This window comes from Varanus komodoensis, unplaced genomic scaffold (genome assembly GCF_004798865.1).
Source record: "Varanus komodoensis strain SLA01 unplaced genomic scaffold, ASM479886v1 scaffold41, whole genome shotgun sequence".
NCBI classification, from domain to species: domain Eukaryota; kingdom Metazoa; phylum Chordata; class Lepidosauria; order Squamata; family Varanidae; genus Varanus; species Varanus komodoensis.
Window position 1 is genome coordinate 76,623 of NW_025335954.1, and position 144,179 is coordinate 220,801.

Genomic DNA, 144,179 nt, shown 5'->3' on the forward strand with positions numbered 1-144,179 from the left:
GGCTGGATTGGGGCCCCCATTGGACCAGATTAGGCTCCTGAGGTTCTATGCCCCCTACCTCCGTTCTGTAGCACAGAGATATAAATTCGGGTAAGACTTCACCTGCTGATATTCAGACAACTGTGTTACAGTTACTGGTGAGGAGGGAGAACTGCCTCGAATGATCCACTTGCCTGCATCAAGAATGAAACCAGACTGGTATGTGCTGTACAGTAATGTGGTGTGCAAAGTGTAATTTAGATTCATGGCTGTGATCCAGAGGAGCAAAAAGGAGGAGCAAAGCACATTCCGAGTAATATGTGCACTGTTGCCAGTCCCGAAACACCAGAAAGGTGTGACTTTAGGATCCATTCCAAGGTCTGCAATGCCCTATACCCTGTTGGCATAGAGGGGTCCCTGCAGATTTTACTCCACTTAGCTAATAGGGGGCTGTCTCCATGTCTGAGGCCATGACCCAGTGCTGTCTGAAGATGATTGCATGGTTGTGTGCCCAGCACGACGTCACAGAGTGGTGTTACCTCCCCACCAAGGTGGCACCTCACATCACACTATTTATCCACTCACATCACATGCTTCTGAACTGCTAGGCTGGCCAGGAGCGAGGGGCAAACAGTGGGAGATCCTTCAGTCTGGTGGAGGCAGGGCTCAGGCTGCCGCAGTGCCGAGCATTTCTGGCTGACAGCTCCACCATCATTAAGCCTCTGTGCCACCACTTCCCCACCCTGATGGAACAGCTAATACAAATAGAATGAGCATTCGTTTTAACGTGCATCTGGATTACACCCCCCACAACTGGAATGAAGATTTAAGCCTATCTCCTCCTCTGCAGTATTTTGAATCCTTCTCCAGACAAACCTGCAACTGACCTTCTGCAGACCTAAACTAACAGAGGAGCTCCTGGTCCCACATTTCACTTCTTAAAGGGTAACTGAACATATCTGGGTCTTGAGATGGAACCCACAAAAGAAGGCAAGGCAACTGCCTTGGCATATAGTAAGAAAACCAACATCGGAGTATCTCTGTATCTGGCGGAAGGCACAGAGGCAGAGCAGAACAAAGGAGGGCAATAAGAAATGGTTTCTTTAAGCTTCCCTTCGACTAAAACGGGTTACATAAATGGATCACTGACATATAAGTACTCTAGGGCTTTGAGACACATAGAAGTTTAGCACTATCCCAGTTCTTACAACTCTAAACAATTTGCAAAAGAATTTCCAATAGTTAATATCATCCTCCCTTTTTGTATCATACTGTACAGTTCCTAATGTGGCTGAGCAGAAACTTATTATAATATTTTATAGCACAATATTATATGCACACACTGCTTTTTGATAAAAACAACTGTCTGCCTGCTTTCTCTTGCTCTGTCGTAGTCCATCCATTTCCAGTGCAATCCTGGCCATGTTTACTTGGGAATAAGTACCACTGCGGTGCAGTCTTAGTGCTGCAAGCCCATATAGTAGCATGGGACTTACCTGGGAGCAAGTCCCGTTGACCAGTGGAACTGACTTCTGAAGAGACACACACAAGAGCACAAGACGAGTCATGCTGGACAAACCAAGCTTCCCTCTGCTCACATGGTGGCCCACCAGCTGCCCACAAGCAGGAGGTGAGTGCAGCAGCATGCTCCCACCCATGTTCCCCAGCAACTGGTGTACCCAGGTATACTGCTTCTGATACAGGAGGTAGCACAGAACGAGTAACTTCCAACAGCCTTTAAAGCTGCCCAAATTGGCAGTCATCACTACATCTTGGGGTAGGAAATTCCGTTCTAACTACGTGCTTTTAGATCCTGGGTTCAAACAGCATAACCAGTCATGGTGGTACAGAGGAACTGTAGAACAAACCAATGTTTCTTATCATGGTTTCTAAGGACCAAACTTACCATGGTGAAATATCAAGACTTGGTTCAGACAACACAACAGACCGACCATGGCTTCTCATGACGTCTGAACCCAGCCAGTGTGTGTTTATGTACATAGCACTAAGAATGCCTTTTCAGTGTGACGCTCCTGAGGCAAAAGAAAGTTTCCAGATCAAATGTACTTCTTTGATCATCTTGTTCTGTTCATTCAATGTACAGGTGCAAGAAACTCCAGGACAGTTTTAAGCATCAGCTGCTAGAACACCTGCGGTGCCCCTTCCTAGGCTAGCTCGCACTCTTTTCAGATGGGGATGAATTGTTTGGTTGCTGTATGATCCTGATGGAGGTAACTGAGATAGCGTTGCCAGTAGCCTTTGCAGTGGAAGTGCACCTCTTGCGTAACTGCATAGAGCAAAACCCTGAAGGGCCTCTGCTATTCTGGCAGAGCCGCTTGAAGGGGATGAGATGTTTTGAAGTGCAAAATCTCTTGGAAGGGAAAGGGTAGACATCCTCCTCTTGCACAGCTTCTGCAGCCCTTCCAAAGTATTCCCTTCCAAAGTTCCTCTGCCCTCCCCGATGTGGCTGCTATGGTTTCTTTGCACGTGATTTGTAATTCTGCCCATAAAGTGCAGAAGGGTTCCTTGCTTTTCCCGCTCTGGCACTGGGAGCAGAGTTGGCTGCACAAGACACAGCTCCCGGAAGAACAGGCCTGGTGTTGCATGGCGGGATCCGGAACTGGGGTCGTGCGTGCTGTCACTGGCAGGCGGGGGATCTGGAATGATTGCTTGTTGCTTTCATTCTGTGAATTTCACCAGCTTGTGCCGCCTGGGGAGGGCTCCTGCCCTGACCAAGAAGCATTCGGAAGAGATAAACCACGATGCAGCCCATGAGCAGATGTGGGCCCTGGGCACAGCGTGGGCTGCAGGCGTGTGTTGTGCACCGGAAGCATGGATGGGCTCCTCAGAACAGCCTGCTCGCACACTGAGGCTCATTCCACCGCAAGAGGATGGGACATTCCGGAGCCGAGTGCAGGCGTGGCTTGGAAGAGCTGCTCTTGGATGTGGGTGGCCTCTGCCTGCGTGGTGCGTCAGGCGTGCGACAAGCCGGGACCTGCCTTTGCCCGCATCCCTTCTGAAACCCGGCCTCCAGCATCGCCTGTCCAGCACGGCCCGTGTGGATGCCAAGCTAATCATCCTCTGCAATTAGCGCTCCACAGCTGGAGCACGCTGCCGCCTGCCTCCCGGCCAATCGGAGGCCGGGCGCTCGCGTCGTGCCGCCAGTTGCGTTCTCCTTGCGCTGCCAAGCGCGGGCTGGGGGGCAGCTGTGGCACCCTCGGTGCCAGCTGCCTGTCTCCAGCAGTGCCAGCGTGTTCTGCCGTTTCCTGCTGGGAGCGGGAGCCACCAGATTAGCTGCGCTTCTGCCAGGAACGTGGCAGCGCTGCTTGCCCGAGGCCTGCTCCTCTCAGTCTGTTTCTGTTCTGCGGCCGCTCTCTTTGCTAATTTCTGTTTCCGGCAGTGCTATTGCTTCCAAGGCTCGGAGAACTGCAGCGCCAGCCAATGGCAGAATGTCCTCTGGAATCCTGCCTTCTGTTTGGGGCGCCGTAGTTCTAGTGGGAAAGGCTTCCAACTCTGGGAAGAGCCCTGGAGAAACATGTCCGGCAGCTCCACCCATGCCAAATGGTATGTGAGAACGAGGACCATCAAGCTCTAAAGAAGGCCCTTTGCCTGAATTGTCTGTCCTAAGGGCTGGTTACTGACAGTAAGTGCTTTAAGCTATGGTAGTTTGGTATTTTGTCTTCAGCTTCCTTCTGCTCAGTGGAATGAAGCTTTCATGAGCTTCCCTGAAATTAAATTGGCCCACTGGCCTAAATGGGGCTCCCCACCTCTGTTTTACTGTGTTGGGCTGCAGCTACAGGGCCAAGAAGAAGCTGCAAGTGTGATGCCCTGCCTGGTCTGCTGCCCTCACTAAGCCTCTCAAGAAGCCAACTTCTGGGCCTTTACATGTCACTTAACACACACTTAATTGTGGCATCCTGAAATACAAACATTACATAATTTGGCACAGTTTGAAACATGGTAATTTTCAAACTGTGCTGCAATCTCTGTGCTCCCTCCCAGGGTATACCCAGGACTGGTGCCCCATTTGCCCCATCTTCCATAGCCCCCCAAGGGGACACGCCCCTAGAGGTGGATGTTGAGTCTCCCTTTACTGGGACAGGAGCTTTCAAAGGGGTCTTTGCTAGAGTCCTGCCAATGTAGATACAAGCATCTCCCTTCCCTCCCGTAGCCAAAAGGAAATAGCTCGGAGCAGACACTGAAATGGTGTGCTGAGAGAGTGAGTGGGAGAGCACAGCAAAGCCTTGTGAATATGCAGATAGCTCTAATGGTACATTTGTAACCCCTCCGGCTGCTGCTATGTGCCATTAAAAATGATTGCTGAAATGACTGCTTTTAGAGAGGCATTATAGCTCATCTCCCTGCCTTGCAAAATGCCCTATTGGATGCCTGATCCCATCAATCCTCTCTGTGCTCAGAGAGGCCTTCAGTCTGATTGTGTCTTTCCACTTGCAGGCCTGGGCTTCTTGCAGGACTTGTTTCTTGGGAACTTCTGCTGCCCCTCCACCTCAGGCTCTTGCAGATGAGTTTTTCCAGTGGCTGCTTTCAATGCAACTTTGTAATGATCCAATTTTTGAAGACTGTCTGGATGTATAGCCTGCTAAAGCTTTGTGGGAGGGGGAGGAGAGTGAATTCTGTGTGCTCTCACCAGTGTCAAGCACAGTGATTTCCATGAGGGCAACAAGGAGTGTGGTCCTAGGCATGTTGTAACCCAGAAGTAAGCCCCACTCCTTAGGGTGCTTCCACAGGAGGGGTTCAAGTGCATCAATTAAAAGATTCTGCCTTTTCTTAGTGGAAATTTTTGTGTGAACAAGGAAGGTGGAAGAAGCAGGAAAACACTGGAGGGGTAGAAATATGGTGTGTTTTGTGAATGAAGTGGGGCAAGAAAAACGTTCACTTCCACTCTCTGGCAAGTGTGTTTGGGACTGCTCACTCAGGCAAGGTCGGTGGGTATGTTGAACTCAGAATGGCATAGCAGCTTGAACTCGGTGTGACTTTAGAAAGTACATGACTTTGGCAGGTATGTGGCCCAAATGCATTTCAAACATACAGTAGACAACGTTCAGTCATGTAAATCCTTTGTATTTACTTCTATCTGGTCCTGGCAAGGTTCCCTGGTATACTTGAATGTGTGCATTTAAAAGTGGATGAGCCCATAGGATGGAAACCTGAGGTCTTGGAGGAAAGGCGCACAAGCATTTCAATTCAAACATAATCACATTACAAAACAAAACAAAACATCTCTGAGCTTAAGGCGAGTCCTTCTTGCTAGGGAGGACTTGTGTCTGCTGCTACAGAGACTGTTCTGCTCTTTGAAGGCCCTGCCCTGAAACTGTCCTCTCTTGAAGCCATTCTCTATGGAAGAGCTGTTCTGCCCAGTTCTAGTTTACAGATGATCATTAATGCAATTACATCCGGCCATTTTTCCTCTTGTGAGGAACCAAAGGTGACACAGATATAGTCCTCCTCCTCCTCTCAACAGAGCAATGAACCATTGGAATTGATGCCTTCCCTGAGTTAGCACCTGGATAGCAAACTGAAGAGGAAGGCACCGGAGTCAGCCAGTCACTTCCTCTCATACTATGGTCAGATGTAGTGCATTTGTATCAAAATGATAACAATTATTTCTAGAGTTGCATCCATATCTGTAAATTAGCATGTTTTACACAAAGCCCTGTCCTCTTTTATGGAGATGCATTTCCTCTTTTTTTGGCCACAGAACCAACAAAGCCAAGATCCACCTGTAGGACAGAACTGATAATTAGCAAGTTCTGATCACCCTCTTCTATTCAGACCACCTCATTAAAGTGGATGAGAAATGCAGAACTAATTTGCCCTGGGGCTTTTCAAACAGAAACTGGGTCTATTGAGTACCACTAGTCAACAGGCTGGGAAGGTGTGAATAACCCCAAAACAGACTTCCATTGGAACTGTGGCAAAAGTGAGCTTTTAAAGAGGACATTCTGGTTGAAATGGCTGCTCTGCCAGGCTGTAATAAGGACGCAGCGGGAAAACAAGATGTATAAATACTTCTACCCATATCAGCCCATTCTGCCATCGAGAGAAGCATATTTTCTCAGCAGGGGCCTGTCTCTTACAGGAGTGCATCTCTCCAGAAGTGGCCCCTGCAGATGCATGTGGAGAGGTCAACAGGCAGCTAGTGTGTATGTGAAGGCTTTTATTTTTCTTCCAGTCTTGAGTTCAGGTTTGAAAGAATGGGAAGAAAAGGCAGCAGACAAGGGTCTGGACAGTGAATATACTTGCTTACATTAAGTTAAATATGGGATAAGAAGCAGAATATCTTATCAGACTAAGGGCGCAATCCAGTTCGGATGCCTGGAGCCCTTCAGACTTGGAGAATTACTGGCATCCTACTGAGCAGGGAAGGAGCTGGGAGGGCTCTGCGCTTCGCCTGCCCTGCTCAACACCCTGAAATCAGCCATCTAAGTGTTTCATACCCGCTCATGAGGAGAACAGGCTGAGGCCCCACCAGCGTACATTGCATCCCGGCAGAGCTTCACTCCTCCCCTTTCGTCCCCAAGGCTGGCTCGGGGGCCAGACTTCCATCCCTTGAACCACAGCATGGGTGGAAGAAGGTCCCTGCAAGGGCACGGTTCCCGCTCCAGCCAACCTTAGAATGTGTTTCCGAGGTCAGAGGTGGAACTCTGACTTTTCCTATGGCTGTCCAGGCAGTCTCCAGTGGTCACTGGACTGCAATTCAGTACCTGTTTATTTGGAAGTAAGCATTATTGACCTCTGCAGGAGTTTCTACTGAGCAAACATGCATTCAATCACAGTGCAAATGTCTCACAAATTGCACTGCAAAACACTTCTGTCTGCCCATCCACTCTTGAATGAGGGCTCTGATCAAAGGGGGTAGTCTGATCCCTTAAAGCCCTATTCAGAACTGCATGTCGCCTGATGTTCAGATTGCTTTCTCTGCATTGGAGGAGACTTGTGATTCCAGTTGGCATTTGGGAACTGTGAAGAAAGACAGACAGCTATTTTCCTCATTTGTGTTCAGTTTGGTTTCAGGTAATGATGGGTTGTATCCGTGTGGATGCTTACTCTCACTCTCACTCTTATTCTTACTCTTACTCACCATTTAATATAGTAGGATATCTATACAGTTTACACTAAAATGTCCATGTAATACAATATAGAAATAATTTAAAGCATTATAGCAAAACAGAGCAGTTAGGCTCGCAAAGGTCAACGGCCATGCAAAAATGAGTGCATGGGGGAAACGGCTTGGACTGAACTTTGGATGTGCCGGTTCACACACTGCCAGGGGCATGCAGTTGAGTTCCCACTGGCTTGCCTTCATAACTAGTGGAAGGCAGCCAAGAGTCCTGCCAGGAGTCCACAACACGCAAAGAGTGCTGGAGAAGTTCGGGGAACACTTGTGTGTCTGCCACATGCTTGGCCTGTGCTGAAAAGGAAGAATCGTCGTGTCACGCATCCCGCTGCCCTCCAGCAACAGCACCTTGCTTATTCAAGGACACACCGCTCTCCCCTCAAAGGCCACCTTAGGCTCTTCCTAGTCCTCTGGTCATAGAAAGCATAGTCGATGGGACCCGCGGCAATCTAATGTGGAAACACTTGCCAGCACGACTCAGCTGATACAGAACCATAGAACCATTCAGCCGGAAGGGGCCCAGCAGGCCACTGGGTCCAACCGCCTGCTCAGTGCAGGATTCAAGTCACCCATCCAGGTTTTCACCAGGTCTCATCCTTCCTAGCTTCCAAGGTTAGGCAGGATCAGGCACTTTGGGCTATATGATATGAAGAGAGGTGACAGGGATTCATCCCCTTTCACATATATGGCAAGAAGAGAAGGCTGACCTGGCACCTCTGAAATTATGACCTCTTTTGCTGGCCCCTCTTGTTCTGATTCTCTGCTATCTGATGGTTATTGTCCTGCTGGTGACAACAATTTCATCTCCACTTTGATGGAGAACAGCCTCCAAACCATTGTCATTTGTCTTTGGGACTCTCTCGCTCCTCTTTCTTTCTTTCTTTCTTTCTTTCTTTCTTTCTTTCTTTCTTTCTTTCTTTCATCATTTCCAGAAATATGGATGTGGGTTCTCTGTCCTGGTCATTTACTATGATCTGCATTTGTCAGGCAGTGCCCCCTGATGCTTTTCCAAACGTCTGTGAGCGCTGCAGAAGGACACCTCCAGCGTGTATGACTGGGGCCTATTCCAAGTTTCTTTTCAGCACTTTAACATGTAGGTTTAAAGGTGCAGGGAGAGGGTTGCTTGCTTTTAAACTGAAGGTAATGATAATTTTGTTTTTTCTTTTCCTTCTTGGGTCTTCACATGAAGGGTGCGATCCTATGTGTATTTAGAGAAAACCCTCTCGTCAATTCCCAGCTTTCCATAGCCAGAATAGTCATTGTAGGATTTCCCCCTCATCACAGTCTATACATGCTTAGGATCCTGCCTTAAATGATCAAGCTGGCCAGGGCACAAGCTGGCCAGAAAGTTCATGATGTTTCTAATTTTCAATGTCTGCCATCTGTTATGTTTCTGGAAGTGCTGCAGCTCCGTGGGAGAGCACCACCTACACCCAGAGCCTGCATCCAGTTAATCAGGCAAATGCTGAACCCATCACACTTCAATTTTTAAAAACTGTTGCCATGTCACGGTACAGATCAGTGCTGAGCCATGCAGTGCTGCTGCGGCCACCTGCCCCCTTACCAAATACCTCTGGCTCAAGCACAGTGGCTTCAGTGCTCCTACCTGAGCCGGCATCACCTCTCCCCTCCCCCACCTGCATTTCAGGGATGGTGATGGGTCTGCAGCAGCCGCCTTGTCGCAACTTGGAGCGGGGATACGTTGCCTGCTTGGGAAGAGCTGGGTGAGAGGCGGTGGCAGGGCTGGCTCAGCTGCCAGGAAATGCCCGGGCGAGGTATTTGCAGGCTCCCCCTGCCCAGGGCCTGTTCCATGCCGATCCTTTCCTGTCTTTGAAGAGGAATTTCGGGCTAGAGGATGCGTGGCTGGAGGTTTAGGATCCCGGAAGGATAGAGGGAGTTGACTCCGGGACGCAGAGCTCAGTTTCAGGACCATGGAGAGCGATCCGGCGGCTTTCGAGGACGAGTTTCCCCTGCAAGGACAGAGCACAAATAGAGAAAACTTCCAAGCAAGCAGTTTTCTTCAATATCACGCCCTCCAAATGTTTTGGACTGAAACTTCCATGAGCCCCAGCCGGGGCAGGCTAGCATGCACGGTGCTTTTCTTTAAGCCTGCAAGGGACCTCTTTATGACCCAATTCTGCTTCTTTTGTCATCAGCACAACCAGACTAAGGATTTCTACAGATATATAAGAAGATTTAACGTCATCTGTGTATTTCATAGTGTGTGTTTCAACGTCATAGTTTATCTGTAGGCTGTGTCGAGTACAACAGGATAGTGCTTCAATTTAACACCAAGCAAAAGTGTTTTAAAGCTCTGTAGCTAATGAGAATGGGGGGAAAGACTGTTAGATTTAGGCAGCATCTGTTAGCGTGGGACTATCTTCAGGATATCAAAAAGTGACATACACCATCTCACATGCTAGAATCAATCCAGACAGGGATGCTGGGGGGGGGGGTGGAATACTATGCAGAATCACAGAGGGAGTGCTCCGTGAGGGCAACAGGATAGTTTGGCTGCCCAGCTCCAAGAGGGTGGACAGAGCTTCAGCCCTGGAGTTGAGAATCAGCTTCAGAAATGGGTTAAAGGGGATGTTTTGGGGGCAGGCAGGGGAGGAGACTGTGGCAGCCACCATACAGATATCCTGAAGCTGACCAACCTATTTTCCTCTCCTACCCCACTGGACCTCCTTCATGCCACGAAGATGGTTGAAAATGGCCAACTATGAAAATGCAGAGTGGGAAGAGCGGGGAAGCGAAAATTGCCACTGGCTCTCCTCCTGCTCTGAGTTTGATCGCCCTGAGCTTCTGAGTTCGGAAGCAAATTTCATAAGGTGGAAAGTGGCTGATGGAAAATGGTCATGGAGGGGACAACTCAACCCTTTCTTCCCCTGCTGTGCTGCTGGGAAAAAGACTCTCCTCTGAAGCTTGCATGGGAGGAAATCCCCCACTAATGCCAATGGGTGACCATCCCGCACAAGCAAATACCAGCGGCAGGGCAGAAGGGTTAAATTTCCCTCTCCATGCCTCTTCTGATCCTCTTAATTATCAGTTGGCCACCTCCACCCAGCCATGGCTCAGTGGCAGAGCACATGCTTTGCATGCTGGAAGTTCCAGGTTTCATCCCTGGCATCTCCAGGTACGGACAGAAAAATTCCTGCCTGAAGCCCTGGAGAATGATTGCTGTCAGCCAGTGTTGACGATACTGGGTCAGTGGCCTGACTTAGTGTAAGGCAGCTTCCTATGTGCTTTGCATTTTTAAATCCTGCATGTCAGATGTAAAGGTGCATTTCATATCACCTTTGGCTGAGTCCTCAGCCAGGAGGACTCCATTGCCTTCGTGTCCCGCATCCAGGCTTTCCCAGAGCCATTTGGCCAGCCATGGGAGGGCTAGATCCAATCCACAAGGTCTGATCCAGCAGAACCTAGTGTTACAGCGGGAAGCAGTGTGTCCTGCCTGCCCAGCTGGATTTTTAGATGAAGGGCACCTGTACGGAGTGGCCTTCAACTTTCCATACTTCGTGAAAGCCTGGAAAGGTTGGTTCTTTCTCACTTGGCACCACAGAGTCCACAAGTCCTACGACATCATCCATGGCCACTGTGTGGCCTTAAGAAAATGCCTCAGATGTGCACTTTGGCTGGGCTCGTCCCGCCCTCCACCCTACTTCCCCTCTGCTTGTCTTGGGGCACCTATTTCAAGGCCTGAGATCAAGCTGCTTGCCTTGTTTAGATGAATCACCTTCTGGAACATTGATCTGGAGTGCTGGTTTTAGAATGCTTTAAATAGAACCTATCAATCAACAGCCTTGCTTGAGACAGAACATTGTTTTGTCTGCAAATTTCCTATAGGGGTGTATTTCTGTGCATCTCCCCAAAGCATCAATGATGACCTCTGGTGTATTTGTTGGTGAAGCCCTTTTGGTTTCCCTTGGCTCATCTTTTCAGAGGCTGGCCCTCCAGAAATTGAGCTACTGTAGAGGAGAAGGCAATCTGCAGCCCACGAAGCCTCATGGGGTCCTTGACCTAATTTCAAAAGCCCACTGCCAAGTGATCAGCTCAGACGTGTCTCTCCTTGCCAGGAGAAAAAGCAAGACTGACTGGGACAGAAGGGTGATAGCAGGAGAGAGAGAAATGGGGTAGGCACACCCAATTCCGGCTCCATTCCTTCCTACTGTTAGCTTAGGCCTTGTCCATCCAACTTGCCCTGAGAGGATTTGGCCCTCAGTACGAAAAAGTTCCCCCAGCCATGTTGCATTTCTGAGTGACTCTAGCCTTATAGCCCAGTGGGCTGGTCTGCAAAGACAGAGATTCCTCTGAAGGAGAGATTTCCTGCTGAGGCTACCTGGGCTCAGTCCTCAATCCTGCTTTGATAGTGGGTAGCCACACAGAAGTAATGGGGGTTGCTTTTTGGGCTGTGGGTGGGTGTGAGTGTCTGCCTGCCTTACCAAGGAGGGGAGGAGTCTTTTTTCCTCCTGCAAGCACTTTTCTTAAGAGCAGGGCCAGCCCAAGAGACTGTTCTGCCTTGGAATAGGATGGCACCCTTCCATTCCACACAAAAGAGCCAGCTGGATCGGCAGCTGAATGTTAGTGTGTCATGACACAGTGACTGCATTCAGAAGGCTGGATAATCCACACTCAAGAGTATGGGTAGAGTTTGGGATCTTGCTGAAATGTGGCTCATTGTGTTGTCTGAACCCAGTTGTGCTAACAAGCCATGGCTTGTTAATCCAGAGAGGGAAGCTGCCACCACTCGTATGTTCAGCCCAACGTGAGCCAGGGCTCTCAGATCTTACAGGACACCCCCGGGGATTAAGAAATGAGGGTCCAGGTTGGCATCCTCTATTTGAAAGGTAAGTCCTAAAACCAAAAACAGTACCAGGGCTTAACCGGAATAAAGTACAAACATATGGTCATAGTAGGTAGTGAATTTATTTACAAAGAGGGAAAAGGGATCACATTTGACCAAGTGAAACAGTCTTTTGGAACAGTGCTTCAAGGGAAAAAATAAAGCAAAACTTACCTAAACCTGTATCTATCAGCAATATCATTTTTCATTTTTTACTCTAGAGCAGTAGCCAGACCTAGATTGGGTCTCCTGTGGGAATGCAGAATGGCTTTTAAGACCGGGGTTAAACTCCCCTGCACCTATTCTACAGTTCACCTATTCTAAAATTGGGAAGGCAGGGGAGATGTGGCTGCCCGACACAGATTATTATTATTATTATTATTATTATTATTATTATTATTATTATTATTATTTCTATGCCGCCCCTTGCTGAAGCCTCGGGGCAGCTTACAACACAAAGTTTTAACCCATAGTTAGTTCCCAAAGTGGGGTGGAGGTGGGAATGTGCCAATGGGAAGGATGAGATGAGCATGTGAGCCCCGGGGTGCTGTTGATTTCCTAAGCATAGCGAGGAGTTTGGACAGTTGACTGAGGATAGTGCAGCGGAGAGCTCTGAATGCCATGGTAGGGAGAATCAGTGAATTCAGAGAGGGGCTGTGGAGAGAAGCCTGAGGAATCTCAGACGTAGCAGCTCATTACAAGGGTTTCCAGAGAACGTCAAGAGGGCAGCAGGCAGCAAGTTTTAGGATACTGGAGGTCTCCAAACATGTGGCTCTAGAGAAGCCTGGGATATGCTACCAGGCAGAGATGAAGATCAGAAAGAAGCCCTTTCCCTTGCCTCAGTGCTGGGGAGGGTAAAGAGGCTGCCTCGAGGGAAGATGTTTTCCCTATCTCAGTGTTAGGGCAGGGCGAGAAAGTGGAGAGTCCCAGGAGACCACAGTGAAGCCGCAGGGTCTTAATTCTACAGGGCTTTGCTCTCTTCTAGGTCAGATTCTTCTGTCCTGGCCAGAACCCAGCCCAGATTCTGAAAGAGATGCAACTCTGGCCCATCCATAATAGCAGCCGGTCAATCCAATTCCAGGCATGTTCCCATCCAGGCATGCTTCTCAGTCTCACCAATCACCTTCTACCTCCTTTCTTCCAGGGATTTTAGCCTACGCTGTCCCCGAAGGCTCAGGTTGGGTAATAACATTTAGGATGAGTAATCAGAACATTTTAATTTAGTAAAATTAAGTATGATTACAGTTTGCGTAGGGCAGGAAATGCAATGAGTGCTGCCATTAACAAACCTGTCCATAAAAAGCAAAAAAAGAGGAAGCCTGTGACCACCTCTGCATCCGTAACTAGTGTGTGGAGAGGCACCTTTGGCCTGGGAGTGTGTAGCAGCTGTCTGTGAGTTGAGAGGCCTGTGGTTCAACTGCAGATACTCCCTGTTTTCAAATTAAAACTCCAACAGCAACAACAGGATACAAGATTCCCCTTCTCATTTTGTATGGTGTTTAGCCTGGCTTGTCACTTGAGGATCAAGGTATGGCGCTTTTTAAGCTGTATTTGATCAGCACCCTGAACTGGAAAGATCTGCCAGTGAGACTGCTCCCTGCTTGTCTCCAGCCAGAAGAAGGTTGCACAGGAGCAGCTCCTTGGCATCTTGAAGCCCTGGGTTCAGTTCCCATCATCTCCCGGGAGGGCTGGGAATGAACCCTACTGAAAACTAAAAACAGCCATTGCTGCTGTTCATGGGCCTTGATATGAGGCCCAGTCAAGAGTGCAGAACTAGAACCAGTCAAGAGTGCAGAACCACACTGAGAGCCAGTGTGGGGTAGTGGTGAAGAGCATGGGACTGGGACTCAGACGATCTGGGTTCTAGTCCCCGCTCGGCCATGGAGTCAACTGGGTGACTTTGGGCCAGTCGCAGACTCTCAGCCCAACCTACCTCACGGGATTGTTGTTGTGGGGATAAGATGGAGGAGGAGAATGATGTAAGCTGCCTTGAGCCCTTTGTAGGAAAAAGGCAGGATATAAATCGAATAAATAAATAAATAAAATAAATAGTTTGGGAGGGAGGGCTGGAGTTGCCACCCCAGTGCTTCATGGACCCCATGACCCTGGAGGAAGTTGCCTTCCACTGAGTCAGATGTTTGACTGCAGAGAAGGCAACTCCCCATGTTCTGCAGCTTGTCCAAAGAAACAGGCCTTATGTTCCTGCTGGAAAATAGCTCTGGAGGATTCCCACACGGGGCTCCCAGCAAGAGCTCCCAGCAGGATGTGCGAGAGGAAGCACCAAGGGGATCGTCCTGTTTGCATGGAGTAGGGTGACTGTCATGGCTTGGCCATGACCTGGCTGAGGGTGGCCGTGTGTCCTCCTTTATGCTCTTGAAGGGCTATCTAGTCCAAGATAACGCTTAAAGATAATAACCTGTAAGGACAGTTGCCCATCAGCCTCTGAACTGGAGGCTCTCCAGCCTCTGGAGAGAAGTTTTGCATTTCTATTTCAGGCACAGCCTTTTCAGTATTTACACACACGCACGGGTATTTAGCATATGCAAATCTGCATCCTTGTTTTGCTCATTTTTGGCACTTCATAAGTGCCCAGCCCATCTGTCCTGTGTGCTTAGAACTAGCAGTGCCTGGCATGGGAATAGGTGCTCTGAGGTATAAAATTCCCCCTGCAGTGGGAAATTGGCCCTGGCCACTAAGAGAGGAGGAAGCCTTCCAGGCTGCAGGAGGAGCAGTTTCTTGAGGCCTGTTATTCAGGGGTAACCAGAACTGTTCTGCAAGGGGAACTGCTTGGCATTCACACCTTCTTCTTGTCTGCCTCAGCTATGCAAGACTCCTGGAGAGGAGATGCCGACTGCACTTTTGGAGAAAGGGTGGCTTTTGGGGATCTGCAAATGGAACGTCCACAGAGCAGCAAGGTTCTTGGGCAGCTCCTTCAGATGCGTCCACTCAGCCTTTGTGGGGCATCGGTGTTTCCCTCCAGAGCCAAGCTCAAGGAAAGCAAATCCTGCATGTTTGCAGCTGAAGCTGGCTATGTACAAGGTTTGCTGGCTATGGCGGCATGGATTTCTTCCCCTGGTGCAGATTTTTTCCAAGATATAAAAATGTGCATCTTCTCTATGAAAATAAGGCTGCCAATCAGCTTTTAATTGCGTAAACATACGGGTAGTACTTTAGAAAAGAAAAAAGGCAGACAACCTGTATGAGAGGGGAAGGAATTATGGTTTAAACCATCATTTTAATCTCTGGTAAATATTCCGGTCAATCGCAAGATTACCAGAAAGGGGGCAAAACCAAGGGGATTTGTGCTTTCATTATATTTTTGTCCACTGGTTTTTTTTCACAGCTTGGTTAATGGGTGATTGTTTCACCAGGGAGAAAGTAGGTGAAAGGCATTAAAAAAAGAAACCATATTTTTTCATATGCTTGCCAATAACACTTAGGCTGCAGTCCTCTACTGATTTGCCTGGGAGATGGCCTTACTGAAGTCAACGAGGGCTACTCCAGAATAGACCTGTGCAGGATTGACAAGTCTTGTATCGACACGTATAGGATTGCTCAGCAAACAGTAATGCCTATGGGAGAAGGAGGCAGCAAATCCTTAATTTGCTTAGACTAAGAAAAAACCCTTAGTCCGTCCAAGCTACAGATCCAATTCTTCCTCTTCAAAACCTTACAAATGCCTTCCCCGTCCTCTAGTTCAGTTGTGGTGGGAAAATGGTAAGTCTTCAGCTCTCAGAACTGCCAGTCGCTTAGAAGCTGCTGCAAGTCAAGTCATTTCTTCCTCTTGCTCAGTGCAGCTCTTGTTTGGCCTGGCAGCTCAGGCCTGTGAATGATTCACTGACCCAACAAACCAAACTCTGGAGTCAGGCCGAATGAATCTCAAACGGAACAGACCTGTGTGCATGCGTGCGTATGCACACGTATTCTTTCAGCTTTCTCTGAATTATACATTTTATTATATGTAATGCATGATAAATCTTTCCTATCCAATCCAGATCTGACACCTGCTCAGTACTCTTTCCATTTGCCAGCAATTTCAGTTATACCAGTAATGATAAGATTTGCTAGATGCTCACGATTTCCTCTTTTAACCAGCCCTCTAATATACCCAAGGAACAACAATCTCCCCGGCTTTAATAGCAGATCGTAATCTGAAAATGTGGCTGAACTATCTTTATGTCAGACTGGATGTAATGGCAGCAGGTCCTTCCATTTGAATATGGGCTCCTTCAGTCATTGGAAGCTGGGTAGGTTTGATTTTAAGATTAAAACACATGCATATGAATGCTGCAGACCCCTCTCCTTCGTGGTGGTTTGCTCACCCACTGCCTCTTCTTGTCTGAGCCTAATGAAAGAAGTGAAACTTGGAGGAAAGTTCCCAGGGACAGAAGGGGGCAGACAGGCAAGCACCAAATAAATAAATAAGTAAGTAATAAGTAAGTAAGAGGGCTCGGCATCTCAGGCTTCTCTTCTGCTTTATTCCCTCTAACCAGTCTCCCTAGGCCTATGCCCTCTAGGCTTTGGGAATGTTGGAGAAATCCCCAGTGGGTTTCAATTAGCTCAGATTGTTATGAATAGGACCTGCAGATTCTGCAGCAGGCGGGCTTGGCTTGAATCACAGATGTGTGGAGCATTTCCTAAGCTACTTTTGGTGGGGTCTGGGCTAATGAACATTCATGGAAGCAGAACAAAGTTTTTCTCTATCACTGAAAAAAAATCTGATTCCTCAAATGAGCCGATGGTGGAATGGAAGGTGCCAGGCAGTCGACGAAACAGAGGTGAAATGATTTAACACAGCCTGTACATCCCTGCCTCCCGCGATTCTGTGTCATTGGCCATAAAGGATGAGGCTGAAGACCGAAACATGTGGAGGACACATCCTTGTGGGAGGCTGCTCGGTAGACACCTGAGCGGGGTCACGTTTCAGGAGACAGGTCGACTAGCAACATGGTAGTCTGACTATAAGCAAGAGCTTTCCGGCAAGCAGAGCCCCCGCCTCCATGAGGTCCCCATTGCCGCATCACCCAGAGCCACCCCTCTGGTAGCAGCAGTTAATGTGCAGCTGTTTTGACAAGGAGGAGAGAAGTCTGTTTAAAAATAAGCCTGTTTGCATTGCAGGTGATGCTCGGGAAAGTGAATTCTATAAATAACATTGCCCCTTTGCTCCACATTGCCTGCTTAGTTGGCTTAGTTGACTAATCACTGACGCCTGGGTTTGTAGCCCCCTTGCCAATGGCGCAGTGGCGGCAAATCCGGCATCCTCTTATGTCAAGAGATCACGATTTTGGCAAGTGGGAATTTGCAGGCAAGCAGATGGGGGATTTGATGCACTGTTCTAGAGCACCTTATCTATCCCAGGGGTGGGGATTGCAGGTACCATCATCCTTGGCCTTTGGTCATGCTGGCTGGGGCTGATGGAAGATAAAGTCCCCCAACATGAGGATCCCACTCTGGGTCTAGCCGCACCCTCCCAGGGCAGAGATGGGGATTGACTGGCAGGATGTCAGGAGATGCTGCGGCTGAAGCAATGGGCTGTAGGGGCAGCTCTCAGTAAAAGACAGAAACATAACTGAGTCTTGTACCGGTGCTTAGGAGTTGCTGTCCAACATATATGGAAGACAGCAGCTTGCAGAAAGCTGATGCAGATGCTACAATCCATATGACAAACGGTCTGTCTACCAAACATCTGTCTAGCAATTCGGAGAACTCAACTGCAGCCAGTGAAGCAGATAACCAGCATGCTATGAAAGAGATACCTGGCAGGATAGCTCTGAAGGATTTCTCTCTTAGTTGAACAGAGCCCGACTCTGCTCTTGTACCTCCATCTGACCTCCTCTTTACCTGTTTTCACTCTCTGTTTCAATGTTCAGTTGACAGCTGCCTGACAAGATCAGGCCCATACTGCTGCCAAGTTAGCTTTGCAAAAGGGGGATTGATGGCTTCCCTGAGAAGCAGGCTGCCCAGACGAAGAAAAGGCTAGAGCAGAAGGGCAACTGGTTGGCCATCTGGTGTCATGTGACTGCTTGGCCAGAAGGAGTCTGACCTGCGGCACAAGTGTCTCAGCTGGAATTGCCTGTGGTCCTTTCATCCAGCCTCAGGAGGAAAGAGCAAGTGCCCATCTGCAGAGTTCCCAGCTTGATCCCGAGTTGTTGGATAAAACATCTGGTTGGCTCATACCAGGTTAGACGGGCATTTTGCTGGACCTGAGATTTTACTCCAGAATGAGTGGCTTATGACTCCCATCAGATCTAGCCTGCCCAGTCAATAGAAAGGTGTGAGAGTTGGGTTCCTCCCGGTCTTCACCCTACAAGTTGATCAGTTTATTCATAAATACCAATATGTCCACTTTTTTCCTGTTAATCTTAAGAACTGGCCAATGTCAACATTTTCTGAATTTCTGAACTCTTCCATAATAATACATTTATGTAAGCCTGATCCAGTTCTTCTAGACAAAGGGGAAAGATGGTGTATTTCCGATGTCTCACGTCAGAGTTTCTCTTGTAGCTTTTAATGAAGCAGGCAAGAGTGCTGCATAAATGACATGCTTGCTAGATTATTATTTGCAAGGACCGTTTCTTGCCTTCAATTTCTCTGGTCAGCTGACGTGAAACAAGACCATCACTGGAACAAAAGCAATCAAATGAAAGTATCTAGTTTGTGTAGGACTCTCGGAATGTTCTTTCTTTTTCATAACTCTTCTCTCATCTGTTTTAAGGAACATGCTTGAGAGGATAGTAATCTTTACAAAATAAGGTTTTGTTAATAGATTCTCAAACGTGTACATTAGCCTTACATAAAACACAGGATAAGCATAAAAAGAAGTGGAGCAGCACTGAAAGAAAGAATAGATCATGTGGCACATCGCACCCAGTACTTTGTTTCCTAGAAATGTGGGGAAATGAAATGTGGGGAAATGCTGTGAAATGTTAGGAAATTTAATAGCTGTCCTAGAATAGGGTGATTCTATATCTTTATATAATTACAAACATTATACTCCACACTTTTTCTAAAACAAACCAAAAGAGGATAGCAGCTAACAACAACACCACCAGAGTGAATTTGTGCCCAAAAGATGTAGTAAAAGCCACTGACTTAGGGGGCTAAATGCATTCATGGATTAAGTTAGTTTTATCTGTCATTGCTGGGTCAGACCAAGACATTTTGTTGTCTGAGATATGGGACAAAGCATCTTCTTTCCAGGATATGCATCACTCCAGTTACAGGAGTCAATGCAAGTGCAAATGAACCTTACTTTAGAGTGTTGGAGCTGTCCTGATAAAAGTTATAGCTTTATTTTTTGGAATACAGAAATCTTTGCCTCCCTTCCTTCACCCACCCCCAAATCCGGGGTTTTTCCATTCAAGTGCCTTCTGCGGGAAAAGGAGAAAGGCTTTGAATAGGTACTGCTGCAAATGTGATCTTACCAGAGACTCAGCAATCTCCCCAGATGCTTCTCAAAGTGCTATTCAGATACTGGGCCAGCTCCCTCATTGTCTTTCTGGAATTTCCTATATCAGACTGTAAAAAGCAAACATTGAAACCTATTATAACTTCTGCTTGTTTTATTTTTTATCTGTCACTCAAGCTCTTGATGCATCACCACATTTTCCTGATGTTTTCTGATGATTTCTTGATGTTTCTGTATTTTCCTTGTGTGTTTCTATATTGTTCTTGAGTATCATCCATTCAAAGTCCCCTTGCCCTCCTTGAAAAGCGTAATGTGATTCTGACTTCATAAAGCACTCCCCCCACCAGCCCAGCAATGAGGGTGTAAGAAAAGCCTAGAAACATAGAAACAGAGCAAGTCAGAAGGGGTCTCCCGGGCCATCTAGTCTGACCCCCAGCTCCAGCCAGCTCCACTCACGACATGCCCACCATGTGGACGTCCAGCCTATCCTTGAACACCCACACCGATGGGGCCTCAACGACCTCCCATGGAAGTCCATTCCACACCCTAGGGGTCCTGACTGTCAGGAAGTGCTTCCTGGCATCCAAAGGGAACCTTGGCTCCCTGAGCTTTGCTCCGCTGGAGCGCGTCCTGCCTTTCTCTGCAGGGGAGAACAGGTCTCTACCCATCTCCATGTGACACCCCCTCACATACCTGTATGTCGCCAACTTGTTAGCTTCTGCTAACACCAATGAAAGCTTTTTTTAAAGCAACACGATTGCTACACAGGGGTGATTTTGGGGTGTGGGGTGTAACTGTGGAGAGAAGAGAAATCTCCATTCACCATGCACAGTCCTCCTCCAAACACCCCACCCCCCATTGAGAAACTGCTGGGAGTCCCCCCCTCACCCCGGCCCAGCAGCTGTGCCCTTCCTGTGCTGATCTGAGGAAGGGCGCAGCTGTGGCGGTGGGGGGGGGGGGAGAAAAAGAAGATGGAACTGGTGGATGTGTGTGCATGTAAGAGTCAGTGGAAATGGGGGGGGGGAGGCTTCCCCACTACTGACAGATGGCCCCCAACAGCCCTTTGCAAGAAGGAGTATGGCCTCCATGGGGGTCGAAATCCCACCCATGTGGCATGGGGGGGAACCCCTTTATTGTTTGCACGAAGCTTGGCTACGCCGGAGCATTCTAAGTCTTGGAACAAAAGCCTTCCTCAGGGCCAAAGCCATGACTGGGCACCGGTTGGTCCCCAGCACTGCAAAAGCCCCTAGCCTTGCTTCTCTTCACTGATACAACCTATTGGCTCTCCTGCCTCTTGCTGCAGCCAGAAAACAGCCGTGGGGAGAAGGAAGAGCAGCAGATGCTCCGGCCTGCTAAGGTTCTCTGGCTCTCGGCCTGTTACACAAACCAGCAAGCACCAGCAGCAATGCCAAAAGCTGTTATTTGGAAGGGCAGTGAGAATCAGATGCACGGAAGGAGCTCCTTGCTCAAGGGCTCTCCAAAACCCAGAGCGACCGTCCCTTGAAAGCAGGATGGCTTGCTTCCACAAGGAGCGTGCCTGCCACTTTCCATCATCCAAAAGCAGTCACTGGAATGACTGGGGGCACTGAGCCTCTGCCTGACATCCACGAGGTCACCAGTTCAAGCCCTCCCAAGGACCTGGCTTCTGACAACCTAATTTACAGGAATGCTCCGATCATCAAAGGGCCATCAGCAGAGGTCTATAAAGATACACAGACACTGAGAAGTGCCCAGGTGCTACAGTCATGAGGAGACAGACATTGGTTGTTTTCAGCTCTTTGATTGGAACACCTCTCCAGAGCCATGCAATCAGCGGAAAATGTCTGTTCCAGGTGCATTGCCTTTTTCAATTCCAGCTCTATAACTTTAAAAGCAATGGCAGATTAGGCTCAGAGCTGCCCAGCCTACCTGTAGGTACCTTACAAAGGAATGTCAAGCATAGTAAACATGAAGGATATTACTGGGAACTCCCTGATTGCCCCCAGAGCCTTTCAGCTGTTATCCTCTACCCAGGCATCCCTCCTTTCTCTTTATAACATCTCCTCTTCAGTCATCAGCTGGAGCTACACACAAATTAACTGAAACCTCATCAGTCTGGTGGAGGTGGTGGGAGTAACTATCAGGTAGATACATGGATGATGCCCCAGACTTTTGTGATCCTAATGAGCACGTAGCCAATTTCAAGCATTTGCATCTGGTGTTAGACTCTTGAGACAGGATAGGGATCCTGATACTATACTGCCCAGCAGTGCAGTGGTGCCATAATATTAATAATATAGTTATTTGCTTTGTTCATCATTTAACCAGCAAATCAGTGAATGTGGATGCATGGAGGGAAGCTTGTATATTCTTGAGTCTCTGTGTTTTTTTTAATGTATAATTTAGAATGGACACTTTTAAAATGTACTTCTTAGATCCTGCAACCTGCATTTTCACACTTGTGCAGGAAAACACACATTTGGATGCAGACTTTAAAAAGCTGTGTACTCAAATACAACATACATTTCCTGTTTGAACAAGAACAATCTCAGCAATGAAAATTAGGTGAAATATGCTTCGAAGGGAAACCTGGAAAACCTCTTCAAAAAGCTAGGGCCTCACTGATTCCCCTATTCTTATTTCAGCATGCTCCATGTGCTTGTAAATACTGCTTAGCTTAATTGTCCATCTATGTATACTTGCCTGCCCTCGTCAACAATGATATTGCTACTTTAATTGCACAAACACAATTTGATTTGTATTTTAAAATTTATTTTATTTGTTGTTATATGAATAAGTAACATTGTTATTGGGTTGCATAGAAAAGCAAACAATCGACCAGTCTAGTACATGTACAGTTAAGGCAGAAGTATTAAGCTACATTCCACAATCATATGCCCTGAATATTCCAGAGGTTTATAAAATCTTGAGTTTATTCACACTATCTGAAATTTGGTACAGAGCCATTGTGTGTTGTATGTCAAAGTTCAGACAAGTCTCTTGAAGAATGACTAAGATGGATCACAACAGGGTAACATTCTTCTTTTTGTAATTTTCATCCTGTTTATGATGTAACAAATGTATCGTTAAAACCCCCCAAAAACGTTTAGAACAGGGGTGGCCAAGCTCTGGGTATCTGGAGACCATTGCTTCCCAAAACCACCAGGAGTCACACCCCTGCCCCCTGCTGGATTTGCTGCTGAAATTTGTCAGCATTTTGTCAGCTGTGTTACAACTCAGCTGATCTTGCTATAATCTTTTGGTTTTAGGGACAAATATGAAGTCAAAAAACCTGGCAAACTTTGCACCAGAAATCCACAAAAATCTGATGTTTATTTTTAGTCTGTGCTGCATAAATTAAACAGCTGGAAATAAAAACATATGAGAGTAGATAAACATTTGTTAAGTGCCTTCAAATTAGTAGTCCTGTATAATAATATACAAAATGCTGTAAAGCAAATAGACTGTATCGGCACCAGATATTAACATTATATTCATCCATGTTATTTTTTGCCATTTGCTAGGCATGTTTCAACTAGAAAGTCTCCTGTTGCAGAAGCATTAACTACCCGTCACAGCAGGAATCCAGGAGAACCCATACCAGGGCATATACACATATTTAAAGAAGCTACTGTAACATATTCTTTTATGCAGATGCACATGTGCAGAAAAGCAAATTATATATTCAAGTCCTGGACTGTCAGTCTTCACTCCAGGTACACCCACCTTCCTGGTGTCTTTCAATAATGCAAATTCATCTCTCCCTCCTTTTCCGTATTATCCCCCACACACACATCATGTGCCAGGAGGCCCAATTAATCTCCTCTTGGGTGGGATTAGCAGGATCCTTGGCCTGGCTGTCTAATCAGCTCTCTTTACTCAGCGTCGGCAGCAGCTTCCCTGGGTGTATGAAAAGCTAAATAGTTCTGAGCGGGAGAGTTACAGCATGGAGCTCAGATCTAGCTGGAAAATGGCATGACACAGGATGAGGGAAAGATGACATGGCTTGAAGATTAATTAAAAGATCTGAAGGCTGGGGAGGCCACAGGTATTTCTGCTTCTCCCAGGCCTCCTCCTCATCCAGGTCCTTTGAAGAACATTGTTTAGAACTGCAAACCCTGGTTAGCATCATACTTTGCTCAGGACTAGAAACCTAGAGAAGGGTTTTGGCTGACACAGGCAGCCTTAATGACTCGTACCACCAAGGCAGCCTTCCCCAGCACTGTGCCTCTGGATGTTTTAGATTGCAACTCCCAGCATTCCAAGCCAACATGACCCATCAGAGCTGCATTCCAACACTTGGGGAAGGCTGAATGAACTTCTGTGGGGCTTGTGGGGGGTGGGGACCCAACATCTGGTTGCAGGAGGAGAGACCTGAGAGAAAAGTCCTGTTTTTGGGCAGACAGCTGAAGTAGTTATGGAAATACTGTTCAGTTGTACCAAGTGATGCGAGGACCATCTTTTTAGGCATGGTGCAAGCTGTTTACTAAAGGGCACTGAGTCTGTATATTGTGTCTGTGTGCCTGTATAATGTCCTATGCCTCGTTTTAACCCTTACTAAACCCCCATACTAAAAAGCAGCTTTACCTTTGACAGCGATCAACAACTACGCCTGTAAGTGGGTGACTTACACTTTTGTGCATTTCTGAGCTGGTAGAACCTCAGCAACATGTGCAAAAGTGAGGATGCCCATTGCACACAAGAGTCCAAAAATACAAGCAGTCCCGAAGACCTTGCCACAAGGAGACAGAATGAGCCGCCACCTCGTTTTGGTAAGCGAAGATGACCCATGTCTTGGGTTACATTTGATAGCTCGCCTTTTGACAGTTGTCAGCAGTAACGGGAGGCGAAAGTGACCTTTCTGTGACAAAGCGGTAGTCCTAACACATCTGGAGAGCAGCAGACTGCAAAAGGTTCCTCTGGGACAGTAATTTCCAAACTTCTGGCTGAGGCATGAGAGGTCACACTTATCTTCTGATATTGCAGGTGGAAATTTGCAAGCCCAGGAGTGAGAAAGAAGTGACTGACTCAAGTAAATGTGGAACAAGGGAAAGAACAAATCCAATTCCTCCAAAGCAGAAGTTTCTCAGAAGTTCCCACCTGCTATCGTGCGCACTGACTCAGAGGAGTCTTTGGCGCATGTAGAGGAGAAGGAGAGGAGGAGGAGGAGGAGGAGGAGACTTCCTGTGGGAACCAGGCTTCATTGCAGGAAGATGTGTATCTGGTGCCAGTGGTACAAATGCCCCCCCCCACTCCCTGACGAAGCTCTTCAAAGAGAAGAGGGCGCAGATGGGAGTAGGATTCAAAGAGGAGCTGATAGTGACCTGCAGTCGGCAGGCGGGAGGTTGAGGAGCCTGATGATAACAGCCTTGGGAACGCAGGAATTGGCGTTGGCCCAGCAGGGGGGTTGGAAAATGCGAGCTCTCGCAGACCAGACGCACGCACGCACGCACAGACCAGGGCAATGGGAAGCAAGAGAGTTAGAAAGACAGCGGGAATGGAGTTTGTCGGACCCCCCCCCCCCAAGGAGGAGCGGCCCAGGTGAGTCAAAAGCATTCTGTAAATCTGATCCCTCTCAGAAAGAGAGGACAACTTTGCCATTATCGCCATCGTTATCATCATCACTGTCATTTCCTGTAAATGTATCAGCAACATTTCGTAGAATAAAGGATTTTAGCTTCAACTGCCGGGTTCGTTGGGAAGGAGCGCCTCAGCCTCCCGACACCCGCTCTGCTCCCATTCCTCGCTTCTCCCAAACATCCTTCCAAGTAAATAATCTCCTACTGAATTTTGTGCCTGCGGGAGCTAATTACCAATCACACTTTAATTGAACATGCAATGTCAGTTTAACAATTGGAGTGTAAGATATCGCTTGGAGGTGCTAATAGGATGGAAAGGCTTCTCCCTTAGTCAAGATTGCAGAAAGCCTTAGCAGCTCTTAGTTCATCACTTGTCGAAGCAGCCACTGGCCGCAGGCGTGCTGTGCTTGGCGAAGGCTGGCCTGTGAGGGTGGCCAGGACAGGCTCAGCAATAATTATATTCAAAAGATTGTGAAAGTTCGCTGTTCATCATTATTTAGATCTGCACACAAGTGTGCACCCACAATCCTTTTCCGTTGTTTTCAGTTCTTCCTCCATGGGGATGTTTTAGAGGTGAAGGGACCATTGCGGAGGAAAATTTGGAACGGAATCAGCCCTAATACAGATTAAAAAAAAAAGAGTAACAAGCTTCCTTACCTGATAGTTTCATCCTGGGCCAGTTGGGGTCCTCCAGGAGTTCTGGCCTACAACTAGTTCTGCTCTTGCCTTCTGGTGCAACAGGGAACCTCTGCGCCATCTTCTGTCCAGCAGCCCTTCTCATGTTTGAAGGCTGAGACAAGTTCTCACCTTGATTTTTTCCTTTTCAGGCTACACTTAGCCATTGTTCACATTGATCAGAAACACAGCTTTCATGACAGAAAATTCAGCAAAACACCTTCACATGTTTTAAATGTAATTCAACAATATTATGTTCGAAAGTACTGTTACCCTGGGTAACTTCTATATCTTTCTGAGTATATCTAAAGAAGATGCTAAAAATAGGTTCGATGCAGTAGTAACCAAACTGGATAAGGAGGCCTCATATATGGGAAATAAACTCTCACACTGTTAATGAAGCTGGCTTGAAGTTTCCATTTTCCATGACTTTGGAAAGCTTTTTCTTGAAGTCTTTTGGAGTTAAGTCTCTCCTCCTCCAAGTTAGCAGGTCTTTATGGAACCTTGCTCTAATGGAGGGAAAGGGCCACTCAGCCTTTGCAATGTGCCCGGTGTGCTATTAGGTAAGCCTAAAAGGGGTTTGAGAAATTAATTCTGTATTATTTTTAAGCCACTTTGATAATCAAGCCCCCAGACTTTGGGGGACACAGAGCATTCTGGCAATTGTTTTCCCAATGAAAATTTAACAAGATAGCTTACAAAAAGAAAAAAAGGGAAGAAGGAAAAATTGAGGGAAACTTTTATGTTACCTGTCCCAACTGCCTTGCAGAGAATAAAACCAGAAACAGGGACAACATAGCATTAGCCCTTCATCTGGACTGAAGCAGCAACATGGGCAAAACCAACAAACAATTGATTTAAAGAAAGAACTCTCTCAAAGGCCTTAATGATATTTTGCCTGTGCACGCAGGGTGGGTTGTAACCACCACTAACTGGATAGTCGCCAATCTTGATTAAAATGATAGTGTTGTGTCCCACGGTTTTACAGATGAGACCAGAGACCAGTTGGTATTTTTAAGAGGAGTTTATTACCTGCGCAGGGACCAACACTCTGGTAAGAGTGCGGTCCCTAGCAGAAGAACAACGGGGTTTTTATGCTTTTACAATCAACTTCAGTCAAGTGAGCAAACAATAGAAAATTACAAAGTCACATAGGCAGCGGTCTATCAGGTTGAGCAGGCTAGATACAGAAGCTGAAGGTTTGCGGTTAGTCTATCTTTTTAAGTTTTACGCCTTTGACAAGCTTTGCCCATTTTCTGAGGGAACGTCCTGTGCATGCCTGGGGCAGCTGATAGGCATCCTGTTATGCTAATCCTGTTATGCTAACCTAGTGCCAGGAGGGTCCAGCCTAACAATAGGGCTGTTCTGAAAACACTGAACTGTAGCATGTGGATGCCACATAAAAAGCAAGTGACCAAGGGATGGAAATTCCAGAGGAAAAGACTCTTGTGCTAGCAAGCATAGCGTTCTCCCCTCTCTTGGTCCTGAATCAGCTCTTCAAGGGGAACGTGTGCTTCGATTCGTTGACTGAGGGAAGTGCATTTACTTCAGGCCCATGCCTGGAGCTAGCGCTCCATGTGCCAAAGGTGATGGACTGCAGCAAGCAGTCTCCAGTTTCTAAACATTTGAGCTCTACCCAAAGAAAGGTTTTTCTGCACCGTTCTTCCAAGCTGCGGCCTCTCTCCTCATGCCAGAAGCCCTCTTGGCCAATTTCTGCTTCCTCCTAGGAAGGAAGGAGTCACTGAGGCTGAGCTTAACTGCTTCTTTCATACTGTGACTGCCAGCTCCAGACTTCTGCAAAATCCAATAATAAATAAATAAATGGGTAAACTAAGACACCATGGTTGGGTTGATGGAGGCAGAAGAAGTGAGGCTCACCCAATCAGCGGTTCAACATTTGGCAAGGTGCAGTAGGACTGGAAGCGAAGGCTGAACCAGGAACAAATAAGGGTCAAATATCAAAGGTGTGGCAGGACTGCAGCTGAGGGCAAAGTCAGGACCAGGTGAGAGTCAAGGCGCTCTCACAGGTCTGGAGGGAGAAGCCTTTCCTTGAGCTCTTGCTTTTGCTCTCTGCAGTGTCCTCCAGACCCTGCCAGGAACAGGATTGTGTGCACACACCATCCATAGCCGGACCTTTTCCATAGCCGGAAAAGAGATCCAGTCATGTCAGCTCCTGAAATACTTGGGCTCCAAGTGCATCTGGGTGTGTCTGATCCATTTTACCGATGTGGATCAATGCAGCTGGGCTGTCGAGGCTATAGATATTTCCCAATAAACTAGTGCCCCCTCCTCCAAAGCAATTGAGTAAACAACAGCCCTTAAAATGCCACACCATAGACCTATATTCTCCCTTCTGTTGAATAGGGATGTTCTGAAGGGATGCGTTTCATAAACCTACGCAAAGGGACACAGCACATGAGTCTCTGCTGTCCCAGAACAATGGAGCTGCGTTCAGAGACAGCGGCAACACTAGCAGACTGCAAGGCCGTTCCAAGAAATGGCAGCCATTTGGGTTGGGATTTGTGCTGACACTTGGCTGGCAACTTGCTAGTACCCCTGCCAGAGAGCTTTGGCTAAGGGGTGGTGTAGAAGCAAGCAAGCAGGCAGGCAGGCAGGCAAGCAGGCAAGCAGGCAAGCAGGCAAGCAGGCAAGCAGGCATGCAAGCAAGCAAGCAAGCAAGCAAGCAAGCAAGCAAGCAAGCAAGCAGGCAAGCAAATCATTTGAGAGCTTGCGTTTGATGGTTTTCCAGGAGGAAACAATGTGACACTGAGCTGATGATGAGTCTCAAAAGGAGTACATAAATATTGGGGTTAGATGCATTTGGAATGGGGGTATAAGATGATACAGCCTTTGTTTTTGAGGCTTTTGCAAGTGCAGCTAATGCATTTTCCTAGCTTTTTACACCTAACTTCTGTCCTAAAAAAGAAACCATCAGAGGGAAAGAAGAGGCAGGAAGAATGGGAGGTTGTGGGCAGTTTCTCGGGTGACTGTAGCTTTGAGCAGGGTGACTGTGTGAGCCTCAAATATAGAGCTAGGTAGGTTTTGTTAGGCTCTTTGGACCTGACATGATGGGAGAGATGTGAAAAAGGTGGAGGGGGATATAAATTACCTGAAGGATAATAATGATCATGTGAACTATCTGAGCACAACACCAAGCTGATTGCTCTTTGCTCCCGTTAATCATCCCTATGGAGCCCTGAGGATCGGCTTCATCCTTGATTTTCTGCCCCCTCCCCTTCAGCATCGCAGCTCCGCTTGCCTGCTGGGGCCCCAGTGGCACGCTGATTGGATGATGCATCTGTATTGCTCAGAGCAGTTCAGGAATTGCCAGAACAAAAGTGAGAGTGGAAAAGTGGAAGCTGACACGGGCCCAGGAGGATTAGTGCTCATGTAGGCAAGCGGGGAATCAGGAGCAGACTTGATGGGGTTGAGTGATGGGTAGCTGTTCTTTGCCGGGAAGGCATTTGCATGGCATGCCCTTTCAGCTGCGTGAAGTCACCTCTGCAGAATGGAGCGAACAGAGCACGTTTGTTACTTTTGAACGAAGTGCTTGCGGGGTAAGGGAGCGGCCTTCTCTGTCCCTCGGTGTGCACATCTGCGTGGGGACAATCACACTCAAGTCACTTCATTTCCCTGTCGCTGACCTGCTTTGAGGTTATGTTGTTGCCATGTGTTTAACTATTTGTTACATTGATCTAGTTTTAAGTTGTGACCTAGTATTCCTAATGTGAGTCATTATTAAGGGAACTTTAGTATAGTAAGGACAAAATCCGCTGCATGTTTGTTGGCTGGGAGATGTGGGGCATTGTAGGGCTTTTTCCTGCAGGAGAGTGTGTCCTAACAGGTATAAAACTGTATCATAAGCCACCTGGGAAGGCCTCGGCAGTTATAGGTAGCCTATAAATATGTGCATAAATAAATAAATATCTTATAAATCACTTCATTTCATTTCATTTTATTCTGTTTCTATTCTGTCCAATAGCCAAAGTACTCTGAGTGGTTTGCAAAGATTAAAGACAATTACAAGTACATAGTATAAAAAGCAACATTTGTACATATGGACAGCACTGATCCAAACTGTTCTAAACAGCAAGCAAAAAGGCCCATCCAGAACTTAATTAAAACCTTATCATGCACTATAAAATGCTTGAGAGAAGAGAGACTTCTTAACAGATAACAATGCTGGTGGCAGACAGCACTGGGGAGATTGTTCCATAGTGTGTGTGTGTGTGTGTGTGTGTGTGTGTGTGTCGGGGGGGGATCACTGTGAAGGCTCTCTCCTTTGTTTCTGCCTTCTGAGCCCCTCTTGCAGAAGGAATGGTTCCTTCCCGGAGATGTGCTCCATCTCAAAATCAGTTTCCACTCTCTTGGGAATGGTGGTTTTGCACAGGGCGACGATGCACTGAAGCAGGAAAGGGCAGAAGGCAGATCTGGCTCTGCTGGGTGATTCGCAGTAGATGGGCAAGGATTAGAGACTCTCGATTGTTTAGCAGTTGCAGCAGCAGTGAGAGCTTTGGTATGGAATGACTGTAGTCTTGGTGCAGTTCTGCGACTCAAAATAAATCTGTGCTCAGAATTCATCCATGTATTTTGGACCAGGTCGTGGTGGGTGGATCTGAGCATTAGCAAAACATGCAGCAGACTACGCAAGCCTGAGGCCTGTTCCTTCCTGCACCAGGAGAACATATAAAACCGAGCTTGGGTTCGAGTGGAGACACGTCATCTGGAAACGAGCTGTAGGAAAGTGAAGAGATGTGGAGTGGGGTGTGCAGGAGGGGCAGTTGCGAACCTCAGGGGTATGCTGATGGGGACTGAGCTGGGATTGTGGTGGAGAACTTGATGAACCCCTTGCGACCTGTTGGAGGCCGTCGTGTGGAACAGGAGTTCCAGAGCACCCTGCAGCGCATGTTTCCCAGGAACTGGTCTATGGGGGACTTCCTCTCCCCATTCCTGCCACCATCTGTGGGGAAACTGCTCCTTAGCTGGGCAGTTCCCCATGTGGGGTTTCATATTTATCCCAAGTGCTTATATTTTGTGGCTTAAGAAAAGGTCTATAAGCTGACCCTTTCCTATGCTGCCAGGAATTAAAAGTCCCTGGTAGCTGGTATAAGAAGCTTTGATGTGAGATATCCACCAGCACTAGAGATAAGATGAACTATTAAACAAATAACTATTAAAGGGACACTTTTCAACACCCTAAATGGGTTACTAATATTTAGCTGGTGTCCTCCTGGCTCTGCTTGTCAGGGCTGATCTTTTATACACTGTGCTCAGCTAGAGCTGAGTTTTCATATCCCGTAACTTCTGTTAGCGCCTCTCTTGATCCATTTTAAGCTGTTGCATTTACCACACCACAGCGCAAAGCACAGATTGCCTCCTACACATGCTGTCTCTCCCCTTTTCTGACAAAGAGAAGACAATTCGGTCTTGTGCTTTGGTAGAAGTGCTGTCAAGGCTGAGGGGATTAGTAATTCATCTTCAGCAAAGTAGGGTATTCAGGAAAGGAAGCAGATTCACAAGATGAATAGCTTGTGAACTGGGCTGCCAAATGGCTTTAAAGCAAAATTAACATTATTTGGTCCCTTTCTCCTGAGAGTACCAGAGATCCAAGTCACAGTTTATACAAGATAAACTTAAGCAGGTCGATTGCATCATTTCAATAACTTGGACTGCCCTAGAATCCTACACATACTTGAGGATCAGTCCAACTGAGCTGTTATATGTTCATTATTAATCTTTTTGAAACTTCCTTCCCAACCATGATAGGCCTAGCTATTTAGTTGTCCACTTTCCTGATCTTTTTCTGAACTATTTCACTCTTAAAAAGCATATATGGTGCCATACTTCATCATTTCTACATATAGCTCTCTATACCCTACATCCCTGCCCTGTGCATTTGTTTTTAAAAATCCCAGAAGTGTCACCAGCAAATCAATGCAGAAAGATGAATAATGGCTTATTTTTACTGCAAACAGCAATAGCAGCACAGGAAATGCTTTATAGCCTGTTTTCTATTTTGGGATGCACAGAAATAAAAAACCTGACAGTACATTCCTGTGCTTGACTACTTGAGTTGTTGTTGTAAGCTCCCTTGAGTTAAATGGCACTCACGTCAGGGGCATGTGTATAGAATCAGCATAGTAGTCATGCTTTTAAAGAATTAACTCTTGTAACTGTAAATAGAAAAAAAAGACAGAAAAATTACAGCTCCTTGACTACAAAATCAATACTGTGCAGCTACTGTATTACAGAGGTGTCTGTGGGGTGTGCATGTATATTTACGCTACAGTTTATTTACAGATGAGTCCTAATGCAGTTAAAGTGCTGGACTGGGATCTGGGAAATCAATGTTCTAGTCTCCACTCTGGCACAAAGCTCACCTAGTGACTTTGGGCCAATCATAGACTCTAAACTTAGCCTATCCCACAGGGTTGTTGTGAGAATAAGATGGAGAGGGGGAGGATTCTGTAAGCTGCCTACAGTTCCTTGAAGGAAGAAAAGTGGGATATAAATATAATAAATACATCAAACATGCTATGTGTTGACATAAAATAAATCCATGGGATAGCAGAGCTGTGCAGAAGGATATGTAGGTGTATTGGGAAACCTCTTTGGGAAACCTAAACATGTGGGAGGAGTAGAAATATGTATGCATTTATTTTTGACATGTTGATATGACTTCTTTTCTGTAGTATGTGAACAGATGTATCCCACAATTCCTTCATGAAGTCCCAAGTGGTGTGTTATTCTCAGAACAGTCTTGAGAGGTAAGGTTACCGAGGGAGAGCACAGCTCATCATGGAGTTCCACAGCTGAACCATGATTGGAACTGGGTTTTCTGCATCCCCAGCAATTCAAATCAAGCTGTTTTCCTCTACATGAATGAAAAAGGGCTCATGCTTGCACATGGTGGAACTTCCTGTACTTCTGGTGGACCTGAACGGCTAGCACTTCTCAGGAGGGGGACTTTCCCATCCTTATTTTTTAATTTGATTTATAAAACCACATCCACCAGTTCCGAAAAAGGACTCCCCGGATGCTGTACATCCAACAACAAAGCAAGATCATATAAATTACACAATGCATTATAATTATTAAAAAAACTATTAAAAACATAAACTACAAGTGCTGCACAGTCTTTTAACAAGATTTACTCTAAGCCAGGATGGTGGATGATACATCATTAAAATTTAATTTCAGTTAAAATTAATTCAATACAATTCAGTTAATTATTAAAATGCCCAGAGAATGAAACTGTCTTTGCCTGGTGCCAAAATGACTGTAATGAGGGTGTTGCCAATTGCAGCACCCCAAAACACCCCAAAAGTAGTTGGCCGGAGGAAGGCCCCAAAAATAGTTGGCCAGAGGGAAGCCACACAGGAAAAACCACAACCATCTTGAATTTCCTTTCTCCATATAATTTTGGAATACAATGAATTTGACCCGCAGCTTCCACTACAGATGGGCATCTTCTGAGTCATGCAGATTCTATGGAGTTGCAGATCATTTTTTGATTTTCTCAGGTTGTGTGCAAATTTAGTCAAAACTAGAAAAGTTGCTGGGAAATATGCTAGAAATATGCTTTACAATGTAGGCACCCCTCATTGTATACATCCCTGTGCTTGTGTCATTCTTTTCTTGTGTAGCCTCCTTTTTCATGCAGTCTTTTCACTGATTGTATACTGAGCTAAAAAAAAAAAAAGTACACAAAATGCCAAGAAAAGTTCCATAAATCATGGTGGAAGTTTTGCATATTTTTCCAAAGAGATGAGGATGAGAAAGCTGATTCCATCAGTGAGTGAACAACAGAATGAAAGATGTCTGACAAATTGTGGAACACGCATGAGTAGATTAACAAAATCCGTGTGCAGGCTGGAAAGAACAGATCTTGCAAAATATTCTTTCCATCAGCCCACACTGGCCTCACTGCCATTTCCCTTTTCCTTCCATTGCTTGTATTCCATGCTCGAAGACATTTTCTGTCTTTACAGGTCACACCCTGGTGCTGACAGCTTATCTTGTCTGAAAGGAAGCTCCCGGGATGTATGAAAGAGGCGTTGCTAACTTTTAGCAGTGAGTGACTGTGTATGCATGCCCCTTGCTCATGCCTCCCCTTGGCTTCTGGGGTGGGGAATGTGGTGTAAAGGGGTGGGGAAGAATTAACATGGGGATGGTCCTAATTTCCAGATTTTATATGTATGTGGCGCAGTGGTTTAAACTGCTGTGCTGCTGGGCTGGTTGATCGAAAGGTTGCCGGTTCAGATCTGCACAACGGGGTGAACTCCCGTGCTTTGTCCCAGCTCCTGCCAACCTGGCAGTTCGAAAGCATGCAAATGCAAGTAGATAAAAAGGTACCACTTCGGTGGGCAGGTAACAGCGTTCTGCACACTTCGGTGTTCAGTCATCCCGGCCACATGACCGCAGAGACTGTCTGCGGACAGACGCTGGCTCCCTTGGCGAGGAAACGGAGATGAGCAGCGCCCCCTAAAGTCAGGCATGACTGGACTTAATGTCAAGGGGAAACCTTTACCTTTATTTGTATAGATATTTATTTATATGTTGGAAGCTGTCCCGAGGCTTAAGCGAATGGGACGGCATAAAAAATTCCAAATGAATAAATAAATAAATTTGCTGCAAAGGCCAGAAGACATGGAGTCTGGTTCCTTCCAGCTTTGGGATTCTATGCATGAGCACAACCATGGCGGACACAGGCTGTGGGGCTCTTGCCTGGGGATGCATGCGCATATCAGCCACGCATTTGTTATTAATATACTGCCCAAACTGCTAAAAGGCAGTGATGTACCCATGTGAGCCTATGCATGTATATTTGTGTGCTGCTTCTACAATGCACACTGGCCATTGAACGCATGCCAAGCAGTTGGGAGCACTGTGACTGTGGGATTGTGTGTGCTGGACTTGGGCACTGGGGAGGCAATCTCTTAAATGCAGTTCAAAACTATCTTAGGCCATCTTTAAAGTGGAAGCTTCTTGAGATGACACACGAAATATACAAAACAACATGAAACGATAACATCCAATAAAAAGAATAATCACAAATAAAACCAGCTGCCCCTAAATCAAGAAAGGGCCAGCAAAAATGGATGGGTTTTCAGAGCTTTCCTGGGCTAACACTCAAGGCAAAGAAATGGCCTGATGAAACTGGTAGAAAATGATTTCAGAGGTGCGGTGCCACAACTGAAAAGGCCCTATTCCTTGTACTTAACAACATAAGCAGAACAGTGGGTTGAAGAATGTGGGTTCAGACTTGTGTTTCATCATGAAGCCTTGGGTAGCCTTGAGCATCTCATGCACTCAGCTCAGTTGGCAACATAGGAATATGAAGGGCATGAATATTGAAGATTTATTGATGCACATTTTCGTTGGAGTGCATTATTACCGCAAAGCCCTCTGCCACCTAATTAGCACCATGGAAATGGTGAATAGCAATAAATGACATTCAAAAGGCACTGAATTGTTCCAAAGATGCATGTCACTGGGACCGGTCACATGACACTGAGGTTTATCTAAGGGCTGCAACGTGTGTAAGTGGAGTATGGATATTTGACCCTGGGCAAGCAGTTGCCATGGTCTGTCATGTCATCCAAACCCAGGCAGCATGGATTGTTTGAGGTCTAAATAACCTTCAAACAACCCAACAACAGACCATGAGTTATTTGAAGGATCTCAAACAAGGTATGCTGCCAGGTTCAGGCAACTTGACTAAACTCCTCAGGGTCTAAACTCCTCAGGGTCTGAATATTCAGAATGGGCAGCCACTTTGGCAATCATGCAATGGGGTCTTTCTCACTGTTTGCTGTGTCTACTGATCTTTGTGGTGTGTACCTAGGACATGGGCTTACACCCAAGGCCAGAGATGTGACACCTATGACCTTCTGAATGATACTTAACTCCAGTTCCCATTAGACCCAAGCAGCATAACTAATGATAAAAGACTGTGGGAGTTGTTGTCCAATAATATCTGGAGGGGCACAGGTTCCCCACCCCTGCCCTAAGTGGTGCCTACACAATATAAGGGTCAGCTATGCCTGCAAGCAATTTGAAACCACCAAAGTTTAAAAGGCAACAGGGATGTTTTTCTGCAGCAGCTCTAGCTAAGCTTGCATTAATTAAGAGGAATAAAAGAGTCCTCAGAGTGATCTGAACTGTGCGCCCCTATTCCAGGGTCAACACGACACCGTCTCACTGTTGTTGTTGTGAGCTTGCAAGCCTGTTCCTAGTTCTCATATCTGGGTCTTGTCTCTACTGAGTCCCTTCAACAATAAGAAAATAATTTCCCTCCTTTCCTCTTCCCCACTGTTAAGCTCACCACCCCTCACACACAACCTCCTACCTGAGTTTTCTCAAGGCTGGGATGCCAGCATATTAACCCATCCCTTTAATTCCACTTAGTGGGGAAGCCCTTTCAACTCCCTTATAATCAGCACTTCAAGGATTCCTGCTGCCTCGGAAAACAGCTTCATCAAGGTCCATAATTCATAACTGTTGCATATGGTGAGGGTTGCAGCTGGCTCCCCCTACTGGTAGCAGTGATGGTCTCATCTGTCAGCCGGTGTGCACAATGCCTTCTGAGCACCTTTGCAAGGAGTCTGAGGGGTCTAAAGATTTTGACTCCATTTTCATAGAAATACCCATCAGTTCTTCCCCTAATGCCTCTTCCCACCTCATAAACTGCTCCACCTGCGTTTGTGCTCACTCCTGGCATGGCTTTTAGTTATTCAGACATAATAGCAGGGCTCCCATATTTGCAGGAATAGGTTCCAAGCCCCCCAGTGGATGCCTGAAACCACAGACAGTAGTGAACACCACAACTGTGGGGTTAGGGGTGCAGGATCCCCGTGAAAGTGGAAAACCACGAATATTTCCAGTGTCTTCATGCCCACTGAAGGACAAAGCAAGTGACTGAGGCTGGCTAGCACCGAGACAAAGAGTGCAGTGTCCCCAGACAGAGTGCAGAGTTCCCTAGAGGTATGCACTGTCTTTCCACTTTCATGGAGTCCTGTGCCCCTAACCCCCCCGATGTGGAGGGCTGATGGTCAGCCTTGGTGAAGTGAAACAGTGGTAACTGAGACAGCAGATGTGGGGGTCCTGCTGCATGCGCATCATGCTTGCACAAATGCATTCCTCATAGAGTAATTGTACCAGCACATTCGAATCTAATGCTTTCTAGGGTTGTTGCCAGGGGACTTGGAAGTCCTAGCCTGATTTCCCTACCACACCTATGAAGACTTCATTTCTTACTTAATCAGGAGCAGACCATGCTTGCACCAGTGTGATGCACATGGCATTTTCTTCTGCAACATCTGCCACAGTGAATGAGGCAATGCACCACCCACCTGCCAGAGGTGGCCCATGACACTGGGTTGCACTGTCAGTGGTAGGACAGCAATGAAAACCCGGAGCTGCGCTACGACCCCTGCCACTGAGAGGAAACGGTTGAGGGTGCTTGCGCACAGCTCGGGCTCCAAGCGACCAAGGAGTGCCATCCTGTGAAATCAGGGGAGGGGAGCTACAGGGCACGGACACTGGAGTTACTGGCCAGATCATTAATCATCTGGCATGGTTTTTATTTTGTGTTGAATGGAAAGGGCACGGGTGGAATACAGGTAGATCTGAAATTGTCCTGATGTTTTCTTTGGAGGATCAAGAAGCACAGAATGATTTGCGAATATAATTGAACTCATTGTCATCGATGACAACTAATTCTTGTCCTCCACTTGCATACCGTCAGGATCAGGGCCTGAGGGACTCTGCAAGTGCCTGCAGAATCAGGAACACCTATGCAGGTGCTTGCTGGGAGGCAGGGATGCAGTGCAGCTGGAGGGCCTGGAGACCAGCATAAAGGGCTTCCCTGCACGGCTGCTCTTTGCCACAGCATGACTTCTCTTGCCCTGGTCCTTATTTCTAGGCTGACCCTGATTCTCATGTACCTGCACCATCCAGCCTGGCCTGTGACTGTCTTTCTGAGACTTGACTCTTGGACAGTGCCTTGCACTGTGGTATCTTGGACTGTGTTTGCTTGGATCTATTGTCTCCCTGCCTTTGACCCTGGACTGTTAAACGAGCAGGCTTCTGGCCCTCTGAACCCTCTGCAGGACTCCACCTTGAACCTGTGCTCTGCTCCGGATGTTGCAACCTTAGCTGCCTGTACACATACCAAGAATCAGAAGCATATTCTTCAACTAAGTAGATTGGCCTGTTAATGATATTAGGGGTCAGGACAGTGTCAGAAATTAAGTCAAGAGACTGGTTTTCCTCCTCTGGCACTTCTTGATTAAGTGGGTCTGAATCAGCGTGCCCAACGAACATCATGCAGCCAGGTTCTGTCTGGCAGCACCAGCCGGCATGGTACGGTCCTTGTGCCATGGAAAATGAATGTCACAAACAACAGCCACCATTGGACGGGCAGGAACAACACCCGAGGTGGCTATTTCCCTGGCAGCCTGTTTTCAGGGGAAGAGACACTGCAGAGCTGTTATGTTGCTGCAATTAGGTGGGGCCATGCTTTTATTAATTAGGCCTTCTCTTCCCAAGACTCATTTAATTATCATCCCTGCTATCACAGATGCTCCTCTCTGCTTGGGGCTGAGAGCCGGATGTGTTCATGACTCATATTGTCCCAGTTATCACCACATGTGTGTTCAAGTGACACTGAAGTGCCCGTTACAACAGAATTGAGATCAACGTGATGCAGCAGATGTGTGAAGCAGAGATCCCCCCCTCCAACCCGATCACAAGCCAGTAAACAGCAGGACAGGTGGCTGGAAGGTGAAGGTGGCCTACCTATCGTCTTCAACTTCCAACAAAACACATCCTGATGTCTCTTATTTATGTGGTTATGCAAAAGGGAAGGCATGTTATGATTCCAGAAGTTCAAAGTTCATGGGAAATTAAAAGAAACCGGAATGCATGCTTTTAATGTTGCAAAATGTCCAGTCCCATTGGGTATCCTCAGAGAAAGTCTCTGCCAGGTGTCAGAAACAAACTCAGCAACTGACGAGAATTACCCCACTCAAGCACTAGGGTCTCGAAAGAGGCACACGCATGCATCCCCAGTGGTACCTGCACAGCTCTTCACCCCTTCCCCCACCCCTTCAAAAAAATACAAATTGAAAACCATTTGGGTGGCAGGTTTTCCTTCCTGTTTCTGAACTTTCCCCTGATCAGCTGGTAGCATCTGCGTAGAAACACCTATGCATGGTGTACATCCCAGGATGCCTCCAGTGAGCATCCTCTAGTCTAGTGCAATGCTTAGGCCTCTTTGATGGGCCACAGTGTTGTCTCTTCCTTATGGTCTACTTCCTCTCCATTTGAGCAATTGGTACATTTCCATCTCCTCTTTTGAGGGATGTCTCAATTTTAACTAAATCTTCCCTGGTTTGGTCAGCTTTCACTCAGGGTTCAGCTTAAAATTTGCTCTGCCATCCTTTTAATGTCTACAGCCAAAAGCCTGGCTCCATTTGGTTTACGTGGAGTATGTCCTTCATGTAGAGACCTGGCTTAACCAAAAATGTTTCCTCGAACCTAACAAATCTGAACGCCTCCCTGTCTGAGCTGTGCATTGAGGCTCCTACTTTCACCTGTCTAGCTGGCCCTATTACCTGGGACAGGTAGCATTTCAGAGAGAACTACCTTTGCAGTTTCCAAGTCTGATTTAATGTTTTTCAGGGGATTATCCTTAGCAAGTAGGTGAGAAGGTACATGTACACATTTGCATCTCAGTGTGAAAAGGCACTAATTAATAGTAGCAGCAAAAGCTGTATTATTCACTGCATCTGCAGGGCACCAGGGTGGGCAAGGCTAATTGAGGGTGCAGTCCAGTATCCTGGGCCCTCAATGCATGCAACCCTCTAAATCCGCGGGATGTGAGGCAAGGTGGCCACCTCCAGTGTCCTGTTTTTGGATTAGAGGAGTTACCCATGATGCCTTTCTCCCCTTAATGTCCACATTGCAAAATGGCTTAAGACAGGAACTTCATGCAGTAACATAATTAATTTATTTTGTCCAGAAAGCTTCAGAGTAAATTGTTGATAGCCACATGTGGGATCCATTGCCTTTGTACAATGATGTATGAACAAATGACTGATGTGGAAAATCTTTTTCTATCTTCCCAAAAGGAGGACATGATTAGCTTCCTTTTACAGAAACTCTAACTGCCTCTTGATGAGCTCGTGATTTTTAGTGTCATTTTTTTGGCTGGGTTTGAGGTCCATTTCTGAAGACCTTGAGCATATGATTGCTTCTTTGCTCCAGGAATTCCTGGATGAAATGGCTTTTCTGGGTCTCCGCCATCTGGGAATCAGCCCTCTTTTGAGCACGAAGAGGAACATCACACTTGGAACCTGATAATAGCTTGTTTTTCTGGACCTCAACAGAATTTCAACAGAATTCAGAATCACTGACCATCAAACAGGGTTAGATCGTCGGCTGGAACCTGTCCTTTTTATCCCGTTGGCTCCAGAGGGTATTGTCGGATCCGTGTGTGTGTGGATGGGTTCTGTCCTCTCACTAAAGATGCTAGAGTAGCAGGATAGGTTATTAAATGCACCATAACAGCTCTCCCTCCCTCGTAAGTTAATCCCATAAAACACTTCTGTATCACCCATCAACACAAAGTTACCTGGTTATTTCACACATTAAAATTAAACGGTTCTATTTTTATGCTTCTGGGTTTTAAGTTAAAAAATAATAGTGCCATCCAATGTGGTTGCCTGTAACCCCTGAACTCAGAGGGAAGAGATCATCCAGGAGAAGCCAGGAAGAGCATGGCAGCAAACCTTTAGGCAGCTGGTATGTAACAGTAACAACAGTATTTTTTACTCCTATTCATGAAAAGGATGCATGGAGGCATCAGGGGGATCCTTCCTATGCAGGGGAAGCCTCACTCCCCCCCTCTCTGCCCCCTTCCCTGCTCCCCCAGCCACAGATGGAAGTGCAGCAGCTGTGAGAACAGAGCTAAGGTGTTGCCTGTTCAGAGCTCCAGCTTCTGTGAGGCTCTGATTTTCCTATGGCTGCATGGACAGCATCTCACAGCTCCAGGATCGTGCCCTAAGGGGTCATATAATGCTAGTCTCACAGTGAAACTGCAGGTACTTATTACAGCTCAGACACATTCAGGAACTCTTTACTGCTTGGAGAGGCATTTCTGGACATGTGGATGAAAGCACTGGATCCATGCACTGGAAGTTCTTAAAGGAAGTGTTTGGTTGCCGTAACCATGGGAATCTAGAGCCAGGGACCCTACTTTAGTTTCAAGGATACTTAGGAAGACACAAAAGTACCTGTGTTGAAGATGATACACATTTTATTGAATATAATGATGAAATATGGCTGCAAGGAAGCATGCACTTCCCCATCTTTGTGGTCTTATAGTTCCCTGAGCAGGCCAAAGGATGTCCTGCAGGCCTCCAAGGAGGCCTGGGAGAGTGATGAGTCAATTCTTCCCCACCAGTCTGAGAACAAAAACCAGTACCGCCTAATGTGGATTTTATAAGTTGTCTCTTGACTACTGCAGAATGGCATTCAGGCTCCCTTCCCCATCCCTGGCAGGGAAACTGCTGGAGTAAGGCAACCAACTTCATTTCCCCAGCAAAGGCAGGGCTTCTCTACTGAATGACTGGGGCAGGCCACTTCAAGGCCATCGCCTTTGGTGCTGCTCTTAACACCATCCTGGAGGAAGCCATTTTGGCTTTTGGACACTGGGAAACATCACTACCCTGTGTGTGGAACTTCCATAACCTTCTTGCCTTCTTCTGGTAGAACATGGGCAATGCACCAGGCACATGGAATGGAGTTGCCTTCCCCAGATAGTTCACTTCTAAAGACCTGGGTGAGGGAAGGCTGACAGAAAATTTTTGAAGGGCACCCCTGATGATTGGGGGAGGTTGAAGGAACTCAGTATGGTTAGCCTGCAGAAGAGAAAGCAGAGGGCGGGGGAACATAATAGACATGACACCTTCTTCAGACATGACACCTGAGGGGCTTTTCACCTCGAAGAGGGCCAGGCTTTGGGGGAGGCCTACACCAGAGCCCCTTCCACTGAGGAGGGGATGCAGCTGTGCTATGTATGCAAAAGGCATTTATCATAGTGGGGGGGACATGCTAATGAATACTGCATGGCTGAAAAGTTTGCTTGTGTCACACACAAATCAATTGCTGGAGAAGTGAGAGGCGTTGGATGTGTGCAGGGAAAATTTCCTTTGTTTGGGAGTTTGTCTCTGTTTTAGCTTCATTAACTATCTGCTGGTATGGAGCAGCAGCAGAACAGAGATGTGTTAAAAAGGAAAACAGTAACTGAAAGCTCCTCCTATCACCTCACCGAAATAAATAAATTAAAAGGAGAAAGGGTGCTTTGGTTTGCTCTTGGTTTCCTAACGCCCATGGGATGAAGTCAGTGAATCCAGCACCCCCACCCCCAAACCTGATTCTCCTCTGCCCCAAAGTAAGTACAGCTCTCTCTAGTGCAGAAGTTCCCTTGAGTTAGCTCCATTCGAAATCGATGTGTTTAATTGTAAGTAATGCCACGGCTGAACATTTTTATGTGAACCATTGTGAGATTTTTAATGGCGTTATCAATTTTTTAAAATAACTAAATAATCTGATTTCAGCATGTTGTTTTTGGAGAAAGAGCAAAAAGCATCCGGAAGGGCTGGAAAGGCACCATACACCTCATTTTTTTGAAGAGAGGGGGGCATTTGCAAATCAGAGGGGGAGAGAGAAGCTGCAAGGGGAAACAAGGGAGGTGGGAAACTATAAGGAGGATCTCTGAGTTGCTGCTCTTTGGCTGATGCTCTGATAGGACACTTCCCCCCATCCCCACCAGCTCACAGAAGCCACACCTCCTAGGTTTGGAACATTACTGCAAATTTAGTGCACACTGATAAATACATCTGGAAAAGCCACAATATGCACAAAAGCCATGATATAAGAGTTCTGAAGAATTCCAGCATGAGGAAGATGGGTTGGAGTGGGCATCTTGCGCCATGCTAGTGAGTCGGGCATCGCAATGCCAATAATAATGCCTACAGTAGATTGCCCCTCATTCTTTGCTACCCCAGGAGGCAGAATTAGCTTTTATGCTACAGGAGAGCAGAACATTAGAAGAAATGCCTTAAGAGTAAGAGCAGTTTGGCAGTGGAATTAGTTAACTGGAGATGTGATCTCTCCTACACTGGATCTCTTCAAGATGGAGCTGGACAACCATCTGTTTGGATGTGCAGTTCCAAATTCCTACTCAAACAGGGAGATAGACCAGGCTGATTTGACGTACCTTGAAAGCAAAATAAGGTCACTGATTTACCTGGTACCCAAGAACTGCTACCCTCTCTGGTGAATAGGGATGACTGGGAATGTTTGGATGGGTGAGTAAAAGTTTCATTAGAATAGATTTCAGTTTGACAGTTTTCTTTGTGTGTGAGTAGAAGTGGAAATTGTGAGTGGGTAGAAGTGACATACAGAAAAAAACCAGAGTCTTTCTTTCTCTGTATGTGTCTGTATGTGAGTGACACAGAGGGAAGAGCACTGAAGGAGTAATGTGTATAATGTAGGGCGTATAAAATATGGGTGAGGAGATCAACAATGCAGGTGTCTGCTGAGGCCAAAATTGCACATGCATTTTCAAACACTTTAATGATCATTCAACCATCTTCCACCACTTTGCTAAATGACATACGTTACCACTATTCTCCAGTTATCTTCCCCCTCTCTCACTCTCACTTCATCATACCTCCTTCTAGCTGGTGCAAGAGAAGACTATGGTTACTAACCCATAATGCATTGGTTATTGACCCAGATTCTGCCCCATAATGCTTTGTGACTGCTGCCAACAGTAGTAGAGTGGAAGGAGAAGGAAAGGGCAAGTGCTCCAGGACTTTTCTGCTGAGCAGCAGCTTTGAATTTCTCTGCTGCAGTGACAGTGTCACGGACGGCCCCTCCATGCTGTGGCAAGGGAATGAGGAGATAACAACGGTTTCAAGTTTTACCATTGTTTGTAACAGATGAGCATCATGGAAGTCAGCAGATGAGGGAAGCAGCTAGAGGCTACTGCTTCCACTTTCTTTCTTGATGGGGCTCCTTCTCCATTCTAGTAGTTTAAATGACAGCATTTGGCAGGATGGTTTGCATTTCAGTTGGCTGAAGATCTGTTAAAGCTCATTGTGCTTCAGCAGTTGAACTTATGCAATCTGAAACAACACTTCCAAAGAAGCTTCCTTCCTAGATAACTATGCATAGGATTGCAGCCCTAATGGTTTTAATACAATGGATGCAATGTTATTTGGTGTGTGTGTGTACATACACTCTCAGAATTAACTCCCGCTGCATTACAACTTCAACACTGCACCAACTACCCACCTTCTCTTTGGTCTCACAGAAGCAGAGTCTTGGCCTTGCCAAGATACCTGATGCTGTCTTCTCAGTCTCTATCCTGTGCCCTTTTCTTTAAAATAAATCACTGCCATGTGCTCCAGCCCTGATTTTGCATTCCAAAGGTAAGTGAACTGGGAGTACCATTTCTCTAGACCTTTGCAGTAACCCATGTTCAGAGTGTGGGCCTAGGTCAAGGAAATGGGCATGGCACAGATACCAAAGGCCACGAAAAGGGAGGAAACAAGTACGTGAACTGCTCTCCCCATCCCAGGGCAGCCCTGTTAGCCTACTGCAGCAAAAACAAAGACCCAGTGGCACCTCCAAGACCAAGAAGGAGCATTAAGCTCCATGGCCTCCAGTCCTCTTCATTTGATCTATGGAGTATTATGCAGACCTTGTGAGTCTTATGCAGTGCATATGATAGTAAGGGATCCGGGAGAGAACTGCAAACAGTGAGGTCAGCAGGAAATTAAATGCAGCAAATGACCAACACACCGTTAAGAGCTGTCAGCCACACCACAGCGGTGGACAACTGCGGCCTCTGTGCCCGGGAGAGGCCAGTTAACACAGAGACACTCGGGTGAAGTTATGTTGGGCAGGCGGGGTCGTCCCCAACTACGTGGACAGGTAGGTGATGCTACAGGGAGGTGAAACGCAGGGCCGTCTTAACGCACGGGCCTGATGGGCACTTGCCCGGGGCCCCATACTAATCTGTGTATGTTAACCCTTGGAAAATTGGAAAACTTCCAAAATTAACCGTCGTTGTAGTTGTCGTAGGGGCCCCAGTACACTGTTTGGCCCGGGGTCCATAATGCTGTTAAGACGGCCCTGGTGGAACGTACCTGTTTCCTGTTCTCTCCGCACACGCACCGCTCGTGCAAAGCTTTTCGTGCTTGCGGTGAAGACGCTGCCCTAGAAGGGGGGAGGGGGCATTATAGGTTTCCTGCACGAGCTCGACATCCAGGCGAGAGCGGCTCCGAGGGCGGGCCGGGGAAGCCCGCGCAGGCAGAGCGGGGTCTCTGCCCCGAGCCCCCGCGCTAGGCTTAGCGCTCTGCGCGGCACCTGTTGGGGTGCTGGAGCCAGTGCAGGGAGGGAGGGAGGGGGCTCTGTCCGCCCCTCGCTCCCTCCCCCTCCCCCCGCCCCGCCCCGCCCCGGGGCGCTCGCCAACCCCCGCAGCCAGCCTCTTATTAAAGTGGCGGGAACGGGCGCCGAGCGGCTCTTTCCTCCGACTGCAGGCGCGCCGGTGTCGCTGGAGACGCTCAGTTCCCTCCCTCCGCCTCGCTCGGCTCCGTAGGCGGCACGGGCGCGAGGCTCCCCGCCCAGCTGCCCTCCTCGTCCAGCAGGTGGGTGCGCGCCCCGCTCCGCGGCAGCTGAGGGGGTCCGGGCTGGGTGGGAAACGGAGCCGCTCCGACTGCCGATCGATGCAAGAGCGCTGCTATAGGGAAGGGAAAGGGGAGCAAAGAGTTTCGGGGTTCACCTGACGCTATTTTTAGCAGTAGTCTTACCGTTGTTGTTGGTACTATTGCATCCACCTGGTAGAAAAGTATCGTTTGTTTATTTGTTGGATTTCTATTCCGCTGCATTAGTCAATAAGGCTCCCTTAGCGGGTTCCACAGTTAAAAACTATACAATAAAAAGGTCAACTTTTCATTTACCTGCCTCGTGCAGGCACTGTTTTTTGAGCCTTTAACCACCAAGGCACAAGCAGAAAAATTTCCAGGTGACATCGGGACCCTCCCTGAACATCTACAGTGTGGAAAGCTCGACCGGGTGAATTTCTATCTGCAAAGAGTGCAGAAGATAGTGACCATGCTTTAGTAATTCATGTCTTTGGGGAAAATGGTAGGTGGAGGCAAGGTTGCTGGTTTGTTGTGCAAAGTTTGTGGGGATTTTTGGTCCCCCGTCATACCTATCCCAGGACATGTCTTTGAGGCTGCCTACTTCTTAGCAAAGGGAGTAATGCGGATTAGCTACTTCCTAAATAGAAGCCTGTTATGCCCCCTGTCATATTGTTCATCACTGGTGGTTAGATGAAAAATGAATGATTAAAAGTAGTGTTGGTGGGAGGATGGATCCTAATCTACACTGGTGGTGGTGAGCCAAGGAGTGGGGAGTGAAGTAATTTTGAATTAATTGCCATAAGGTTTAAATCTGTGGCATGTGGATGCAGCAGGAGGTGTGGGGTATTAAGAATTGAGAGGTGTCTTTGTACATCTGGAGAAGGGAAGGTTACAGGGTGAAGTAACAGGCTTCAAGCTTCAAATACTTAATGGTGGTCATGCAGAAGAGGAAACTTTTTCATTCAAACTGGCAATTTCAGCAAAGCGATTTGGCTCAACATCATGAGCAATTTCCTAATGGCAAGAGCTGCTTGGACAGGGGAGCAGACCCCCGTGGGAAGTGCCCAGCTTTCCTTCACTGGAAATACTGAAGCAGAGGCCAGCTCTTGGAGGCTGCAGCTTCAATCCTACACCACAGGGCTTGCCTTGAGCAGAGAGTTGGACTAGGTCTTCTCTGAGGTTCCTTCCAAATCTAAAATCCTGTGGTTTTAGCACTTATGTTCAGAAACTGCACCTTTGAGCTGATACTCAGTTCCAGGTTAATGTTGGTGGGATGGCCCTGTGGCATAGGAGAAGCACCCTCCTCCCCTGTAAAAGACATACATTCAGCCCAGATTTCAGTCCAGTGCTGGTTGTGTGCCACACATCCTCTTGGAACAGACAATAATGAGTGTACAAGGAAATTAGTATTCTGGTGCTAAGGGAGATCAGGTTATCACATACTATGCTAAGGTAAACCTGGGTTTGCCGCTGAGTATATGCTCTACCCACCATCAGTTCTGCATCCCTGACAAATGTACTGATATGAAATGCAGGCTTGCAAGTTGACAGTTTTAGAAGTATACTATTAAGAATAATGATACACCCAATAGCCAAGAGTCTCTGGACAGCTCACAAAAATAAATAAAAGCCTTTACATCCAAGATTTAAAGCAATGTAAATAGCCTAAAACAGTTGCACTATCTTTAGTGTGCAATCTTAAAATGTGATGTGACCAGATGGGGGAAATAGACAAAAGGGTATACCGGGAGGAGGAGACCCATTGCAGAAGGATTCTTCGCAAGGCTAAGGCTGATTACGAGCTGAGACTTGCCAAGAATATCAAGAGCAATAAAAAGGGCTTCTTTCAGCATGTAAATAGGAAGAGGAAGGGGAGACAAGTAGTGGGACCACTAAATAAGGAGGAAGGAGATCCATTGACTGATATGAGGGAACAGGCACAGATGCTAAATGACTATTTTGCCTCTGTGTTCTCCCCAAAGCAGGACGGGGGATATCCGCATAGGAGATTAGATGAGGCTGGGGACTTAGGGGCACAGATTAGAGTCACCCCCCCTTGAAGTCGAGGGGCTCCTCAGGGCATTGGACATTACAAAGGCGCCAGGCCCTGACGAATTACACCCGAGAGTACTTAGAGAGTTGGCAGGGGTTCTCTCACGCCTGCTGGCCTCCATTTTTGAGACCTTGTGGAGAACAGGTGAAGTTCCAGAGGACTGGAGGGTGGCATCAGTGGTCCCAATTTTCAAAAGGGGTAGTAGAAAGGACATGGGGAATTATAGACCGGTTAGCCTTACGTCCATTGTAGGAAAAACATTGGAAAGGCTCATAATAGAGAGAGATCTAGTGATGCTAGATAGGGAAGGGAGGCTGACAGCCACACAACACGGCTTCCGCAAAAACAGGTCCTGCCAGACAAACCTTGTGGAGTTCTATGACAAGGTTTCGAGATGGCTAGATGGAGGGGATGCAGTGGATGTGGTATACCTGGATTTCAGCAAGGCCTCTGACAAAGTGCCCCATGATATCCTGGTGGAGAAACTGAGGAGTTTTGGGATACACCAAAGCACTGTCCGGTGGATTAGGGCATGGTTGACTGACCGAAAGCAGAAGGTAACCATTAATGGGGAATCATCGGGATGGTGGCCAGTGACAAGCAGGGTCCCCCAGGGCTCTGTCCTGGGGCCGATCCTGTTTAATCTTTTCATTAACGACATGGAAGAAGGGGTGAACAGTCTGCTGATCAAATCTGGACAGACTATGGAAGTGGGCAGGAAACAACAAGATGGCGTTCAATGTGGATAAGTGCAAGGTCTTGCACTTGGGGCATAGGAATAGGTGTCATAAGTACAGGTTAGGTGACAAGTGGCTGGAGAGCAGCACTTGTGAAAGGGACCTCGGGGTACTGGTGGACTGCAGGCTAAACATGAGTCAGCAGTGTGATGCGGTGGTCAAGAGGGCGAACGCCACCCTTGGTTGCATAGCCAGAAGTGTGGCTTCTAGATCAAGAGAGGTATTACTACCACTCTGCATGACTCTAGTGCGCCCACAACTGGAGTATTGTGTTCAGTTTTGGGCCCCTCATTACAGAAAGGATATAGCCAGGTTGGAGTCAGTGCAGTGTAGGGCCACAAGGTTGGTGGCCGGTTTGCAGGGGATGCCGTATGAGGAGAGACTGAGGGAACTGGGTCTCTTCAGCCTGGAGAAGAGGAGACTCAGAGGGAATCTGTTGGCGACATACAGATATGTGAGGGGATGTCACACCGAGATGGGTAGAGACGTGTTCTCCCCTGCAGAGGAAGGCAGGACGTGCTCCAGTGGAGCAAAGCTTAGGGAGCCAAGGTTCCCTTTGGATGCCAGGAAGCACTTCCTGACAGGACCCCGAGGGTGTGGAATGGGCTTCCACGAGAGGTCGTTGAGGCCCCATCGGTGCGGGTGTTCAAGGATAGGTTGGACGTCCACATGGTGGGCATGTCGTGAGCAGAGCCGGCTGGTGCCGGAGGTCAGACTAGATGGCCCGGGAGGCCCCTTCTGACTCACTCTGTTGCTATGTTTCTATGATCAGTCAGTGGGGTTGGAGGATACTTGGGGTGGTGAAGCAAGGAGCTGGCCCCACACTGTTCTGTTTCAGAGACTGCTCAGGCTGCCCTTTTCTAAGCTTTTCAGGGCAGCCATGAAAGTAAGAGGATTACATTTAAAAATTCATGACACACTGAGGGCTGCTGATAAATCTGGCCTTATTGACTGGTTGCATATTCTCATATGGAGAAACAGTCTGGTAGGCAGGGCAGGCATTCAAGGAAGGCATTCAAGTGTTGCTGAATGCTTTGCTACTCTTGTGTTTTTGTCCAAAGAGCTGCTATAACTTTGTACAAGTGATGATGAGGTAAATCATGGGCATGTCGTGAGCGGAGCCAGCTGGAGCCGGGGGTCAGACTAGATGGCCCGGAAGTCCCCTTCTGACTTGCTCTGTTTTTATGTTTAAATATAGGCCAGGAAACCATGACTATGAAAATATGGAGTGGCTTTTAGTGGGATAGTTTGTCTTTTGGCAGAAACAGCATGTCAGTGGGATACCTGCAGGTGCCTGATTTCAATGCTATAGCAGTGCTGCTGTAGGTGTGGAAAACCAAACAAGTGACGTTTCCTTAATAGTGAAAGTGTGGCATCTGAAGAAGCAAACAAGTTTTGAATGTGTGTGTTTTTTAAAATCTGGGTAAAGTCCTCATTCTTGTTAGGTTATTCCCAATTGACAGCTGAGCCAAATTTCAGACATTCTCAACTTTCCTTCCAGATAGAATTTCAGAGTTTATTGTATGTGCGTGTTTAAGCAGTTGTGTGAATGAACAGACGTGGGTGAATATGAACCACAGTAAGTTGACATGCAAGCATGAAGAAGCAGGAGCATGGATGCAAGAAGGGTGCATGCATGTGTGTATGCATGCGTTCAACATTGTTATTTACAGCTATGTGCTTGCTTAGTGTGACGGCACAAGCAGACGCTCTTCAACAAGGCTATATGTGTGCCTCTCACACTGAAATACCACATCTAAAATATCAAATGCTATTCGGATGCGTTTTGTTGCACTTGAGGGTAAACTTATCTATGAATGTACATGAATGTGTTCATATATATGAACACATGTATGAATGAGTGGGAGGTGCTAGGTAATTATATTAGTTATAAACTTTCCTTTAATTTATCTCTGCTTTGGGATGTTAGAGAAATGCATAACGGAGTCAACCAATTTCAATCTATGAGTCCAACCTGCTTTTTCAAAGTCATGCAGTGTCTGTGTAGGCCAGTTAGTAGAGACTGTGTAAAGCCTAATTCTGCACATAGCAGGCTGCTTATATTCCACCCCGACTAAGACTTCAGCCAAAACAAACTATGCCGTTTGCTTTCCCACAAACCGGCAACTGCCTAGAATTGTGGCCACATTTAAATCATGCTTTTACAGGGTCAGATCAGGGTGGCCAGCATCAGCCCAAAGGTGCAGAGGGAGGCATTTGCCTCCCTTGGAGGCAACTTGGAGCCCTTTAAGTTAGACCCCTGGCTTTAAATGTCAGTGGCAGATTTTGAACTGGGGTCATTCTGGGCCACAGCTTCCATCCATGCAGCAGCTTCTCTTCTCTTCTCTTCTCTTCTCTTCTCTTCTCTTCTCTTCTCTCTCCTCTCCTCTCCTCTCCTCTCCTCTCCTCTCCTCTCCTCTCCTCTCCCCCCATGTCCCATGAAATCTGTTCATGAGGATCCCCAGCACTCCAGGTGGGGGATGCGATGGGGAAAGGGGATCCTTTCCACCAGCAGATGCCGTCCTGTAGCAGACAGGTGTGAATGGCTCCAGCTTATGGAACTGTGGAAGTCCCAGTGACAGGCTGGAGCCATTCGAATGGCTTTACGAGGGGAAGGGAGCATGGGGCTATCAGTGGCTACTAGTCCCAGTGACCATATGCGGCCTTCAGGATTAGAGCCAGTGAGCGGAGGTGTGTGCGAGGCCGAGGACCGCGGGCAAAAGGGTCCCGCTGCAGCCGTGTCGCACTTGTGGGTTTCTGTGGGCAGCCGCGTGGCCACGGCATGAACAGAATGGCAGACTCGGTGGATTCTTGCTCTGACCCAGCAGGGCTCTTCTTATGCTCTTGTGTGCACGTAACATAAAATAACACAACACGCTGGAACATCTTTTGTCCCTTCAAAACTTTTGAGTATTGGATGCCTTCAGGGTTGAAAAGAATTGCTAACAGGTATTTCTGGATTACTTTAAAGGTCCCTGTTGAAACCTTCCATGACCTGGTGCCAGGTGTCCATCCCATGCTGCTGGGGACAATGGGAGCTGTAGTACAGTACATTTGGAGAACTTCCACAGATTATGGAAGTTTGTCCTAAGCTTTTTAGGATGTTATGTTTTATATGTTAAATATAAAATATTTAATTATTTATTGATATAATTTTGTAAACAATTTTACAATATAAATACTTTTATTATAGCAGAATATAACATTATATATAAATATATAATACACAAGATAAATTTAATAAATAAACATATAAAATATTTATAAGTATATAATATTTAATATATTTTGAAACTTAGAAAAGCTTTGGGTGGGAATGAATAAATGGTTTTAATTAATTAATTAATTAAAAGTTTTTCTATCCTGTCCCCTACAAATGCCTTGGGATGGCTTACAGTAAAAGGGTGAAACTAAAAATTCTACAGGAGGAAAATTAAAATATTTATTTAAAAATATATTTTAAATATATGAGAGGCAGTGTAGCGTAGTGGTTGAGAATGTGGGAATGGACTCAGGTGATCGGGGTTCTAGTCCCGGCTTGGCCATGGAGCCAAGTGGGTGACTTTGGGCCAGGCACAGACTCCCAGCCCAACCTACATCTCTAGGTTGTTGTTCTGGGGATCAAGTTGACCCCAGGAGAAGGAAGACGTGGAGGATGTTAGCAGCTTTGAGTGCTTAAAAAAAAGGGAAAAAAAAGGCAGGACGTAAAACAAACGAACAAATATATATCCATTAACTTTTGTTAACCCCCCTCCCCTTTTAAATTGCCTTTCCCACACCTCTTTATATGGAAGGCCTCATATATTTTCCTGGCTCTTTCATGAGGTGGTATAATAAGCACTCTGTGCAGTATGGCAGACGATATAATGTGTTGTTTAATGCGAAGTGAACAAAATTTTTTAAATCTTACTGTCAAGTTCCCATTGCCCCTCCCATGTGCGTATGGCTGGGAATTCACTTACATTAAGTCGAGACAAGGCATAGATTTTTTAAAAAGGGACAGAAGTATCTAGGTTTATACTGTTTTCCTAGGAAATACTATAGCCTAAACTAGAACCCCAAAGATGGCATATTTCTTTTAAAGTACTGTGTATAAATGTGTCTGTTTAGACCAACTGTTTTAGACAGTTGGTCTAAAATTTGACACTTTTTGCAGGTGGCTGTTGACATTCCCACATGAATGCTGTACATTTCAACATACACTAGTTGTATCCCCATCAGTCAGACACAACAGCGAGAGTTGTTCATTTTGTTTAGGTTACTGTCGGCTTTCACTTGTGTATCCGAGTTTCTGTCCATTCACAAAATTCCTCATAAATTCTCAGTGTATGCATGTAAGTGAATGCTACTGATTACTATATTTTGGACATTTGTTACAAACAAACATCTACAAATCCAGGAAATTCTTTGACAAGAAAGAGCAACATAGGAACCTGGAAGGAATCCTTTTCAATTTTGAATAAAGGATAAGCAAGAATTTAAGCCTTTAATGCATCCATAGTTACGTCTCTATAATTTTTGAGCCACGGTTATGTCTCTAACTTTAGGTAAACATAGCAAGCCTTGCTGGTATGAGCTCAGAAAAGCTTTGAATGAAATGGGTAAATAAGAGGGTGAAACTAAAAATTGTTGTTTATTTATTTGAAGGGATTTAAACATGGATTCTTTCCCCCATTGCAACACCCAAATTTGCATTCTGTTAAAAATAATAAATCACTACATAATACATAGCAAGTCAATGACAGCAACCATTGGGTTAGAATACACTGTCTGCACAGTGGTTTTAAATCTCTGAATTCATGCTCTAGGATGCTCTAGGTATAGGAGAGCAGTCGAAGTGGATGGCTGATTCTTCCATGGACTAGAAGCTTGCAATTGGCAGGATGCAAATTAAAGTTCCAGATAAAATGCTTGCTATGTCTCGGCCTTATTTCTGAACCATGAAGGGTATGTATGGTGATACTTTTGTGTTCCCTTTACACTGGTTGGTTTTCCTTTTCCAATCTGTGTGCTCCCTCTCTTTTCTCCTCCCTCCCTCCCTTAATTCCTTCCCTTCCCAAGCTGTCTCCTGCTCAGGAAGAAGACCATGAAGAGCCCCCTTGTGCTGATTGTGCTGCTGTCCTTGCTAGTGGCCAAGTTCTGCCATGCTTACTGTGTTGAGTCTCAGGAGCCACAGCTGCCCAGTGGAATCCAAGCCAAGGTGAGCAGCTGGAATGGAGAGTGGCAGGGGAACGGGATGGGCCAGGGGCTCGGTGAGGATCTGCCTTAAACTTGCTCACGCCATTTTCCTGATGGAAGGCAGGATAAGTACGTGGCAGTCTTGTGCTTCCTAGGAATGTAGTTGAGGGTCCATATGATGCATCTGAGCAGTTTTTCTGCAGGCAGGAGCATCCTTCTTGTAATGGAGCAATGGAAAGGGTTGTGTTAAAGGAGACCGGAGTGGAGCGGGTGCAGCTTCGATGCAAAAGGGAGGGAAACTATGGCAGCCCCTGAAGTGACATCTGTATATATTCCCCACTGAAGGAAAGGAAAATTTTAAGAAGACTAATGAGTAGCAAGAAAAGGGAACTGTAAAGGGGGGGGGGAATCCCACCATTTTTGCCATGACTGGCATGGGATGGGCTTAGGAAGTGCTGGGTGTCCATCATGGACTCTCTTCTTTCACAGTCTCCGTGGAATTCCTCTAACTGGACCTGGGGTGTCTGGAGATTGAGCCTCACTTCTTCTCTAGTTGAGAAAATCTTATATTCAGTGAGGATGCAAAAGTTAGTCCAGCATTTTGCTCTATCTAAATAAAATGTATTTTTAAAAATCAGTATGGTCTGCATTTATGACCAAGTTGGACACGGCTGAATGGCTGATGATGAATTCAACTGTGAATTTTTTTCACAGAACTCTTTAACACAACTGAAACGTTTGCTGATGTAGTAGGTGATTTTTAATGGAATATTCCATGCCAGAAAGATAGATCAAAGTTTATTAAAGACTCCGGAAACACATCACAGAAGGACTTTTTTGCAGTTTGAAACCCCCTCCCCACAACTTATAGGCCTACTGTTTTTTAACAATATGAATATAAATGAATTAAACCATTTTCTGTATAGCATCAAACATACAACAGAGCTGATTTGATCTTAGTACTCCATATTTATTATTTATATCCTGAGCTTTTCCTTTTGAGGATCTCCTGACAGTCTTATTCTCCTATCAACAACCCTATGAGGTAGGCTAGGCTGAGGGACTGCGACTGGCTCAAAATCACCCAGTGAGCGCCATGGCTGGATGGTGGCTAGTGCCCAGAACCTCCGAGTCCCAGCCTGGCACTCTTAACTGCTCTACCACACTGGCAGTCAAGATAGTGTGTTAATCTTTTATCTAAGACTAAAAAGTAGAAATAGGACCTAGGACAAGATCAGTTCATGCCCTAGCCCTAGCCTTTCGATTTGTGAGTGGGAGCCTAAAGATACACAATCAGTGGAAGCCAAATTACTTTTTATTATTAAATGAAGCTATTAAGTAAGGAAACATGGAAACAGAATTTTTTTAAAAATATATTAAATAACACTGGAGAAATTAACTACTGGGGGTGCATGCACAACCTTTATATTGGATATGCTTCTTAAAGTCTCTTCTGGATTTAAAAAAATATTAAAGGTTTAAAAGGACAACATGAAGAAAGAAGTGGCTTTCAGAAACAATAGAATGGAAAACATATCGGACATAATTGGAGGTGTGATCCAATTGGGTTGAGGGTGATATTCCAAACTTGGAGGCTCAAGCACATCCAGTGCAGAGGGTGGAGATGGCAGAGATGACCTGCTTCTCAGCTGCTCCACGCATTCTGCATTTTCAGTAGATGGCTGTCTTCGGCTGTCTAGCAAGGGCATCTCTGAGGCAGAGGGACAGAAGTGACTGTGGAGTGAGTGCAAGGTATCTCATACCCTGGCCTCTCCAGCCTCCTCCCCTCCCTGCCCCCTTTCCCCCCTCTCCAAGGTTGCTTTCCTAGCCTTAGAGAGCAGCCAGTGTGGTTCTTTCCATTGGTGAGGGGTTGTGCTGGGACTGGAGGTGTAGTTCTTAGTTCTGAGGCTGACCCTTGGATTTGGGACTCTAAACTGGCCTTTGGACCCTGCACACGATATCTAGGAACTACAGGATTACTCCTTAAGTGAATTAAATGCGACTGAAGCTAGTAAATTTTATTAAACAGGTGCTTTTTGGAAAAAAAAGTTTGGCATGTTAGGTTGCATAGAGGCAGAGAGAGAGCGATGAATTCCACCCATAATTTCTTAAAGAATGTCAAAATTAAATCAATCAAAGGAAGAAATTATCAATGAATTTGTGAATGCTTTGAAATGTTTGTACTCATAACATAAGATGTTGGGAGAAGAAATCAGTTCCTTTAAAAAAAGGCATGGTAGTTTGAATATGTCAGCCTAATGAAAGATGACAAAAGAACCTCCGTAACATAAGATGAAACAAGAGAGAGGGTAAAAGGCTTATTTTAGAAGATACCAGGCTGTGGATCTCTAAAAGAGTTTGTATGGATGCTGTTGGATTGCAACAGCAAGCATAGCCAATGGTCAGGGTCAGGGATGACAGTCCAAAATTATCTGAAGGGCCAAAAGCTCCCCACCCCCAGCTTTCATAGCTCTTCTTTTCCAAGCTGCAGTTCACCAAAAATCATTTTCTACCACTGTCTTTAACATAGAGAAAAGGGCGACTTCCAGCCCTGCCACGCAACTGTAGGAGAACCAGATTCTCTCATGTTACATCGACAAGCAAACATTTAAGTAAAGACCCTATGGAAGTAATTCCTCCAGGGTAGCATGTTATCTTGCAAAAATAAGCAAACCAGCAAATAAATACACAAATAACAATACTGTGGAATATAAAGACAAATGGACTTATTTTGGTGTAAAATTTCAAAGGTCATGGCTGGTTTTTCTAGGCACATGAAGTGAACTGAGAAGATGGGTTTGCACTTTGTTTGGCTAAGCGCAGCCTGGGCTATGCACCTAGCAGGATGAGGTAGCAGGAGTTCTGAGCTGATAGAGCTGGGTCTGTCTTGCTTCATTCTGCGGAGCAGAGGTGCGTATTTTGAATGCACCTTCCCAGCAAGTGTAAGAATTGCCCAGAAGAGAGTAGGCAGGGCTTTGTCCTGAGCCTCCAAACTCTCTCCTTTTCTCGTCACAGCAGATCACAAGAAGCTTCTACCTACAAAGTTTACTATGTTAAAGGTGACCAGCCAGAACTGGTACTTGATGCAAAGAGAATAATATGAAGGTTGTTAGCAAGAGGCATCCATTGAGTTAAGACCCTCTAATTGTGGAGTTAGCTCATGCCTGTACCAGGAGTTGATTCCAAACTGATTTCTTCTCATCCTCTCTTTACTAAACAGAGGCAGTTCCACCCTCAGGGAGGCTTGCATGCCTTATGGGTTAGATTGCAGGAATGCTAAATGTGTCTTAATTGGTCTGCTCATTTGACTTGATGTTGGACCATGGGGCTGAAAAAGTTGCACCCCTCTCCCTCTGACCCTTTCTGTTCCATCATGTCTTCCTGCTGAACCAGTGGCACTTTGATTCTCATTAGCAGCTTGGCCTATCTTGCTGCTGTCTGACCTTGGTGTTTCAGCTAAGCACCCTGACCCCACCTCTTCTTCCAGTTTCTCTTCAGATCCTGAAATAGCCAGTTTGGAGAAGCTGCACCAAACCCTACAGCTTAGGAGTTCTCTTCCAGTTGTGCTGTTTAAAAAATACCCCCCCAAAACAAACAAACAAAAAACTTGCAGACAATTTTTGCATGGGGAATCTGTAAAATGATACCTCTCACCTGTACAAGTCTGGTCATGCAGTCTTCTCTAACACATTTGCATTCTAAAACCTTATTATGCTGCATGCATAAACCATGCATGGGCCATTCTTTGCACAAGTTATGGAACACCTTGGTTTCTTGTTGGCTAAAACTATTGTCTCCTCTCTGTATTCCAAGTATGGGAACAGGCTGTCAGTGTATAATGGGTCTTTAATCTTATGCAAAAGGAATATTCTTTCATAGGATATGAAAAAGGGAAGTTCAAAAGAAGATGAGGTAGGTCTTCCCTTCCCCTCCCTTCTTTCTTTATTAAAAAGAGCTTTATGCAGTCCAAATTGCTTTTGTGGACAAGACACAGCTGGAGTTGTAAGTAGAAGCTTTTATCCAATCCCTTATGAATTAGATCCATTGAGCACAAAAAGCTCAGAGAAATTGAATTCTACCTTCTACCACCACCATCTCTTCTTGCCACTTCCCTACCATCCCCAAAATGCCTCAATTTATGGCAACTTTAAGGCTCTTGCAAAACAAGTCTCCATTTTGGATGTTCCTGATCTTTGATCACATTTTACTTTCTCCTGAAATTACTTCACTTTCAGCAGCAGCAGCAGCAGCAGCAGCAGCTCCAGCCAGATTAAATTAGAGTGTCCCCTTTTTTCTACCTCAAGGCAGATTGAAACCTTGAATGAGGATATGTAATTGGCAAAGTTTTCCAATAGAAAACCTGCTCTGATGATCAGGAATCGTAATGGAACTTGTATTGAGTGGCACAGATCCTATAAAAATGGGGAAGTGTTCTAATACCAGGTGCAAATCATTGTCTCTTTACTAGCAGCTATTCCTCCTAAAGGAGATGCAATTGGATTTAGCAAACAATCACGACAGCCTTGCTTCCAGGACTGTGTTTTCTCTGCATCAAAACTTCCAAGTCAGCCATTGAAATAAACATCACAGAATTTTGGATTTGGCTAGCTTATTTCATGATTTTTTTTGTTTGCAAATGATTTTGAATGTTTAGAACAGACTTTCCAAAGCTGGTGCCTTCCAGACATTTAGGACAACAGTGGCCATCCTGCCTAGACACTGGCCATGCTGATTGGGGATGTGGCTTCCAATGCACCTGGATGGGCTCTGGTTGGATAAAGTTGGTCGAGGATGACAGAGGACATGGCGTTGGAGATGACTGAGGAAACCAGCTGTAGATGTTCAGTCACCAGATGCTCTGTGCAGTATGAGTGGCATCTATCCAGTGGAGTGTGGAACATCTGGGAGAAGGCATGAAAGGAGCCTGGGGATAGGTTGGAATTCAAAGCTACAGCCATGAGTGAGGTCTGCAAGACTGGCGAAGTAGCAATAGAAACAATGACTTCATTCAGACAATGCAGTCTACACCCAAGGGTTGAGAAGGACTTGCAATTGGCTTGTCATTGAACCATGGGTGGTTGATGAAATGTGGATTATTGTGGTGTATGAATTCAGCTGAGGCAACAAACCATGGTGAACAAGGCATAGTTCAAAACCTAGCAACCATGGGCTCTCTTCATGGGTAAGTTTCTGGTTTACAAGCTATGGCTTGTTAGTGCAGTTGGGTTCAGACAACATAATATTTATTTATTTATTGCAACTGTATGCTACTGCATAGCCAGAGGTTCTCTGGGTGGCTCACATATAAATATAACAAATAAAAGTAAATAATAACAAACAAATCATAAAACATAATTGAATTAAAATACAATATAAATACAACTATATAAATAGGAAACAGGAGGAAAATACAATAGAATATCCCATCTTTCAGCAACAGTCTATGGTTCCGTGGCAACCCAGTTTAAGAGGGCGGGTTCCTTTCATAATCCCGCTCCTTCCCAGCCCGTATCAGCATACGTTAAAGATGATGACACACTGGAATGCACTGGTTCTTTTTCAGGAACAGACTGACCTTTCCAAATGGATTCCTTCCTTCCACAACAGGCTTTAGGGACTGTTCCCAAATGACCAATCAGGAAGCAAGCAATTCGCCCATCCAGCCCAGCATTGTCTGTTCTGGCTAGGAGTGGCTGACCAGAGTCTCCAGCAGAGGGTCTTTCCCAGTTCTTTGAACTGCAGAAGACAGAAATGAAGACTGGGACCTCCTGCATGGGAAGCATGTGCTTACTTGCTGAACAATTGTGCTTGGGTGGCCATATGCCCTGCTTTGCAGAGCATCTTTCTTGACTTTAAGGCCTCTCAGAGGACTGCTCTCTACTTGAAGGGCTGTCCAATCCAAGTCTAATTTTACAAGCAAGAAAACTATTAATGGCACTGAACTAGGGCCTTCCAGTTGCACCTCAACCTGACCAGCAGAGTGAGCAAGGAGGACACGGTCAGAGTCTGCCTCACTGTGGTGAAATGTATCACATTTTTATTTAAATAATAACAAGTTTTCATTTTCTAAATTGGCACCTGCACAAATGTCCAAATTACTGGCCTCTTTTGGCACTGAGCCAATGGGCACCCTATGCCGAATTGAAAAGCTCTGCCCTTCTGAATGGTTTGAGATGCCGTGGGTGGCAAGACTGAACTGTGACCTGTGGCAGACAACTAGATTCCCTCAGTCACAGGAATGCACAAGTGGCATTTCCTGCAGGCCTTGGGAATGGATGTCCCTCGGTCGCCTTACAGGTCCTGCTTAGTCAATTCATATTATGTTCTACCCGAGTGTTCAGAAGCCTCCCTCCTACACCTGAGTAGGAGCCATAATCCTGGAGGATTCTCCCCACCCCTCCTGTTTTTTTTTAAAGTTTTATTTGAAAAATTATAATCCTAAAAAAACAAAAAGAAAACTACAAACAACATCCATCATCAAAAACATCGTGCCCGCTGGGTCAGCCCCCACACCCTTCTTTTTCAATTTCTGATAACTTAAAAAAAACATTTAAATCTATGCAAAGTCCCGTTTCTCTAGCCAATAATAAAAAGAGTCCCAAGTTTGAAAGAAGTCAGTATCTTCCTTCTCCTTCAATGATAAAGTCAATCTATCCATTTCTGCACAGTCCAGGATCTTTTTTTAGAATCAGTTCATTGGTAGGTAGTTCTTCACTTTTCCAGTGTTGAGCGAATGCAAACCTTGCCACAGTGATTACATGTAAAATCAAATACATTTCTTGTTTACTAATGTCCTCCGGTATAATGCCTAATAAAAAAACTTCAGGTTTAAAAGCTAAGGATTTTTGTAACATTTCCTCGAGCCATTTATGTATTTTAATCCAATACTTTTTCACATTATCGCAAGTTCACCACATATGATAAAAAGTACCCAATTTATGTTTACATTTCCAACATCCATTTGACATATTTGGAAACATCTTAGCTAATCTATCTGGTGATAGTTACCATCTATAAAACATGTTATACAAGTTCTCTTTATACGAAGTTGCTAATGTTACCTTGATATTTCTCTCCCACAGCTTTTGCCACTTTTCTAATTCAATATTATATCCAAAATTTTGTGCCCACATTATCATAGTTTCCTTAACCTGTTCCATTTTCCTATCAAGTAAGAAGTCATATAATCTTTTAATCATTTTCTCATCTGATTTAAGCATCACTTGATCAAATGCTGTTAAGTCCTTATAAAAACCCCACGCTTTACAATCTTTAGCATATCTTGATTGTATCTGCACCTTATGCCACCAAGAGACATTAGATCCCTGTTCTTGTGTTTCTTGATTCAATTTCAGTCCTCCATCCTTATCCAAAATGTCCTCATATCTTATAATCCCTTCAAAATTCAATGCATTTGGATACACAAAAGCTTCCATGGGTGAAAGCCATCTTGGTAATTTATTATACAGTTTTATCTTTAACTTTTCCCACACCGACATTAATGTTTTTCTAATATAGTGACTTAAAAAAGAACCATGTGACTTAGCCTTCTCATACCACATATAAGTGTGCCAGCCCATTTGCAAATCATGCCCTTCAACATACAAAATTATCTTATTTCTTAAAGTTATCCATTCTTTTAGCCATGTTAAAACAGAAGCTTGATAATACAACATCCAATCAGGGGGACCAAAACCCCCGTTCTCTTTAGCTTCCTGAAGTATTTTTAATTTAATCCTTGGTTTCTTCTTTCTCCATATAAATCTTGAAATTTGAAAATTTAAATCATCAAAAAATTTTCTATCAATTTTTATGAATCATTTGAAATAAAAACAGAAGCTTTGGTAATATATTCATTTTAACAAGTGCTATTCTTCCCAGCAAAGATAATTGCAAATTAGCCCATTTTTCCAAATCAATCTTAATATCCTTCAGTAGTTTATCGTAATTGTCTTCTTTCAGAGTAGTACACTTAGCTGTAAGATAAATTCCCAAATACTTAACTTTTTTGACAATCTGCAAATTTACTTGTTCCTGCAGGGTTTTCTCTGGTCTTGTGTAAAATTTTTTACTAACAGTTTCATCTTTTCTCTATTTATTTTCATCCCAGTAACCTCGCCATATTCTTCAATCCTTTGTAGGAGTTTAGGCATTGTTGCAAAGGGTTCCTCTGTTATGAAAACCAGGTCATCAGCAAATGCTTGCAATTTATAGCTTTCATCTCTAATTCTGGTACCTTTAATGTCTGCATCATCCCTGATATTTCTATTCAACAGTTCTAAACTCAGTATAAACAACAGAGGTGATAACGGACATCCTTGTCTTGTACCCTTTTGTATCTCTATAACCTTTGTAAATTCTCCATTAATTATAATCCTAGCCGACTGCTTTTGATAATTGCTTGATATTGCATTAATAAACTTTTCACCAAACTCCATTTGGGTCATCTGTTGCTTCATAAATTGCCAGTTAACATTATCAAAGGCTTTCTGTGCATCCATAAATAATAAAGCCATTCGTTTTTCCATATGTATCGCATAATACTTTAGGATATCCAAGATAGTTCTCAAATTATTCCTCATTTGTCTTTTAGGCAAAAAACCATTTTGGTCTGAGTGAATAAAGTCTGTTAGAAACTTCTTTAATCTTTCTGCCATTATGGAGGCAAAAATTTTGTAATCCACATTTAATAATGATATAGGTCTATAATTTTGAATCTGTGTTAAGTCCGTATCTTCTTTCAGTATTAATGTAATATTTGCCTCTGTCCAAGTATTTGGTATTTTAGCATTTAACAGTGCTGCATTACATATATCTTTAAGAAGCGTAGCAAAGACTCCTTCAAAGGATTTATAAAACTCTGCTGGCAGCCCATCTGGGCCAGGAGTTTTATCATTCTTTTGCCACTTAATTGCCTCTATTACCCCACCCCTCTTGTTCATGCATAATGTCAGCAACACCGAGAGAATTTCTAAGAGCCACAAAGCGTCCCTCCACTTCGGACCATTGAGGGTGGCCAGAACAGCCCACTGCTTGGAAGAACTGCCAGAGGACAGTCCTCTACTTGCAGTTCTGCCCAGTCCAAGGCTGGCTTAAAGTCAATGGACCCTTAGAGGAGAGAGCCTTGAAGCTGCCCATCCACACCATGCACCTGAACCGGCAGGCACACAAGTCATCCGGTCATAGTCTTCTCCCCCATGTCATGTATTTCTATTAAAGTATAGCTGTCCTTTTAAAATTTGTACCTGCCCGTGTAAATGTGCAAATGCAAGTGTTATACAAATAGGTACCCCCCCCCTTTTGGCGATGCAAGTCCTCTTTTTGGCAGTGGTCATCCTGATAGTAGCCCTCGTCCCCTTGTGGGGATGGGATGGTTTGCTGGGCCTGCTGATGAGCGTTTTCTGACTTTCCCCTCCCTGCAGTTCCTTGCGCACGAGGAGATGGGCTCTCTCCACAGCCAAGCTGCTCGGCACGTGGCTGTGTCAGATGAGACTGGTCAATACGTGTCCTTCTGTGCTCAGTGCTACATGCAGCAATAATGATTTATCACAGAGGGGATTCTGCAGCAATCCGGCTCTGATGGAAGCCAGCCCCAAATGAGGAAGATGGTGTGTGTGTCTCTCGCCTGTCCGCACTTCACATGCCGGAGCCCACTGGACTGGCAGAAGGCAGGGAGGGAGGGTGGCCCCCCTTTCTTCCACAGGCAGCAGGCTCAGGCTGTGTTCAGGGGGCTGCAGGATCTGGTTTCATTTTAGGGCCCTTCCCTTGCAAACAGTCACAGGCAGACGGGGTCCTTGCATTGCCAATCCAGTAGGACTCTCGGGGCTGATTAGGTCATTTGTGCTTTGTCCGGGCCATTCAGAAATCCTGCCTTACCCCACACGACAGCCAGCTTTGGGAAAGTGGGGCAGGCAGCATCGCAACGCTCCTCTGTCCTCCACCACCTTGCCACCACCTGCTGCCCCTCAGCACCTGCCCCCTGAGCTGGACGGGAGCCTTTCTCCGCCCCTGTGCAGAGTTCTTGGGAATCCCAGGTTTGGGGGAGCATTCAGCTGTCAGCTGCTACACACTGCCACTTCAAGATTTGTTCTGCCTGACGTCTTCTTCTTTCCCAGCAGAAGAGCTCAGACCCTTACAAGCTGCCTCCCTCTTTGCTCCGGAGATTGTATGACAGCCAAGGGATTTCTGGTGAGGCACTCATCAGGCTGTTGGGCAAGGAAGAAATAAGTAAGTCTCCCCCTACCTGTGCCTTCTTCCCTGCAAAGGCACTTTCACGACAGACCGAAAGGGATATTTGGCCTGCAAGGAGTTCTGGACACATCGGTCGCTTGAAATGTCAGAGCGTGGGGCACTTTTTATGAATTTTGCCATACAGCAGTTAGACAAGCAAGCTCCTGCAGACATGGTTGAATGGGGGGGGGGGCATGAAAGCTTCACCTGCATGCATGCACTGGCTGCAGTTGGTACGAGGGGCAGTGGCAGCAAAGAACAGGGCAAGTACGGTGTGGCCCAGTCCCCCCTTTGTATACTTGGATAAGGGAGAATGCGTATCAGGCATACGCCTGTAGAATGCATTCCCTGGAATGATGTTGATAATGGTAGTTGTCTACTTCAAAAGCCTCTGAAAGTCAGCTCAAATCGATGGCAATTGCAACCCATTTAATTCAGGGGTGGCAAGGAAAATGTTGGGGATTTAGAATGGGGTGACAGGGACATTTGGTGGGGAGGGAAAGTTGGGAGTGGATACTCTACAGGTGAGGGCAGTCTTAAAGTGAGAAACTAGCTCTCCCCACTCCCACTGCAGGCTTGGGCCTACCCACTAGAGTGGCAACACATTTCCGCAAAAGCAATGAGGTCCTCAGGCCAAAAAAGCTCCCCATGCGCTCAGGACTTAAGTGCCAGCATGTGTCTGAGTCTCCTTAAAAAAGGAGGCGTGAGCTGCAATGGTGAATCTGTGCCATTGATCTCAGGGGTGCTGTTTCTTCTTTTCCAGGTCCCCAGGCACTTGCCTCTTCCCAGAAACGTAAGTCAGGCCCTCAGCTGGACTCTGCAATGACTATTGTTCCCTCTGTGAGCATCTTCCCTAGGGAGAGCTGGAAGCAGCCATATCACTGGCAAGGGGGATGAGGCTAAGAGCTGGTGGCTGGCCTGCAGCCAGCTAGTCGATTCATGGTGGAGGCAACTTTTCCCTTCAAAACTGCTTTTAAACGTTTTCCCTTTAAAGTACCCCGTGCTTCTGTGCCTTCCCCTCCGGCCACCCATGTCCTTTACTCGGCAGGGTGCGTGTGTTCTGCAGCAGTACTTGGCGTTGACAGTCGTGGCCTGTCCAGGGCTGAGGCTGGGATTCCCCTTGGCATGGAAGTGAAATGGGTGGAAGCAGCTGCTAGGGTGACCAGCGAAAGGATGAGGGAGAACTGTAGCCTGGTGAGGCTGAGAAGAGCTTGTTCGCATGATCTGGTGGGGCAGGAAGAAGAGGTTATTTCCTCTTCTCGAGAGAAGGTGCTGAGGGAGTAAGTGGTTGACTGGAGAGTAAAGCTGCAAGCCAGCACACGGGCATCTCCCAACTGGGCGCTCTCCTGATGTTTTAGAGTATGACTCTCAGCGTTCCTGACCCTGGGCATTGCTGCCTGGGAGGGGTGGCTGGCAGTGGTGCTCTCCGTCGCTGACTTGTGAGTCGGCAGTGGCAGAACAGCGCTTGCTTGCTACGAGTCGACCTCAGGCAGTGCTGATCCTGCTGCTGCACGGAGCCCCGCTGGGGTCTGGGCTGCTGACCACTAGGGTGCTTTGCGGGTGGCGGTCAGCAGCGATCGCTGGGCAGCTCCTTGGCAGGGGCTTTTGCTGCTCTTGCCAAGTGGCTCACTTGCAGTTGGACTTGATCCACGATGGCTTGTGTCGCCTTTGTCTAAGCTTGGACAATATATGAACTCATCGTGGGTCCAACTCTGCTCTAAGCCATGGGTTGCCTTTCCATGAAGCTGGTCCAAGGTGATAGCTAGGAGCGGATTGTCCTTTACAGGACTGTAAACACTGAAGACTGGCATGCAAGTGCTGCAGGAATCAGCGCCACCACAGTAGAGTTAGAAGTCCCTCATTAAAATAAGGCTGCTCTTCCTTTCTGTTTGCATTTCCATCTAAAATCTGCTCTTCTGATGCCATTTTTGGCCTCTTTGTAGGAGACATGCATGATTTCTTCGTCGGACTCATGGGTAAAAGGACCACAGAACCTGGTAGGTGTGTGGATGAGCTGCATGTGGGCGTGTAACCCAGGAGATTCCATCACTCACTTCCAGAACCCCAAGGCAGATTTTAATGGATTTCTCAGAATAGATGGGAATGGGATAGGTTCTCCAATGCATTTCCTTCTCTGATCGACAGGCTGCAGTTATGTGGAAGTGCATTGAAAGTCCCATCTATGATGTTGGGTACAGAATGCAACTTCTTGAGATTCTCAGCTCTCTTTTAAAAAATGAAATAAGTCTCACATTTTTAGTCCTTGTGGTTGCCAAAATCAAAGTAAGTGTGCAATCATTAATGAAATTCAGAAACTGAGGGGTTGCTGAATGAGCTTTTCACAGAAGCAGAATAAATTATACCAAGTAACAATGAAGCAAAATTAGGCAAAATAGGAGTAATGCATAATTCGTGCAGGTTGCCACATTCAGTTTTTGAATACAGAGTTTGGAGTATGGGAGCAGAAGTTTGTTTGTTTTTTAAGTTCAGGGTACATAAACAACTCAGCTCTTAGGTTTCCTTGGTCAGTGAAGCAATTATACGGTGCTTGTCTGAAATGGAAATGTTGACACAGAGTATATCTCCAGGCTGGAGGAAGCAGTAAAATCTCTCAGGTTGAATGCTTGTAGAAGTTAGGAAAGTAGACAAGGAACTCTTCGGTACTATCCCACCTGAGCTGAAGAAAAATGTAAGGGAAGATGCGGCATCTGCCAAAGGGATAGAACAGGAATGTCTGCTAGAAACTGACTCTCTCTGTCCTCTACTTTTAGATAATCCCATACCAGATAATAGGGAAGTGCTCACTGATTTTGGAGACCTAAAGTACTCACCAAATGCAGAATGAGGTAAGGCTGGAGAGGCCAGAATGTTCCTTTCTGCTTTGAAAAAAGGATGAAGAGGGATTTGTCTCCATGCTCCTCCCATGGACACGTCTAGCTGCACAGGCAGGCACATTTAGATAGGCACAAATGCAAGGTCAGCTACACGCCCCCACCCACACACCCGACCCCAAATCTAAGTACAGCTGTTGACATGGTTCTTTTGTGATTAAGCTGCAGCTGAAGGAACACAGTGTTCTGTTGGTGAAGATTGTGGCAACAGGGATTTTCAGTGCAGGTTGGAGATACACAGGGTAGGTGCTGCAAATTAGGCAGCAATTTATAATAAATGAGGCAATTCCAGCTGTCATGCCTTTTCCAGAGCCGGAGCAAAAGCAGCAGTTCTTTAAATAGACATGTTTATACAGTGAGCAAAGCAATTTTTTGGAGGATGTTATACCTAGACCTAGAGACTCTGAGAAGGGCACTTTCTATGCATTAGTTAGTATTTGCAGGATGGCTTTTTGGAGCACTTCCCATGCATGTAGAACTGACCAAAAACAAACAAAAACAACAAAACAACAAACACAAGAATTGGTGAGCCCAGTAATTTTAAATGAGGAAACCCATGAGCCAAATCTAACAATGGTCATGGGATTAATTCTAGATATCTTGACAATATCTAGAATTAATTGTAGATATTGTAATATTTGTATTAACTTATATGTACAGTGTGATCCCTACTTGCTCAAGTGGCGAGCAGTTTTGGGTGCCATGCTAGCCAGGCCTTGGCTTTCTTTGGATGAGAGAACACTTAGTGGCTAGTGCAATATTTGTAATATTTGCTTTAAAAACACACTATTCGAGTATCGAAGGAGGCAAAGAGGCACACCTAGAAGGTAGAAGGTACCACAGAGAATTTAGACTGCCCCTAGGCTGCACCCCCAGTGTCCAGCCAACTCCAGCTGGAAGCTCTACTTTCTTTCTCATCCAAATGGCACATTCCTCTATATGTCTCTCCCCTTAATGGACGTGAGTCACCCTCTTGATCTTTGCCCACCCTTTGGAAAACTATCTCCTAACTTATGCATGAAACATTAACTGTTTCATGCCCTATATTAGCAATTCTTGCGTGAAGATGATACTTGTGCAGCCAAACCAACAGTGCTCAAGAGAGAACCATTACAGTCATGAACAAGCCTGAAGTTTGCAGAGGTTCATTTAAAAATTCAGAAGGAAGAAAAAGGGGGCTGCAACACTGCTTCAATAGAGAAATACAATTATGTGTTTTCAGAACAGAGGTGGGGGAAGGAAGGGAATAGCAGCAGATACGTAACCTGAGTACCAGGGAATCCACTGCAATGTTGGTTGCAGGTCCCACCGGCTGTGAGCTATTGATCAGCAATCTCTATCAGCCCTAGCACTGTCTTTTCAACTGGGAGTGGGGAGTTACAAACCTTAACATGGTGAGGTTCTTAATGTTTCATGTCCACAGTGCACATATACTTCCCGGCCATTTCCCTGGAGTGCTGGGATGCTTAGCCACAACTCATTTTAAAAGCAAAAGGCCAACCGCCCCCCCAACCAACCAATCAACCATACAAACCATACAAACCAACCGAGTTTGCTTGCTTCTCCAACCATACTGTTTCATGAACTTGGATGAAATTGACCAACAGACAGGGAAACCATTCAGAAGGGGAACTTTGCAAGACTGGTTAACAAAAGTGTGTGTGTGTATGTATGTGTGTATGGGAATTACACATCCCCATAGCAACTGAAACCTACCCTGCTCCATCCATTACATGGAGACTACGTAATTGTACATCAAATCTTCCTTTTACCACTTTCTCAGCAGGCATGAAACATCTAGATCAGGTAGTTAACAGCCAACTGTAACTCTATGGATGGCTTTCACATGTACACTTATTTCCCAGGAGTATAGTTCCCTTGCACCTGACTTCTTCTTTTGGCAAGTCTAACTTCCAGGCACAGCATAGCCTTAAGAGAACAGCAACTCTGTGATGGTACTACAGTTAGTCTCTTACTATTCATTTGGTGGTAGTTTCTTTTCTGCACATGCCATCTAGAATTGCAAAACAGTGCTTTCTCTAAGGGCCACACTCCTATGTGTTTGCAGGTAATGGGCAATCAAGCTTTTTTTTTAAGCCACTTGAATCAATACTACACCCACCTTCCACTAGCAGGCTCTGTGCTCTTGCTGACATGTGCCTGCATATATGATTTAAACATTTACACACAATTCTATATAATGGATATCCTCTGCTGGTATCAAGTTGCAGCATGCATCTTTACCTGTAGAATCTAACTCACGGAGAGTGATGTCACATGAATATGCTCATGGCTTGATTGTTGTGAATAATACAGGTGATACAGGTGATGCTGTATGTTGAAATGACCCTCACAAGCCTTAACCCAATGCTTGTTCATCTTCTCAAACATGATCCTTTTCAGTGGAGCCAGTTCATTCAGCTGTGAGACATTCAGGCTCTGAGTGTTATAGATTCTCCAAGCCTCAGGTAGTTTGTCAAAAGACTTTCTAGTCTGCAGCAGAAGTACTTTAAGATTTTAAATTATATTTTAATAATATATATCCTGCTTTTCCTTACCTAAAGATAGATACAAAAGAGCTGGTAATAAAAATAAAAGAGCAAATTGCAGTTTTAATATGCTAAAATCCAAACCACAAACATGTGGACTTCATTGCCATTCATATCTAGAAAGAAACAATTTTTTTTTGCATCCTGATGGAGGCTTTCAAGAGGATGAATCAGCTTCTCACTTGGTCCTTTTAATAATCCTGCCTGCCAGGATTATAGATCACAGTGGCCAGGTAACTATGGCAGGAGCCTTTCTGGGTTAAAAAATGGGTTCCTGCATTAAACACAACACACACAGTTGTCCATTTGGGTATGTAACACCTGAACCAACAGTTTGAACTCCTGTTTGTTTATTTTTTATTTATTCTATTTCACCTTTCTCCCATTGTGCAACTCCTGTTGGCAGTAGATTTAGGACAGCAACACGTAGTGAAGCCGTATCTGACACTGAATGTGAAGAGTTGATCACACAGTTACATAGATAAGCAAGGGATGATAGTGCACACATGAAACAACACAACTGGATGTGCATCTTCACTGGGGCAGATATACAAAACAGCACACCCTGGAGCAATGTTGAGCCTGAAGTTCTTGGGAGAGCTTCAGAATGAAATGGACTATCACTGTGCATTTGTGGCTGCAGCTCTACACATTGCTGGACTGCTTAGATCCCACGTCACTCCCTGGAAGTTTAAGGCAGCCTAATTGCATGCTGCCAACGAGACACTGGTGTTGCTGTCAGGGAGAAGGTGAGGCAGTCGTTCTGGGTTTTATGTTCAAAAATCTGGTCTGTGGATATTCTGAGTGAACTCCAAAGCTTGTTGCATTTTCCTGTATTTGGAACGTCCCTTGCAATTTAATGCCAGAGACCAAAGAACCAGGGAATGATCCATGAGCCCAAGAGGACTAGGCACTTGTTATTCTTTAACATGAGCCACTCCTGCTCCACCCCATGCAGGGCATCTCAAAAGCAGTTTGGGATATAGCATGGTTTGGAAATCAGCTCTTGAAAGGGGTAGGAGTAAAAAATAAAAATGCCACCAACAGTGGCCGGTACAAACCTTGGGAGTGGACAGAGGGCAGTGTCCAATACTACTGCTCTGCTCTCACTTTTTCTGTTGTGCAAGTAGGATCCACAAACAACACAGCGGGAACTAGCGCTTCTAACGGCAACCCTGGAAATAACCAGAAATGGGACAGGTTGGTAGAGCTGCTTTCTGCAAGCTCTGCTGATCTGGTCTGGTCTGGAAAAGAGTGTCTAGGCTTATTTCCGATTGCTGCAAGATCTACTAGCAGTGCGTCCTGGGTACTGCCCAGTAGCAGCTATCTGGAACTCAGCGTATGCAGTCTTCTCCCACGTGAAGACCTGCTTGCAAGAGAGGCTACTGTATTCTTATTGGGCTCGGCTTAACTGTAGGGCTTTCTCCCTTCTTCTCTCTCTCAGGTATCATGCAGGAGTGAGGGCTAATGCGGTGTCTGCAAGGCCTCGAGAAACTGACACAAGGCTGATTTCATCCACCAAAGCCCAGCACTCTCTCAACCAAACCAGCACCCGTTGATGTACCATGGAGACCTCCTCCCATCCCGTGCCTCTTGCTGCCATTTCTCTTCCTCAGTTCTGCCCTTTGTTCTAACCTGTTCCTTACTGTAACTCTCTAGTGTTCACTGTTCTGGAATTTTGAAAAGTATGCCCCCTCCTCATCACGGCGCTTTGCCCCCCTCTGTGTACATATTTAACTTATTTGCAGATAATGTTTCCATGCTGCAAGCCAAGGCATCCTCGCTGCCCACCCTTTTGTGGCACAGATTAAGAACACCTCAAAATCTTCTCTAATAACAGGGTTTTTACTTATGACCTACCACTGCGTGTCTCTCATTCTTTGTTTGATATTCCATGAGATTGTGGAGGGGATTCTGTTCTACCAAATAAATCCACACATCTTAAAAGCAGCATTGCTGGGTGACACACCATGTCAATATCAAACCCTGTCTACCATTTATGAGATACAACTGGGCACAGTTAGGTGGCAAAACACAATCTGCATGTATGAAGTTCCAAGTCTGACTCTCAGTGTTTCCAGTTTGCAAGGAAATCAGGGCTGAGAGAGACTTCTCTACCTCAAGCAATGAAGAAGTGCTGCCAGTCTGAGTAGACAATGGTTGGTTGGTTGGTTGGTTGGTTTTTACTATTCATTATAAAGCAACTTCATATTTTCCTCCCACGCAACCCCACCAAAAAAAAAGAAGAAAAAGAAAAAAAAAAGGATTATGAACTGAGCATTGCTGGCATAAGTGCTTTGGGTGGTGGAAAAAATGGGGTGAGTCTGCCAACTGAGATCAAAGCAGCAGCAGATGCATTTCTAATTGTAGGAAGGTAGGAAATCTTGGTATCGGTGATGGAACCTGCAACTCCTTGTGCCCCTTAATGCAGCACTTCTGCCCAGGGCCAGTGACTTGCAGCTTGGACTGAATTTGGTCAGTTACCCAACTACCACCAGTTCTTTTCTACCCTAGCTCTGATCCAGAGAGAATTCTGGAGACACAAGCTAATGAATTGCCTAAGGGTAAAAGAGCACCTGCTCGCACTGGTTAAAGTGTGTCATCAGTCAGTTTTCTGTAAGCCGAAGTGCTAATACCTGGGTAGTGTCACTGAGTGATTGGGCCATGAGAGGAGGAAAAAACTCCCCTGAATCATGTCTAGAAACTCAATCCACACTCCACATCTGCAATCCAAATTAAGAGGAAATATTTATTAAAAGGGAGTATCAAAAGAGACAAAAGGGAAGCGAATGTTATTAAACAAAAGTGCACTGTGAGTTGATGACACAAATGATATTGCATGAGTATAAGCAAATATGAAGCAAAATAAAAGGCCTTTCCCAAAGTAAGGAAAAGTGTGAAGTTAGAAAGTGTCAATTCTGTAGGAAGCTGATCATGGCTGTCCAGTCGTTCCCCCTCCCCACACACTTATTTATATCCAGCTGAAGTTCTCCAGGCAGTGGAAATAATTTATAACAAAACAGCTCCATTTGCTTTTGTGACATAGAGAAGTGGGCAGCTAAACTAGGCATAGCCTCAGCACTGGCATTAAGGGTAGGGGAGACAGGGCACCTGCCGAGGTCCACACTACATTAGCAGCAGCCCAGTGATGTGAGCTGCCGGAAGTTCCTTCTCCACCAGGGCAACCTGCTGAGGACCACTGTGGTGTAGTGGTGAATATGGTGGGACTGGGACTCAGAGGATCTGGGTTCTAGTCCCTGCTCAGGCATGGAGCCAACTGGGTGACTTTCGCCCAGTCGCAGACTCTCAGCCCAGCCCAGCCTACCTCACAGGGTTGTTTTTCTGGGGATAAGACTGAGAGCAGCAGGAGAGGAATGATGTAAGCTGCTTTGAGTTCTTTAAAAGAAAAAAAAGGTAGGATATCAAACAAATCAACCAAACCTGCTTATTCATGTCTCTCTGCCAGTCAAGCTAGCAGGTTTAGCAATGAAAAAGAAGAGCAGCAGTAATTAGGGACAACAGAGGGGAGAAATGAATTTGTTTGGGGGGCAGGCATTGCTGGTGACCTGCCCAAGGCACCTCCAAAATGTGGAACTGGCCCTGTTACGGAGGCACCTTGCATGCCTCCTTTTGTCTGTTTCTGTGTCATGGAGAAAGTGATGCAATAGTCTGACCAACAGTGAGGAAGTTGTAAATCCAAAAGAAGGTGATAGGAAGCATCCCTCTATGGAAGTAGGAGTTATGTATTGTGAAGACTCCTTGATTCAACCGCTGTAAAATGGAAATGCCAATAACAATCTTAGGATGATTGCGTGAAGTGCTACACACCTTCACTCTTTTGGCGTTAACCCAGCACAAATCTGTAACCCAATATAATAAGCACATAACACCATATAATAAAGGTGATAGATCTACAGCAAGACCTGAGGAGTAAGCAAGGCAACAGATTTCCAGGGCGTGGGGTGTGTAGAATGGGCTCTCCACTGTGCATTGGATTCTGCATTGAGGTTCTCTCAATGGGCGCCCCCAATCCCCATCCCCCAATCAACAACACCCCTGTCAATTTACACTACAAGCCAAAAAGGAACATTGAAGCATATGTTTTGCTCCTTGTGGTTTCCAGGAGTAGGCAAATATGGGTGCATTAAATTCAGTCAGGCTTCTTTCTGACTAGACTTCACCCATACGATTTCATGGTCACAATGTGAGAGATGCCATGTATGTTGCAGTATTTACAGAACAAATGGTTGGATTCAGATTAGATTGGATCAACTCTGCTCTCAAAAGTAGATTTCCCCATGTACCCCTTCCCTCTGCAGTCGGATCATATTATAGAAGTCAGAGATACTGCTGAACAAGAAACTTTTCCTCTTGCAGAAACTCCCTTCCTCTCAAAGAAGGGAAGAAAGGTTCTAGATCCAACTCCACGTTAGGTATCAGTAGTCAGGTATAATAGTCATTACATTCTGTAAGCGCAGGTGTAACGAGTCAAACAAACCTATTGAAGAGATGCAAAAGAACATTGTGCTCTGAAGAAGCAGTAGTCAATATATTCAGCTTTTTACCATTATTTTTCTGGAGCAGCTTCTTCTCAGTATTATTTTCTGTCTCCTTCCCATTTTTTAGAACCAAATCGTGGATGAAAATGCCCCCAAGGTTTTTTCCTCTCAAAGGTTTTCCTCCCCTGCACAACACAGCAGTATTTATGCCAGTGCTGAAATGAAATGGGCAAGGAAAGCAAAGCGAGCCTGTGGTTTTGAAATAACTAAGTCAGAATGAATGATAAAATAATCATGAGTTCCACGGAAGAGACTTCTTTTTTGGCCCAGAATTTTCTGTCTCTTGTCCCCATAGAAATGCCTGAATTTCTTTACCTATACTCTGCTGCAATGCAAATTCTGCTAACTTCAGAAAGAATAAATAATCCCAGGTTGGATAAGCAGCAAGGGTAATTTAACAGGAAAAAAATGCCCTTAGGCTATCTGCTGTCTCTACTCTCTGAAAAGGTATATAACACAGTAAAATCTAAGAGACCTCCCTGGGAGTCATATATTATCTGCAGTATTTGTGCAAAAGTTTGTTAAAAAAAACCCAAAACAAAAACCCACCAGCCTACACAGGCTGCTGCTCTCCTACCAAGAAGAGTTTGGCTGGCTGGAGACTGCCATCTTGCGCATCTCATTTTATATTGCAACCAGGTGATAACCAAGACAGAATAAAGTAGTAGACAATACACTGGAAAATAGGAAGCCCAATTAAATAGAGGGCCACGCTGTAGTATAATTATCCAGCTACTGTACTTCTGGAGAGGTAAAGTGAATCATGTTGCCTAAATGGAGGACCTTTACTTATCCAGGCAAGAGATTCTGACTGAGATGAGAGTATCTCAATGCTATCTCAAATGAGTTTTTAAAACACTGGCTTTGTAGAAGACTGGAGATAAAGAGGACTCCAAGAAAAGCATTTTTCAGATGTTATCTAAAGTGAGGACCTTTCATATTCACCATTATCCAGAAGTTTCAGGGATGGACTTATTATTGGCCAACTTCCTTCTACTCTATGGAAAGGAAGAGGATCACATAAGTTACCCTGGGTACCTTGCAAAAGAAAAAAACAGGATATAATTGTAATAATAAATGGTCAGAAATAGGAAAAGTGCTTGCTTCTGAATCTGTATATGATTATCCTTGTATGGCTGCAAGCACATAACAATATATGATTTAAAATATTTTATTTAAAATATTTATATGCTGCCTATTCCACCAATGGTATCACATCCCCAGGTGGCCACTCAATATACTTAATTAATACAGAACAATTCCCATTTAACTCAATGGGGCTTAAAAGTGGCCTTGGATTACACTGGGCTTCACATGTATGAAAAGAGAAGAAAGCAATCTTGATTAACCCAGGACCCATCCTCAAGCCTAGAATTGAAGTTTGGTACCCACTCCCCGCTCCTTTTTGCTTTCATCTACAGTATGTTATATATCTTGCATGCTTGTCTGCAGTTATTGTTTCTGACAGTGACACAAACGGCACAGTAAAATTGGATCAGACCAAAGGCCTATTTAGTTCCCCATGCAAATGCCACCAGAAAACCAAAAAGTAGGGTGTAAGGGCAGTTTTTAATTCCCCAGTGAATGGTGATCTTAGCTATACTGGCTCTAACCCTGGAGGCAAGCTATAGGAACTGTGACCATCAATATCATCCTGATGTTAAATATTATCCTTTCACCATGCCTTGTAAATTTCAGGGGCTTTCAAGATACATCAGCAATGGTGAATATGATACAAAAAGCCAAATGAATAAATAAATTTCATGAAGGAACATTTTCCAGCAATGAAAACTACAGCCATACTTTCTAGTGCACTTGCTAGTTTGCACTGAATTTGTCCATAATAATGAATGAAGTCTATCTGCCAGTCAGGCTTATCTGGTGTGCAGAATATGTCTCTTTTGACTTAGAATGTGTATTTCACAGCTTCGCTGGTCTTATTTGGCATTAGAGGTCACCTTACATATGCAAGAGTGAATTCATTTTCCATCATGTGTACATCAAGCTCTCTGCTGCATAATTGTAAGTGCATGAGACGGCTACCCAGAGGCACCTGATTCTCCTAGTCATGAAAGGGTTGCACAGTCTTTATCATTATTGTATTTTAACTGGCAGGGCCCTTGTGGGATTTTCCACCTCAGAAGCCAGATGCTCCCAGGCACAGACCAAGCTTGAGGTCAGCAGAGGTCTGCAGACTAATATCCTGGGCACAAGGTAGTGTGAGGAGATCCGCCTTAAGCAGCAAATTGTCAATTATTATTCATCTTACCACCACTGGAGAGCATTATTTAGAATTTCTGCCTCAGGCACAAAATGTTATGGGCCATCTCAGAGATCCACGTATATTTTCAAAATGCCTGTAAAACATTTGAAGTGGCCTGCCTCTCAAAAATAAGTTGGGATGCAGCCCTTAAAAGTTGGGAAAGAAACTACACGTGTGTCATAAAAAACAAGCATGTTTATTAAATATCTAAAAACACTTCCTTCTGGATGGGTAAGTGGTAGGATTTACATTGCAATAAACGTGAATGTCAATGAATGGGCATATCAAACATGCTGGAGTACTGGGCAAGAGACCTGACTTGCCACCCACCGACCCGCTTGCTCTTTATCACACTTCTGCCCTTGGTTTGCTTTTACAACCTAATAAACACACACTCCATCGCTCCCCCTGCAACCTTTTAACATCGGCCCAAAGGCATCCATTTATTATATCGACATCCTGCCCTTTTTCCTGCAAAGAACCTATAGCAGCTCCCTCTCCATCCATAAACGCAACCTGCGACGTATGGTAGGCTGAGAGTCTGTGACGGGCTTAATGTCACCCAGTTTCATGGCCAAGCTGGCTGGGACTGGCACGCGGATCTCCCGCACTCTCACCCTACTCCGCACTGGCTACTGAGCAGGACTCAGTGACCTGTGCCAGGGCTTCACCTGGAAGGGATGGACGAAAGCGCTCCTGCGCCGATGCAGAGGGCCGCTTTACACGCGGAAGGGAGGGCGGTATCCTAAGCAGACTTTGCGCGCAGACCAGCACCCGCGCCCCAGATTCAGCGCTCCGCGGCCTTTCGCCGCGCGCCGTCGGCGTGCCCGGCGGGGTCCCTTTTCCCTCCGGGCACGGCCCTTCCCTGCTCGCCCGCTCGCCGCGGCTTCCCCGAGCGGCCGCGCTGACGGCGGCTGCTTTCCGCCCGCCTGCCCGCCGGAGCCAGCCCTTTCCCCTCGCTCTGCGCCGCCATCCTCCCGCTCCTCCTCTCCCTTCCCGCCGCCACCAGCTCCTCGCCCCTCGCGCGAATCCCCCGCAGCCGGGGCTGCTGCAGTGCCCCCTCCGGGGCTGGGGGCGGCGCTGGGCCCGGCCGTCTCGGGGCCGGATGGAGCCTCTTGGCCAGGGCCGGAGCAGCACCTCCTCGGCGAGGCCGGGCTAGCGGGTGGGTCGAGAGGGAGGGGGCCGGGCCGGGCCGGGCCGGGCCAGGGGAGCCGGAGCCCTTTGTGTGTGTGCGTGTGCGCGCGCGCGCGAGGACGGGGATGGTGCCCGCAGCCTCCGGGTAAGGGGCAGCCCTCCTTTCCCTTGAAGGAAAACAGCCCCTCTCCCGCCCACAAAGGTCTCCAGCCTCGTCCCTCGCAGCACAAGGGCCCCGCCACCCGCTCCGCGCTTCCCCGCCTTCGCCCCCCAGCCCCATGCACTCCATCCCCGCTCTCCGCTCCCTGCCAGCTCGGGGAGCCCCGCTGGCCGCCGTTCGTGTTTAGGGGAGCGCGCACGCCGCTTCCCTCGGCGCCTCCAAGTACCCCCGGCCCTCTGTGCCCCGCTTCTGCAGCCCAGGGAGAGAAGCCCCTTCGTCCCGCCATCCTTGCCCCGACCTCCTGGGTCTTCCTACCGGACCTGCCCCATGCCGCTCCCCCGCCCACCATCCGACATCACCTGGCCTACGAGAGGTCCCCTCCGCCCTGCGATCGCCGCCGCTTTAAAGACTCGTCGGCCTGCTTTTGCCGAATCAAAACTTTTTTGTTCTGTTTCGCCACTTTCCTTCCCCGCATTCCATTGTTGGCTGCGGATGAGACTGCGCTTCCTTATCCCATCTCGTCCCGCACCACTAAGGAGAGACTTTCTTTAGCAAAGATCTATCAGTTCCTGTCCAATTTTAGCGTTAATTCCATGTCGGTTTGCTTTTCCAATAAAACCACGTTTTAGATTGACAAAGGTCTTGTTCCGTTTACCTGTGTGCTGTCCATTTCGTTTGTGCATGCTTCTCTCTTCAGTAATGAGGCATGCATCTCTTTTTTAAAAATCACCTTTTGGATTGTTAAGGGAACTTCATCACCCTGTGTTTGCATGAAGAGTTGACATGGTGTAGTCTTCTGTGTTCGTTTACAGCTTTTTTGTATTCTTTTATCCTACTCAGAAGCATCCCAATGTTCTTGCGTTCTTGAATTTGTGTGAATATCCCTACTTGCTGTTTTATTAATTGAATGTTAGGAAAGCCCACAAGAGAGTTTTAAAATAAGCACTCTTCACATATTTATTTTATTGTCAACTGGACTAAAAGTTAAAACACACTTGAAGGCTCAAAGACAAAGAAGCAACAGGTTGTGTTTGAAGAAAGTGTTCAGAAAAGACTTCAGATTCCCCGTTGTCTTTTGGCCTGTTATCAACTGCATTTTCAGAATTTTGGCGCCTCTATTAAAATGGATTAGTAGAACTTCACAGAGAATATGCTTCATAAAACAAGGTTTTCAGATGGTGTCAAAAGACACAGAAAGGAAGAATAAATGCGGACCAGGAAAATATTTGTAAAAGAACCTAGATGTGAATTGTATGAATTGGCGATCCCAGTTTTCTCATTCTGGGAAGCTGATTCTACATCGCTGATGTAAGGATACCTCATGAGCAGGTTCCAGAACTGTGAATAAACAGAGGCAGAAAATGGTCTAGGAAGATGCATGGCATGTTACGTTATGCAGAATGCATTGTTTTAAGATCTGGAAGGAAGCTTGTTCTTGCCTTTCTTACATGTATTATGTTTCATCCAAATGCCCACCTACTTGAAGTGTTTACAGAAAGAACAGTTATTTCAAATAAGCTCTCTTTTCTTGTGAAGTAAATAATGCCTATATTTGCTTGCTTAATAAAACTGTATTTGCCCCTGCCTTTCCATTTACAAACTGCCCAAGGTGGAGACACCTGGGGTGCAGTCCTAGGGTGGCTGGTTCCTATCTTAGGAAAGTTCGGAGTTCTAGCTCTGACCTCAGAAATGTGTTCCAAAGTTGGAACTGGAACTCCGTGTTTGGAGGGCCCTCCCTCCATCTGTGTAGCCAGCTGCAGCTCTGAGGACCTTGGAATTAACATTTGAGGGCTAGCGGGGTGGGGAGGAGAGGAGTGATGCTTTGTTCAGAAAACTTCCATCCCATCAGCCTCTCCTCTTTCTGAACAAAGTCAAAACAGTCAAGATCAGCTGTCTTAAGTGTTTTGCAGGGCTGCGCTTGATAGGATGCCCATAATCCTCTGAGTTTGGTGGGTTATAGGCAGCCGCATTGGATGTTACTGTTGTCAGGTTTTAGAATTTCATTCAGAACCAACTTAAGGTGCAACTTTCCCCACTCTTTTTTGCAGAGTTCCTTGCTCAGTGAGATTCAGGGGCTGGCAAGCCCCCTCTGGCGGAGCTGAAGAACCTGCACGTGTCAGCAAGAAGTGAGCCGGAGAAGGGACGTTTCAACCGTTGCCAAGATGGGCATGAGGATTAAGCTGCACAGCACGGACCATCCCAATAACCTGTTGAAGGAACTGAACAAGTGCAGGTTGTCGGAGACGATGTGTGACGTCACCATTGTGGTGGGTAGCCGCTCCTTCCCTGCACACAAGGCGGTGCTGGCGTGTGCAGCTGACTATTTCCAGAACTTGTTCCTCAATGCAGGGCTGGATGCTGCCCGCACTTATGTGGTGGATTTCATTACTCCAGCCAACTTCGAGAAGATCCTGAGCTTTGTCTATACCTCAGAGCTCTTTACAGACTTGATTAATGTGGGTGTCATTTATGAGGTTGCTGAAAAATTAGGGATGGATGATTTGCTGAAGGCCTGCCACTCTACCTTCCCAGACTTGGAAAACTCAGTCATCACTAAACAGCCATCTGTCTCGGGTGAAAGCCGGCCAAGTGGGGCTGTGGCTGAGCCAAACCATTCCCTGGGTGAAATTCGGAACAGTGGGGAGCATGTGGGACTAGAGCGGAATTGCAGTACACACGGCGAAGTGGCCGGGAGCTATAAAGAAGATCCTGCGAGTGAGGCCAGTCATAACTTAATGCATCCACAGACACCTAAAACTGAAGAACAGGACTCGTCAGCACAGTTCACCGGGGCCATGAGCATTATGACACAGGCTGGCCTCAGCAACATCAGCATGGCCGTTCAAACAACAGTCAGCAATTCTTGCCAGCCGTATAAGATCCAGAGCAACGGGGATTACAGCAAAGGCAGTTTTTTTGCCTCCGATGCCTCGCTGGATATATCCACGGGCAGCAACTCTTGCCTGAGCAATAGTGACCACTCCAAAGATCAGGGCTTCGGGCAGATGGATGAGCTGCAGCTGGAAGACCTGGGGGAGGAGGAGCTACATTTTGAGGACCCCAGTGAGGAGCTAGGTGCTGCGGAGGAAGTGATTGAGCTGAGCGATGATAGTGAGGAGGAGCTTTCCTTTGAGCATGACAACCGGGATAACAAGGCCATGCCTTGTCAAGTGTGCAAAAAGGTTTTGGAGCCCAACATACAGCTGATCCGCCAGCATGCCAGGGACCATGTGGACCTCTTGACTGGCAACTGCAAGGTCTGCGAGACCCATTTCCAAGACAGGAATTCCCGAGTCACACATGTCCTGTCCCACATTGGGATATTCCTTTTCTCCTGTGACATGTGTGAGACTAAGTTTTTTACCCAGTGGCAGCTCAACCTCCATCGCCGAGAAGGGGTGTTTGACAACAACATCATCGTCCACCCCAGTGACCCCCTGATGGGGAAGGTCAACTTGTTCGGTGGGGATTTTGCATGCGCTGCTTGTGGGAAACCACTGGCCAAAGACTTCCATGTAGTTCGGGAACACATCTTGGATCATGTGAACCTGAAAGGCCAGACCTGTGGCGTGTGTGACCTGCGGCACCTCAATCTCTGCAGCCTGATGTGGCACACACTGTCCCACTTGGGGATTTCTGTTTTTTCTTGCTCTATTTGCGCCAACAGTTTTGTGGACCGACACCTTCTGGAGAAGCACATGGCAGTCCACCAAAGCATGGAAGAAGCCCTCTTCCGGTGTCACTACTGCGGCCAGGCTTTCAAGCTGGAAGCTGCTTACCGCTACCACGTGAGCCAGCACAAGTGTGGCTCCAGCTTGGATCTGGTTCGGCCCAGCTTCGGTGACCGGCTCCACCAGCAAGCTCTACAGAAGAGGAAGCTGACTGAGGAGTTCCTAAGTGAGGATATGTCTCTCCAAAACCAGCCTGGGAACAGTAAGTATAGCTGCAAAGTGTGCGGAAAGAGGTTTGCTCACACCAGTGAATTCAATTACCACCGGCGGATCCACACAGGGGAGAAGCCCTATCAATGCAAAGTGTGCCACAAATTCTTCCGTGGGCGTTCCACCATCAAGTGCCACCTGAAGACACATTCTGGGGCCCTTATGTACCGGTGCACAGTTTGTGGCCACTACAGCTCCACCCTTAACCTTATGAGCAAGCATATAGGTGTGCACAAAGGCAGCCTTCCGCCTGATTTCACCATTGAGCAAACATTCATGTACATCATCCATTCCAAAGATACGGAGAAAAACACAGACAGCTGATGCAACAGTCCCAGGGAAGTAAGCACTACCTGGAGTGGCGGTGAAACTTGCTTCAGTTAAGAAGAAGTAATGTTCCTTTTAATAGTCTGGCATCATCAGCATCATATTTTATTTCCCTTTGCCTTGTTAGAGGGTCTCTTAAATCGCTGTCCTGTGAAAACAACAGCACGTTAGATGTGTTATGGTTCTTGAGAAACTTGTTGTGTTTACCTCCTGCCGAGTCCAGCGCTCATCATTTCAAATCTAGGAAACTGTATTTTTTCCCCTCCATTGAATAGGGTTCCTTCCTCATGACTTTCCCCCTCCCCATTTCTAATCGGAGATCACAAAAAGATTTATGCTGCTAAGATATGGATGCTCCACGTGGGTGGAGATAGCAGGGGAGGGAATGAATTGTGTCTGTGCTATCGCTGCGGAGAATGTAAGTTAGAAAAATGCATATTGCAATTCCAAGCATACTTACTTTGTCTAATGAGACTTATTCCTCACCTGCTAGGAATGTTTTGGATTCTAAGCCTTTGTTTCTTGCCAGAGAAATTAGTATTTTCCTTCTACAAGGGTCGCCAACTGTTTTTTAAAGTACCCCTTGCTGCTGTGTCTTTAACAGCAGTGTGATCAGGATACATTAATGGGTAATAACCTTTATCTCCATGGAAAGTTCTACCTGCTGATTGCTGTAGATCAAGATGATGTTAAAGGCACAAGAGCATGTGAGGCTTGGGTTTGGGGGTCAGTTGGCAACCCTGTCTTGCATGCAACCTCAATTTGCTTGTTGCCCTTTCCCATGGAATAATTAGTCTAGTTTATAAATTCCGATCTGGAGCAAAGGGAACAAATTTAAAAGGGGATATACAGATTAGTGATGAGAGTAGAGGAGAGGTTTGCCAAATATGAATATTTTGGATTAATTTTTAGATGTGGTTGGGAGAGTGACCTGAGAAAGAAGCCAGTTTTTATGTGGGACACAAAAAGATGATGGTGTTTAATCTCCAACACCCTCTTTCCAAAAAAGAAATGTATGTGGGGCATCAGAAAACAACCCTTGGGTTCCTTCCTTGCCGCCTGTGGTATTACGTTAATGCTGGTGGAAGGTTCTGCCGTCTATATCATCTGTCCCAGGCAATGCACCAAGGGTCCCCAAAGCTCAAATTCTTGATAGTGTCTGATGTAGTTTTGTGGACAGTGCTGAGAATCTTCCTTTTAGGCCACAGTTGTAGACACATATACCTGGGACTAAGTCTCTTTGAACTCATTGGGCTTGCTTTTGAATAGATATGTATAGGAGTGCACAGATGCGTTTAAAAAGATATTGTTGCCTTAAGGAAATGTCACTAGGTGGATGAATGGAAGTTTTAGGGCCAATTCAGATGACCTTTTAGGGGAGGGGGCATGCATTAATAGGCAGTTCTTACGCTTTTGGATGGGTTCAGATGTCTTCACAAAGCAGTCCCTGTAGTGCAGAGATATCTCATTTCCCAGCATATAAACAATATGATTTTGTGATAGGGAGAACGCAGTCCCACAAGCACATCCATCCCAGCTGTGTCACAGTCACATGGCATATGGCTGCAGGAGTGACAGAGGTGCCCATTTGGATGAGGACGGATGTCACTTTGCAATGTAATGAGGCCAGTTTGAAGGCACCCTCACCACACTCTGCACAAATGCACTGTTTTCTCTCTGGGTTTGAACTCTGCCATGGATTTTACCAAGACACATGCAGCCCTAGTCCCCACAGTGGGCGGCAACTGTTCAGATATTTCCATTTTTTGAGGTAAAGCCTGAATATATAAATGAACCAAGCAGGTGAAGCATGGGGAATGGGGCAAGACAAATGGGTAGCAATTGTTCTGATAGATGGTGGAGCCGAATTGCTTGCTGTGATTTATTCTTCAAGAGTGCATTTGTCTTAACCCTGGGATAGTGTTAGTGACATCACAAGTGCCAAGCAACATTAACTCCCCCTATCCCCATTGCAGAGCAGTTTTGTAAACTTTCCAAATGATTTATTAACATGTTTTTGAAGTCTATAGTAAATGAATGTTCCTTTGCGAGAACGTTCATCTAGCGCTTTCACAAAAATCGATGTGGAAAACACCAGCAGACCCATCCCTTCTCCCTTTCTGGAACGGCACTGGGTTGCTTCTTAGCTCTCTAAGTTATTTTTCCTTCCAGGCTGGAACTTGCCTTCTCTTTCAAAAAGGAGGTGCAGAAGCATAGTACTGGTACGAGATCTGTGCTGCTGTAAGGATGTGCCAGCAGGACGTTTCCCCCTCACCCCCCTCCTAGTCTTCTGACAACTCCCAGAGTATTTGCTCCCTGTGGCCACGAAAACTTCACACTTGCATGATTTATAAGCAAGAGCAGTGCTGTCTCTCAGGATGAGGATCAAGCGTTCCCTGTTTCTGGTGGCTGCGGTGATGAATCACCCAAATGCTCGCCAGAGGGATGCAAGAGATAGTGGATCTCGCCTCCGTGTGGCTTACACACTGCGGCTTTGTCCTGCAGAGGGAGCGTGCTTCACACGGCGAACAGGCGTCTCCTTTAGTGCCGTTCAGTGTGAAATTCAGGCAAGGGCATGGATGATGGAGGCACATGTTGATGGGTGTAGCAGCTGGCTTGAGATCTGCCCTTAAGCATAATCCTAACTACCTCATAAGGTGGAAGCTCTGGAGTCTTGAAGCCACTCTCGTCTACACATAGACTCTCAGGCTTCCCTGTATACAAACACTGTTGTTAAAGGAAAACCGAAATCTATGGAATGGATGCTGCTCTAGCCATGACTTAGGGGTGAAAGGGGGCAGGGGTGAAAAGCTGTGCAGGCCCAGGAATTGCAGCTCCAACACCAGTTCCAGTAGGGCAGTCTTGGGCAGTTTTGCTTTGCCTTTCTGCTTACAGAAACTACCTCTAGGAGCATTGTGAAAATTCACTATTTTGTTGGGTGTCAAGGAGAAAAAGCACTTATTTATGACTTGTTTTCATATCCAAGGGTAAAAAATGTTACTGTCTTACATGGTTCCAGTGTGCAGCAAATAGCCAGGCATAGCCCTTAGTTTTTTTGTTTTTTCCTTCTTACGGCCTCAGGAAGGCAAGCACCAAACAAGATATGCCAAGGAATCGACTCAGTTCATTGGATAAACTGGGCTTATCCTCAGATGTAGTTAATGCTGGCAGTGTTGTTTGTGAGGATGGAAGAGCTGGCTCAGGGCATAACCACTATGTGTATTACCATTGCTGGTAAATGAATGGCAGGGCCAGGGATGCCTGAATCTTGACCTGGAGGGCTTGAGCAGGAAGCTGTAGCCTCAAGTGTGGCAAGCTAAAGGTTCTGCCGTTGCCCAAAGGCAGAAGGCCAGGTTCCTAGTCATTCTTCCAGACTTGGCCCGTCAAAAAGCCACTTATAACCAGCCACAGGGGCTTCTGTTACACCCCCCCCCCCCCCGGCCTTTCCAGAGCACTCAGAGGCCTTAGCCCACCGTCATAGCTCACAGTTTCAGCCATGGTCTCGAGCTCCTGGTTCAAACTCTGGAGTCACAGGCAATTATTTCTGTGTCTCCAGCAACAGGCCCTGTGCTGTTTTCCCATTTAGAATCTGGCTTTCATTGGGAGTGATAGAGGAGCAATGCTGGACCTTCCTCACTAAGAAACTTTGCTGCTCCTCAGCTCAAGCGTGAGCCACTCGATTCTAGAGCTGCTTTCCTCTGGTTCGCCTGTGCCAAACCTGTGCTGCTGGTACACAAGGCAAACGGGGCCCATTACAGAAACTTTTTTTTAAAGCATTCTGCAACAAGAGTGTAGTGAACCATTGGATTTGGTGGTTTAGGGTAATGAGAACCAGATAACTGGGGCCTTCTTTCTGGTTCTGAATCTTTGCCTCCACATGTAGCTTTGGTCAAGTAATGATACCAGTCTGCCTCAGATATACCTACCTGCTCACCCGAAATCTCCGAGAAAGGGTGGATGGGAGAAATTTTTAAAAGTACCTACCTCACAAGGGAAAGGTTGTGAGGTGTAGTAAATGTCTGTAAAGTGCTTTGGAACCCTTAGGCTTGTAGAAAAACCAAGTATTGTAATTAAATAGCTTTGCTTTGTTCAACATGCTACCATTTGTGAAGAATCTCTCCCTACCGGGGAGGGTTCAGGCATGGAACAGGAATTCCACTCTAATGCGGAACACTTCAACATTTAAAGAAATGTTTTTGAGACTAATGCTTTGTATTATTATTATTATTATTATTTTCTAAACTCAGAACCATGCCCCCCTCCTCCTTTTCCTCCAAAGATCCAGATGTCTTGAAACAGAACAAAACAAAAACAGAGCATCGTGATTGCTGTCTAACCTATTGGTTAAGTTAATTGTAGGTACTGACCTCCTGGTTATTTAAGTGTTTACTATCTATTTGCTGTAAAGTTTGTATATTTTGTAAAACTTTTCTCCTTCCTCAAAGAAAAAGAAAGTAGATGTCTACGATTGTTGTACATCGGATTCTTTTATACTCCATTGTTTGGCACAAAAGTGTGTTTTTTATTTAGAATAATAAAATGAAAAACTCGAGGAGCTTGATCCAGTGTTGGTGGTCCCCCCCCCCCCCCCCCCCCCCCGATCTTTCATGTATTTTGGCTGGTCAGTTTTCTCGACTCAGATGCTCTCTAGTCGTGTTGAGCTGCGGCTCTCGTTAGCCTTAGCAAGCATGACTGGGAACGCCGGGCAGTTGCCATCCAGGAAAGGCACAGGGTTGGGGAAGGCTGTGGTAGATTTGCACCAGGGTGCTTTATTTCAGACTGCCACATGTTAGAGAAGGAAGGAAACAGCCTTCTCGCCAAACACTGGGGAAGAGGGCGGCTGTGAGAATCCTTTAAGCCACTTCTTGTGGCAAGAAGCCCTGTGCAGAGCCCTCTGTGCATGCCGGGGGAGGACCTGGGGACATGCTGTTGCGACCTTGTGTGGAAAGGAAGCTTCTCCCTCTCTTTTCCTCTCTCACTCCTTCTCCAAAAGCCAGCACAGGGAGGCTGATCTTGCCCCTTGCCCGACTTTTCTGTTCACGCCAAAAGACTTAGGGACAGCAGTGTGTTGGTGATGGTTACACAGCAGCTGGCGATTATTACACTGAGAATTATTGTCATATTTGGCCACCGTAAAGGGCTTGATGTGGAGTCCCCCAGGAATCAATAAGTGATTCCTGATCAAGAATGGCTTTGGCTTAATTTGTCAGGCAGATAAAAATGCCTTCCAGATGTATTGCTTGTAAATTAAATATCGATAGATAAAGTATGACTGGAAAAGTTAATAGAGAGCTAATCCTATGGCCATTGGAATCTAATGGCTGTAGGATATTTCTGATTCCTAGCTCCAACCCGGAAAATGTGCTCTGAAGTCCAGAGGTGGGACCCTGAACGCAGAGTGCCTTCCTTCCATCCCATTAGCTACACTGGGGGCAGGAGAAGAGAGAGGTTCTACCAGCATATGAAGTATCTTGGCACTGCCTAAGTCTCCTTCCTTCATACACCAAGGCAAAACACTTAGACGGCTGAAATCAGCCATCTAAATGTTTCTTAGGGTGAGAGAAATATGGAAGTGACCTTTACCTAGAGCGCCTTCTGCCCTCCATAGGTTGCCCATAATCCTCAGAGTTTAAGGGTTATGGATCTCATTGGATTGTGCTGTCTGGGTCTTCCTTCTCTGACTTTTGTCTGAGTTTAAAAAGCCAAAAAGTTAAAGGTAAGTCCTTGAGCCCTGGATAAGTGTCCTGCTTTCTTTCTTTTTCTTTTAGTGATTTATTAACTTCATGTCAGTTTTATCAACCATTTCACCTTTAACACCCTGTTCATGTTGTTCAGAGATTAAACTCGGCCTGGATCTATGTTCTGTCAGAATTCTTGTTTTTCAGATGGGTCAAAGGGTTGAGGAAGAGCTGAGAACATTTTGCTCAGCACTTCCTCATGTTCCACCTTGACCTCCAAGCGATTCCTGTAATTATGGAACCCTCAGAACTCAGGATGAGGGATCTCAGAATCACATGGTCCTGTTCATGCCATATTGTTGTGAAGAATCTCTCATCACTATTTTGGCATGCGGCAGTCAAAAAGACAAAACTTTTCGTTGTCATATGCATGGGCTCTTGGCTCCCAGTCCACGGTGAGCTGGTTGAGTACATTAGCAATCACGTGCAAGGATTCAAGCCTAACCCTAGCCCTTTCCCAGCTTTTGTGGTCATGCAAAAATCTCTGATTTTGTGAATAGGCTTTCTTCATCCTCAACTTTTATACGTTCAGCTGTAGATTTATTAGGTACCACAAGGCCTGAGCCGTGGCCAACAGGGTTAGCAGGGGCCTCTGTTTGATCCGGGGACAGGAACTGTAGCACCTCGCTCCCTGCCCAGCTCAGGAATGGAGTAATTTCTTTTTATTTTTCTGGAGAGATGCACAGCATTTACTTCAGACTGTTAAAAAAGGTGTAGTTTCTGGAAGAGGAGAGGGCAACTGCCTCCTGGTTTTGAGGACTGCGTACCTTTGAGAACTGCATACCTTGCAGGAGCTCCATACAAGGACCAGGCAGGACCAGAGATACCCCACACAGCTATTCCTCATGCGCTACCCCTTAAAATGATTCCAGCCCCACAGTTTCTCTTGGCATCTCTCTGAAGAGGGAAAGAGAGGGAGGAACGGGTGATCTTAAAAGAGAGGGAAGGGTTGTGTCTCAGGGGCAGAGCACCTGCTTTGCACTCAGAATCTGCAGTTCCAGAACAGAAAGACAGTGTGGTGTAGTGGTTGGAGTGTTGCATGGGGGACCCAAGAGATCCTGATTCTGGTCTCCACCATGGTCATGAAGCTCACTGGATGACTTTGGATCGGTCACTCACTCTCGGCCTGAGCTACCTCACAGGGTTCTTGTAAGAATAAAATGGAGAGGAAGAGGACAATGCAAGCTGCCTTGGGTTCCTTGCAGGAGGAGAAAGTTTGGGATATAAATGTAATATAATGATACTGAGAATGAGAAGTTGTGTGAAAGATAACATGGCACAGAAGCAAAACAGCAGATCCCATGTGGGCAGGGCTAAGACTCTCAGCTTCTCAGTCAAGCCACTGTCCTGACAGGGGCATCAGAAAAGCTGTTGCTGACCAGAACATTTTTGGCAAAGTGGGAAGAATTAACCACTTCACTGGGAAATCCCTCTGGTATGGGCCAAGGGAAAAGTTTGAGCAACCCTTGCATGGGGGAAGCGAGTGGCAGTCATCAGTGCTTCCCACCGTGTGATCCTTGATCCGAAGAGTGAAACCGATACGGCCGAGGTGGCACAGGATGCTAGCCAATACCCCACGCTGCTCCACCAAGTGCCAGCATTTGTGGGCCAAAGTGCTCGTGTTTTGTGCCGATGCAATTTTAACCCTGTTCGATGGAGTCAAGAGGAATGACACACGATCACATCCAATCTGCTTGTTCCCCCCAACGGACAGGCAGCACAGTCCTGTAGCCACCAGACGGCATTTGACAGGCATGGGGTTATTCCGAGTCCCAGCTCCAAGCTCGGAGCAGGCTGCTTCTCAAAGAGGCCCCCATCGCCCGTGCAGCCAGCACAGGTGCTAACCAAGGTGGCTGCTTCTCGGAGGTCACAGGAGCCCGCTCAGAGAAGGAGTCTGGGGGGCATTCTGGGGAAACGGAAGGGGAGAGGAGGGGAGGGGAGGGGAGGGGAGGGGAGGGGGGCTGCCAATATATGGGTATCCTGGTGGCATGTCAGCCTTCTTTCCTCTTGCTCATAAGCCTGGCACTGGGGTGAGAGGCATGTGGAAGTGACCATTCCTCGTGAGCCTCCTGCAATCCATGAAGTGTGACTTTGCCAATGAATATTTGAAGGAACCTCTCCTTCCATATACACCTGCCTGAACTCTAAGATCTTAGCCTGAGGTCCTTCTCTGGGAGCCCTCTTTGAAGGAGATCAGAAGAATGGCTACCCGAAGAAGGGCCTTTTCTGTGGTGGCACCCTGGCTCTGGAACCTGTTCTCCAGAGAGGTGTTCCTGGTACCAACGGTTTAATCTTTTCAGTATGAGCGTCCCTGCACCCTACTACAAGAGTAATAAACAACATTCTCCCCACCTAATACTTTATTCATTGTGAAGCCTAGTCTTGCACCCCTACCCAGTCCAGTCCAGTCCATGTAATGCAAATCCTCTGAAAAGACACTGCAGCTTCTGTGTTGTAAATATATGACTCCTAACCCAGAGGACCAATGCTCAGTTATGAGTATTTAGCACTACAACTGCCCGAAGCATTCAAAATCTAGGCAGCACAAGGAAGTCCTCTGTATTTACTAGTGGGGTTTCTGTGATGGGGAAAGGATTGGATTGCCTTGACTCAAGATGGATGCAAGCACGGAGGCAGAAAGACATGTTTTTAGCTGCAGCAAGTCGCAGAGAATAAAAGACAGCTGGGAGCCAGGCTGGGTTTTTGCCACACAATGCAAATGTCAGGCTGGTTTCCCTTAGGGGAGATTTAAGGTCCAAGCATTTCCTAAAGGCATGGCCATGTAGCAGTTCTTTCTATTCATGCCTCACAGGCCGGCCTCTCTGTGTGTGGATGTTTCTGGAGAGACATTTCCCTGGTTTGGAATAAACCATCTGAGTGCAAGAATACTAGCTGTTGGTATCCTAATTCCCCAGTCGGTTGAATGCCCACCAAAGGCCTGGGTAGTACCTACTGATGTCCAGGTTGCTTTAAATCTGTTTTGTCTTGTTTCACTGATGGTCAGGCCTCTTCCACTCCATCAGCCACTTGTTGGCAGAACTGGGTTTTTAAAACCAGAATGTTGTTTTGCTTCCTCTAATTTGCATTAGCGTTAATGCAGACTGGCACGTCGGTGCAAGGGTGCATTAGCACGGAATTATTAGCATGATTCCCTTCCATGCAAAAGTGAAAAACTGGTCTCGAGGGCCACAGAGTTGATACGACTCTGAAAAAGCCAGTCCCCTGCAGAATTGCAGGCTCTTTCCAACATCCCCAGCCCATTCTACGCTCGCAGCTGCTTCCGCTGTATGTCATCCTGCCTACATAGGTGTGAGCAGTTTAATGAGTGAGGCAGCCTCATATTTTCAGAATACAGTTTTCATTCAAAATTGCACAAACAAATTGCACAAATTGCACAAAATTGCATCATCATCATCATTTAACACTGCAGGGTGACAAAACCAGGCCATTCATTGCCACAGTTATTTGGGGCAGGGGTGGGGGTGGGGAGTGGTGGGTGAGGATTAATAGGAAACCCATCCCTCCGTTCTTCTAACACAGGAAGTCTGACACAGCAGCATGTGACCTCCCCCATACGTCACCCCGCACGGTTCACTTCTCCATCGATTCCAAGGAAGCGCTGGTGACAAAGCAACGAGCCTCTTTTGTGGGGAGCGGGGTGTACTTGGCCAGGGAGAGAAAGCTCTGAATTTGCTTTTGTGGTGGAATGGGGGCGATGGACTAAGGAAACCCGGGGAAAGCTGCTTAATTCGGCGAGGCATTTTTTGTGATGATGACCGAGTGCTGGGTGCCGGTGGAGGAGCCCTCTTGGCCCATTTGGTCCTTGGGGATGTACCTGACCACAACAGAGATGAGCTTCCCTCGGAAGTTCTTACTCAGGAAGTTGTACAGGATGGGGTTCACCACACAGTGGATGAGGGTGAAGCAGTCTATGATGTCGTAGAAGAAGTAGAGGAAGTCGAGCAGGTAGCAGTGGAGGAAGATGCTGGTCCCTTCGAGGGTGAGCAACAGCAGGACCAGGTGGAAAGGCAGCCAGCTGACCAAGAAGACCAGGATGTAGGCGTAGATGAGCATGCAGTGCTTCCTGCCCTCGGGCTTGTTGCAGCGCTTGATGTGCCGGGCCGTCAGGATGTTGAAGGTAGCCATGATGGAGAAGGGGATGAGGAATCCGATGAAGAGGGTGAGGAGAGTGAGCACCAGGGTCCACACGCTGTAGGTCTCCAGGGGAGCCATGAAGAAGCACATGGGCTCTATGTCGTTGGCCAGCTCCATGTGGGCCACCTCTGGGAGGGGGATGATGGCGGCCAAGGCCCAGATGCAGCAGCAAGTGACCCGACGCACAAGGTGCTGGTGCCGGTGCCAGAAGGGGGAAGACGTTGTCAGCGATACGTAGCGGTCGACGCTGAGGCACGTGAGGAAGAAGATGCTGCTGTACATGTTGGCAAAGTAAAAGTAGTGGGTGAAGCGGCAGAGGAAGCTCCCCCAGAGCCATGTGTAATCCAGCATCACTTCCAGCATCCAGATGGGTAAGGAGAGGATCACCCCTAAGTCTGCAACGGCCATGTTGACGATGTACAGGTTGACCAGGTTCCTGTAGCTTCGGGTTTGCAAGTTGACCCAGATGACCAAGAGGTTCTCCACCAGCCCCACCACAAAGATGATGAGGTAGAGGACAAAGAGGGAGACCCGCTTAGCATTTGCACTCAGCTCCAATTCGCAGAGGTTGAAGGTGTGGTTGAGCAGGTGCATGAGCTCCGTCAGGTTGTGGTAATCCAAGTACTCATTGACAGGTGAGGAAGCCTCAGGCTCTCCCATGCTGACAAGAAAGATGAGCTGCAAGTAGAGGGAAAGGAGAGTTCAGTGCTGGTAGGTCTAGCCAGGGTTTCCCCCTCTGAGCCAAAAGAAGGATGAAGAAAGATAAAGGTCTGTCTGTCTGTCTGTCTGTCTGTCTCTCTCTCTCTCTCTCTCTCTCTCTCTCTTTCTTTTGTTTCTATCCTGTCTTTATCCAAGTGGATTTCCAGACAGCTTACAGCCAGAGCATAACAGCATATTAAATATGGATATAATATACAAAATGAACAATAAAATAATTCTAACTATATGATAAAATAATCAACGCTTAAAATAATAGTTACATAAAAAGATTTTGGCCTGGCACTGAAAAGAACAGACCATTAGCACCAGATGCACCTCTCTGGGGAGCAGGTTCCAGAGCTGTGGTGCCACTGCAGAAAAGACCCTTCTTCAGACAGCCACTCTTCTGATCTTCAAAGAGGACTCCCGAAGAAGGACCCCAAACAAAGATCTTAGCGTTTGGGCTGGTGTACATGGAAGGAGAGGTTCCTTCAAATATTCATTAGCGAAGTCACGCATCCTTCACATCAGTGGCACAGCAGTGCTCTGATCCTTTTCTTATTTTAGCGCTTATATCCATGTTGGTGCACTGCAGCCTGGATTTGGAAGACATTTGCACTGTGAGGGTAAGTGCACCATCGCTCCACCGGGACTCTCTTCCTCTACCATGGGCTCGCTCTTCCCATGTGCACCGGCAGCTCCCGCAGGCTGGCCAGCATCCCAGTCCCAGGTGCCATGCTGGGGGTAGAGAGCCGAGAGTGCACGAGCAGGGTCCTTCCCAAAGGGGCGCGGGATCCACTTCCGAAGGGAGTGGGGAGAGGGGAGACAAAGGAAAGGGAGGAGGCAGAAGCTTGGCAGGCCAGTCGGGGGTTCAGAAGGTGCCATTGGCCCTCGGGCTGTGTGTCTCTCAACACCTTGATCATGGAAGGTCTCTGCTGGGAATGGTGCTGCTGAGGCCAGGTGTGGAAGCGGAAGGTCCTTTTGCAACCCAGCAGAGGCTCACAGCCCACTGTGTCCGATGGTGCTGTGCAAACCCAGTCATTGTTTGGAGAGGAGGCAGGTGGATGAACAGTGCATGAGTGGATTACCCTGGAGGAGACGCTCCTGCTGTCTATGCCAGATGGCTGCTGCAAGAAGTTTCTTTTGCTGTGACTCGCCTGTATGCTCCTCCTGGTGCATCTCTGTGGGAAAAGAGCCTCAGCAGAGACTTCTATGTCAATGCAACAGGGACCTAAGCATGTTGTTTCAAATTAAGCCCCTAGGACTTACTCCCTAGCTACAAATATACTTAGAATTGCAGCCTTAATTTCATAGGCACCAAACAGACTTTCTGCTGTTTGACAACTGCAGTCAAATCCAGAACAGAACAATTGATGAGGAGCAAAAACATTTCCAAAGGTAAGATAGGCAGGTGGACTACATGGCTGCACCATTACTGCTATTTCTTCAAGCATATATGCCTTGCTTCTCCTGAATCTAAGACAGCTTACTGTATGGCCCTACCCAATCTACATAAATATATAAACATTGCATTGGAAACAAACTCCATCTCAGCTGAACTGGTTAAAAACACAACTCAGAGTGTATATATAGAAGGGATGCACTCTTTTCACCTACCGGCCACTTGGAGGAGTTTCCCAAGACAGCCTCCTGCCTGGACTCTATGTTGGTGCTTGCTTAGCTACACAGATCAAAGACTGCAGGTTTTGATCGTTAGGAAAGATGCTGCGCATGCATTCATTTGCTGAGGAGCCCCTGAGTGCCTGCTGTTGCAAGGGGTTCAGGAGCACATTTGGGTGCCACGCACACACAGATACACGGTTTTCACAGGCGTCAGGCATGCGAGACCTCGTCTCCTGGACCGACTGAGCGTGTGACTGACCAGCCTTCTGACACACTACACACAGCCAGGAATGATGGACTGGCCTCTGGCAAGCCGTCTTGCAGAGGAGCTTGGCCACCTCTGCTGATGTTTTCACAGAGGGACCCAGGGATCCCTCATGTATTCCCAAAGGGCCAGGGGTCTCCATGCACACCCCCCCCATGGCCCCCAGGGTGTGTCAGGTGATGAAGGGATCAGCAGCCAACTCTATTTTCTTCATGTAGTCATGAGGGTGCCATTCTTTGGGTGAGCTTAACATGAAAAACTGCTCTGGGCTAATAAATCACGTTCTCGCTGTTGCGATACGTCAGGGATCTAGAAGCAGTTTGGATGCACAGCGGGGGAAAGAAAAGAAAGCCAGTGCTGTTTGTGTGCCTCACCAGTGCAGAAAGGTGTAGTGTTACTCTAAAGCCTGCACGTCCCTTGCAAAAGACCACAAGTGCAAAGTCCCTAAATACTTACCAGCACCACTGAAGGGCAGTCCTATTTAGAGCAGACCCACGGAAGCAAAAGGAATTTAAGTTAGAGCCACACTGGATACCGTCCCTATAACACACTGTAAGGAGCTGCCTTAGAGGCAGGGCTGCGTGAAACTCAGTTGGACTATCGGTCCATTTGGTTCAGCATTTCCTGCACTTGCCATTCCCCATCTGGTGCCCTGCAAGTGAGTCGGGCTATATGCTGGCTGGGGATGATGGGAGTTGCACTCCAGCACATTTGCTGTCCACAGGGGAACACGTGGGTAAGGCAAGGCTCCCCTGGTTGCAGCGATGGCACTCTGCGTTCCAGGCAGGACCCTTTTCCCAAGTCACACCACTCCACTCAGATGGCTGCCCAGACGCTTTTTGAATGTCTTCAGTGAGGGAGAGCCCACAACCTCTCTGGGCAGCTGGTTCCACCGGTTCAGCCAGAGCCAATGTGCCCTTGTGGTTAGCAGACTTGCAGCCAGACTGCAGAGGCTGAGGCTCACTCCAACTCAAGACCTGGGGCCAGTCGCTCTCCCCCAGATTTCCCTACCTCAAAGGGTTGTGGTAAGAATTAAATTGAGGGGAGAATCCCATATGCAGCCTTGAACTTCAGTGCAAGCAATGTGGCAGAGAAACAAGCAGACTCTAAATGTAATGACCTGTGTGGATGAGATGCCTTGCTGGTACTTTGCCCTTGTTCATGAGTGAATCCCCCAGAATCCTCTGGGTCCTGCCCAGGAGTGAATCCCCCAGAATCCTTTGGGTCAAATCCAGCTCTTCAGCACGTTATGCATTAGAAATAAGTAAAGATCAGCAGTGAGTGATTATGTTTACGGATAGACAGGTGCTTCCCACATCTTTGGGAAAAGATGAGTGATCATTCCAAATACCCGGTTTGGTTTGAAAGTATAAGGGAACTTCCAGATAAGGGGTTGGACCCAGACTCAGTCATACTTAGGAAGACCCATTAATATACACAGATCTACTCAAAGTATGACCACATCTGCATCCAACCTGGATCTGGATCCAAGGGAAAAAGGCAGCATATAAATATAATTAATAAATAAAACAAATAAGCCTGAGGATTTTATTATGCAGCTGTATGGCTTTATTTACAGAATTTGACAGAGGGCTAGAACTTCATTATTTTCAATTTGTAATCCTCCCCTTTTTTCTTACCACTTTCCCCATCTTTTTTTTACCAGAAAAATATTCATGGATGAAAAGACAGATCTGCAGAATGCCTTGCTTGGAGGCATCCTCACCAAAGAGAGAAAATAAAACCAACATCTTCATGCAAGCAGCTTTCTAGGGTGCTTCCTTCTCCCCCCACCACTCCTCCCCAGCCAACCACTTGTGCACTAATGCACCCCCTAAACATTTGGGGTTGCACCTGGACTAAAAGAGCAATTCTAAGTGGGGAAGAAGCAGTGGGGCAGACCTCCCACTTCATCTACAACTCTGTCGGCTTGGGTGTGTCAGGACACAAACAGCGTGCAGGCAGGTTTTCCCCCACACCTCCAATCCTCCCCTGGAGCGCCTCGCACTAGCAAGGGTGGCAAGCTTGCTCTGTGGGCATGTCCTTGTGTGTGCTCATGTGCGCCAGCGGCTGCACCCTCTGGGTCCAGGCAAGGACACTGTATTAGAAATGCCCCTGGTCTGAACTGGCAGGAGGGGCTGCCCCTGTAAGAGGCATGTGCTGCACATGTGTGCAGAGGAGGCGCATAGCTGATGCAGGCGGTAGGAATCTGCTCACTTACTGGCTACGTTTATCCACCGTCTCTCTGCAAAGGCACTCAAGGCAACTTGCCCTGGCAGGCAGAATCCAAGGGTGCTGATGCCTCTGCTTGCTCTCTTGCACTCGTCCAGTTCCCATCAACAAGTGGCACCTGCCACCCACAGAATGGAGATTTAGCACTTTTGGGGCCAACTGGAAACACCCTCATTTCTACAGCAGGCGGGCTGCCAGAGCTCAGTAAAAGGGCTCTGCCAACCTGCCTTGATCCAGAAAGGAGTGTTTCTGCTTGTTTTGCAGCTTCCTCTGGGAAACGCTGCAGCTCTGCATCACAAGGGGTGGCTCCTGTTTATTCACAGAATGTGTGGGGAGCAAGAAAATTGGCAGGGGGATATGAGCCCCCTTTGCCCTTTATTTATTTTATTACCTTTTAAATTTATTATTCAACGTATATTCCACATTACTAGCTCAAGGGCTTTCTAAGCAGATTACAATAGAATCTATTGTATATAAATCTACTTGATAACCCACCTTTCCTCCTCCACCACCACCACTGACAAATGGTACTCAAGGTGACTAGCAATCATAACCCCCTTTAAAAAGAATTATGCATCCAAAATGCTTGCATGCTGAGCTACAGTGCTTTTGTTTTCCCAGCATGTGTGAACACCCACATGTGCAGCTCTAGAAAAACATGCTAGTTTTAGTGCCTGGTGTAAAAATCTCTCCAGAGGTCTTTCCATGCCTGCCTCCCAAGACCCTTCCATCAGAGATGCTGGTAGGGACTAACTATGGGATTTTATGTGTGCTACTGCACTAGGATCCGTTTCCCACAGTGGAACTGAGTTTTAATGATCTGGGGACCTGACATTGACAAGAAAGCAGTGACTGGCTTGGTCTGAGTGACAGACTAAGCATGGCTTAAACTGGTTCCGAGGGCAGCTTTTGAGTCAACTGAATGCGTGGTCGGGAGCCGGGCTCCACAGAATGCTTCCTTCAGGAAATACGAAGCCCGAAGTAGCATCTGCCTTGGTCAAAGGAAGACTTCTGCACAAGTCAAACCCTTGCTTAGGCTATCAACACAATCTGACCTATAAAAAGTATTGTCAGGCTGCAGAGGGAAAACTTTTTTTAAAGAAAGGTGAAGCTGGTTCAAGAGGATTCTTGCTCCCCATTTTATTATACACATGCGATTTTGGCTCACTGTTGCCTCCACTTAAACAGGTTTTGCACATTTTTGTAAAACTGAAAACACTGAAAAAATAGACACAAGTGAAAGGCGCATTCAATGCTATGTGCACCAATGCCTTTCTCAAACTGACATTAAAAAAGAAAGCACTTTTGCTTGCTTCCATCCTTGGAGAAGACTGAGTGGAAGAAGATCCATCACTTGAGAGCTGCTTTCACTCCCCCTTTCCCCAGTCACTGGGTGAGGGAGTAATCTCCTACTTCAGGGCATTTGGAGGAAGGGGGAAAAACTCTATTTTTATTTTTTTTTTGAAGGAGGAAAGTTGCCATCTGTAACTCTGGGAAACAAGCTTAGTCACTGGTGAAAAAACAATCTGGAAAGCATGAGGCTGGTGTGCTGCTTACCTTACTGGAAGCCAAAGATGATGGTGGATGTGCGGCAGCGAAGGGCTCTTGGTCTCTCCAGCTTGGTAGCGCCACTGAGCCTTAGGCAGTCTTTCCAGCAATGTGCGTCGCTGGCTTGATCCTGGAAGCTTTCCCCCCTCCTACCTTCCTCTGCACAGGAAATGAGCATCAGGGTCTGTTACCCTGTGAAACACAGCCTTGGCACAAAAGGCAGTCTAACGTGTTCCCATCCTTGAATGCACACAGACTGGGCTCAGCTCACTGGGCCTCGGGGATGAGCACACAAGCACATGGGGAGGGGGAGAGGGGCCCCCTGCAGAAACTTTCGAAGAACAACAGAGGATGCAGGTGTTGCCGAGCTCGATTTCCTGCCTCTGCTCTGCTGTTTGGAAGTCCCCTCCCTGCTTGCAAGGGCAACCAGCCCAGGGCAAGCCAGGGCCAAAGAGCTGCTGGTCGCCTCAGCATCCCTGGTGAGACATCCAGATGGCACTCCGTGGCATTTCCACTCAGCAAAAGTGGGTCAGCGGAGGCGAGGGCCTGCCATTGCTCTTCATAAAGTAGGACATACATGGAAAAGTGTTGGAGAGTGATGTTTGTATGGAGGCTTCGTTGAAGAACTGCAGTTCAGTAAAAATTTCAATGGATTTTAACTAAGGTTTTAAAAATGTGATTGAGTAAAGAAGATGATTACTTTCAGTGAAAAATTTCTTACTTTTTATTTATTTTTTTGTACTTGTTATTCTGCGTAGTATTTGTTCAGGGCCCCTTGGTGTTTTCTTTTGCTACATTTTCTTTATTTTTCTTCTTCTTTTCTCTTTATTTCTCAAAATTTACTGTTATTTAAAAGAATGATCAACAGCAGCAGCAACAGCAACGAATAAAATAGGGCATAAATGAGGATCCCTCAGATGTTTTGGCTATTTCGGTGACAGACACTTCTGTCCCTTGCCGTGCTTCCACAGCAGTGTCGGATTCTTATGTTGCAGGTCGCTGTTCCTCAACCAATGCCTTTTTGATAAAGCAAAAATGTTGATGGAGACCATCTGGGAGAGGCAGAACTGTGTCAAAAGAAGCATGGTGGAGCCAGTGCCGGAGCAGAGTTGACAGCATATTTTCCGGAACTTCCCATGATTGCGTCTGCATTATTCCTTCACCGAAGCAATATGGATTGGAACCACACGGTGGTGGCCTGGAGGGCAGAGAATTTGGAAAAATCCTGAAAAAAAAGTGAACTATTTTTCAGGAAACCTTTTAGTCTTTGGAATAAAAAAAAAGGAGGGGTTGCCTGCAAATTGTCAGTTTCTTTCTATCTCCCCCTTTTTTCCTTCTCAACATTTCTTCCCCTCTCTAGGGGCAGCCGCTGATTTGTTTCTCCAATATATGAGTGATCCCCAGTCTGAGGATGACAGAAAGAGTCAGAAAGGCCGAGTGCCATGTCTAGGCACACGGGGGTCTTGTCCCAGCTTTTTGCATGGTCGTGGCTCTTGCCTCCATGACAGCTGATGTGCAACGGCTTCTTTTCATGAAGGGGGTAACCGGCGCACGATCTAGTGAAATGCATTTAGGAGTCCATCATTTCCGGACGAGGGCAGGTGGGGTGTGAAGTCCAGATGGTGCCTACCATTCGGAACCATGCCATGTTCTCCCAATGCTTCTTCCATCTTTTCTCTTCACACTGACATTCCCTGAGGAGGAGGAGAGGGAACAGCTGTATTAAGCGATACCAGAACAGCTGTACTTCCAACGGTAGTGATTTTGAAGGAGACACAGGTTGATTCCTGGATGGGCCGAGGCAGCCATAACCTTCAGGCATGCGGGACATGTGCAAAGTGATAAGGGAGACTGAGGTGATGAGAAACTCCGAGTAACAAGCATAGTTTTAACTGATAAAGGTAGGAGCTTCAACAAATGTTAATTGGTAGAAATAGTTGTGAGCTGGTGTATTAAGAAGATCGGTACTGCAAAAAATTATAGCCAACCGAAGTAGAGCTTCTGACATCCTTTGTGTGGGAAGGTATATAAATGATGTGAAAAGTTTGAATGGGATTGTCTGTGAGGTGCAGGGGACCTTTACTTTGCAAAATAAATCCTAAAAAAAAACAAAACCCTCTTACTCCCCTGTTGGCACCCCAGGGGAGGACCCCACTGTGGCTAACAATTCCATGCAGAAATCCTTTGACACTTTTCTTTAAAACGAGAGCATGACAGCTCAGAAGTCTGCTGCAGAGTGTCCTCAAAGGTTGAAGCGGGCACCCACTGGTCCCTGAGTACACCCATTTTTAATCCTAATGACAGCCAGTGTGACGTGATGGTGGGAATGCTGGACTGGGGGCTGGCAGATCTGGTCCTGAAGTGCACTAGAGGACTTGGGCACAGTCACAGTGCTGCCGTGGAGAGGGTAAATGGAGCTTGGGTTTCCCACAACAGCAAAAAAAGGCAGGATAGAGATGCAATTTAATAATTAGATGATGATGATGATGATGATGATGATGATGTGTGGCTAGTGTATTTTAAGTGCCTGGCATAGGGATTAATATTAATAAATAATACACACCTAGTCAGAAGTGAAGCCCCTGCATTCAGTGGGGCTTACTTCCAGGTGAATACATTCAGGGTTGTAGGCTAGCTTAATAGTTCACCAATGTAAGGAAAGCAGAAAGGCCTCATTTGCAGATAATGGGATCGATCACCTTAGAAGAGAAGACTTGATTTAAAATAGATAAGATTCAGCAGGAAGCCTCCACGGTGTGCTCATGGATGCACCTGAGCAACAGGGCCAGGACCACTCATTCATTCATTCATGTGTTCTATGTGTATCCGTTTTTTCCCACAAGGAAGCCAAGGTGGCTTAGCTAATGCCTCCATCTAGCCTCACAATAACCTTGTGAGGTAGGTTGGGCTGAGAGTGAGTGAGTGAGAGGCCCACAGTCGCCCAGTGAGTTGCTTGGCCAGGTGGGGACTAGGCCTCAGAGTCCCTGAGACCCGGTCCACCACTGCACCTGTAGCCCCTGTGGCATATTGGTGCAGCCCAAAGAGGTGGGACTACGAAAGAGCGGGGCTGTAAGACATTTAAATCAAAAAGAGCAGGAAAGCTGAAGCGGCGGGAGCTGCTGTTGCCACTGAGGCTCTTGTCGTCTTGGTTTAGGTTTTAAGGATTCTGCGCATGTAGCCAACTCTTCTGTGCTGAGACCAGTTGAATTTGGGATTCCTTTGAGCTGGATTCCAAAGGACATTTGAATTTTGCGGCTGTACAGCCAGTTTTATTTGCATTGGTGCTGTTGCCAGGGACCTGGGTGCACTGGTTTTAGTATTTTGTTGTTGTTGTTATATAGAATTGTTCATGCTGTTTTGTTATAAAATTGTTGATAAGAAGAGGTTCATTTTGTATGTTGGACTGTGTTGCAAAGTTCAATAGGAAAACAGTATCTCCTTAGGCTATTGTAAGCCATCCTGAGATGTTCTGTAGGGGACAGGTTAGAAAAACTTTTAATAAACAAACGAACAAACAGTGTACCAGTGTTACACAACCAAAAGACCATGCTTGGTTCAGATAGGTATTACTAGGAGACCTTTCCTCTGTTAATTGTGGGCATGGGGGATGCTCAGAATACCGGGAAAAGAAGTAGAAAAATAGTCCTGGAAGACAAGAGTGTTATTAAGAGGGGATGGAGACTGAAGCCGAGGGCCTGTGACACAACTTCTCTGTCAAAGATGATGGATTTGCACTTTCTGCAGGGCAAGGCAATGTGCAGGGGACTTTGGCCTGGCTCCAGGGAGGGGGCAAAAGGCCCTAATGTCGAAAACAATTGCTGGAAATCTCCGTTTCAGGTGCGGTCAACAATCAGTTCGGAAGGAAGGCCTGGCTGGGAGAGGGAAATGCAGTAGCACAGATAAGTCAGGCTTTTGAAACGACAACAAGCCAAGCCTGGAAACCAGGTAGCCTTGGCTTGTGGTAGAACGGTTGTACTGCGTTAGGTGGCTTTAACTCCTCTGGCTCAGGCTGTGTTTCTCCGCTCCCTGATGCAACAGTCCTTAACCCGGTGCAGAGACGCTTCTGTGCCGCTGGGCCTGGTTGGGAAAGGCATGGATACCGTTTGATTTCTCATTGCCTGTTCGTCGGCAGTTGAGGCCAGCATCACACACAGGTAGAAAGCGGCAGCTACCGAATTTTGCAGTGCTAAGATGGACTGCATCTTTTCAGATTGCAGACTTGGGATCCCATGACCAAATTGTCCCCCATTTAAAGGCAGAGCACCTCTCCCTCAAAATGCACATTGAGCAGAAAAATGACAAAGCAGGGAGAAATTTTTGAAGTTCAACTCTTTTCATCTCTCTGCTATTTTCTTTTTTATAGGGAATCTCCCTCCTTCCCTCTTTTCCTTCACTTATTCTTTGTAGAGGGATTTTCATGATGTCACGTCCCCAGTTTGCCATCTGAGGTGGTACAATTCATTCTGCCACCTCAGGGATGGAAAGAAACAAAACTGATGAATAGATGGTTTAGAGTAAGTTTCCAAGCAATAAAATGGAGGGATGGGGGTGCAGTGGCTGTACGGTGCCCAGAGGCAGGATATTGCTGGACCTCCATCTCTAGCTGTGCTGCCCAGGGCTCTGACATAACACTGGGTCTCAGTTCCTGGCCACTGGTTCTGCTTCGGAGTACACCTATGGACTTCCTGTCTCCATCTCTCCCTCTTCGCAGCCTCCCAAGGGCCTCTCTTCACAACCCCCCTGTCCTTTCCTCTCCTTCTCACAGCAGCCCCTCTCCCAGAGCTCTTCAAGCCACAACAGGGCTGAACTGTAGGCATCCCTTCTGATATCGCACAGGGTTTGAGACCATTCCCAGGCTGCCGAGGGCAACTGAGCCATGCCTTCAAGTGGCAGCTCAGCCAAGAGTTGTCTACTGTTGTTGCTGCTGACACCCACCTTTTCCCTCCCAACCGCAACCTGGATTTGGTAGCTTTGGACCTCTCCTAAATACCTGCTCCAAAGGTGTCCTTCCTAGATTGCACACAGACTGTGTGTTGTTTGCAAAGCTGTGGTGGTGGAGTATCCTGAAGGGATCATGACTTCCAAGAAAACAGATCGACTTTACACAATGCACAGGGTCTATTACAAAAGTACAACACCTTAGAGGAAGCACCATTGCATCATCAGAGATAAGTATCAGAGATGCAGTGATGACTTCTGTTAAATGGCCCAAGCTAATTTTTAGGCTTTCCCAGGAAAGAATGGGATTACATCACACTCGATGGCTGTGGGCTCAGGGCCTGATAATGCCCCATATCCAAAGTAAAGCCAAGCCACGCCAGATAGGATGCTGCTGTGCCACTTATAAAGGGTGCTCCTCCAGAGGTCTGAAGAGCTAATTTTGCATACCCCATCGCTAATTCATGGTTGCACTTGTCCAAATCTGTGTCCATCTGTCTGACTATGGCCATTCATTGCAATAGGGCACCACACATGAATGTGTCTTGCACCTAAACAAAGTGTGGGGTGAGATGTGATAGCACGCCATTTCACAGCGGGCTAGGCAGATGCTGCGGGGTGGCCTGGAGCCTATTAGGGGTTGCACATCTCCAGTTCACTTTATTTTGCTATATAACTGCTATGGAGGTGCCACATGCTTAACACTGCCTTGTGCCCCACTGATGCTCTGGGAGGGGTGTAAAACTGTGGCATCTCATCAAAGCCCTTCCCCCTAAGGTTAGGCCATATGGCTTTGGGTGTCCCCACACTTAGCCTAGGCAACTTACGTCAGTTCCAGGTTCACTGATTTCTTTATTTATTTTTAGATTTATATCCTGCCTTATATTGCTTTGGCTTTCACTGAGATGCTTCCAGCATGTTTCACAGGACCCGGTTCTCACAATCTCTGCAGCCTTCGGTGGCTTATGCATTTAAGCTATGGAGGGCTGTGGTGCCTATGGGCACCAGGTTGCCCCTTCCACCCCCTTTCAAGACTTCTCATCCTGGCAAGGGTGGCCAAGCCATCCAATCAGTTCTGCTTATCTGAAAGAGAAGGATAAAGATGCACTGTGTGATACTGCAAACCTATGCATGTTTACTCAGAGGTATGGCCCACTTGACACAATAGGTTTTACTCCCAGGTAAGTGAACCTAGGATTGGTGTGCTAAGAAGGTACCTTTCTTTTATAGATTTGTAATTGTTTTTAAGAAAACCCTTCTACCCAATTTATCAGCAATGCTATTAATAAATCATGGTTGCTTTTAATTGTCTGAGTGATTAGGAACATTACAGCCTGATTGTATCAGTTGCCTGGATTAACAGCCTGCTCTGTCCCATAAGCTTGTGACAGATTACAACCATTTTCCCCAGACACACGTTTCTGCCCCCAGGGCGACCACAGGCAAAATTAGCCACGGTTGCAGCAAGTGCCTGTGGGTGCCGGGTTGACCATTCAAGCCCCCTGCAACCTCCTGGGTCAACTGAGCTTGACAGGGGTAGCTTGTTGGGGTGGTGAGCAAGCCACTCCAGGACTCTGCCAACAGGTTATAGCTTGTTGACAGTCCCAGCCAACCACTCCTGTTGGGTTCAGATGACATGAGAAGCCAAACCCAGCAATGGTAATTATGCGAATCAGGACAGCATGCTAGCGGCTCTTAACAAGCCACCTTCTACCTAACTGGATATTAAACCCGATGGCATCATGGTCACTGTTTCCAATTGGTTCAACAATATCTGCATCTCATAATATGACTTGGGCAACCCCATCTAGGGTTAAATCCAGGATTGACCATCTCTAGTTGGTTCCATGACCAATTCTTCTAGGGCACAGTTGTTTAAGAAGTCAAGAAATGTAACCTTCCTGTCATAAGGGGAACATATATCTATCCATTCAACATGTGGGTAATTGAAGTCCCCCATTGCTTGCAGAACTGCTGTAGCTTGGAGCCTCCCTGTTATCATTCTCCATCTCAAGATCACCCTGAACATTCTGGTCTGGAGGACAATATCATATTCTTATGACTAAACTACTTCAGAAGTCAGGTGTTGTCACCCACAGACTTCTGTTGAGAAGTCTGCAATCCTTAGACCAGGGGTCTCCAACTCGCGGCCCGCGGGCCACTTGCCGGGACGGGCGGGGCATGGGGAGGGGCCCTGCGGCCTTCAAAGCGCCGGCGGTCCCTGGGCCGGCCTCTGGGAGCCACGCGGGATGAGCGGCCCCCCACCCCCGCGGTGGTGGAATACTTGATGCGGCCCAGCCTCACCCAGACTCTACTTCCAGCGGCCCCCAGGTAAGTTGAGTCTGAGACCCCTGCCTTAGATGATCAAGTCTGCTGGACTCTATATCCTCTTCAATGCCGAGAACCACTCCTCCTCCAGTGCGCCTGCCTCTGCTCAACCCATGCAGTTTATATCCAGAGATGCCCATAGACCACTGGTTTTCTCCTCTGAACCAGGTTTCTGGGATGCCCATAACATCTAGCTCCTCCTTAACTGCAGTTTCCATCACAGTTGGCCCTTGGTCCAGCTGGCAAAGACTGGCGTGAGTTATAGGTCAAAACATCTGCAGGACCACAAGTTGCCACCCCTGCTGTGTTTTATGAATCCCTTGGCCAACTTCTACAGAAAGGGATGGGCAATTCCACCAAATCTCTCCATTGGCTGTGGGAGGTTTATTCAATTTCTCTGGAAGTAAAGGCAAATCTAGCAATTCCTGGCCAGTTTACCTTGCTTCCCATCTGAAGCTTTGACTGATCCAGAGAAAGGGGATCATTTTTTCTTTTTGTTTGGAGCGGTAATAAATGAAAGGCCTTTTCTGTTAAGGAAAGGCACTTGAGAATGGTTCTTTCTGAAGCCCTTGACAGTTGACAGGTCATATAAACAGCCTTCAGGAAAAGAGGAAGGAAACCCTGATAAGAAAGTCTAATAAAAAAGTAGTTCAGCGTCTTGTCTTTTACCCACCCCCGAATCCAGTGTTGTCAGCAGTTTGGTTCCATGTGAAATCCAGGAAAGGAATAAAGTTCCTGGCACTCTATCCAGAGCAATTCTTGCATGTTAATGAATACCAAAAACTTTAATACAGATGTGCCCTTACCAGTATTGATCAATCAATCACACGAGATATTTTCCTGGTCTTGACCAGGAAAATGGTATTTTATCAGGAATGGATGAAGGCTGATGAATTGAAACTCAATCCAGACAAGACTGAGATGCTGTTGGCGGGTGGTTCCTTTGACCAGATGGGGTATGTTCAACCTGTTCTAGATGAGGTTGCTCTCCCCCTGAAGAAACAGGCTCGCAGCTAAGGGGTGCTCCTCAACCCACCTTTGTCACTTGAGGCTCAGGCGGCATTGGTGGCTTGAAGTACCTTCTACCAGCTTTGGCTGGTGGCCCAGCTGCACCCCTATCTGGACAGGGATAGGCTGACTTCTGTAATCTATGCTCTGGTAACCTCTAGATTTGATTACTGCAATGCACTCTTTGTGGGGCTGCCCTTGAAAACAGTTCAGACACTGCAGCTGGTGCAGAATGTGACTGCCAGATTAATAACTGGCACCAGGAGGCCTGAACATACAAGACCAATTCTGGCCACCTGCATTAGCTGCCTGTATGCTTCCAGTTCCAATTCAAGGTGCTGGTCTTAACCTATAAAACCTTACATGGCTTGGGAACACAATACCTGCTGGAGTGCCTCTCCTAAACCTGATCTACCCGGATACCATGCTTAGCCTCCGGGGCTTCCCTCCTGGTGCCAACCCCTTGAGAGGCTTGAAGGGTGGCAACTAGGGGGAGAACCTTCTCAGTGGTGGCCCCCATGTTTGAAATAACCTCCCTGCTGTGGCCCGCCTGGCACCAAATTCACCATCGAGACAACCTTCTTTGCAAAGGCCTTTAAAGACCTCCCTGACCATTCAGGGGCCTGACACAATTGCCCAGGTACCTTTTACTCTTGGTTGGGTCTTTTTGTCTTTCATTGATTTAATGTTTTATGCTATTTTAGTTATTTCTTAATTCTTGTTAATTGTTTTATCTCTTGTATTTTGTTGTTTTTACACCTTATTATAAACTGCCCAGAAATCTTCAGTAGGGGCAATTTAGAAATGTAATTAATAATAATAATAATAATAATAATAATAATGATGATGATGATAATAAATAAGCGGCCTGAAAAGGCAATTAGTGCTACATTTTGCAACATTTTGCAATAGCAGAAAGGAGAATACCAGTTTGCATAACCATAGGATGCAAATGTATGTGTCCAGGTGCATGTTTACCTATGCTTTGAGTCTAGGTGCAGTCCATCTAACTCCAGTGAGGAAGATTGATCAGGTGATCGCGGAGGGCTGCTCAATCTACTGACCAGGGGCTAAAAGTGTGTTGTGGGGAACAACCAAGGCCCCTCCCTGCTCTCCCATCTTAGGGCTCTTTCTCTTTAAACTTAGGCTTAGACTGGACAGTCCTTCCAATGGAGAGCACCTTCAAAGGGAGGTCTGTCCTCTGTAAACCAGGACATGCAGCCACCAAATTGTTCTGCAAACCCAGGCAGACAGGAGTAGCTTGTAGCTAACAGGGCGACCCCTCAATTCTAACTCATTTTTGCATGGCGGTGCCGTAACTCCGGGACTAGCTGGAACTAAGATCCCGGAAGCTCGAAGTACGAATCCCACCGCAACCATCGTGGGTTCAAGGCGCTCAGTCGCTCTTGCCTTGCTGACCTAGTATTAAGCATGGTTGTGCCAAGTGCTGCTCTGATAATGTACGGCACGAAAGCGGTCCGGGTGAACCTTGCGTCAACCCAGTCTGCTGTCCAGCGACGAATTCTCGGTAGGCGCTTTCAGATCTCCTGCTCTCCCTCCTTTTTCCTTCTTTGGATCAGAGCCTTTCCAATGAAGGACTCCGTCGAATCGAGGATCAGCGCAGGACACCCAGCGCCGTGAAAATGCGGTGGGTTGGCCCGGCGCTTTGGCCTCTCCCTCGAGCAGGGCGCCTTCCCGCCCGCTTGCTCGCAGCGGAGCCCCGAAGGGCCCGGGCCTTGGGAGCGCGCCCCTTGCAAGCCTCGGGCCGGCCTCCCTGCTCGGTTACCTGCTGCGGAAGGGAAAGCGCCGCCGCTCTCTCCACTGCGCTTCCCGATTCCTGCCGGCAGCGCCCGGGGCGGCGCAAGGGCCGCTGTCCCCCGCGGCTGCGTTTCCGCCGCTTCCGCGCCCCCTGCCCGCGGTGCCCCGAGCAGCTTCCTGCGATTGTCTCCGCGGCGTGCCAAAGGCCCGAATTCCGGCAGGGGTCCTGGAGAAAGGCCAGCTGGATGGGCTTCCTCTGGGCGGCGGGATGTGGCACGCCGACGCGGCCGTGTTTTTCTGGTGTGCCCGGGGGCGGCTCCCTCCCTCGGCTGTGGGGCCTGGACGGAGAACACAATGGAGGTGGCCAGTGGCATCAGACCGGGTATTTGCTGGACCCCACTGGGATCTGTGGCATGGTGGTGTGCTGACCCCTCCAGCACTGGGAAGGAAAAAGAGAAGGCGTCAAAAGGCGGCCCTGCTAAGCGGGTGGGGGCAGAGCGTGGCTATGCTTACTTGAGCTTTGTGCACATTTATTTATAGTCTTGCATCTGTTGGTTTGGAGGCCGTTACTCAGTCCGGAGAATGGAAAGAAGGAAGACACTGCAACTGGTGAAAGATCTTGCATATAGTGGCTCAGTCATCAACTCAAAGGGAGACTATCGCCAAAGTATTTAAGAAATTAGAAGGAGATTAAGACTTGCAAGAGCAGCAATGAGGGACCTAGAAAAGATCGAGTGTGAAGAGGTTTCCACTGGAGACCAAGGCCAAGATCTTCCATGCTGTTGTGTTCCCAGACATAACACCTGGGAATGAAAGCTGGACAGTGAAGAAAGCCAACAGGAAGAAAACGGATGCATTCGAAAGATGTGGTACAGGAGAGCTTTGTGAATACCGACAGAAAACCCGACAAGTGAGCCAGAGCTTTCCCTGGAAGCAAAAAATGACAAAACAGAAGCTGCCATACATTGGACACATCATGAGAAGGCCAGACTCCCTGGAGAAGTCCATCATGCTAGGGAAAGTTGAAGGCATAAGAAGAAAAGGAAGGCCAAGTAGGAGATGGAGTGACTCCAGCAAGGAAGCCACAGCCTTGAATTTGGAAGAACTGAGCAGGGCTTTCATGGATAGGACAGTATGGAGGACTTTCATGCGTAGGGTCGCCACAAGTTGGAGATAACTTGACAACACACAGCAGCAGCAACTATGCAATTCTATTCCATCTTAGTTGATTATGAGTTAATTGCAAATCAATTCATGAGTAAGACCTATGAAATTCAATAGGTCTTATTTCTAGCCTAGTGGGCATGCATTAAGATTTTAGGTAAATCAACCCATAATATGTGCAAATATGTAGAAACAATCCAGCAGCAGAACATCCTTTGTTTTTGAATAGAGTATTCACTGACATATACCCAGCATTAGTTTAATACCAATACTGGGTATATTAGTACCCAGTACTGATGACCCATTCACTTCAATGGGTCTAGTCTATGTAGGACTAACTTGGACATAGCCCACTGGGTCAAAGCAGGCAGTCCTTTTGTGTGTGACAGGAGGAGGAAGTCTTCTACAGCACTATCTGCATATGCTTACTGAGAAGTAAGGCCGACTGTATTCAATGGGCTTACTCCCAGGTAAGCGTACCTAGGATTGATGCCCCAAGAAAGTGCCTCTCATTCATGGAACTGCAAAAAATATATTTTTCAAAAGCATTCCTTCCTGATTAATCAGGTATGGTTTTATTAATGACATAAAATGCTTATTTTTTATTGAAAGTGTTTTTAGTCTGAACGATTAATTTTTGTAGCTCTATTCTAAGAAGCTGCTGCCTTGGCAGATCCTATTCATTGTACACATCCTGCATCAGTATATGTTCCTCGCCTAATGACGATTTTATCAATTTATTAGATTAATAGCTTGCTTTAGCTCTTAGGCTTGTGACATATTTAAAGCCATTTGTCCCAGATATGTATTTCTGTATCCAAGGAAGTCACAAGCAAAGGACACAATACAACTAAAGCCAAGCACACTTAAGACCCACTTAAGATTTTGTGGGAGAACATAAAGGCATTTTGTAAATCTCTGATGGATATAGCACTGAGTTAAAGTCTTAGCTTTGGGAGGGAGTTACATGTGACAGCCAGTGTGGTGTAGTGGTGATGAGCACGAGACTGGGACTCAGGAGATTTGGGTTCGAGACCCCCGTCAGCCACAGAGCTTACTGCGTAACTTTGGGCCAGTCACAGACTTTCAGCTCTGCCTGCCTCACAGCATTGTTGTTCTGGGGATAAAACAGAGCAGCAGGAGACTGATATAAGCCACTTGAGTTCCTTAAAAAAAGAAAAAGGGAGGATATAAATCAAATAAATGCAATTTTTGCCTCCTACACACTACTGTGGGACCCCCCCTCCCAAAATCAGGGAATGTAGTGGGCCATGGCAGGGGCTGTTCCAGGAGGATGCCTAGACTCAGGCAGGGCAAAGTCTGAATGTACACCTCGAATGTCCTTTGGGTTTCTTGAAGGCTTTACTGTTTCAGACAAAGAGCTAAGCTAACTTGTGCAAAGTCAGGGTCTTTTGCTAGTAATAAGGTCTTACTAGGGGGTGTGAATGTGCTGCTTGGTGACAAGAATTGCCCAGTTCCAGCTAAGGGTTCTGCAGGCAATTTCCTAGCTGGATGAGGCCCTTGTGCACAAATCAACCTTCTCCATGCAGTTGTTTCCCCAGTCAGGGATGCAGACATGAAGCCACTTAAAAAAAATAAAATAAAATACCACCTGGACATAGTTGGGATGGAGAGTTTCATTTCCCCTCCAAATCCTGCATTTGCTTTTGATCAAGCAGTGGATTGGCGCTTCCATAAGATGTTCAGAGCATCAGCTTCCTCCTGGTGGATCAGAGCCATTTACAGACTTTCTACTCTGTGTGGCTGCAGTGAATTAATAAAAGGAAATACTTGAATGTAATGAAGCCTTTATCATATATGCTTGTTTTAATATGGTCAGAGACTTTAAGAATAAAACTTTTCTGCCGCTGAGTTTGCGGCTGTTCTTCCAAGTATCCACCAGATGGTGCTAACACATAGTATTCTATTCCATCCAGGGATTACTTGTTCTCTCTCATCCATTTATTCTATTTTATATTTCACATTAGTTGAAGCTCTCTGGGTGGTTCCCAGCAATTTAAGAGACATACATTAACAGTACTATTCAAGGAGCCAGCACAAGCCATTTAGTTAGGGTGCTCAGTCCAATGGTTTACGTTAAGAAACAGGACTTGCCTGAATCACAAGAATGTTCTTCACTAATTGTGTCCCTTGGATTTGACAGTTCTAGGAACTCAGTGTGTATCCACTAACATCAATGGACAGAAGGGATCCGCTAAAAGAAAGATCAAGGGATCATCTGACTAAAATGTAATTTGGTCTTCTCCGGTATGCCCATAATTCATTGTCTCGGAAACATTCTGACAGCTGCTCCAGAATGCAGCCTCTTGGGTTGGCTGCAAAGCTCATCCATGCGTCCCATTGGTTCCCTTCCTCTTCCTCTTCAAAGGGGCCTCTGTATATTCCAGGAACATATATAGGCCAGGGAGTGGGGTTGTGGAGACAGATTTTCTCGCCACTTCATGTGTTCTGTTGCATATTTGCAGCAAGACCCTGCTTCAGACGTATATGTGGGACTGACATACTCATACAGAAAGATAAACAGAAAGCTAGCTAGAACGCTGCAAGGGTTAATACAGAAAGCATGTAGGTATGTACGCACAGCCTGCTGGCGTGACCACCTCTCTCCCCAAGTTCAGATTCCTCCCTTGAATGACCGAAAGCAAGTCCCTACATGTCTGTGGCAAATTGTTTAATGCGAAGCTCCTCAATGTGCCAACAAACCTCTCTAAACGGACCGAGGGCCACCATGCTGAGTCTTGGCTTGGACCAGGATTCACAGCCCACTGGCTGGAATTTAGTCCTGCGGTTTGTATTGCATGTGGGTTTTTCGACCATAGGTTGCCAAGCGACTGCATCTGCTTTTGGTTTCATCTGAGAGGTAAGCACTATAGTTTCCTTTCTTGCTTCTCTACTACTTGGCCTCTAGATGGCACTGTGGCAAAGCAGATGAGCCCAACACAGGCCAGGTTAGTGAATTGCTCCTAGCCCACTTTCTCTTAGGCTAAGCCCGCCTCCTGCAGAGTTTGTGTGGGAATCGGCAGAAGCAGGTTCCAGCCAACTGTGAAGCCAACTCGTGCACACCCCCTCTGGGCACTTGCTGTGTAAGTGGAGTTTTGCTACTGCACACATGACTTGTGGGCTTGGCATGTGAAAGAAATTAGGAAGGTAGGTACTTAGAGCAGGGCTTTCTCTGCGGTGGCGCCTCATCTATGGAATGCGCTCCCCGGAGAGGTCCGCCTGGCGCCATCATTATTTGTTTTTCGGTGCCAGGCTAGGACCTTTTTATTAAAAACTTATTTTAATTGTTAAATTATTTGAATTAATAGGATTTTAAATTTTTAGCTGAGAATGCTCCGGGGGTTTTTAAACCATTTTTAAAAAATTGTTATATTGTTATTATTTATGTATTTATGTATTTCTGTATCCTTTGTGAGCTGCCCCGAGGCTTTGTTGCGATGGGGGCAGCATAGAAATGTTAAATAAATAAATAAATAAATAATAAACAAATAAACAATAAATAAATAAATAAATAAATAAATTGCACAGAGAAGCTGCTAATGTTCCCGAGTGTCCAAGGACTTGGTCTCAGCTTGGCTTGTTCCTTGGCCAGGGCCAAGCACGGGAAAGAAGTTGAGGGAGCACAAGAGAGTGAGCTTCTGGCCTGGCCTTCACATGCCTGCAAGACGTAATGCTTTCTTTTGTCATCCAAAAGAATAACTCTTAAAATCTCACAGAAACGAAGGGTCATAAACATCTTTGAGCAGGGGATGATGAGCATACAACAAATGCCATGTGTAGAAAAACTAACACAAGTGATTGCCTCCCCCGCCCTGCTTCTGATTCTTTTCTTCCTGATCCTCACCTGGCTCATGAGAGGGAAAAACAGAAAGCTAGCTAGAGCACAGCAATGGTTAAAACATAGCAAGTGGAAACAGACAGTTCAACTAGAAAGCTAGTTAAAACAGAAACCTTGAGAGGTGTCCATGTGTAGGAAAGAAAGCTTTAGAAGATTCCTTATATCCAGTATTGGTTCCTGGGATGCTTGAGAAGAAGGATATATGAGACGTTTCCGTTAGATTGTAATATGTAGATACACCTTTGCATGTTTTAGGATCAAACATGTATATTTGTGATTGGTTAAAGTACATTCATGGTATATGACATTAATAGAAGTATAAATTCTTTGTTTAAGTCTTTGTTTGGGGAAACTGCTTTTTTCCCTAGCAGATTACTTGCTCTGTCAAATGATAATAAATCTTGCTGCAGGCCACAGACAGTTAATTGCTTTACTGACTTCCAGTCAGTGAACAAGATAATTACTTGCAAAACCTCTTACCTTCTTGTTTCAAAGTGAGAGTGAGATTTTTACAGTGCTCTAACACTGAGTCCTCTCAAAGTTTGCTTAAATCAGGTAAACATGTGAACCAACCATACTTATTGTGATGGCCATGGATTTCCCCCCTCCCGCTAATCATTTTATTTCATTTCTCTTTTTTTAGTGTACTAAATCCCTCCTTGTTAGACATCATTGTGAGGAGTACATGGCCACAAGACAAACTTAAAGGACAAGGCACATCTCAACATGACTCTAGGAATTACTTAGCAGCAAAGTCCACTCTGTTTAACTGGACTTCATTCCACGTAAAGATGCATAGGATTACAGCTTTATGGAATCGTACATTCGAATCATAAAACAGTATGGCTGGAAAGGGCCAATAAGGCCATTGGATCCAACCCCCTGCTCGGTGCAGGACTCCAAGTTCAAGCATCCCTCTCAGATGGCTGTCCTGATCCATCTGGAAGGGCCCCAGTGTGAGAGAGCCCAGCACCTCCCTAGGTCATTGGCTCCATTGCTGTCAGGACCTTTTCACTGATCTTCTGCTAGAACGTGGCTTCCTGTAACTTGAGCACATTATTCTGTGCCCTGCACCCTTGGGTGATCCAGAAGAGATTGCATCAGTGATCCATTCAGTTAAGTACAATGCTTGAAACTATAATGCAGGGCAGACGTGCCATATAACCTTAAAAGAATTGACACTCCTTACAGAAAGAGGCTTGGGAGATTGGATTACCACCAGTGCAGGGCAACCAAGAAGGAAAAGGATGATGTGGATACTCTTAGTGACCAACTTCATCACGGCATGAGTCGTGTGTTCTCCTATGGAGAAGCCCTGTCTTGTGTGGGCCCTCTGTAATCTTCTGGCCATCTGCTCAGTTGTTAACGAATGGGGCATGCCAACTTGCAAGACTTACTTTGAACACTGGGGGGCAGCAGAGAAAAAGAAATAGAACTCATTTGCCCCCCCCCCCCCCCGAGGTTTACACAGTGAAAATAATCCTTGTGGCACCTTAAAAAGGAGCACATGCATTTATGGCACAAGCCCCCATGGACTAGAAACCAGGTGCACACGGTGAAATCCAAGTAGACTTGTAGTTAGCAATGTTTCTTGGGAAACCCCTGGGAGTATTTCCTTGTGCCACTGCACTCATTCCCATGAATGGCCAGCACTCAAGCGAATGCAGCAGTGTAGCTCCGTGTTGGTGCAATAAGCAAAACACACTCACGGACTTTCTGCAGAGCCTTCCTAGTACACCTGAATGGTAGTGCGCACCTGGCGCCACCTAAAGGCAACACATTGCAATGACTTCCCCAGTCAGCGGTAGGCTGAAATACCAGGCCGCTCCTGCTGGTGGCGAGTGCTGAAGCCATTTGGATGCGGTATGAGAGACCCTCAAGCTGCAGCTGGGCCCAGGGCTGGCCAGCCTGTTAGAGTGAGGCAGCTGCTTCAGGTGGCAGATGAGCTGTTGGAGGACAGAGCCGTGTGGCAGAAAAGGGGAAGAGTGTTTGGTCTTTTGCCTCAGGCAGCCGAGTATCTTGGGCCAGCCATGTACAGCTATCATGTCATAGCTGGTGGGCTGTGAGAAACTTGGTGGATCACAAGTTCTGCAGGCCTCGATTGCACAGATCCCTTTTGCTTTGGTGTGATATGATCCCCTCACAGGGCTTGGCCAAGCAGCCAATTGAACCTATTGGAGCGCTCTGGACCGGATGGCCCTCCCGTGGATGGGTTTCAAGGCCCGCCTTGGTTGATGGAAGGGAAATGGATGGTTTCTGCAGGTGCTTCTTCTGCAAGGAGTTCCTGCCCCGCACCTGCCCAGCTGCATCAGCTACTTTTCCACTGGCATGACAGGGCCCCAGTGGCCTCCACCCGCCTCGGGAAGCCCGGAGCAGCTGAATAGGCGCAGAGCTATCAAATGTATTAAAGCTAAATGCGGGGTGGTGAATGATACCACTCTGTCCTTCGGGTAACTGTTCCATTCTTAGGGTGGAAGAAAGCCATTGGTAATTTTTTTTAAAAAGCAAACCTCCTTTCCCTGCTCCCAGGTGCTGGTGGCCAGAGCTGGCTCAAGACATTTAGCAACCTGAGGGCAAGGACCAGATGGGAGCCTCTCCTTTTCCAGGTGCAAAAGGCGACTGGGCTAGCATCTTGCTTGCTCGGGGAGGGCCGTGCCCAGGCGAGCCGTGTGCCTTCTGCCTCTGCTGCCCGGGGGCTTGCGGTGGATGGGCGACATCAAGGCCTCTCACTGCCCTTCCTCCTGATGGCCCTTTGACTGTGAAATGAACAACTGATCCCATGGAGGGCAAAATCAAAGAGAGGACTTCCCTCTGCAAAGAGAGGACTGCCCTCCTTCAGGGACGCATGACCACCCTAAACAGTCTGTAAAAGGAGCCAGGCGGGAGTAGCTTGTGGTAATGGAGAAAGCTCTCAGTGCCAACACTTTTTTGAATGGTGGTATTGCAGGACAGTGACTGCTGATGGCCCGGGAGCACACAAACTAATCCCCTGGTGAATTCAGCACACCGTGGATTCTCAAGCCTCTCTTCCTTTCACCTCAGTCTTTCCTTGCCCCGCTGGCCTTCCTTAAAGGGGTGTTGTAAATGCTACTCTGATAATACACATGAGGCACTTCAGTAGTGCTGTTTAAAACACTAAATATGGTTGGTCTAAGAGCCGGACTGTTCCACATTTCTCATGAAAAACTGAGTGTGAAACATCCCCCCACGTTCCCTTTTGTCTCTGACCAGCAGAGAGGTGTGTCGTTTAAAGCCTCAAAGGATTGTGGGTGGACACGGTTCTTCCATTCCTGCTCGTTCACTCCTAGTTAGGAAGCCAGATGGTTGCTTTCCTGTTCACACAGGCCAGCAGCGCGGAGCTGAATGTTCTGTACCTGCCTCTGGGCTTGTAATTTCATTTAATTAAAGGAGTGATCAAGCATTCCAGCAGCCTCCAATTAAAAGGCATGGCAGGGCGGAGGCAGGACTGAAAGAGAGAGAGAGAGAGAGAGAGAGATTGTCACTGAGGTCAGACTGCCATTGTCTTACCCTTGTCCAAGGCATCTCCTGCCCAGGTACTCCACCTGGTATTGCTGCTGACACATCTGGAAGGCAAACAGGGCATTTCTGCTGGCAGCCGCCGCCTGGTTGCACGTGGGAGGAGGCCGTCAGGCAGCCTAGAGACCTGTGCTTCCTTGCAGGTCCCCCGAGTAGCCATTTCACCAGAAGGTAGAGAAAGCAGGGCTGCCTCTTTATTTAAACCATGATTGAAACTGCCGTCAATTATTGAGGAATTCAATTCATGAATCCTTTAGTCAAGTGTATCAGCATACCCCTGAATCAATTGTTTGGAGAGGGAAGCTCTTTTTCTTTGTTTTTAGATTGCATACCTATTTGTCACTTTATGTATAGGTTGGCATCCTAGCTTTTAAACAAGACATACTGGAGAAGACAGTCCTGCTGGGGAAGCTGAATGCAGAAGAAACAAAGGAAGTGCAAATACGAGACGGTGGAAGCCACGGCCTTGGATTTATTTACAAGAACTGTGTGGGACTGTCAAGGATAGAACAATTTTGACGGCTTCCATTCATAGGGTCACCACAAGTCAGAGATGAGTTGATGCCATGTAGCAACAACAACAAAACACTCAGATTAAAGTTACTTCATTTGTTCAAGACATTCATCTAATGTAGCACTTTTTTTTGTTCAGTCAAAGGTTTTTATTAATCCCGACTGTGGTGCTCTGCAGATATGGGGATGCAATTCCCATCAATCCTAGCCAGTGTGACCAATGACACTGCAACCCAGTACATCTGGAGGGTACCAAGTTATTCTAAATAATGGGGGCCAGCAAAGAAAATGACAGAATAAATATTCTGGATTTCAGTCAGCCAGAAACTCCAGACCACAGGTCCCTCTCAGTTTATGCAGTCGTGGTGTTAAGGCAATTCTTCTGAATGACTGGGGAATGCGATGGCAAGATGGCTGTCTTGGAATGCTAACAGGGCAGTCCTCATGCTGATCTGCAATGGAACTGTTCATCATTTAGCCAGCGTAGTGGTTATAGTGCTGGATCAGGGCTTGGGCCGTCCAGGTTCTATCCCGGCTCAGCTGTGAAGGTTATGAGGTGACTCTGGCTCTCAGCCCATCCAGGCCACTGATTCTCAGCCCATCCTACCTCACAGAGTTGTGAGGACAAAATGGAGGTGTGAGGGAGGATTTCTTGAGTTCCTTGCAGAAAAAAAGATCAGGGTAAAAATAATAGATATTGCTAGCATGCAGTTGCTGCAGCTCAAGCATATGTGACAACGCTTGCTCTTTGGATGGGCAATTTTATAACATGTGCAAGGTTTGATTTGGCTAATGCTGCAGGGAGCTGGGAAGTGGGGCTTGTGAATTTTATGAACTATTATTATTACACTGCATTTCTATATGGCTCATAGCTGAAGCTCTCTGGGCAGTTCAGAACATTTTTGAAGTCACAACTCTAGATTTCAACCAGGTCCGACCCTGCTTAGCTTCCAAGATGAGGCAGGGTCAGGCGCTTCAGGCTCTATGGAAGCATCATGAATTTCATGGCCTCCTACCTTTCACCCTACCATACAAGCAATGATATTTCCATGGCAAAAGGGCAGGAGTTAGAGAGAGACTGGCTCTGAGGCAAGAGGCTCTCTGCCTTCGAAATAAGCACGGACTTGCTGCAAAGAAGGTGGCAGCAAGGATCAGAAACCACAAAGGGGTTAAATTCCAGGGCTGGACGGGGAGGGAGATGAGCAGCCGCAGTGGCTTCCTTCCTGTGAAGGATTTGTGGTCCTGTTCAGAATGGAAAAGGTGTGAGAATGGAAAGGTGGACTTTGCATTCCCTTGTCCTCCGCCCAGCTGAGCTGGGGAAAGCCTTGGGAGGTGGCCTTTCTTGCTGAGCCATCAAAAAACACGCTGCCTTCCCAGCACAATTCAGCATTTTTGGCTGGGGTCCAGGCATCTGAGTCGTGGGGCGAGGCAGGCTTTGCCTGAGCAGGCCTCGACAGAGAGAGGAGGGAATCCAACCGGCGATTATTAGTTCTCAGAGTAAGAACAGGGCTTTGTTGTCAGAACTGGGTGGTGGCTGAGTAGATGGCAAGAGGAGTGTGCAGGGTGCCTGCAAGCATTCGGGGGCTAGGCCTGGTCATGGGGGCCACCAGTGTGCCCTGGCGGGTGCCCTAAAGAGGAAGGGGCTGAGGGCAAGTTGAGAGGTTGGCCGGATAATGAAGGGGGGTGGGAACAGAGTGCAGCTTCCCACCGCCAGGCTGTCTGTGCTCTCCCCGCTTTGGTCACTGCCTGCACCCCGTCGTGGCTAGTGCTTGCCGGACTGGTGCTCATGCAGGCCATGGCCTCTGCTGCGCCATGTCCCACTACCAGCACCGCCGGTGGACTAGAGCAAGAGGTCAGTGCACGAACGCTTGCCATGGCGCAGGGAACTCAAGGGCTCCGGGCCCCTGCTGGGGTGAGGACCCTCGGCAGATTCCCAAGCATTCCTACCCCCGAGGCTGGCCTTGCATTCAGGTCCTGGTGGTGGGGTCCCCGTTTCTCTCTCCATACGGTGCTTTATATTGAAAGGGGATGTGAACTGGACAGCCCTTTCAATGGAGGATGTCTTGAAAGAGAAGATTGCCCTCCGTAAAGTTGGCCACTTGGCCATGCTGCCCTTGGACCTGGAATGCAGAACCTTTTCCAGGCCGTAGCTCTGGCAGAAATGCTAAGGCGGGCTGTGCTTGCCCAAGGTATCCAAGGGCAAGCCTCTGACAAGGAACCATTTTGAATTTAGGGCTTAAAAGCATGGCATGATCTCTGTTTTTTGGGGGATGTGGTGTTTAGGCCTAAAGAAAATACTGACAAAATAACACGTACACACATGTACATGTATCTTCACATATCCTGGCTAGAATTTCAGGAAAATGGACTTGGCCAAAGCCAGTAAGAACTCTCATGCACAAAATGTTTGCTTGCAGAAAAACACAAATGTCCAAATGCCTTGGCCAAGCAGAGGAGGCCAAATGAGGAGTGATGGCCTCCTTTGCAAGGATCCAGAAAGGCTAATGATAATGTATAGCCTTCCCTTATAGCCGGTTTTCTTGAGTCCTTTGCAGCTATGTATTCTACAGGTATCTTGTGAGATTTGGGTTGTTCTTTCTGGCCCTTTACTTGCAGAGAACCACGGTCTGGATTGTGAGAGTTGGTCTGTTGTTTGAAGGAGCCAACTTTGGTATTGGACTGGATGGCTTCCATGTCCTTTGTGTCTCTGTGGCTTTTATACCACCTTTCCTCTCATCTATGGCTTTTACGCCATCTTTCTTTTATTACTGGGACGAATTCTACCATCATCTCAGACAATAGTTTGAGATAGAAAGTCATTGCTTCAATAGCCTAAAGGAAGGGGGGATCCAAAAATGGGACTGGTGAGCACTATTTCTTTTGGTCTTAAGAAACATAAGGTTTCTATTGCTAAAGAGGATGTAGCTTGAATGCTTGCATTTGGCTAGTGTGCGATTCTGTGAGTTTTTGAGATGCACAGAATTGCACCCTCTTTTAGCAACCATGGTTCCAAACCCTATTGTTCAGCCTTCAACAAGATCACACAGAATAGTTTTGCTCAAATGTAGGAATGGCTTGCCTACATTCGCCAAACTTTCCTTGCAGTTCATCTGAAGCTTCCTGGGGAAAGGGTGAGAAGGAGATAGCTCTGTAGTTGTCTCGACTTCAACTTCCAGAAGCCTGTGCCAGTATGGGGAATGGTTGGGAATTCTGGGATTTGAAATCCAAAAAGAATGTGGAGAGCTACTTTTGGCTCAACCCTGTTCTAAGGCATACCTTTGTTTTGTATGGGGTTGTGATGAGGCCTAACAGGCTGGGTTGGGCACTGCATTAATTGAGAGTCCCCTAGCATGATGTGCAGCACACAGAGAGGGCTCGTGGCAAACACACAGGACTCCCTCAGTACGGCAATGGCTCCCTGAGGTAGAGAAGTTGGAGACCTCCTGGTTCCTACACTGTATTATCAGAGATGGGGTTAGAATTCTGGTCAGTTTTTAAGATGGTACTCAAAATGAGCTTAATTATTATTTTGGACATGCCAGCTTTGATTTGAGAACAACCAAGGAGAGGAAAATACTTGTTTCTAGGAAGGCGAGGTTAAAACAGGCCTGGCCCAGGAAGCCCGGAGGGGCACCCAAACAAATGATCTGGCAACTCTTCAGCCATCTTTGCTGAGCTTTTGGGGGTCCCTTGGCTGGTTGGGCTGGCCTGTGGCGAAGCATCACTGCTTGCGTTTTCCTATCCTGCTGACAGTGGGCAACAGAGCCGGTTCCTTCTAGCTGTGCAAGCAGGGTGGGGCCTCTGAGTCAGAGCAAAGCTCCTGACTCAGCTTGCCCTGGTGGCGGAGAATGCCTGGGTGGGCAGGTGAGGGGAGGGGGCTGGCCGGCTGCCAGGCCCTCTGAGTCACCGTGAGATTCTGCACCGGGCCCTGTGGGTGGGGCAGGGCGGGCGGCTGCTTCAGAGCCCCGAACGCGGCTCGGCAGAGTCCCGTGCTAACCGCAGAGGGAGTGGGCCGGCCCTGCCTCTGTCAGGCGGCAGCTTGATCAGCCAATCAGCGCGTGCCAGGTTGCACCTGGCCTGGAGAGTCTTCTCAGGCTGCTGCTGCGCTGCAGACCCTCAGCCATGTTTGCACTAGCGTGGCGCACCTGAGGCCACGGCACTGTCCCGCCACCGAGCGCGGGGAGCCCCCTTTGGCCCATCCAGCCTGATTCCCGGATGGCCGCGTCTCAAACATATGCCAGAAACAGATGCTGTGTGTGGGTGGCCAGCACATGGAGTGCTTGCAAGCCACACGTCCATGGGGATGTTGGAGCTGCAATGTTTCCAACGAGGTGAATGGCAGCGTGAGCACTGTCTGGGTCTCATTTCCTCCTGCTATCCCCTACCCATATATCAGACGCTATCGGTGTTGCCCCACTGGCTGAATCCCAGGGAGTGTTTGGCCGTCCACAATGCTGGAGACATTTCAGCTCCAGCTTCCACATGGAACCCACTCTGACAAAGGTGTCTCAAGTCCTGAAGTGGGATGCTGAAGGAACTATTTCTTACCCAGGTAGAGATGGAAGGAAGATTGGTTTCTACCAATTGTTCTCTTCCATGTATTAGAATGGAGCAACTATTCTATCTGCAGCTCTTCCGTTCCCAGGATATGTTGGAGATGTGACCATAGATGAATCAAGTTGGATGGGCCAAAGGTACATTCATCTCTAATGTTGCCATTGCAGGAGAGGCCCTTGCACAGACCAGGCCATGAAAACCAGACCTACGTAGGCCATAAGGGGAGATCAGGAGTGGCAGATGTAGAGGGACAGAATGACCTGCATCTGAACTTCTACACATCCTTGAAGTTTTCCAGGTGACCTTGAGCCCCTGTGTCTCTTTCAACTGAACCCACCTGGCAGGCCAGTTAAGATGCTTGTTGTGATGACAAAATGGGAAGGAAATTATGTACACTGCAATCAGCTCCTTGGAATAAGGATAGGGTTAGAGACCAAGCATGGAACGAGTTAACTTCCAGAATTGATTTCGCAGCAGTGATTCTGTACTTCTGATTCTGTATAATGGAGAGCTTGTATAACGCGTCCCTTTCGTTGTTTGGCTGGAGATGTGTTCTGACACTCTGGAACCAGAGTACATGCAAAGGAAAGGAAGCGAAATCTAACAGGGGAAACCCTCCCCACAGCCTATTCCAGCATAGTATCGCACTCCAATGTCTTCCTTGGGCACTTTGCACGGGCCGGTTGGCCACTGCATGAACGGAATGCTGGGCAAGGCAGAGCTTTGGTCTGACCCAGTGGAGCGCTTTCCGTGGGCTTGGGTGCCATTTAGAGAGAGGAGCACGTCGCCTCCAGTGATATCACAGAGTAGGCAGCATCCATGAGTCTCCATTTGTGCGCCTCATCAATCCGAACCCAAGTACAGCAGTAGGTGCAATCACAGTGAGGGGAGCGATTGCTTTTTCCCAGCAGCCCAGCATCTCAGTTGGAGTGCCAAGGAAAATGTTCTTGTGGCTCCTCTGCAGGATGCCAGAAAGGGCTGCACATTCACGAGGGAAAAGCAAGTCTAGAGAAAAGACCCTGACATGCAGCCGGTTTAGGCTTCCATTGTGATGTGGGGCATACTGGTGCCCAGCTGGTTGGAAAGGGAGTTGTATTGTATTGGGCAACACTGAGATACATGTTTGAGCCATGAATCCTGTTTGTCTCCAGACTTACGGGACAGGGAATGCCTCTTTATGAGGAATTGCGCTTATGCACAATGTTAATACTCCGACATCAACACCAAGGCGGATCCCTCTACATTACATCCAAATAAAGAAGGAAGCCCTGGGAAAATGAAGGGATCAGTGGTGACGATGTCCAAGCTACTTGGCCTGTTGTAAGAGCAGTGGCAGCGTCTGGGCGTGGTGTGAACCCAGCTCTCTGTTTCCCACTCTCCTGATGTGAGGAGACGCTCATTTGGCAGCTGCCTGGTCCACACCCAGCAGTAAATCTCTGCAAAAGAAAGCATAGTGAATTCACGTCCCACCCCTGGTTGCCCGGCCTCCCCAAGGCTGGCCTGCTTGAACTCTTTTACCTTGCCTCTGCAAAGAGGATTTGTGTTTGGTAACTGCAGCACTAATGTTCATTCTTCTGCATTTCACCAACAGCCAGTCTGCTGGTATTCAGTTCTTTGGCCCCCAAGTCTAGTGTCAGCTTGCAAGTCCTAGACAGACTGAATTAGAAGGGATTCCCCTGGTTTTCTAGCTCAGCTCCTTGTCCTCTTGCAGGACAGATTAAGAAACCTGAGAGGAAATTGGAAGCACAGGTGGGAAATGGAAACCAAACGATGGGCGTTACTGCACACTTCGGGGGCAGCATCTCCTCCTGGTGTGGCTATTGCAATGCAGTGCTGGCAGCTGGATCGGCTGGAGGGCAAAGCACCTGGCTGTGGGGTCCAGCCAGCCTTCTGCTATCTCAGTCCTTACTCCTGGGCTGCACTCTCTCCCTAGCAGGCTGATGCGTTTTGATCCGGACCAGCATGCTGCTTTCTTGGGAGGGAGAAAGCCAGGATAGGAAACGTCTCCCACATGCCAGATCAAGCAGTGAGGATGCTGCCAAATGTTTACAAATAAACTATCTCTATTTATTTAAATGTGGAACCCTGACAATTAACAAGGCGAGTGATGATGAACTGACAAACAGCAGCCCTAAAGAAAGGGAGGAATTTCCACCAAGAGGCTGGCTGGGGGAGGGGGCATGGGAAACGGTCTAAGTGCTGCTTTGCTGGGACCTGCATTGCAAATTCCGTGCCAGCGTGCAAGATGGAATGCCATCGGATCTCTCCCCAGAAGTTAGGCCAACTGATTCCTTGGAGCTTTACAACTTTATGTGAAAATGTTGGAATGTTGTGGGAGGGGGAGGATGGCCAGAGCATAAAACTGCAATCGTATGCTTACCAGCACGTACGAGCTTTGCTGGAACAGGCCAGGGGCCCAACTTTTTTAGCATTATGTTCACACTGCCGCAGAGTAGCTCACGATAGGAAACCTCAAGCAGGGCCTGAGTGCAAAAGCACCGCCCACCCGGGTTCCTAGGAGCCGGTGTCCCTGGGCATGCTGCCTTTGATACTGGAGGTGACCCACGATTTTCATGACCACCAGCCATTGATAGCTCAACCTCCATGAGTTTGTCCAACCTCTCTTTAAAGCGGCCCTCTCTACATCTTGTGGGAGTGAATCCCACAGCTTAACTATGTGCCTTTTGTCTGTCCTGGATCTCTCACCAAGCAGTTTCCTCAAATAATACTTACCTCAGAGTGAGTCCATTGAACCGAGAGGGACCTAAACCGAGGTTTACATTAGAGGCAAGCAAGCGGTCCCTGGTATTGTGTAGCCAAAACAAAAATGGGCCTGGTGGAAGAGCAGCTGGAAGCACGTGAACCTCTCCTTCATTGGCTGCTACTCAATGAGAGCCGTGGGAAATGTTCTGCCAGCTGTCTCCTTGTAACACTGCGTTTGGGCTGTACTTCTGGATAAACATGCATGTAACTGTGTGGCAAAGGCCAATGGGAAATAATCGTACTGTCAGATGCTTATTATTGCATGATGAGGTACTTGCGCCCATGACCAGAAGAACATGGCCAGCCAGTATTTCACTCATTGGCCCATGTTCAGTCCACTCATCAAAAAGCTGCTCCAAATTATTGCAGCCGGCAGGAAATGCACAGGTTCTGTTGCTCCACTGCACCCCATGGACACGTCAAGGAGGAGGCAGCATCCCTGAAAGCAGACGGGGTGCAGTGAAGGACTGTCACGGATTACAGCAGAGGTGGGCACCTGGTGATCCTCCAAATCTTTTAAACTGTGACTTCTATCAGGCCTACTCAGCACAGCCAATGGTGAAGAAAGATGGAAGCTGTAGATCGAAACATCTGGAGAGCCACACATTCTCACCCTGGGCTGGCATTTTATTTCAGCTTGGAAGTGCAGACCTGTGGCCACTGGTCATGATGGGCCACCTTTTTCCTGGGAGGGCCAGTTCTTCATAGTAGCTTACCTGTGAAGCAAAGCCCATTCTCTGCAACTAGACCGCAGCGTATTCTTAGAGGTCTCACTCCAGTGAGAACATACAGAGGCTTGTGTTGTTAGTGTAAACGAACTGTGCCTTTCAGAAGGTAGAGAGAATCCTTGGGATGCTTCTCTACTGCCTCATCCATTTTGTTTCAGATCTTAAACCTTCTGACTCGGTGACAGTAAGTCTCAGTGGTGCAGGTAAGGGCCAGCGGGGTTACTCCTAGAGACACGAAGGCCAGAAAATGTCTGCTACTCATGGGGAATGGCTGCAAGATTATATGTGGGCCTTCCACCTCTGATATTGGTGTGGAAGATGGAACTGGAGCAGGTGCTGCTTTTATGGCAAGCTACAACATTCCTCCTTCTGCACAACTCTGTTTTCCCTGGTATCTGGCCCTCCTAGAACTGAGTGATGGTAGAGCTAAAATGATTTGCATGTGGAAGGTCCTGGGTTCGATCCCTCTTAAGTTAGGGCTGGGAAAGGCTTCTGGTTGGAACCTGTGAGAGCCATCGTTAGGAGAGAGCACTCAGCTGGGTAGCTGGAAGGCAGCTTCACACATTCTTTTGCACCCCTCCCCAGAAAAGTTTTCTGGGGTGCTGCATTTCCTTAGTTAGGGCACTCTCACTTCTGCCCCAGTTTCTCCACTGTGATTGTTTTACCTTGCAAGCTTGGCTGTTTGATTAGGTTGTCATTGCAGCCCCCTACTTTACTTTTCAGCCCAAGGCTTTGGCTGCTGCCAGACAGCAGAGGGGAGTGGCCGGGGCAGCATTTCAGATGCAAGAACTGACTTGACCTGAATCTCGGTTAAGTTGCATTCCTGACACACCCCAAACTTGTCTCTTCATATTTTCACACACACATCCCTCGGAGCCTTCCTGCCTTCTTAAGTTCATTTGCTGGCAGTGCAACAAGGGCCCCTTTCCTTTACTCATTTACTGTATTTTAAAGTGAAGGACTATGCTCAGGAATTACTGTTGTTGCTATTAAAATACTATCTTCAGATCAAACATTTTCCCTCTTGCCATCTGTGCTTTCCATTTGCCATTTCTTATGCACCAGCATTTTGAGCTTTATTGTTTTTTAAATATTAAGACCCCATAATGTTTTTGAGTATTAAAATGCATGAAACCCATGCATTTTCAGGGCGGGCAGTTAGCACATTGCTTGTTTTGGGGCAGATGCTGCTTGCCTGGTGTGTGTGCTTGGGTCACCCATTTAAATTCACTCCCCAAAGAGGTCCGCCTGGCACCATCGTTACTGGTTTTTCGGCGCCAGGTAAAGACCTTTTTATTTAAACATCATTTTAATTGTTAAAATATATGATCTGGCCAGGGCAACTTTCTTCTTCCTTCTCTTTTCTCCTCCTATATTATTTATTTACTTATTTTATACTGATAATTTTAATTTTATATTATTATGTTTGTAACTCAATGTATTTTTGTATTTTTGTATTTAATGGTAATTTATTATGTTCTATTGTATTTCAATGTATTTTATTGTGTTGTAAGCCGCCCCGAGGCTTCGGCAAGGGGCGGCATAGAAATGTTGTTATAATAATAATAATAATAATAATAATAATAATAAAAAATGAGCCCCTGTTCCTGCACCTGTAACAGAAACTTGATCTGGTGCTGACATTGGCAGGTGGTGATGGTGCTTTCCCCCCACATTTTCACCTGCTTTTTCTGGGCACTGGTACATCATGGTCAAAGGAGACAACAGCTTTCAGTTAAACTCACGGGATGGAGTATTTAATGCTAGACCTAAAGTTATTAGAGCATACTTAATCAGCTGAAGCCCCACTGAAGCTAAGGAAGTATGACACTGGTAGGGGCCTGGATGGGAGGCCACTGGGAACCCTGCATGGAAACCAACCAACCAACCAACCAACTAACAAATATAATTAGTTAGTTAATAAGTTGCAATGGAAACCTCAGAAATGGAAGTGTAACAGTGCTGCTAATGTGAAATGGATGCTCAGATGATAATATGTAATTATATTAACGGCCTTTAGAGGGAGATCAAACCCTTGCAACGTTCCTTGGAGCGCTCATTCAAAAGGAATCTGAGGGCACCATTAAACCCTTTAAACTAGGAGAGAAGAATGAACCTTCGTGCAAGGAACTGCAGAATGTCAGGCTGGCTTCGGTTCCTAGTAATTAGATTGCTCTGTGTGTGTGTGTGTATTTTTAAGCACAAGACTGCAGAAGACATTCCTTTCTTATAGGTCCAGATCAGGATTGCTTTCTGTGCTTGTCTTAAAGAATACTTGATGTGTCCAATAGTTTATTGCAAGGCAGTGCACTGAGTGCTTGTAAACAGGGAACGACAAAAATAGATAGGTGGAAGAGATGCAGGACAAAAAGCAGAGTGTGTGTATGCAGTATTAATATGTGGCTCCTCATGTCTCTGCACACCAAGGTTATTTCCTGTATCGGTACAGCTCCTGTTAATTGTTTGCATATCATTTTCCCCCTGCAAGCTCTGTGTGTGGAAGGCTAAGACCGCGAGTTGGTTCTGAGGATGCTTTTTCTGAAGATAGGCAGTGTCACACTGGAGCAACATACTGTCAGTGGCTACCACCTTTCATTTCATTTCATCGCTCCATGTGAGGAGGCAGTTGATTAAAATGTGCTGTCAGGCTGCCTTTGAGAGGAGCCAGTTTCTTAAGGACAGCCGGACAGGACAGTGGCTTATCCCAGACCAGAACAGTTCTCCATCTAGCCTGGTATTCTTCACTCTGACTGGCAGCAACTCTCTGGACCTGCTTTTGCTAACCTGGTTCCCTCCAGCTGTTCTGGACTCACCTCCTGGCATCCCTGACTATTGGCCATGTTGTCTAGGGCTGATGGGAGTTGAACTCCAAAACAGCTGGAGGGTGCGAGGCTGGGAGGGTTGTTCTAGAGTGGCACATAGTTTTTTCCATCTCTCGCAACCTGCCCCTTTTAAAAGGGAAAGGCACAGACTGAACTTAGGACTTTCTAGGTCAGGGAGTAGGCAAAATGGTTCCTGTGGGTACAAATTCACCCACGGAAATTTACCTTAGCACCTGCCAAGGTGTCCTGCCACCTTTTTCAGTTTTCTTGCCAGCAGCTGGGACTGCTGTAAAATAGGTCTCTGTTGCCGCTGGAATTAATTAATTAATTACATACATTTATACCCCGTCCTATCACTTCAAGTGCTCAGGACAGCTTACAAGATATAAAAAACACAATAAATATAAAACTACCATATAAAACATTAATTATTAAAACAATATAAAACACGTCACTATAGAAAATGTGACTATGAAAGAGGAAAAAATCCTATGAAAGACGAAAAAAATCCTAAAATGACTAAAAGCATTAATTGTTAAAATAATGGTTGAATAAAAAGGTCTTTGTGGGTCCCAAGGAGTTATTTCATGGTTAAATAGCCTGTAAAGCACCTCTGCCTCGTGCATAGTCTTTGGCACAGGTTAACTGTCCTTCGCCACACTTCCCTGGCTGCCATTTCATTGTGGTGCCAAGGACAGGTTCTCAAATTGCCAAAGGTGCCTGTCATTCAAAACTGTTGCATTCCCTTGTTTCAGAAACCGAGCGTGCATTTTACCCTGGAACAAGAGTCCTTTGATGATGATCTGAAGAGTCACTTTAGACCATGAATGTGATGCTCTAATGCCCCCATTGTCCGTAGATGGCAACGTGTATCACTTCACTCACTTCGATATGGGACAGGGCAGCCCTGCTATGTATGGGGACCTCCAGCTCACTTTGCTGAAGAGGGCTCTGGACTTCTACCCCGAAGTTGTCTCCTCGTGGCACCCTTGCGTGCACCTGTGTGGGAAGACACCCCATTCCAGCAGCAGAGCACAGGTACAAATGCCCTAGGTTCCATCCTGGCACGTTTACTTAAAGCATCTTGGCAGCAAGACTGGGAAAGGGCCTTGCCTGACATGCTAGAGAATGCCTGCCAGTCAGAGCAGAGTGTTTTAAGCTTGATGGACAAACATCCTGAACTGGCACATGGCAGCTTCCTCTGTCTTCTGATCTACACCTACATGACCAACATTTCCTCTCTGGGCTGCACTTGTCCGAAGCCTGGGGAGATCTGTATTGGCTGGCATCTGCAGAAGGCAGGAGTGAGAATCATATGGCATGCCTTCCGGCTACGCTCCTTTCCCATGAATTGCACCAGCAGCTGCCATATCCTGCTTTTGCGGCCTGAATTAGGAACATGGCATGTCCTCGGAAATGCTTTGTCCAAGGGCTAACCCGTGGGTATTCAGACAGAAAGAAAAGAAGTCTTACAATTCTCAGCATGCCCCAGCGAGCAGGGGTTGACTCTCGAAACTGGTTTTGAAAAGCCCACTCTGAGCAATATGTAGAGAACATGGAGTGATCACCGGGACGATCTGTTTTGTGGAGTGTGAGAAGCTGCTGACTCCAGAGCTGGTTCATTTTCTTTGGCTTCATTTCAGGCAACTGGTGGTGTCTGTTTTGCCACCTGTGATTCACCTTTCTTGCAGGGAGGCTGTGCAACTTAAGGAATGGCGACAAAGGACTCAGGCTGCTCAGATGAAAGGAGCCCCACGTAATTATGGAAGTGTTCTGTGGACCATGAGTTAGAGAAAGTATCCAGCCTTTGACTCGGCGGGCTGACTCCAGGCAGTCCACCAATTTTGCTGTGGTTGGAAAGTTCTTCTGCATCCAGATGGCAGCCATGGCTCATGAGGCCTATTTTTTCCGCCATCATTTGGAACAATTAAATACCACCCTCCATATCTTGTGCACTAACCTGATGCCTTCCACTGGAGTAAAACCCTCTTCTAGGGACGTATTGAAAAACTGGTTTACTTTTGGATCAGTTTGCCCGGACTCTGTTGAAGTCTGTAGATTTCTGAGTTTACAGTATGAATCCCAGACCAAAACAAATGCATTCACTAGGATGTGTACATTTGAAGAATGCATGGAAAAGGTGCACTTTTGAAAAACGCACACAAACATTGCTTTAATCACTGGGAGACAAGCATGTACATTTCAAGGATGGGTACAATTGAGGCAAATATGTGGAAAATATGCAGAAAAATACACGCAGATTCTCATGTGAAAATAACTCCCCCTCCTTCTAGCAGCAGCTGAAAGCTCCCAATATGATGTGGACTCAAGTTGAAACACACTTTGAAGTGGAAACAAGAGAGCTCTGCATCTAAACTTTCTCTGTAGTGCTGCCATTCCCAGAAAATGCCATTGCTCGCTTTTATTTAGTCTTATTTTACATGAGCCGTGAGCCGTCCCGAGGCTATATAACAAGGGGACGGCATACAAAAACTTAAATAAATGAATAAATAAATGATGCTTAGGTCACCTTCAAGGCAGGGTATGGGGATGACGGGTGTTGCAGTTCAATACATCTAGAGAGCACCAGGTCGGGAAAAGCTGGTGTAGGCTATTTCTTAGGGCCAAGCTAAACATGCTCTCTAGCTTGCATTACAAAACTATGATGTACCCGGGGCCATCACTAGGTTGAGGATCCAACTTTCTTTTATCTCCTGGTGAATTAACCATAGAAAATCAAACCTGTTCCTGTTTGCATAAATTTATCCTGGTTGTATTTCCTGGTTGCACTAATGTGTGAAGAAAGTTTGGAGTACCTGTTTATGAAAGGGAGATGCTGGGAATTTTTAAAAAGCCTTTGCTCCAATACATTTTGAAGTCACATGTGCTTGTTAACATTTCTGGACAAATTCTGAGAATGCCCAATAGCTCAAGTGTCAACTAAATGTGATTGTCAGCATTCATCAGCTTATCTCAGAAAACATCTTTATTTTTGAACCTTTGCAAAATTCATCTGGGATGTCCACATTTCACTGTGAATCTTAACATTATTCTAATTTTAAACTTTCAGTGTGATACCTCGATTTCAAGTGCAGCCTTTGCCCCAGAAATCTCAGGACTCCCAAGTTAGGTTATCAGCTAGTCATTGTTTATAACTTGATCGTTTACTTTAGCTTATGAACATTCCTAATGTGAACAATTATAAATTGAAGGTAAGTATAAACAGTGTGTGAAACATGATCTATCACATGAAACTTCTTTTGCCACCTCTCTAGTTTGCAACACTGCCTGTCTCTGCTGCTTTATCAGTGAACTCACACTGCAATGATCAGAAAAATATGTCATTTACATGAACTTTCACAAGCTTTCTTGTTTAAAATTCCGATCTGATCTCAGTCATTTTGGGACTCTGAAGCCAGAAAGAAAAATGCAACATTCAGTGATGCTGCGGTATCTCTGTTACAGCTCCACAGTGGGAATTTCTGTCTCATTTGCGTTTCCCATCCAGCTTGCAGACTCCTGCACGCCCTTCTCCCTCTGGCCTTAGCAGCAAATGCACATTCCTATCTCCAGTCACTGACCAGAAATAAGAGCTGGGATTTCCTGACTGAGCACCAAGGGAAGACAAGCCTTCAGTACAATGCAAGGAAACTCCCTTTTATCAGAGATAAAAAGCAATAAAAGCATTCAAATGTTAAGTACCCTTCCCTTAAAGACCTTGGCCATTTATTTATTATAGTCACACTCTCATCCACATATACACTGCTTTATCTGCTGAAAATCCACCATGGCAGTGTACAGCAATGGAAAAGAATAACTTCCTGCAAAATTAAGAAATGAAATACAAAGAACATGAATTAAAGTTGCCTAAAGTACAAGGTCCTGTGAGAAGAAGGCATGGAAACCTGGAGCTTGTGTTTTGACAGTCATGTTTGGTAGGAAAATAGGCAAACTGTTAGGAAGTCTATCTGGCCCTGCCCTGCCCTCTATCTGCCCCACACATTCTACCTTTGGCTCCACCCCACTCCCTGAGTTCTGCCTCCTGCTGGCATGCCAGCATTTTGGCCCCTTCCAAGTTGCCATTTGGTTCCCAGGCTGAAAAAGGATTGCACAGGACACTGCTGGGGTTGTACTCCCCCTGAAGGAGCGGGTTCATAGCTTGGGGGTGCTCCTTGGCCCATCTTGGTCACTTGAGGCTCAGGTGGCCTCAGGGCCTTGGGCTGCCTTCTATCAGCTTTGGCGGGGGGGGGGGGGTCCGACTAACCCCCATTTGGACAGAGAGAGCCTGGCTTCCGCGCACTGTGCTCTGCCTTAGACAATCTCTAAATCAGATGACTGCAGCGCACGCTACGTGGGGCTGCCCTTGAAGACAGTTCAGAAACTGCAGCTGGTTAAAATTGCGGCAGCCAGATTAATAACTGGAAGCTGTAGGTCTGAATATAATGCAAGTGCTTCTGGCCTGCCTACACTGGCTACCTGCACGCCTCTGGGTCCAATTCAAGGTGCTGGTTTTAACCTACAAAGCCCTACGCAGCTTAGGAGCACCTCCCGACTGTGATGCACTGGGAAACTATGCTCAACCTCTGGGGCCTTCGTATAAGTGCCCACCCCACTGGAGGCTTGGCGGGTGGTAACAGGGGGGAGGCCCTTTTCTGTGGTGACCCCCCTATCTTGGAACAACTTCCCTGATGCCCACCTGGGGCCAAACTTGCCATCTTTTCAGCAGCAGGTCAAGCCAGTCCTTTATGTGGAAGTCTTTAAAGATCTCCCCAGTTATCCTGAGGGGATTATTCTGGTGATTCTTTTCCTTTGCAGGGTCTTTTTACAACTATATTCTAGCATTTTAAAATTGATTAAAAATTGATTTTAACATGGTTATTTTTATGGTAGCTGCATTGTCTTTTATTGCTTTGTTTTAGACACTGTTGTAAACTACCCAGAGATCCTTGGCTTTGGGATGGTATAGAAGTGAAATTAATAAAACTAATGATAGGAACAATTCAAGACAACTACACATCAGCATATATGTCGGAGTGGTTGCTGCAGCACAGGGCAAGCCTGCTCCATCTGGCTTCTGCTTAGAGGTGTCACGAGCATTGGGACCATTGCTGCTTCCCCTTTCCCTTGTCTCAAGCTCCAGACAGTTGCCTAGAAAGGGCTTTCTCTGGCCTGAACTTAATGAGTGTGCTTTCTGTTTGGGCCCATAACTCAAACAAAACACAAGTATTAATGCACCCATGTTTGACAGAAGCCTCTACAGCAAAGCGTTTTTGTTGTTGTTCCACCTGGGGGTAAGGGATGCACATAAAGCGGGACAAGCTGCCCCTTCAGTGCTTGCAAATACTTAATACTCCTGAAGAGACTTCTGGATAACTGTGTGCTTCCAGCGGTTTAAGGAATGCCCATGGATTAAAGGGGAACTGAGGTGCCACTCTCTGCTCACGCACACGGCATTCCTTGAATTAATGAAAATACCCCAGGGAAGATACTGCACCATCTTCAAGGTCAGCTTCCTCCTCTAAGCTTGAATTTACCTTTCCAGAACATAAAATCCATCATTCCTGTTCTATGCTCAGTGGAGTACAGAATGGTAAAACTCTTCTTCATTCCTTTGCTGAGCTCAATCTTGTTTCACTTGTTAAATCCATTCTGTCTTTTTTTCTTGGATTGTCAGGAACCTTTCAGTCTTTTATTGAGTTGTTAATGTGCTCGGATTCTTTTGCGTGAGGATTCAGTTCCTTTCCAAATGCATATTAATACTAATGCACACTTGTGACATGTAGGTTAGTGCTCATGTACATGAGCACACATGTGCTCATTTGTAAACAATATTGTGCAAATCCCTTCAAAAATGAAGAAGAAGAAGAAGAAGAAGAAGAAGAAGAAGAAGAAGAAGAAGAAACAGTCTGCAAGTTCATGGAATCCATGTGACTCAGAAAAAGCCAGTCCACCATGGAATTGACAGATCTGATTCATAGAAAACTGAATTCATTCAAATCTGCTGCAGATTTTTCCATGATCCAAAAGTGTGATAACAGCTAGAACCAGGAAGAAGCCATTTCTTCAAGTACAACATACCATCATAGAAAGTGCTGCTAAGCCATGGTTACTAGGCTGGATTTAGACTTTGTCATTCTTTGAGAAGGCCCTTAAAATCTCTTGAAATCACTCAGTCAAAGTCAACGGGCCTTAGGTATGACTAAGACTGGATCTAACCACTGTATTTGTAGATGTGCCTGCTCCCTGCATCCGAGGATGGCCTGGGAAGTGTAGGAACTGATGGTAAGAATATCAAAAGGCAAGCAGAATTTACCCAGGAAATGTATTCCTCATGGAAGTCTTTCATAAACTGAACAATGTGTGCTTACCAGTGATGGGAACTGTAGTCCAATACAGCTAGAGGCACTGGGTTGGAAAAGCCTGAGTCAGGGATTAATGAACAAATAGGCAAATGAATCAACTGGTCTTATAACGTAGGGAAAAACAGCAAACCAAGACTGCACTTGGGTGGAAGCCTTGTGGGTCACACCCACTCTTATTTTGGGAAGCTAATTGCACCCAGAGCTGCTTTCACAGCATTTTTACCTTGCAACTGACCCAGCAACAGGAAGATGATGCAAGTTGTAGGTGACAGAGTTTCTCCAGAGGTACTTAGAGTCCAGAGAGGGAATTCTCCAGATGAGAGGGGTTGCCAAGGGTGAATGAATGATACCACCCAGAGAGACCCAAGATTCCAAACAGATCAAATGATTTCATGGGGATCTCTTCTGAATGGGTAGGTGCCAGGCTTCAGGCAAGCACTGATTCCAGGGTGGTGCATCTTCTGGTTCCAGTTTAAATATCTACAGTACCTGGAAACAACAGCAACAGCAATCCACGGTCGACTCCCTGTTTTGCTTTTCTTGTTGCTTCTCCCAAATCCTGCAAATCTTTATACACTGGACCTTGAGTCACAAGCTGCTCCCATCCCAGTTGCTTGTAATGCACCCATTTTTCCTGACTTAGTGCTGAAGTTGCACCTTTAAGAAACCTTCAGAGGCTTCCTCTGAGCAGCTGTGAAGGTGTACTGGGAAATATGCAGTATATTTTAAAACTGTGATCTCAGTATGGAGAATATTTGACTGAAATCCTGTACTTACTTATCTGGTAGTGACCTGCCCCTGCACACCATGGGGCTTACTTCTGAGTAGACATGTGTACAGCTGCACTGTGGACATGTGAGAGTGAGGGATGGATGTTTGGGGGCTGCTTGAGGGAGAATCCATACTTCACTATTTCAAGACTGTGAGGGTTCAAACAATTTGTAAAGGAACAAATGACAAATTCTGAAATTGTACCCTGCTGGGAATTGTTCCACACTGATGCTGTTAATGGGTGTGGTGTCTGCTGAATACGATAGCATTTTTAAAGGTAAGCTGCTTAAGATATACTGAACAAAGATGCTGCAGGTAGATAAAACACAGGTGGTGATACTTGGCTACAACAGCCTTACAAAGAAAAGAAGAGGCTGTCAACACACGTTATGTCTGAAGGGAAAAGGGCATTAGTTGCAAACAAATACAAACGACACTTTAACAGTGATGTAGCACAACGTACTGCTAAGCGTATAAAAATCTCAGCCATCTCATGAAGTTAAGAAAAGATTTGGTGTGATAATGGAAGGACTGGCATTTCTTGGTCATTTTTCAAGATGGCAGCCTTCCCAAGGCTGCAAGCAATAGCAAACATATGATTCATTACCACTATAATAATTTGATAACACCATAAACCAATCTTAAAAAACATATTGAAGAATGAACCAACCACAAATTTAGATAACCAACAAAAGTTGCATGGACTAGAAAACCTTTCCATAAAAAGGCAAAGAAAGCAAATCTGATTTTAAGGCCCTTTTAATGCTAACAGTAGCCACAGTCAGCTGTATCCTTCCAGGGAGAGAATTCCAAAGGGGCCACCACTGAGGAGGCAGTAGGGGGTGTATGGACTGTGTAACATCCATTCCATCTGTGTTTTGCCTTTCATTCCAATTGTCTGCTCATTGATGAAACTGGGGTTTTGCAAATGTGTCCATATACTTGTGTGCAAATGTGTACTTCTAAAAATATCTAAATCCTCTCCAAATGTGCCTTTTCACACTGGGGGGTGGTGGGCAGGAGATGCACAGTTCCGGTTAGTGAGTGTTAATTTTTTTCCAGTTTTTCATTTGCATAACATTATAGAAGGTTAAAAAAATACAGTCTGCAAATTTATGAAATTGGTTTAACTTGGGAAAGACAGGTCTGCTGCAGAATCTGTGGACTGGATTCATCTAAATGCAAACTCCTTTGTGTCCATGACAGATTGCTCTAGTAGTTGGTCCCTCAAAAAGCTCAAACCATTTTGGGCTTTAAAGGTCACATATGCCAGGTTCCTGAAACACCCTGAGAACTAGCACTAACACTGTACCAGCTTGGAGTAATAGATTTGATCCTCTCACCCCAAGGATTTGAGCAGCTCTGTTTTGCCCCTGCTGAAGTTTCAGTGTCTGGTTTAATGGGCAGCACCATGCCTCAAAAAGACCAGTACTTGAACAGAGGCCAGAAATATTCTTCCGGTCATCAGGGATGGATTGGAGTAAAAGCACTGGTCTAGTCCATTCCTCCTGCTGCTATTTCCTGGAAACTGGCACTGAAGGGCACGCTCCTTAGAACTGCTGCAGAGCTCTGAATCCAGCAAAAGGCCTCAGATCCCAGAAAGAGACAAATTATTATTTATAATAGTTGAAAAGGTGGGTTGTTAGAAAAGGGATAGGAGGGAGCAGCACTGGCCCAGATCAACAGGGAAATATGTGTTGTACAAAATGTTTCATCACGGGAGTCCTTGTCAGTGTCAAGTCAGGGCAGGAGGAACAGGAGTACTTACGCAGGAAGATTTAGTCTGATGATAACTGATTCTTCTTTTATTGGTACTCACACTGTTGTGTAACATTGTGCAGGAAACTCATCCCCTACTTTGTTTTGCTTCCTGTTAATTTCAATAAAAAGTCTCTCCATTTTGTGTTCCCCAGGAGCTTAGAAACTCTCTCTCTCTCTCTCTCTCTCTGTTTTCATAATACAAGGAGCAGCCTGATAAAGTTTAATAGGCAGGAAAGTGAAAACAGACACCTGCAATTGGCCAGGTTGGACAAATGCAGAGCTCAAGAGGACCAGCAAGTGACATCCACCAAGCCAACTGGACTATTCGTACTTTTAGGCTTTGGGGAAGCTTGAGGGGATGCAAGAGAGAGGCCCATCCCTCTTCTGCTACATTGAGAGCCCTTTGTCTCCCTCCCCAGTTACTGGCATCTGTAAGGAAGAAAAAGGATTGGAAGGACAGTGGGGAGAATTAAGGTGCATTGAGAAGCACTATTCCAACCCTCCCTCGTTCAAGGAGGCTACTGAGGATAAAGCTAAAGCACCTGCCACGTTCTAGACCTTGGCTACCTGCATGCCTCTGGGCCCAATTGGCCTTCCAGAAAATGCACAGGTGACACTCCCAAATGCTGCCCAAAGAGCACATTGCCAGGAGCACCGACAGGCCAGCACTGCAGCTGGGTTAGTGAAAGTGGTGGGAGGATGGGACCTGCTCTGATCCTCTCTACATCGGGTATATTTCAGTATATGGCTTCTTGGGATCTGTTAAACAGAAAACATCTCCCACATCCAGTTTCTAGCTTATGCCTTCCATAACAGGCACAGTGTCCCTCCATATTGATGTCTGTTGCATCTCATTGTATCCCACACTTTATGCTACCTGTGAGAGGATGCAAACAGCAGGGTCTTCCAAGGATCAGTATTGGGACTGGTGCTTCTCAACTTGTTGAGCGAGTGGGGAGGTGGCGAAGTTTTCAGAGAACACCAAAATAATTTTTTGGTGGTTGCAAGCAACTCTAGAAGGATCTTCCCAAATGGGGAGGAATGGGCATTGGCTTTGCCAGTGGGGGCTGGTGTTTGTAAGCATGTGTAAAGTGATGCATGCTGGGGCAAATGAATAAATAAAAATAACTTCATATATACTGGTGGAGTGTGAGCTAGCAGGGACTGATAAAGAAAGAGATCTTAGGTTTGGTGTGCTGACCTTGCTGAAAACATCACAGCTGCTGTGAAAAAGGCTAATTCCATGTTGCAGAATGAATCTGAAAATAAAACTTTCCAGTGCTACAATGTTGCTATCAAATCTCTGTTATAACCAGCCTTGGAATATCCTGTATAGTTCTGTCATTACACCTGTAAAAGAATACTGTAGAAGTACAGTGAAAAACTGTAGGAAAGGACAATCAAAAAGATCAAGGCACCTATATAAATGTTATAATAATAATAAAAAAATAATAATATATAATTCCCTTATGAAGGAAGGCTACAGACTGTGCAGCCTTTTAGCTTAGAGAGGAGAGCAGGGGGGTGGGGACATGATAGAAGTCTGTGAGATTGTGCATAGTGTGAAGAGAATGGATAGCAGAACTCGAGGTCATCCAAAGAAATGGAATGGTGAGAGATTCAGGACAGGCAAAATTCACTCAGTGCAGAATAGCTGGACTATGGAATTCGCTGTGATGGCCACCAACTTGAATGGCTTTGAAAGAGCATTAGACAAATTCATGGAAGAGAAGGCCATCCATGGCATGTGGCCAGGATGGCTAAATTTTACTTTCAGCATCAGAGGCAGCATGTATGGCATTTGCCAGGAATGACATGAGGCTTCCCATAGCATCTGGTTGGATGCTGTGTGCTCTGAATACTGAGCAAGATGGACCTGTTCCGCACAATTCCTGTTAAATTCATAATGGTGGCTCTATGATTTTTTGCAAAGTCATATTTTACCAAAATTTGCAATGTTCATCCTTTTCACGTTTGGAATATAAGTTTGAAATCTGAGCATGGAATCTCTCTTATGCCCACCGTTTTTGGAACTAATGGACTTCCTTATGCCCATAACTGTGGCCAAAACTTTTAATGCAGAAACCACACTATATAAATACTTGTCTACTCAGAGGTAAGCTTGGTTGCTCTCACTGGGTCTTACCAGGTAAACAGTGCACCATAAGACTGCAGATTTAGCACAAATGTGGCATCTTCATATGTTCATATATCTCAATAAGCTATTACAACAAGAGTGGGAAGAAGGTAGATCTCAAGGCATTCTGGACTTCAGCTGCCAGAATTCCCTGCCACCATGGCCAATGGCCAGGATTATGGGTGCTGAAGACCAAATCTTCTGGCTATTTACATTCCAGCCATCTCTACCTAGCAAAAAGGTTGCAGTAGGCCAATATAATCTCTGCCATAGTACAGATCAGGTGCTTGTCTAAGGCACACAGTAAATTTGTGGCTGAAAAAATATTGGAACCGGGAACTTCCGCATTCACATTTTAACCACAGCATGAATAAGATTTGATATCCCTCTATAAGTGCCTCAAAGGCTGTCACAAAGAGGAAGGTCAAGATCTCTTCTTGCTGATGCCAGAGTGTAGGACACGGAATAACCAAGTCAAGCTGTAACAATCCAGATTCAGGCTAAATATGAGGAAAAGCTTCCTCACTGTCAGAGCAATAGGACAGTGGAACCAGCTGCCTAGAGAGGTGGTGGGCTCTCCCTCACTAGAGACATTCAAGGCAAAACTGGACAGCCGCCTGACTGGGATGGTGTAAATTGGTGTCCTGCATCAGCAGAGGGTTGGACTCGATGGCCTTCATGACTCGTTCCAACTCTACTATTATATGATTCTATGATTTGGTGGGCTGCAGGAGAAACAACCCAAGTTGGCTGATTCTGGCCCTGTTGTGACTGTTTCAGAGAAGATCACATATTTTTGAAAGCTGTGAAATACTAAAACCATTCTAATACCAATACCAATTCTAATATGAATACAGATTTCTGGTGCCCTTAAGGTTATTATGCCTATAGCTGCAAAATAGCATATTGATGGCTACAATCTTACCTTACCTTACCCTCACCTACAAAACTTAACTGTGACTAAGTTTTAATGAACACAGTGGGATTTGCTTTTGAATAGACATGCAAAAGATTGTGCTATTAAAAAGTGGGACCATTCAGTAACTAGATGTTATCTTTAAAACATGCTCCCTTCACCATTTTATTATTCTTTTAAATTTGATTATGGCTTCCCAGATAACTGTTCCAAAGGATATGTTGGTGCAATGAGGAAAACATTTATTGTGTCTAGTTGCCAACCTGTGCCTGCAGGATATTTTGCAGGGAGATTTGCTGGAAAGCCTGTAAACTGTGGTTTATGCCTTTGTGGCCGGGGAGTGGTGGAAGATACGGCACTGTTATCTGTAATTCCTGTAGAGGTAGCTTTGAAGAGATTATGCAGATAATTCCTTTTCTGAACAGCAGGGAGAAAAGGTGCAGTAAGGACTTTCTTGGAGTATAAGGATAGACACATGACATAAAAGTATTTGCTCAGTCCATTCCATCTGTATTTCGCAGATCCTTGGGCAATGAATGATTGTCAGTTCATCCAGTCATGGCCAAACTTGAATTACTTTATGGATGCATAAGAATTTATTCCTACATGTGCAAGTGCACATTAGCACAAGTGAGAATTAGTGCAAATCCCCTTCTTCCCCAGTCAAAAAGCTTTCTGCAAGTCTGCATAGACTGGGCAACTTTGCAAAGGTGGTCGGCCGCAGAGCCCATGGATTGGATTCAGAGAAATCTGAACTCCTTGGAATTCATTGGGGATTTCTCTGACACCCTGGCAGATAAGGTTGCTAGTAGCTCAGCAGATTATTTATACCTTTATTATAAATTATGTATTATTGTAAAATGCTGGGAAACATCTATGCATGAATGCATCTCTTAACTTGATTATATTGCAGGTTAGTGATGGCCAATGATTTTTAGCATACAAATCTGGCTGAAAACTTCAAAAGGCATTGCGATACACGGAGAGGAGGAAGAGCTCCTATTTCATCCTTGCCCCTCCCTCCTCCTCCAGCCTGCTTACTCATGAACAGTCTAATCTGAACCCAGCATCTGGAGTAGCTGTGCTCCTTCCTTTGCCGTGTGCAGTCAAAAACCAACAACAGCACCAGCCTGCAGGTGGCATTGCTGGAAAATGAAGCCTTCTCAACAAGCTGGTGCATGTTGGACATTGAATCGCTTGGCTAAAACCCTGTTTTGTGTTCTCTCTCTCTCTCTCTCTCTCTCTCTCTCTCTCTCTCTCTCTCTCTCTCACACACACACACACACACACACACACACACACAGAGAGAGAGAAATGGTTTCTGATTACAGCATGCGCTCCATATTTGGTTGCATGTGCCACAACAAGTCCACCAAAGCTCACAAATATTTACTTGCTTGCTCGCTTTCTTAGTTATTTTTTACCCTGGCCTTTGATTCATAAGGGGCCTCAAGCTGGCTTGCGTGAAATAATAAGCTACAATTAAATTGTCCAGACCATTAAAAGTGTCATATTAAACTTTTATATGCAATTTGTTTCTATTTTAATATCTCTGCCTTGCTTGATTCACCCAATAAAAAAACCTTCTTAGATTACAACCATGTCAGCATTTCCTCCCTTTTTTCCTTTCCCAGAATTTGAGATTCTTCCATCTCCAAATCACTGTGTCAACTTTTCCCACTTCCTTCTTCTTGGTTCTGCAACACAGGGCTGCTGACAGAGGTGGGCCGTGGTCCTTTCTATAGTCAGGTTTGGAAACTTCATGCTGGGATTCTCTCCCCAGAACGACTGCATTGGCTTCTCAATACAGTAAATCTATAGTGTACTTTCTACAGTTTCCCATCAATTACAGTTTGATCTATTTTCTCTATGGAGAAACCCCAATTAAGAATCTGGCAAGAAAACTGTTGTTTGGCCAAATTGGATGGACACACTGAATTCTACTTTGGATCAGCATGTAGGTCCTGATGACAACTCTCTGCTGTTCTCTGTTTTGTGTGCTAAATCTGATTTGCAAGCAATGGCTTAATGGCAATATATGTCAGTAAAATGTCGGCTAGAATCCAGGTTTCACCTGGCTGCTTTTAAAGCTTCTGAGTGCCCTTTCTCAGTGACTGAGGCTGAACTATTATGCTGCTGTTATCATGTGCCATCAAGTTGTCTCTAAGGTGTTATGGGGACCCTATGCATGAGAGCCCCCCAGAATGTCCTTTGCATGTAATCCCTGCTTGGCTGTTCTACATTCCAGGCTTAGAATTTAGAACTCACTTCCTCAATAGAGTCAATCCACCTCCTACTTCTGCCTTCTTCTTTCCCTAGCGAGATGGTCTTTTCTAGGGAGCCTTGCCTTCGCCAATGCATGGCAACCTTTGCTCAATCGTTTTTGCTTCTACGGAAAGCTCTGGCTTGATTTGATCTAGAACCCACTTGTTCGTCTTTCTGTCAGTCCAGGTTATTCACAAAGCACTCCTCCAGCACTGTGCTTCTAACACATCCATCTTCTTCCTGTGCTACCAGCCCACAATCCCATGTTAATAAATATGGAATGGAAGACAGAAATGATCTTGATGGGTTGGAGCACTGGGCTGAAAACAACAGAATGAAATGTAATGGGGAGAAATGCCAAGTTCTGTACCTAGGAAAAAGAAACCAAAGACATGGGAGTGAAGTAGACCATAAGCTGAATATGAGTCAACCGTGTGAAGTGGCTGCAAAACAGGCCAATGCAATTTTGGACTGAATTAATAGAAGTATCCCTTCCAAATCATGGGAAGTACTAGTTCCCCTCTCCCAGCATTGGTTAGGCCTCATCTTGGTACTGCATGCAGTTCTGGGCACCACAGTTTAAGAAAGATGCAGGGAAACTGGGACAGGGTTAGGTCAGTGATGGCAAATCTTTTAGAGACCGAGTGCCCAAACTGCAACCCAAAACCCACTTATTTATCGCAAAGTGCCAACACTGCAATAAAACCTGAATACCCAGGTTTTAGTTTAGAAAAAACAACTCACAGCCAGTCCGGGCAAATATATATATATTCTTGGCAGCACACTGACCAGCCATGCGAAAGCTCGGACGAGTCATGGCTAATGAGTCACGGCTCGTGACGTCATCAGCTGGCACTGCTATTTCTTTCCAAGCATGCGCGTGGCCCCTGTGTGCACTGCTATCCGATGCTCGGCTGCTGGGGCAATGCTGGGGCGACTTGGCTCGTGTGCTGACAGAGAGGGCTCTGCGTGCCTGCTGCGGCACACGTGCCATAGGTTTGCCACCACTGGGTTAGGCCCTGGGCTGGCCACTGCATGACTGGAATGCTGGGCTAAATGGGGCTTGCTACAATCAGCAGGGCTCTTCTGATGGCCAGGTGAAGACAAAAGAATAACTACAGCTAGCAGCCCACCACAATAGCACTGCGATGGCGATTTTGAACCAATAACATTGCTTACACTCTTCGACTTTCCTCCTCAGACCTTCCTGGACAAAAGGGCAAGGCCCCTCTCCTTAAGCTGGTATCTCCAATCTTCCAAGCATGGCGGCCTCTTCCGGTGCCTCCAGGATGCAGAATTGCTGTAGACCAACCATCTCTGCCATAATCCCCATTTTGGTTAAGGTGCCTTGACTGTTCCCACCCCATTTAAACTCATCCTGCTCTCCTGACATGTAGTGCTTTGAAAGAGCAATAAAATGGGGTCACCTAGGCTTGTTGAACTTGTCTACAGCTTCGCAAGTGTGTGAGCATGAGCATCACCTCCAGTGTACCTACAGAGCTGATGAGCTGGCATCACATCATCCCTCTGAAGAGAAGGCGCTGTGAATGAGGCCAGCCTCACCCACTTATTCCCGGGGCGGCTTTAGGCAAGTCAGGCCTTTCATCCTCAGCCCTAACCTCTGCTAGATTAACCTAAAGCAGTTGCAGCCATCATCTGCTCTGATGCAACCTCTGAGATGGATAGAATAATACTGGAGGACCTTACAGAGTAGGAGCACTGATGGCTGAAATCAGGGGCCTGGCACCAGGATTCAGGGGGGCTCCATCCAGGGTGGTTTGGCAATCCTTATTTTGGGCAGAAGACAATCCTCCATTTGAGGCACTATGAGAGGCTGCTCCTGTATTTGAAGGCATCCCCTGTCTGTCCGGTTCCAGTAGATAATGAACCATATGAACCACTGCCTAGTTTTCATTAGACTGAGCAGGAAGGGGCACAGGTGGCCCGATCAGAGGCTTTCACACAGGGCCAGTTTGCATGATCACTGCAGGGAAAATAAGCCACAATGGCTGACTTCACTCCCCAGCTACATATGGGGGGGGGGTTTGCATAATCACTCTTGCCAGAACCTTTGAACAGCCTAGGATGAGCAATATTTCTATTTAAAGTACAATAATTGTTCCTAAATGTGCATCTCTACATATGATTTAATATAGGTGAACTAGATGCAAATTGCAGCTCTCTTTTCTGGTGAAAGATATCCACAAGTGGCTACCCTATCTGTGCAAGTGTCCTCTGGTAGCCTGTCTTGCACTCTCTATATTGCCCCCCAGGTTGCCAGGGTGCAGAGGGGGTAGGTGGTGGGCAGTGCAGGGGACAGGAGGTGGTGCAGAAAGCAGAGCAGCACCAGTGGCCTGGCACTCCCTCAGCCCAGCATGGGAAAAA

The 144,179-nt window shown here is 46.5% G+C and overlaps 3 protein-coding genes across 3 annotated transcripts; 2 read left to right on the plus strand and 1 right to left on the minus strand.

Moving 5' to 3' along the window:
- Positions 1–53,168: 53,168 nt before the first annotated feature.
- On the plus strand, positions 53,169–66,368 carry TAC3 (tachykinin precursor 3). Its single transcript, XM_044443329.1, has 5 exons — positions 53,169–53,315; positions 63,412–63,520; positions 64,287–64,316; positions 65,467–65,520; positions 66,295–66,368. Exons 1-5 carry the CDS (start codon positions 53,202–53,204, stop codon positions 66,366–66,368), a joined length of 381 nt encoding a protein of 126 aa, XP_044299264.1. The 5' UTR covers positions 53,169–53,201.
- A 10,639-nt stretch (positions 66,369–77,007) lies between these two features.
- Positions 77,008–81,344, plus strand: ZBTB39 (zinc finger and BTB domain containing 39). The gene is made up of 2 exons (XM_044443229.1): positions 77,008–77,064; positions 79,128–81,344. The coding sequence occupies exon 2, from the start codon at positions 79,242–79,244 to the stop codon at positions 81,342–81,344; it is 2,103 nt and encodes a 700-aa protein (XP_044299164.1). The 5' UTR covers positions 77,008–77,064; positions 79,128–79,241.
- Positions 81,345–90,520: 9,176 nt separating this feature from the next.
- On the minus strand, positions 90,521–97,682 carry GPR182 (G protein-coupled receptor 182). The gene is made up of 2 exons (XM_044443243.1): positions 97,617–97,682; positions 90,521–91,918 (listed from the first exon to the last, which is right to left on the minus strand). Exon 2 carries the CDS (start codon positions 91,898–91,900, stop codon positions 90,830–90,832), a length of 1,071 nt encoding a protein of 356 aa, XP_044299178.1. The 5' UTR covers positions 91,901–91,918; positions 97,617–97,682; the 3' UTR covers positions 90,521–90,829.
- Between the last annotated feature and the right edge of the window lie 46,497 nt (positions 97,683–144,179).

Coding starts and splice junctions, on each gene's coding strand:
- TAC3 (XM_044443329.1), top strand. CDS start 53,202: ATGAAGAGCCCCCTTGTGCTGATTGTGCTGCTGTCCTTGCTAGTGGCC. Junction 53,316..63,411: donor CCAGTGGAATCCAAGCCAAG/GTGAGCAGCTGG, acceptor CTTTCCCAGCAG/AAGAGCTCAGACCCTTACAA. Junction 64,317..65,466: donor ACTTGCCTCTTCCCAGAAAC/GTAAGTCAGGCC, acceptor GCCTCTTTGTAG/GAGACATGCATGATTTCTTC.
- ZBTB39 (XM_044443229.1), top strand. CDS start 79,242: ATGGGCATGAGGATTAAGCTGCACAGCACGGACCATCCCAATAACCTG.
- GPR182 (XM_044443243.1), bottom strand. CDS start 91,900: ATGGGAGAGCCTGAGGCTTCCTCACCTGTCAATGAGTACTTGGATTAC.